General features: G+C 47.2%; 1 protein-coding gene across 1 annotated transcript; it reads right to left on the bottom strand.

The window, feature by feature from the left end:
• Positions 1-1986: 1986 nt before the first annotated feature.
• Positions 1987-84333, bottom strand: LMX1B (LIM homeobox transcription factor 1 beta). Its single transcript, XM_063409629.1, has 8 exons — positions 83797-84333; positions 83293-83479; positions 9181-9413; positions 6450-6628; positions 5997-6074; positions 5543-5609; positions 4554-4715; positions 1987-2836 (listed from the first exon to the last, which is right to left on the bottom strand). The coding sequence occupies exons 1-8, from the start codon at positions 83933-83935 to the stop codon at positions 2679-2681; spliced, it is 1203 nt and encodes a 400-aa protein (XP_063265699.1). The 5' UTR covers positions 83936-84333; the 3' UTR covers positions 1987-2678.
• Positions 84334-122417: the final 38084 nt, after the last annotated feature.

Raw genomic sequence — 122417 nt, 5'->3', positions numbered from 1 at the left:
GACACAACAGACCCACCTTCCTGGGGATGGCAGCCATCAGAACCTACACGGACAGGGACAGGGACAGGGACAGGGACAGGGACAGGGACAGGGACAGGGACAGGGACAGGGACAGGAATGTCCCCTGGAACCCTGGCAGAGCCGCCAGTCCCCTCCCTGACTGCGGCTCTGTGTGACACACGGGCTCTGCACCTCAGGCAGTGGGAGGGCGGGCCTTGGACTGTGCTCTGCCCCCTGCACGACGTGCACACACACGGACACACGGACACACACACAGACACACGGACACACGGACACACGGACACACACACAGACACACGGACACACACACAGACACGCGGACACACACACAGACATACGGACACACGGACACACACAGAGACAGACACACGGACACACACAGACACACGGACACACACAGAGACACATGGACACACACACAGACACACGGACACACACAGACAGACACACGGACACACACAGACACACAGACACACACAGAGACACACACATAGACACACGGACACACACATGGAAATACACACACAGACACATGGACACAGACACACACAGACACACACAGACACACAGACACATATGTACACACAGACACACACATATGTATACCACACACACACATGTACACACACAGACACACACACACACGTACACACAGCCATGTATACACACACACACACACACACACACACACACACACACATACAGCCTCATCCACGGTGCTTTTGTCATCTCCAGAGTGAGAACCTATGCACTTACCCTGCAGATAAAACTTGGCTTTCTCAAGAAACCTCCAACATGCTCAGTGCACACTTCCATGCTGGGAGAAAATGGTATTTTTTCCCTTGGACCCATCACCCTGTCCTTGCCACCCGTGCCTCCGGAACGCCAGCAGGGCCTGTCTCCATCAGTTTCCAGCAGGACTCCCCGAGGCTGAGGCCGCAGTTCCCCCAGCAGGGCTGCTCCCTCCCCGGTGTTGAGGCTGCAGGGTCCTGCTCTGGCCTGTCCCTCCATGGGACACCCACGCTCCCACAGGAGATGCCAAGCCCCACAGGGACACTGCGATGCTGGCCTGGTACCAGTCCTCAGCCCGGAGGAATTAGACTAACGAAAGCTTTGGACTTGTTTTTCAGCTATTATGGTCAATATATTAAAGGTATTTATTTAAGAAAGTGCCTATCCTGCCAATCTTTCCCTATGAGCTCTATTTTGAACACACCCTATAATTACTGATATTACCCTGGCAAATATTCCCCATGAAGTTTTCTCCACTGAGAGCCATGACTGTACTTGCCTGCTTCTCCACATTATAATTATCACCAGGCAATATTTATAGCTATACTATTATTATTTATGATATTTTATGCCCTACAAAAATCTATATGACATATGCTTAAACTTCAGCATCAGAGACAGACTTCAGCTGGGCCATCCCCTTCTGTCGGTGTCCCTGTTCTTGCAGCACTTGCACTGATCAGTCAGCTGCCACCACAGCCAGGAGTCCTGGATTGGGGGATTTGCAGGCCGTGGTAAAATTTCAGCTCAACATACCTGAACTTCCCATCGTGATTTCTTTCACAGTATCCTGTTCCTGGCTGGTGCACATTTCAGGACTTCTGGTGTTTCAGGCTAGAACTGTGTATCCTTGGTTCTTGCTGAGGCAAGGTAACTAAAGGAGTGCTTGATTATTCCAGATGGACAATAGAGAACAGCACATTTATGCCTCATGCAAAACAAATAAACAGAACAGAATGAAAAACACTAGTTTGCCAATCATGGTCTAGACTTGAAATTTGGCACTGCAATACTTACAAACAAATGCAAATGTTTTAATCTCACACATCAGAAAAAATTAAATAAATCTGTTTTGTAAGCACCTTTAGTTTTAATTATTTAAGATCAATACTAACCTAAATGCCTCTGCCCCTAACATGCATCTCCTCTCCAGGGTCACAGACCTTTCTTACTCTGAAATCACTGTCTTTCTCCACAAATACTGTTAACCAGTTTCCTCAGTATCATATGCGTAAGGGCTATAAACTAATGAGCAGATCTAGGTTATGTAGAAAAAGTGTAGAAAGGAAACAAATGTTGAACGTCACATTTACATTAACTTCTCACAGTTCAAATGGCAATTTATCCACAACATAGTATGAATCATGCAGTAAGAAAAGGAGGAATCTCCAGTTTCTTTGATTTATTTGTCATATGGTTGACTGATGTCAGTATCAGTGGCTTAAAAAAAAAAGGAGTTTAGACATCCAAAAGAAGGAGAGAGAGGAGGAAAAGGTCTAGCTTTCCACAAAATCCATTTCCTTTAAGATGATGAGCTCAAACCAAACCAGATCAAAGGCTGAGGACGAGCAGGTTTTCTGTTCCTTCTGTGCTTGTCTCGTGGTCTGGCGCCAGCTGGGAATCAAGGGTATGGGACGGGTGGATGTGTTTTATATCTCTATATATGTATGTATGTAGGTATTAAAATATATATACATACATACACATATATGCAAACAGAAATAGTCTTCCTAAAAAAAAACGCTCTTTGCAGTCCAGAGGCAGCAGAGTCACTGTGAAGGAAGAGCTGGGCAACATATGGCTGTAGAGTCTGCACTGGAAAAGTCACTGGCTAAACACACGCCGGCTGTTAGTTTTCTTTATTTTCATGAGGCGAAATAGGAGCTCTGCATAGAGTACAGCCTGTCAATGGGGTTTCCTACTCTAGCCTGCATGGAGTTAACTTCGGAAGAGGCAAGAAAACAGTCGCTCAAGCTAGTTAAAGAGGTATCACTGTCGATATCATGAAAAATGGAGTCGTTTCCTGCAAATGAAATGTACACGTTAAGCTGGATGCTGCGCAGCCAGGGGAGGACACAGTACACACGGATGCTCACACGCTGCACGCTGCAGCCAACGGGAACACTCCTGCTTCTGTGGTCACATGTTAATGCACTTTGGCTCTGAGGGTCTGACCTACAAGGAGGAGGGTTTGAAATCAGCCCACAGGGGTCAGCTGGCAGCAATGCGCCCAAACCTGCCAGGATTTAATTTCAATTTCAGTCAGCAGCACAAAACAGAGTCTTTGCTGACAACTGAAGCAAACGGTGCTGGGAAGGAGCAGGTCCTTAACTTCTCCATAGGCTCTGGCACTCATGGGAGCACCGGGACTGTCAAGAAAGGTGGGACCAGATATCGAGTGCCCGTGACAGGGAAGCATGGTCTAAGAGCCATAATCATACTGGTCTTCATATACACACACAAGGTAAAAGTTCTACCACTGTGACAGGACCCAGGAAGAGAGCCAGCTTCCCCAGCCTCAGGTGAGCTACAGTTGTAAACATGCTCTCCTATCAGAAAATTCCACTCTTTTAGGGCTGGTTTGGAACAGCACCTTTTAATTCCCTTAGCAACTAAGATTTCAGCTTATTTCAGCACTGAAGGTACCAGAAAAAGCTCTAGCTCAAGTCCTGGGGGCTCTGCAAAAGTGTTAGTCTGGTTCTTTTTCCTTACACACTCATTTGAAATTGCTTTGTGCCATCCTCTGCACCTCTTTTGGAGCACAGAACCTGCTTCCCAAGGAGTTTTACTCAGAAAGCCAAGCAAACCAACAAAATCACAAGCCACCTAATGCTCAAGGGCACTTCATATGTCCTCAGCTCCTTACAGAACCTCCCAAACTTCCTGGTGTGCACCATGGACTTGTCTCAGTGGCAAAAGTAATGACACAGCCCCCAAGCAGATTTCCTGTTGGCCTGTGCACGCTGTGCTCGGGACAGTGATGCGCATGTGAGCCTCTACAGTGAAGTGCTCCTGGTCAGCAGAAAGGAGTCTGAAACAGGCCCTTGTGGGCTACCGCAAGGCCGAGAATCACAGTCTGAAAAATCCTCTGACATTCTTTTTAAATGCCACACTGCAATTGTCCAGAATCAATAACTGAGCATTTAGTGCTTGTAATGCGTTTGATGTGTGGTCAAGCAATCGTGAAAGCAAACCGTCATCTTGATTTGGGACAGAGAATAAAACTATGCAGGAGAAATGTCCTGTGGTAACCCATCTCTTAGTAGCTCAAGAACTGTTCTTTAACAAATCCACGCATCCAATCTGAGTGGTCTTACAGGGCTGCTTATTCATTTTGTAATGAATAGATTACTTCTCTTTATTGAAGGCACTTTTTCCTCAAAGCTTCTAAGAAAAAAGGAAAAATTTGTGAGGGAGCTAGAATTTGGTACTGTTTATTTTTCAGTGTCTTGGACAGTGGTTTAAAAAAGTGGAGCTTGGAGAGGTGATGTTGCTTGCTTATCATTTATCAAAATTATACTGTGAAATAGTTTTGAAAGGTGTCCAGAGCTTGAGATGAGCTCCGTTCTACCCCCCTATGTGTACAAGAAAATATACATATAAAACTGACTGGTATAAATTCCCTGGTACAAATCCCAGAAAAAATATTCTAAAAGCCTGAAAAGCTGCTGCCCCTATGGTTTGTGATCCAGCACATGTACCCAGCTACTTGGGATGTGGCAGAATGAGGCATGCCTTACCATAGGGGTTCATGTGGTCGCCTGGCATTTGTGGAGGGGTAAGACCCTGCTGAAATGGGTCTGTGCCATAACTGCTTTGCTCCATTGCTACAATCTGCTGCTGTGGTGGTGCAAGTGGTGTGTAAGAGGTCATCATCCCTTCCATTCGGTTGGACATTACTTCTGCAAAGCAAAGAGGAGGCACAGTTACTGCTGGGGAACAGAGCAGAATCAGTGGCAACAATGAACCCTAGCAAACGCAGTCAGGGGTATCCTGTCAGTCAGAGACATTTTCCAAATTTTGTCTGAGCGTAGAAGAACCCTGAGCAATAAGATGTAAGATTTGTAATTTCTGACTACATGATTTTTGGAGCTCCTAGGTCCTGGACTCTCTCCTCCCAAAGTCTGTATAGTCTGTGTGACAGAGCCCAGTTATTCTCTAACTTCTGCTGGCCCCAGGTTTTCTGTTCTGGGTAAAGTGGAGGATTTGAGGCTGCAAGGTCTTGGGAGGTAGAGATACTCAGGAGTACCCACAGAGCAGCAGAGCAAGTCCCAGTGCCTCTGTGCAGTGCCTGCCCCAGGGTCCAGACACTGGTGGGGGCACAGGGGGGCTCTCCATGCCTTGGCTGGGGCTGTAACGCTGATGCCTGTGCAGATTCCCAGCTGAGCTCTATGCCCCTAACTGCAGAAGAATAACTAGAGAATCTGTTTGGAGTGAGCCTCCTGGAGATTTCCTCCAGTACAAACACCTCCACGTGGCACATTTCTACCAGAAATGAGGTAACAGCTTCTGCCTGAGCACCTCTGGGGTCTGATCCCACCAGGAGAATTTGGAGTAACCCAGCGTGGGCACTCAGGCACTTCCACTGCTGATGGACTGATGGACACTGCTTCCTCACCCACAGACCTGCATGTGCCCTGGATCGCTGTACTAAAGTACCATGTGGGAATGGCACTTCCAGACAGCTACAGATTCTTTCTCTCACCTCACTTTTTCACAAATCCCCTACCTTGTCCTAGTCGCTGTGAATTCTGTTGCTCCTGCTGCTGTTGGTGCCTTCGTGCTAGCTTTTTCATCTGAAAAAAGCAGAAGAACAGAACAATCTTGTAGCTCCAAATGCAAAAATTTTGTTTCCTTACAAAACTCTCTGCAAACATGTTATCAGTTAACACAGACCATTTATACTTATGCACACACTGTTGTGGGTTCAGTTCCAATTCTAAGCTTAAACATTTCAGTTTCCAGTTCAGATTTGCATGCAAAATTTATTCCCAACCCTGAGTTGCTCTCAGCACATGAATTTAATGCCTGAGTTTGGAAGCTGCCTTTGTAGTGTGGATGTAGAGAGCAGAGCAGGCAGAGCTCAGCCATGGCAATTCCGCAGTGTGAGCTGCATCCAGGGCAAGAGCCCATGCTGAGGCACAGCCTGCATTTGACTTTTGAGAATGTGACAAACAGCCTACCTTTGCTCTTTGGTTTTGAAACCAGACCTGGACGACTCGCACGCTGAGCCCTGTTTCAGCTGCCAGTGTTTCTCTGACCTGCAGGAGGAAATGCTTAATGATGCAATTTTTTATAAGTTAAATCCCCCCCAAAAAACAATAATCAGTTTTGTTAGGAGGAACATTCGTACTAACAACAAAAATTGCATGTATGGAGTTACTTCTAAAAATTCATCATATTTTTTCATAGTGTTGTCAAATTTTGCCCCTGATGGTGCTACCAGTTGTGTAACTACTGAACAAAGAGCCTGAGCTGAGGAAAATGACACTAAATTTTACCCATAAAAGACTTCTGTGCAAAAAGGGTGCTCTGCTCTCACCCCAGGAGAACTGCTATTGCCCCAGGAAGGGGCAGGGCTGTCTGGGGCTGTGGCCTGGTGTCAGGGCTGACTTGGTCCCTGGTGAAGCACCTACCTTTCTGCAGGGCTTAGAAGACACTTCAAAGGACGCTTTGAATGCTCGTCTCTGCTGTGTAGTAAGTATTGTCCTTGGTCGTTTAGGTCTTCTTGGGTCCTTCCCATCATCGCTTCCTTTTCCTTGGGTTACTTGGCCTTTGGTGGGCTTAACATCTCCATCTTCATCATCACTTTTGACTGGTGAAAAAAGGATATATAATTGCACTTGTTCCACCAAGGAAACAGGATGTTTGAGAACTGCTCTTCAGTCAACAGGTTCAACTATTGTCCCACAGTTATTTGAATACCTAAAGCAGCTGTGAGCAGAAAGAGACTATCTTAGATCTGGGTGCTCTGCCTAAATCAAATGCCACGAAAGCATAAAAATGTTTTCAATTTTTAATTGAGGGCATGGGTCTCATTGGGGGATGGAAACTCAGGACATGCTTCAGTGTTTCCAGGAATCAGGCACAGGGAGACTTCGGTCCCATGCGCTCGCCTGCTCCAAACTCACCACCAGATGAACACCTTTACCTTCACAGCTGAACTCCAGCTTCTCCTGAAGCATTATCTGCAGACAGGTCCTACTACCTGCGCTCTTACGGCAGCAAAACAGCATAAAGCAAATATCACACAAGGATCTCAAAGCCCATCTAACTTAATATAGTGCAGATTCCAGTTATTGAATACTGTTTTGAATGTTTTGAAGCTCCAGAGATAATATTAAATATAATCTTTGCCATCTCATTTCCACTTCCCACAGAAAACATCAATAATCTTCTTCTGTGCATTAAAATGTGTCTGTATGTACAAGCACAAACTTCTCTTTCTCAGTAAAATACATATGAGTACCTATGTGCTTGTGCAGACCAAAGAGATTATTTGTATTTTCTATAATTAAATTCTGAATACTCATACAATCTGGTGATATTACATGTATTAGTATATTGTCCTAGAAAATCTCAAGCACAGTGGCAGAAGTTGAGGGGTAAATACACATTTTGTTGTGAAAATCAACTTTTCGAATCAGCATATTTTATTTGACCAGACTACTGATTTTTCTTCCAGAAAACACTGTCACATTATTATAGGGACTTCAACATGAAGAAACACACTGAAATTTTATATATTGAAAGACTACATTTGGGGAATTAACAAATTAGACTTTAATTCATTTTAGGGTGTGATTATTATGCACCTAGCAGTCTAATCACCTTTCACTTTAATAAGCATCTTTGGCCTAAGGATTAAAGAGAAATTCAGTAATTTTAATAACCATGACATTATTAACTTTCCAGCATGCCATTTCTAAGGAAAGGTGTGTGAGGATTAATACTGCTCATTGGAGAGTTACTTCTGTGTCCAGTGGGTAAACATTTGACTGAAGCAGGTCACATTCTCAGCCACTGCTTTGCAGATCGTGTGCTCTCATGCAGACCCCTGGGAGATCAGTGTTTTCTCTGTGTTAGACAACGGGAAACAAACAACTTGTTTAATTTGTCGGCTTGTTTTTCAGGTTTGGGTTTGGCTAACAGAGAATAATGAGGGAAAAAAGCATCTCCAGGAGTAAGAAACTCCCCTTTATGCCAAAGGGAAATGAAATTGAAACCAAGACTGGTTTGTGCTACCGTGGTAGCTCCTCACTGCAGATCACAAGCCAGATCTGGTCCCGAAGAGGAGCCCAGCCCTGCTCGAAGCACAGCTGTGTGAGTGAGGACAGCAGTGGGGAGGGTGGCTGTGACCAGCCCCAGCATGGGGACAGCCTTGCACGGCCAGCTGGCCAAGGGCTTTGGTGGACACCAGGCAGGTGCACAGTGGGTCACTGGAGCTGCTGGGGGACAAGGTGTGCTGACGGTCAAGGAGGAAACACATGCCTCAGGCACATTCACCAAAAGCCCAGAGCCAGCACTCAGAGTCCAGCAAACGCAGCATGACAATAACTAAAACACTGCTCCAGGAATGGCCCTGGCCCCACGCATTGCCGAGTCTGCAGAGACCTTTGTCTTGAGGCATTCCTGATGTGGAAATACAAACTTTAGCCGTGTGCAGGATATGACTCTCAGATTAGAGACAAAGGATAATTTCTGTTCCCAGTTAAAATGAAGTAACACATTTTCTCATAAACCAGAGGCAAACATGTTATTTGTACATGTAATGGAATGGTAATAGTTGATTTTCTTACATATATTCTTGGGAAAGAAGTGTGCAATTATGGTGGCACAAACCCATATCTCAGTTACTTTCAGATTATTCTCTTCAGTACTTCTGTGTTGCACTTGCAATCTTTCTTAAAGGTATTATTTGTAATGGGCAGAGAGAATTCTCTAGAAAATCATATTACTGGTGTGCCCATTTTCCTAGTTTAGTGCTGAAATTATATGTGCAGAAGATCCCCTGAAAACTATGTTAAGTGGATGGAAGAATGCCTATGGAGAACAGCATGGTGATGCCTCACTTGAGTGAGACCTCGGGTAACTAAAGTCAGTCTGATTTGTGCTTTATTATCTGATAGAAAAACACTTCGATGAAAGCAAAAAGATTTTGTCTTTTACTAAGCAGAAAGTTAGGGAGGGAGTTAGGTTAGGCAAAACAGACTGCCAGTAGGAATGTTTTCAGCTGTGCCTGCAAATTTGCATAGGTGGCACCAGCACATAGATGAAATGGATGTGAAAATAGATGTGCTTTTCTATACGAAAGCTCTACAGACTCATGCAGCTTTTCCAGTCAGAGCAGGTGTGGGAAAAGCTCACCTGAGTCTGAGTCGTCTGGGCTGACAGAGCTCAACAAGTCTTTCTCTTTCTCATAGTCACTTTTGCAGAGCAGCTGCCCTTCCTTGAGGACAAACTCGTCCCCTTTCCTCAGCTGGCGCTCGCACACGCAGCAGCAGAAGCAGCTCAGGTGGTACACGCACTCCAGGGCTCGCATCACGAACTCCGTCGGAGCGATCTTCTCCATGCAGCCGCTGCACTTGGCAGCGAACAGCCTGCAAGGAAGAGGCAGCACAGTCAAGAGGAGTGTCAGATCGGACCCTGCATGGAACTAAATCCAGCAATGTCTGCACACATCAGCCTGGCTCATGCTTCTGCACACTGCAAGATGGGCATCCTTAGGCTTGGAAACATCATAGGCATGCAATTTTTTCCAGTCTCAATCTCTGGTCTTGAGATTCCCTAAATCGCCTTTCCTGGACAAAGCCCACCAAGATTTGTCCTTATCTCAGTGGTTTTTTTCCTTTTCAAAATGAGAAAAAAAAAAAGGGACCTCCCAAAGTAGGATAATTACTTAAACCTACATGTATTTTAATTTACCTTTTAGAGGAAGAACAACCTCATGTTTTGTTTTATGCAGGGTCTCTGGTTTCAGCACTTAAGCCCTATTCTGAACAGATTTCATGACTTTCCATTTTTGGTATTGTCTGTCTCTGAGGAGGCTGATAAACACAGAAATAAACATGAAAACTTTGTGCTTTTGCTGAGGCAAAGTCAGCACTTGCACATACACACGATTGTACACATGCAATCAATAAAGAGAGGAGTGAAATAACACAGGTTTTCTTTGGATGTTGAGTTATTCCAGAACAACCTGTCTCTGAAGGAAGTACTGTGCATTTTAAATGGTGTGAAACATCCTTTGGCAGAGATAGGCAGTGATACAATCTGTCAAATTACCAGTATAATCACAGACCCTAGAACACACACTGTATCCAGACTAGTTCTTATTAATGCTCTAAAAACCCTGTCTTTCATCCATCATTAATTTTCTAGATTTAAGTTAGAATTATTCAGATTAATTTTATTTTGCTTTTCTAATGGCAACTGGGAATCTCCCTAAGTGAGATTTCAGAAAAGGGCTGCCTCAAATAAAGATGAATTGCTGTTACATCCCTGTGTCACATGGTGTGCTGGTGATTTGAAATTCAGTGTCTTTCACGGCAATATATCACAGCGCAAGGTGCATGAACATTTACATTTCAGCAAGGAAATGAACACCATTGCTCCAGTGTGCTCACGGCAAAAAAAATTGGATTCTGCCTTTTGGCATGGGGTATGCTGACTTTTTCCTATAATCAAAATTATAATTTCTCACAAAAAAAAAAAAAAAAAAAAAAAAAAAAAAAAAAAAAAAAAAAAAAAAAAAAGGCAATTCTCTCTGATTTTAGAAGGCTAAGCTATGGTAGTTATTCATTCCTCCAGAGCCTCCATTTTGTCTGAGCTGAGAAGTGCAGGAAAATGGCAGTACGAGCCCTCTGCAAAGGGCTGGAGTCAGAGCGGGCAGGAGGGAAAAGCAAATGTCAATATGGTTGCACACAGCATCCAGAAAACAGCTGAGAGGCAGAACTGGGCTGTTCCCCAGCTGGACCTAGGAGTGACTGCACCGGGAGCCTGGCGGGCTCAGGGCACACCTTTGCACCACCACAGCCTCAAGGTGACAGCGGTGCAAAGTGGACTGAGTGGCTCTTTTTCAGGTATGTAACCAATTAAATCTGTCAAAAGGAAGCTGATGCCACACAGGACCCTGGGCACTGCCATGAAGAGAATGGCTTATTCCATACACTCAGTTTGCTTTGCCCGCGAGGTTTTCTTTACAATGCTTTAGCCAGCCTTGGCTAAATTCCTAAGCAGAAAATATTTTTATCTCTACACAATTTTATACCTGAAAGGATTAACACACAAAGAGGGGCGGGGGGGGGGGGGGAAGTGCACGGAAAAAAGTTGTTTCTATTTAACTGCTTAAACCTATTTGACTCATTTAACCAAGCCTGGCCTCTGTGTCCGAGGGGATGCCACAGGACGAGGCACGCCTGGAGACCTCAGGAGCGGCAGAGCTGATGCGAAGGCTCTGACCCCGCATCTGCCCCCACTCTCCCGGCTGGCCCCGGTGCCGGTGCCGGTGCCCGGCCGTGCCGGGGGCGCGGGGCTCCGGCCGCCTGCGGGCTCCGCCGCCCATCGCGTGTCCGGGCACGGCGCGGCCGGGCTGGGACACGTTCGCAAAGGGCTCCAGGGACCCCGCCCTGCCGCCACCGCCGCGGGCAGGTGCCCACGTCCCCAGCGCGGCGCGGGGAGCGCGGGAGCCTTGGGAGCCTTCCCCGGGCTTGGCGGAGCCTTGGGAGCCTTCCCCGGGCTTGGCGGAGCCTTGGGAGCCTTCCCCGGGCTTGGCGGAGCCTTGGGAGCCTTCCCCGGGCTTGGCGGAGCCGGCCGTGCTGCGGCAGGGCTGGGGCTGGGGATGGCTCTGCGGGGCTGTGACCGCTCCGGGATGGGCTGCGGCTGCCTCCAGGTGTCTCCCAAGCAAACCCCACAAAACGCCACCCTCCAGTGGCAGTGCAAACACATATGTGACACAGTTTACAGATAATTTCAAGAAGAGCCCAGGAAAGAATAAATCCCCTGCACCTTCCCTCAAACAGGGACACGAAGATAACCTCCTTGTCCTGTAGAGCATGTTGTTTCCCTGACCTGCACCTTTGCTGTCATACTACCTTAGTGAGTGTTTGTGTTTTTTCTTCTTCTTCAAAATAAGTATATCGGACACGAACGGAAAATACTTTGTGTTATTTACTGGCAACTGACTATTCCTGTAAAGATGGTGCTTTTGCAACAGCGCTTCCCAATGCAGCCTTTAGCTATAACGAATTACACTGTCATCAGTGTATATTAACTCATTCAAATGAACATTAAATTGCCCTGACTGCAAGGTTTTCATATCCTGAATTTAACTTTTCTCAGGAAAATTCCCTCCCTGTACACAGGTACTCTTTATTATAGCATCCATTCACACAAATACACACACACAAACACACACAGAGCAGTGTGTTGGGTTGAATTCTGAGATTATAAAATCTTCATAAAATCTATCTTATAGGGTGTTTATAGGTATTTTTTCAGCTTCCCAAGAGGAACACAAGGTTATGCACTCTTTTTGCACAAGGCAATCTCACAACAGGAAACTAATCTTGACAAATGACCAGACTTTGATAGCTGTGATCTAAACCACTGCTCGTTAGACTGTTCATTTTATAAACGAATGGTAATAAACCTGTTGGGAAGTGTAGGATAGCAGGAATACTTTACAGATCACCCCTTTACAGGTTTCAATCAAAGCCATAAATCTGAAAGGGAGCGCACAGATATTCTGTGCTGAGACAAAGACTCTGTCCCACACCAACCACATTTCAAAGAATATTTTTTTTTGCTTTCTATACATTTTACAAATAATTTGCATAACTCTGGCTTTTTACCCCCATGGCTGATTATCTCCAGCTCTCTTAAGCTAATGTCAAACCTCAAAATCCTTGGATGTGTTAAAGTATGTGGAGAGTGGAAATCAAATGCCTTTATTAGAAGCCGCAGGAAATCTCCGACTCCTAAGCACAACGAAAACATTCCAGAGAAAACCGTTCAAAGAGGACAAAGAAGAAAAGCAGAACAAGAAAACCTTGTTTTGAATCAATGATTGTGGAGTTTTATAAATAAGTTCTGTTGCCTGGACAATTTTGAAAGACAACTCAATAGGTTTAGGAGTTTTTAAGTGTGTTTGCCTCTATGCCTGGAACACTTGGGGGACTCAGCCAAGCTAAAGCTCAGAACAATGGCCTGTTTGTCCATCAGAGTATTTACAATACATGCTGTGAAGCAACTTTACAGTACTAGATAATCAAAAAGTCTTTACCAGCTAAAACTGTGTGAACTTAAATTAATTTTGCATATGTATCAGGGGCAATGCAAATGCTGAGACATATTCTGATTTTAACCAGTAGATGAAAATGTTCACCAGCGGAAGAGGCCATAAAGATTTTATTTGTTAGGATATCCCTGTGAAGGCAAGCTGAATCAGTAATCCTTAGAAACAACCACAGTTACATGATCCACTGTGCCTTCCTGCATGGCACAGCCATCTGGAGTGCAATACGGACCCTTGATTTATTATATCCCGTGCAGTTATCTTGCGGTAAGTTTGACCCCGCTTTGCTCCTGAGAATCACAGCTCTGCTGTTTACTCTCCTGGTGCCCTGACAACCCACCCTTTACCTTTCTGTGGCTCAGCCAGGTCCTTCATTTCCTCCTGTCTGTGGGCAAATAGATTTTAATTGTTTTATTATAACTAATTTAATCTGTGCTGAGAGATGTCCATGTGCAGTGTGAAATTTGCTGTTCACATTAGGCGTGGTTCAAGAGGTTTGTTATACAGGAAAAAGGTAGAAAAATAGACTAATTCAGTCAAGTTGTTTATTTACTGGGCCTCTGCCATGAAGCAGTAAATAGGAAGTTATTAAGCTGTGTTTGATATATGCAAGAGGACAGATGCTGCTTCCTACCTATCAGTGACCTTGTTTCCCTTTCTCTGTTACTCTGACATGGTGTGTTGCAGCAACCACAGCAGATACCTGGGTTTTCTTTATTTAATAAATATGCAAAGATAGTGGTCACAGCTTTTGTAAGCACTCTTGGTGCAGTCTCTTCGTGTGACACTTTTCCCTCTGCTCACACCCTGGGACACTCCTGCTGGGTGATGCTCTGTGATGCTGGCAGTTTGCTCCACGCTCCTGTGCTATGAAACAGGGTAGAGCTAGAGTAAAATACATTATGTTTTTCACACAAGTGAGTTTTACTAAGAGAAGAAATTAAATTACTAATGAAAGACATCTGTTCCTTGTTCTTTGGGATAAATTTTGTTACTTCTTTCTTTAGATGACATAGGATTGGAAAAACAGTGTGCATGGGGTTTCTCCAGCACAGGACTTGAATATTTTTTGTAGCGTCTTACAGCTCATGGATGCATATAAAGTGGAAAAACTGTTGCTTGATTGCACTCAATTCAGAATATACAAAACATCCTGAATGCAGTAAAGCAGAACAGGAATATTATAAATTTATTATTTGAAATCCTCCCTCACCCTTAAAAAAGAAATAATCCATTTAAAATATTTTCCCTGCAGAAGAAATAATTACATAGTTTATTAAAGCCAATTTCATAGCTGAAACTTCAGTATAAGAAAGATAATTCCCTTTCATCAAGTAGTAATAAAATGTGCAGAATTTAAAAGTTTCTAGAAAAAAAACCTGCAATATTTAGAGAGAAACTAAAACAAAGAAACCTTTTTCTTCTTCAGGGAGAACTGAAGAAAATATTTATTAACCCTTATCCACAAGTGCTGTAGTATGAACACCAGCTACTGGTGAAAGCTCGTGTTAAATCTGCACTTCACAAGGTGGATTTAGACTCACAAACTACATATTGCCTATCTTGGACATGAGTGACTTTTTCTTCACATAAATATTTTACCTGTATTTCTGTAAGGAGTGCTGTACTCCTCTGCCCTTTAGCTGATGGCTAAAATAGCAGTAGGGACCACGTATTATCCTGTGCCAAATGTTGCTCTGACACTGGTGGGACTTTGACCATGGACACTGCCAGAGCCACCAGCACCCACTGTCACTGTGCCCACCAGCACTCAGTGGCCACCTCAAACCTGTGGGCACTGGCAGCTCTGGGCCAGAACTGGGATGCTTAAACAAAAGCACAAAGATACCCAGGATTTAAAGCTTACAGCCTAATGCAACTTGCTCAAGTGGGACCAGAATGACCTAAATAGTTACATCTCCCTTAACTATAAAGTACAACATAAAATGCAAAGTGCAGAGCAGTTTCTCGCTTTGAGCAGAATGTGACAGAATGAATTCTTCTCTTTGCTTAATTTTCATCCCCTAATTGACCACTTTGTTCAACTGTCTTCCATCAATGCCATGCTGTTCTATTTTATAGCATTTTTCCATACAACACTTTGATGGAAAAATTTATGAAGAATAGAATTATTGCTGTTAGAAGGGAATTAAAACAATTTTTCATTTACAAAGTCACTGATATTGCTCTACTGTGCTCCACCTTTGGGAATCCAATTGCTCTTCTCAGCTACTCCCATTCCTCTTTATAGCACAGCAATTGCACTGTACAGATTATGGCTGCAATTTTCTCCTAATCTTTTTTGTAGAACAGAAACTGTTATAAAAGTTAAGGGCACCAATTGAATTGATAAAGCTGGGGCTGCAATTAAGAAGACTTAATGAATTAACAAAATATGATGATTTTTTTAGAATTATATTTCTAGGCAGTGCAAACATTTCTGAAATAATGTTATTTCTGTCCATGAGTTTCAAAGAGTCTAAATGGGCTTCTGCTGCCATGTTTTTTTGCATTCTCCAAATCACACTGATGGGCTATAAAAACATCATATTTGTCAGGGTGTTTGTGCCTCTGCCACAGCTCTACCTAGCTGGGGGGTGGTCATCACCAAAACAAACCGGGCATTCCTTTTTTTTCCCTTTGGATTTTTGTTCAGTTTTTTACACAAATTAAATTAAATCCACCTTAATCTTCTCCCTTTGCACCCTTGCCAAAATCCAGTGGATGAAGTGGCCTGTGGAGGGGCCCTGTGGAGCAGCCCTGCCCAGGGCCGGGGTGCCAGCTCCAGTCTCTGCTCTGACAGACGTCCCATCCTTCTTGTTCACTGACTTGCACGCTGAATTTACATCACCAACAACACAGGGAAAGTCTTCTAATGCAATTTTTATATGAGATTTCACCCTAAAGGCCCCATAAGCAGGGAAATTGTACTGTTGTGATTCACTGGCCCAGTCTTCACTTTTACAGAAAAAAATAATCATGTCACAGCAATTCAAATATAATTTCTAAGTTATTTCTTGGCTGGCAAGAATGACTTAGGGAAAGAATTTACACAAGGCTTTCCTTGCAACTAAGAACATTGAGAGGAAGAAATGTTATTTGCTAGTATAAAATAAAATCACTTCCTGTGCCTGCTGCAGTGATGCTGGTAGAGAGCTTGTGCCCAAACTCATCAGCACAGCCAATTTAGCAACTGATTTGCAAGGGAAAGATACCTTAGTCCTGTGGTGTTAATGTCTTTGCAGTGGGGGGTCTATTGCCAGCTTCTCCAAACTCATCAACACAATCTATTATTAATACCCAGAAAGGCTTTATAGTATCTTTATAGCACAAGGCAATGAAAGCTCTGTGGTGTAATCTGTTATCTATATTGCAAAAACATGTGAAATAAAGCAAAACACAGACACTTCATAAACAAAATGTTTCATCTATTATATCTCTCTGCCTCCCCTGTATATAAAGCAGTGGGGTGCAGGAAAGGCATTCAGAGAGATTTGCTGTTAGATGTGACACAGGCTCCTTTTAAAATTCTATTTGTATTGTGACAAATTTTACACTGAATGAAAATTTCTGCTTCTTTCACTGAGATGGAAATATTCGAATATTTGCAAAATTAGGCTGTGCTTTTTCAGTAGAGCAAAGGAGGTTAGGAGCAGAATACAGCTTCAAAATTCCTACAGAAAAACTCTGAGACAGGGATGAGCTGGCAGAGCCAAAGTGAGGAGTCAGCTGCAGCAGGGTGAGGAGGAGGCAGAGCCTGGGGCAGGGCCAGGTAGAGGTGTCAGGGCATTGCCATGGCATGAGCTAAAGAATTTGTCTCCAGTAAGCAGCAGCAAAACCAAGTGCCCACTGGAGACAGTTATTTCTCTGGAAAGCATTCAAGAACGGAATTTGAGCAGAGTTAGATCTTTTCTTCTACTATTGATATGCATGACTATTTAATATGAAAAGCCCAGAATTACCCTACCTTTAGTCCCTAAGAACAGACACAGTTAGAGACATCATTTAAAAGCAAATAAATAAACACACAGTATAAACCCAAGAAGGTTTTGTTTCAAATAAACAGATTGTGGCAAAGGTGGAACTGAGAGAGAGGCATGAAGCAGTTTTATGTATTTGGTACATGTATGTTTGCAATACAGTAAGAACCAAAAAAGTCCTCAACACAGGGCTGTGTCTTATTTCCCAGATGCCTTTTTATGTTCTTTCCCCGTTGAAAATAAATTGTTCTTTTGTAGTGTTTGTCTTTTCAGTCCAACTGTCAGCTATTATTTTTCTATTTCCTCTTTTTGTCACTTTGCATTATTTTTGGTGCTGTAATTCCCATTTGTTCCCACTCCTATCTTCCTGTCTCCCATTGTTCCATTTTTTAATCCCCAGTTTTACTCTTCTTTGGCTCTTTTTTGGCCCATTCTCAGTAGGGCTTGAGAGAATACCCAGGCGTGACTCCCTGCTATAGCAACCACACCTCCCCAGGAAAGCCACAACAATCTCTTCGGGAGGAGGAAAGTCTTTCACAAGCTGGCAGCAAAAGTAAATCCTTCTTCAAGGAACAAGAAGGATTAGCAGGGAGCAGTGGGCTGCAGACTTAACCCTACCCTTCATTTCTTTAAAGCACCAGTCACTCAGAACCCTGCTGTGATGTACAATTAAACAGAACCCAAAAAAATCCTGAATGACACAAGAGCAGGATTGTGTAAAGGTTTAATTCCACTTTAATACCTTTCCAAGTTCAGAACTCAAAGATAGCAATTTAACCCAAGAATCCCCATCCGAGCATGAAAAGTTGCTGCTTGTCTTACAAAAGTTCCAGCTATATTCTGCTCTAAATCGTGCTCTGTTAGGCTGACCCTTAATGGATGAAATTTTTCTCCCCCAATCATCTCACATGGTTTCTCTTTATAGTCCTTCTTTCACAAACTTTGTTCTTCTGATAAAAACAGGAGACTCTTACCAGAGGCATGGAGCTTTGTAAAAAAGACCATTGAAAAAAGAAAAGGAACACTAAAAAATCCCTACTCAAACCCCCAAAACTCAGGTAACCAAAGGTGTCTGCTGCAATGCCTAAGAATTCTTGTAACATGTAATTTATTCTTGTAACATGAAGTGACTCTTATTAAACTTATGTCAATTATTTACTATTAATATTAGGATGGAAGATAAATACTCTTCTTAATACAGGGGTTTTTGAAGCCTTGAAACATCTGATTCATCTTTTTTAAATTAAAGAACAGACAAGCCTGGTCATTCCAGTATGGATGACTACTAAAGTTGCTCTATAAACTGAATTTTTAAGATTAGACACAGAACTGTGAAAACCTCCTGGCTTCTGTAAGGCCAAACATGGTTGAGAGAGTCCTAAGACTCAGCTATCAGCATCTGTGTTTGTATTCAGGCTTTAGTAAACTAGATGCTCTAAACCCAAACAAAGAGATTTATCAGTAAGCAGGGCCCTAGAGCACACCCAGACCCTCCTCCTGCCTCGAACGTCTGCACAGGTTTTAAGTTATTCCAGCAGTCAAACATTTATAACACAGGACACTTCCACATGTGTGAAAATGAAATCCCATTAGACACCAACAACATTATTAGGCATGCAAAGAGGATTATTTCTTTAAGCTCAGAGGACTGAAAGGTTTGTCTAAACATTTTATTAACTTTTTCAGATTTTTTTTAATTAAATGAAAAGTTGTAAGTAGGTCAAAGCTGAAATACTTAAATTAAATACTACTTAACTTTTGGTTAAGTGTATGCATATATACTATACACATACACACAGAGAAAAAATAGAGATGCCTGTTAGAGTAAAAGTGTACAAAATCCCCTCATATCTTATCAGCATATTCCTTTCTTTCAGCAAGAAAATTTGTATGGCTTGGAATTGTTGCATACATGGTGTTGCTCAGGGTTCCATATGTGTTTCCAAAAATGAGATGCTTTCTTGAATATCTGGTTGAAAAGAAATCCTGCTCTGATTCACTGTCCTTTTTACAGAGTTGACAAAGCCCTTTTTTTTTCAAAACACAATATTTGCTGAAATGCATCGAAGTTTGCTCACCAAGAGCTCTGATGTTCTTAAGATGATCTGTTATAGAAAAACAAGAGAGGAGAAGCTGTGTAAGCTTTTGCTTCAAGTGAGATGTAAAACTCCTTAGGGAGCATCAGGAACAGGATTGGGTCCTCATTCACAGGGAAGATGGCTTTAGAAACGATCAGCTCCATCGGCAGTCTGGCCCTACATTTTGGCATTTAAGGGTTGTTCACAGTATCTCAATTTGTTATTGGAAGGAAAACAATTCTCCTTTTTGATCTCACACAACACACGTCCCAAGTCGCAGGACAGCCTGCCCTGGGAGCGCGAGGGCCGCAGGCGAGATGCAGCACACGCCTGTCCGTGCTGGTCACACTGCACAGGCAGGCTGACCTACACATTGCTCTTGTCACTTCACTGACAATAGGCGTTAAAATATTTAAGATTTGCTTCTAGCACTGCATGGAGCAGGCAGGAAATGTAGAAGCTTGGGTGTACAAGTTAATGAAATATGGTTGGGTGAACATAAGCTCTTAATTTAGACAATAACAGTTACCGCCACAGTGTCTTTGTGTCCGCTTTATGAAAGTCATAAACTCTCCAAAGAAAAGCAGGAGCTATTTCACCCTGATGGTCTTTGACTCCCTCTCACTACCTGCTGGCACAGTTAGAAAGTATCAACTGCCTTTGAACAGATTAGGACCAAGTTAAAGTGTGACAACATCTTAAGCTTTCTCCACATGTTGCCAATGATTTCCAACTAAAGATGTTACCCTCATCATTTCTGCCACAATGATAAGAATCTATAGCCGGCTCACTTGAGGAGATAAAGGCAGTTTAGCAGGAAGTATAAAGTACTCCAACTTGCTAAGCTAAGTGGCTGGCTGTCCCAAACTAGCTGAATTTTTTCCTCTACAAAGCGCAAAATCCTTATCATTAGGGACTTAAGCTGCTTTTTATTTTGAGACAAAAAGAATACTGTTTATTGGCATCCAACTCAAACCAGCTGTAAACAGTTGCTTTGATGAAGAAGCAGCTACAACTTCAGTGTGCCCGAAGGCACAAACCCACTGAATGTCAATCATTAAAGGAAGAATGTAAGGTGTATACAGGGTCAAAAGAAGGCCAGGGGACATTTGCAACCTCAGGGATCTTGGATAGCTCACTTTGCCTTTCGAACCAGAAGAGGAATTGAAGCTATTCTGCTGTATGACCTCTATCTCCAGTGGCAGCTCTGGGCTCAGCTCAGAGTTTACCCACAGGAGCAGGCCTGCAGTGTAAGGCTTTTCTCCCCAGCACAACTGTGGGAGCCATATTGTGAATTTTGATTTGACAGAGCCTGAATGGCTCCAGGATGCTATACCTCATGCCACCCAAACAGGACCCATGCAGAAGGCTCTGGCAGCAGGAGTCCTGCTAGTGCCCACAGACATCTGAATCACTGATGTGCAGGTAATTTTCATTCTTCTTGTAACTTACCTCTTTCATCGAGAAACACTTTACTGGTTGCAACAACTATTTAAATTAAGATGCCCTGCCAACAATTTTGGTGTCACAGCCAGGCTGATGTGGATCCTTACAAAGTTAAATGCCAGCTGCTCTGGGCAGCCCAGGAGGGTGGGCTGGCATCCACTGCTGGCCCTCCTGCCATCCTTCTTCCTCCTCACCCCTCTGCCTAGTAGATACTGATGTCTCTCAGTTGTTCCAGCTTTCTTCCCACTTCCCATCCCTGGCACAGCATCAAAGCCTTCCCAGCAAGAGCAGCATCACAATGAGTTTCAGCATGGAATGGCAGCGCTGGCTGGTGGGGCATAGGGTTCCTGTCCTTTACAAGATCAGAGTGGCTTTTCAGTGAGAAATCAAATGCTGAGTGAACTCAGCTACCAGGTTGCACATGCAAACCAGCTCTCACTCGTGCCACATGAGCTGGGATACTTTATAGGAGCATGTTGTTTCTGTAGAAGGCCCTGGTGCCACCAGAGATGTGGCTTCTCCAGGTACAGGCTCAGCAGCTCCTCCTCCTCCTCCCAAAGCTGACAAGATACACACCAGCATTACCAGTTCCTCTGGCAGAAACAGGGTGCATCTCCCTGCCCACATCCTCACAGACACCACAAACAGATACCTTTGTTTGAGGGATTCAGTTCGAAGTTGCTGCCTGGGTTTGGAGCCCTCTCCCAGGCTCCTGCCAACCTGGCAGCCTCTCCCTGGCCATACCTGCACCCAGCACCCCACACTCCTGCTGCCCTCCCAGGCTGCTGCCCGCCCCCAGCTCTTCACCCACCACAGCCTGGTAACATCTCTGGCCCCTGCTGGTCCCTGCCTGCCTTCAGCTCCCAACATCCATGCAATACAGCAGCTCCTCCCAAGTACTCCAACATAACTGGAATTGTTGGTATTATTTTGGGCTCACATGACAGGAAAAAGGCAGTAGAAGGTTTGCAGTGCTGTTAGATTATACAATATTACACACATAATACAAAAAGAGTAAGTCTTTGTAATTTATTCTGTTAAGAAATTTCCCTATATAAAACCCCAGATTTTATTTTTTTTTTAAAGAGACAGTGGTTCATCTTTATTGTCACATTGATATTTTTATAAACTTACTCTAGTGATCTACAGGAAAAGCAAACCAGACAGCTCTGTATTTATGGGCATATTTTAAAACGCTCTTATATTTAACAACTGCATTTAGCTGTGTTAACTGTGAGTTGCAGTAATAAAGGCTCTGCACACTTCGATGCTAAATTAAAAAAAGTTCTGCTGTTCAATAATACATAGATGCTGGTTTTTTCATTACTCTTTAATATCATTTCCATTTAGTTTATAAATAATTGTAGCTAGCTAATGAAACGAAATAAAACCTGCCTCCAACCCATTCCCTAGAGCAAACTAAACTCCTCTTTTTAAAGCTTCTTAATCACCGCCCAGTTCTTACAAAATTAGCATAGTAATGGGCTTTAAATTGAGCCTCTTTGTTTTTTAATTAAGCTCCCAGCAGGTAAAAATAAAACAGATTATTGAAGAATATGCCAACCCTAATAGCCTGCAACTCTTCTGACAATTAAAAAGATCCCATGTTAACCCTTTTGAGGAACCCTGCATGCTAATTAGTCACTCTGAGGCCCAAATCCATCAATATTCCATCCAGACACCTTGTAAAGTTGAGATGGCTGGTCTGTGTCCATCCCTGTCCCATTCCCCACAAAGGTGAGGCACAAACCCTCGGTGGTGGCCAGATTCCACGGGCAACTCTGTGCCAGGGCAGGATGGCATCGGAGCGGCTGGAGCTGCTGCCCGCCTCACGCTGGCCAGTGCCCACTGCAGCTTGGGCCTCCCGCCTGCCCCAGCTCACCCTGGGCCCAAAGAGCCCTTCTCCCACCCTGTGGGCTCCAGCGTGTTTGGCAGAGCCTCCTTGGAGCCTCTGCCTCCTGTTGTACAGCAAAAGGAATGGGGTGGCAGCAGAGCAGCCCCCAGTGCAGCCCTGGGGCTGGCTTGGAGTGTGCACAGCACCACCAGTGCCCCAAACATGCCAGACACGCAATGACTGTGTTCTGCTTAGCAACACTGAGCTGCCTCAGAGGCAAAGGTAAATCCTGAGCAGAACAAGGAGGTTAAGAAAGTGCAGTGGACAGCAGCAATTCTCTGGGAGAATTTACTAGACACTGCTGGCAGCCTAGAAAGAGGAATAGCACTGCTCTTCCCTGGCAGTTCTCTGTCAAATATTTAGAAAGCTCTGTCCGAGTCTCATGCTTTATCTTCAATGTCTGCTCTGAGCATTAGTGCAAAGTGCTGGCTGCCTTCCACTCGCATCCAGCCAGGATGATGAATCGCCACGGTTGGAAGTGTTGTGTCCATCCAGAAATGAAATCATCAGCATGAAAAGCCCATTCATTTCCACAGACGCTGATCACTTTGCATCCTTCAGAGACTCCCAACAAATGGGGCTGAATGCCCTTGTGTACCCAGTAAGGCCCTGCCACGTCCCAGCAGCTGCAGGAGCTACTGTCAGTTGTTGCTTTATATTATACCTTATAGTGCAAGGGTCACCGTGATGGAGTTAGGGGCCCACAGAGAATGGGATCAGATTTAAGGGCAGACTGCAGCCATGAATATATGCTGCCTTCCTTCACTGAAGCATTTGGGAGCCTCTACATGAACTAACATTGCATTTTCAAAGATAAATGACATTTCTTGTGTCTCTCAACTGCTATCAGAAAGTATGGAGAAAGAGGGATGCACCTTCCTTACAATTAATAGAAATTCATTAGGTAAAGACCTTCATTCACCCTCTGTGCAGGGACAGCCTTACTTTACAGGGCACTTGTTACAAGTAAAAATTGCCAGCAGAATCATTCAACACAATGTGGATCCATCACAAAAGAATTCACTTCCCCTGAGCTCTGCTGGAGAAGATCTCAATGTACGTCAGAACTGCAGAGGCTGCACTATGAGATGGTGATGAAGAATTGAAGTTTCTCAGGAGGGATCCTCAGTGCCACAGCTCCCACCACTCACGGCTCCACTGGGCCTTATGGACAGACAGCTGATAGGTACAAAGATGCTAATTCTTCCTGGGACCATTCAATTACAGGAAATTATATATTCCTGGAGAGGAATATATTTAGTTTAAAGCCAAAATCTACAATGTTCAGAATAAGCTTGCAATATTCCCATCACGACTTGTTGAGAACAGCTGGAGAGGCAATATTGGATACAAATTTGAGGTTTGTTAGTGGGGCTGCAAAGTGGCTGTAGAAGAGGAGCAACTTGTGAGGGATGTGTTTTCCAAATTCAAAAAAACTGGCTTTAGAGAATGCAGTATCCCCTGCACCAAACAATTGCACTCCCACCATTTCATACTGAAAGCCTCCCAGCAAACTGAGGAAAAAAATTCGCTATGTATACAAGATTTGTATGACAGATTTCAAGCTGGAAAGCATGCTTTTACATTGTGCATTACATACCTCGTGTCATCTCATGTGAAACAATATTCTACGAAACTCTGCTGCCAAAACCACTTTGGAAACATGCATTCAACCCAATGCATCTTGAGAATACACAATGGTGCATTTAAAAATGCTTCTGCCTTTTTTTAGGATTTTTACCAAGCCAAAAGACATCCCTTACTTTGTGAGGAACTCCTCTCTCACAGCATCAGTCAAAATGGAAGAAACTTTTTTCCATGTCTGGTCCTGACTGGTTTTCCGCTGTGACTGCAGATGGAGCTAAAACGAGCCCACCACCTTCTGCTCTGTGTGCACAGGCTGTTATCTCCACCAGCTCTGACCTTTTGCAAATGTGATCCAAAGTGACCTTTTAGTATTATTGCAGCACTAAATGCAGTTTTTCAAGTAATCCTCACTGGAGCATGTTCTACATCAGTAGTTGGTATGCATTGGAAAATCCAACCTTTCTGCTGTGTCGGGGTTATTATCATGGCGATGTCTATGGAGCTGTACAATTTTATATGAACCTTATATGAACCTGGCATTTGTACTGGCAAGCCATTGGCAAGCAACACCTTTGAATGGGCAGTGCAGCTGTCCAAACAGTGCCTGGTGTACCTGGACAGCATAGAGGAACTTGTTTACTCTCTTCCAGAATACACAGAGGTAATTCTTCTGGATTTCATCACTGTCCATTGTTTTATGCTTTATATTCAACCTCTCAAGAAATCAGAGGAAGACATTATGTCCTAACAAAAATATCTGTCATCTGATTGCAGCTGGCAGCCTCAGCCTCCCTCTGCACCCCAAATGTGGGCTTTGGTTTAATGTCTCCTTGTCAGGAGTGTGTTTTATACTGGCACTGTGTGATATGATTTCTTTTGCATAAAGGAAGCATCAGATACAAAACTGCTTTCACCCACCCTTGTGAGAGGATAATCACACTTCCAGGGGCCTAGGGGGCTTTGAGAAACAGTTTCCAGATATGTGCCTGCTGCAGCCATTGGCACTATTCATACAGGTAAGCAGATGAGAGCAATCCTGCACCATTAGCAACTCCACTTCATGCTTTCTTACCAAAAAATAAATGTAACTTGACAGCAGCAAGGAAAGAGATAGGTCAGGTGACAGTTCTTTTGGTCAGGAAGGCACCATCTCACAGCTGTATGCTATGAAACCTGTGTTTGCTAATACTAATGTGATTCAATTTTACCATTGACTAAATTTGTAAGCTTAACTGCAATCTGATGCTTTCACATGAGTGAATCGATACAAACAAAATAATTTGCCACAAAAATGCTAAGAACAAACACAATCCCACAGTTCCCCTTCCACCCTCTTTAAGACATACATCTAAGTGAGATGACAGATGGGTTGAACCACTGGAGTTGCAATTTCATTTGGAAAATATACATTAATTTTTATTTCCAAATTCTGTCGGAACTGGGAGAAAGACTGTGCAGGTTTGGTAGCTAATAGCAATGCAGAAATCAGCACTTTCCAAACACAAGACTCCGGACAGATGTTGAAATGTCAAGACTGTGTGCAATAGTCACCAGTAAGAAACTTCCAGACTGGTCAAGAAAAGTTCATGTCTCTTTGTGAGTCAGTGCAGGAGGAGCTGCCCCATGGCTGTGCTCCATCTCAGGTGCTCAGAGCTGCCTGCAGCCCCTGGGTTTGCCTGGCTTCGTGTGAGCTGCTTTGGGCATCAGCTGCCAAAGGGCAGAGCCTGCACAGGACAGAAGCACCTGGGGCTGAGCACCGGGCCCAGAGGTGTCATTTACTTTGGTGTTTCTCCTGCTCTGCACACATTCCAGTCTCTGACACCTGACAGAATGTATTGGCCACAACTATGACAGAATTCCAGTAATGGTCCCTTGGATAAGGATGAGCTCTGGCTCTGGTCATTTCAATTGAATCCAGCCCTGAGGAAACCAACTACCTCTACTCAAGCTGTCACTTCTCACAGTGTGACCATTTCTCCCAGCCCATGAAGCACACATGCTACATCCTCCAAGTCCATCTTCCACCTAACCCACAACTTGGAATTCCAGCAGTTTTTGTGATTCCCATTAAAAAGATCAAACTCTGCACAGTTTTGTGCATAAGGCAGATTTCTATCTGGCAGTAACTGCAAACAATTCTGTAACTCTGAAAAATATCATTAAATTAAATGCACAAAAATATTATGCAAATTAGAGAAGTTTGGACTTAACTGTAAATTATCTCTCAGCCCCCAGAGGACTGTTTCCATGATTTCCCACCTACTAAACACTGACCCTCAGCCTTCTTCTGCTCTGGAGAAGCTCAGTGCAATTCCTGATTTGACCCTGTATGGATAGAGAGAGGTTGGTTGAGACTTTAGGAGCCAGCCTGGAGAGCAGAGCTCCTGTGGCTGCTAATAGAGGTGCAATTGTTTTAAAAACCTTCCAATGTAAGTGACAAATAGCAGAGAGGCAGAAACACTCTTTGTACAAATCTCACACTGAAGCAGTGCTTTTAATTTGGCTCACAGTACTGTAGTGGTTACTTCAGCAATTCTCACCACTCATCTCACAAGTAGTAGGGTAATCCATAATTAAAGTCCTATTGAAATGCTGAATTCCAAGTCTTCTGACTCCCTGTTCCCCCTGCGATGTAGGAATCTGAATTAGAGCAGCACCTATGTGCAAGCACAGCCCTGCAGTAACCATCAGTCTCCTGATCCAAAAAGAGGAAGGAAACAGAAAGGTATTTCTTAGGGAAATGATCTTTACATATAATACACAGTTTATTTGCAACTACCAAACACTCCAGGCTGGATGAATCTCCAAGCTCTTCTTTTTGTAACCCCCCCAGAATTAGAAGTATGATATGCTTAATTTAAACCATATTTCTCCAACCTCTAAGTGCTTTAACAGAGCTGAAAAGTGCATCTTCCCATAGAAAACAATTTTATGCATTTTTCTATCAAAAATTCACAAGCACTAATAAGTAAACTGAAAAGCAGGTTACAAATGAATTTGTACCAATGCATATATTCTTCCTTTCACCCACATTTTCCTGAGCTCATAGCAGACTTTCTAACAGCACATTGCAGCATAGCAAGACGCATTTGCTACAGGTATGTAACTTAAAACTGTTTGTAAGAAACATCCTAAACATGTCCCTTGCTGTAAATGTGACATCTTTACAGCATATGCTTAGTAAATGAAAGCCCTGGGAAAAGGAGGAAAGTCAGGATACCTCCCATATAACTGATTGTAAATTCTTGGGCACCAGGTTTATATTCTTAATAACCTACTAGTTAGACTTAGTGTGTCTGTTCCATCGAAGTCAATTTAAATGAGGTGTACCAGATACAGTACATAAAGTGTTTCATACTTGTGGAGATATGTTTAAGTATTGTTTCTTTAGGAAAATCTAATAGCTAGCTCCAGTTAATCACTGTCAGATGTTCTACATGCTGCAAGTGGTAACTTCCTTGACACAAACTGCTTTTAATCAGGAATCTCCAGCATATCTTGCACACATCTCAGACTGACTTTTGTGATACATTAAAAAGTCTTTATAGCATTTAGTTTTTGTTCATGTTACCTTGGTCTACTCTTTGCTTTTCTGTGTAGGAAAACCCCTACAAGATAACTTCTTCTTTCCCTGGAAAAGGAGATGAATTCCACAGGGTTTCATAAAAATTAAACCACAAATGCAACCCCCCTGCCTCCCCCTCCCAACGGAGTCAGGGTTATACAACCAAGGCTGTGAGAGCAGTGCCAAGCCCAGCCATGGGCCCAGGGCAGCATTCCTGCTTCCCCCACCCCCTTCCCAACCCTTGTTTGTAAACACATCTTGCCTGAGAGCACGCGGACGGAGCACTGGTAATAAGAGCCTTCAAACTATGTTCTTTAACTTCTCTGACTCTAAAAAGGCAATCAAAGCCACCCCATAATGTGTGATTAAATATACGCAGGGGATAATCTCTCCTTCGAAAAGCTGGAGAAAAGGTGGTGTTGAGACTGGTTTGAAGTGGTCTCCTTAATAGAAAAGGACGGTCCCTTTCTATGTACATCATGATTTGCTTTGGGATTTCTGTTGTGCCCTGTAAGCCTACAGGATATTACAGCAGCTTTTGTGTCGCTGGTGACCCAGCTGTTCATTATTGAAAAATTCCACTGCTTGATGCTAAGGGCAGGAAGGCTGACCCCTCATCTTATGGACGTTACTATCTTTCAAAAGATACAGGATTAAAGGGCCGAGCAAAATCTGGAGGAAAGCTATGTCTGGTTTTCTGTGTTTTCATTGTCTTTTGCTATATTGGCCCGGAGAGGGATGTTTGTACAGGATTTAATTAGTTGGAATCAGGCTGAGATTATTGTTGAGACTATTTACTCAGCAAATCTCCAGTCTGAGCTGGAGCTTGAAATGAGTCTGAATAAGAAAATCAAGGAGTGCTCAGCCTTACTGCTCATATTCTGTAAGGAGCAGCAACACAGACATGAAGGGTCTGCTTATGTGAGGTGCTGAATGCCCTTCATTCCCACTGGGATCAATAAACTGTGGGGGGAACTATCATTATATCACATGACTGAGCCCTAATCGGTTATACATCGCAAGTGAGAAGATCACAAAGGCCACCAAGGTTTAAGAACTTTTCCTATATTCTCTTGGGGAGCTACAGCACCAGTGTATGATGCAGCACAGGAAGAAAAAATAGGCATGTTGCTATCACTACTGCAGTCGTGGGGTTCCATAATTTCATACAGATCAAATTTTGTAATAAAAAGGTTAGAAATAGAATTTTTTTTACATGCTTATTTTTTAAATTAAAGCTTCAAGATTTGGACATAAAACTTGACCCATCAGCTTCAGTAGAAAAGAAGACGTATCTTATAGATACAAGTAAGGTAGCTAGAAGAGTCATCAATAAGGGGGAAAGCAAGGAATACTGTTCTGTGGCAGGACATGACATCTCTGGGAACACAACACATTCTCTGCCTCCCCTAGTTCAGGGAAAAAAGTGTTCTGGCAGGAGATTCCCTGGGATTCATATCCTAAACTCTTCAGTAATTCCAGACCCTTTGCTCTCTGCATTTCAAGGGGTAGGTGGTAATTCTTAGAGAAGATTTGTACAGGCCAATAAGCTGCTGTTCATACTTTGTACAATTAACACTGGTGCTTCAGGCCCATGTGCAAACACAGCAATACTGACCAGGGTACTTCTGGAGCTCTAGAGAGTGCAGAAGTGGCTCCTCCGACTGCTCTTCCAGCAGTGCTCTTCCATGCAGTGCTCAGGTGGGAACCATGGTGATACAAAGTTCCATGTCTCCAATCCCTTGTAGGAGGACCTCCACCAAAATCACAAATAGCTGCTTGCAGACACAAGCAGTCACTGTCCAGTGATTAGAGGAGGCATTAAGATTGCTGAGAGAAGAAAAATGTGTGCGGTCAGCTCCCCTTAGACAGATACAGCACTCACCAAAAAATTGCCCCCTCTGATTTATTATGCTTGAAAACTTCATGATGAGCTAGTCACCAGGACCTCGTCTTGGACACTAAACCAGCCCACCAGTACTCCAGGGCTGGCTGGCAGTGCACAGAGAGCAGAGGGCTCCAGGCCATGGAGATGCCCAGGAGGATGTTCCAGGCCGTTGCTGGGGTGGCAGCGGTGCCCAGGGCACGGTGCTGCGGGCAGGGCCGGGGCTCTGCAGGCACCTTGGGCTGCAGATGCTGCCATTCACAGAGCTGCCCTCTGCAGAGGGGACAAGCCCTTCCTGCAGCCTGGAGGCCCCTTGTTGCCTGGCTGCGCTATTTCAGTCCAAATAATATTGTTTTAAACTTTCTAAATTGAAGAGTAAGTGATACAGAGAGAGCAAACATAGAACCACAGTAGATTCTCACCACATCAGACACCAGTGACTGCCTGCTCCAAAGGACAAAAGCAGGTTCGTACCCAAACTCAAAGCAGGAGGCAGGAGGCATACTGAACATCTCCTCAGCCCCAGAAAATTAAGATCAAGCAAGGAAGTAAAATTCAGTGCTAGTCTTAGGTCCCAGCTGTGACTTTTTACCAGGTTTGAGCAAATTCTTGGCACTGGCTCAAAAGGCTTTTTGTGAGCAAGCATGTTGTCAGCATTTTTCTTTAAAGACATATAACCTAAGGTAAAAGAATAAAGCTAGACTGAGATTTATGCTGCAGCTTTCTTCCCCTCCTGCCCCCCACTTTGCTAAATTACTGATGTTGCTGCATCAGTCAGCTCTGCAAGCTGTGGGCACGTGACTTCAAAGGCAGAGGTTTTCCCTTCCAGGAAGGAGGATGGGATGAACCTTTCCAGCGCCAGGGGTGTGGATCCTGCAGCTGACCAAGGCAGAAAGAAAGGCATCTTATCTGTAGCTGCTGTGTAGCAATGGGAACCTCCCAGACCCTTGCCAACTGCTCTAAACATGCCTGATGGATCACAGGGCCTAAGGAAATCATTGCCATGTTTATATTACACGGTTATACTATCTGCTTGCAGAAACCACAGCCCCTTTGTGCTCCCAGACTCTTCCCCCTAAAGAAAGGAAGAAAATTTGAATAGAATAGTCTGAATAGCAGGGAGATGCAGCTGACAATGAACACAAAACGCTCTTTCAAATATTTTGCTGGTGATTTTGTATGAAACAGCAAATCTGCATTCCTCCCTGAAATGCACAAAGGATAAACAAGGATTTTTCTGAAAGTTCAAATTTTATAAAATTCATAGTAAGGAGGAAGAGCTGCCCGGCTCTGCTCCCTACCAGCCCTTGGGGAAACATCCAACTCTGCAGCCAAGGGGATCAGGCTGCAGGAAAGAGATGGCAGGACTGAGCTTTGCAAGTGTTAAACAGGCATCCCACCTTGTAAAAGTGGGAAAATTGTTCATCTTTTCCAAGAAGAAAATCATATCTACTCAGAGAATTATTGAGAAATTAATCAGGAAGGTCTCTTTGGTTTTTTAAGGAGTGGAAAAAAAAGATTTTAAACAAGCAAAGGCCCTGCAAGGACTGACTTCTTAAAAGCAGCCATGTCCTAGAGGCTTGCCTAAGTGTGAGCTGCAGTGAAACTCAAACCCTTTTGTTTTAAACCTCCGAAGCACAGAGTATGGCAAGAACTACATGGCCTGAGAGCGTAGGCAGTAGGCACTGGGCTGCCAGCCCAGGCACTGGCTGGACACAGCACCACTGGAAAATGACCTGAGGAAAGGTTTGGGGAGGGAATACCTGGGGGTTTAATGTGCTTTGCAAGACATAGGTAGACCATGGACTCACAGCAGTACCTCAAGGGCAAACCATCTGAATCCCCTAGTGATGCAAACACTGAGATACCACTAAACATTCTTGGGCCACCCAGCTCCATCTCCAGGCACAGGCTAAGGCACATCAGACCTTCCCAGTCCCTCAAACAATCAAACTACTCCACAGCACCAGCAGCATCAGGATACCTGGCAGCTTTGGGGCCCCCTTCCCTGGACAGCCAGGTTCTTGGTTCTGTTCTGGTTCATGCCAGTGCTGAGGACCAGGGCTGTGTGACATAGAGGAGGGACAGTGTGGGCAGCTGAGTGACAAGCGGTCCCACCACGGCACCAGCCCCTGATTCAGCAGAGCATCCACAGCACTTCAGCAAAGAGGGTGCAGCAGCTTGGCTGCAGAGGGAATTCCATGCAGGCTGTGGATTCAGCATCATGTGTGTCTACCCATCAGATGACAAGAAAAGCACTGCAGCTAGCGTTAGTTTGTTGGGCTCTGCAGCCACTTTCCTTTGTTGAGTGCCAGCCACAGGAACAGCCCAAAGCCGGTGCCACACTCTGCCCATGGCAGCCTGGGTGCCCTGCACAGCCAGACAGCCACACACAGAGCACCATGAACCAAATCTGGGAAAGCCCTTCCCCCTCTGCCCCCCACCCCCTTCTCTCCACAAAGGGATGGTTAAAAAGCGCTGATCTGATAGCTCTGTCCCGGCTGCATCTTGAGAGAATGGACATCCAAGCTGCTGACAGCCCTATCAACCCATCCTCCCATAGACAGCAATCAGGGCCAACACTTTTGGTGATTTATAAAGAAAACTGTTTTCACAGACACAACGCGAAAGACACAAACTCTAGATTACCACCAAGATTAACATGCAAAAATGTATTTGAATTTCTGATCAGCAGGAGGCTTCAAAGGGCCCAGGCTCAGATTAGCAGGTGTTACGTGAAAAAGGAGAGAGAGCTTTTGTGCTACAAAGTTGCGCCAGCAAAACAAATATGTCTTTCACTTTGAAGAGCTGGGGAGGAATTTGTGGCCATTGCCATGGAAACTCAACAGGCCTTACACTGCAAAGCCAGATTTTGGAGACAGAGCTACTCTTATGTCTGTATGCTGTTGAATACAACATGTCTTTATCAGAAGGCTGCTGAGGAAAATGAAATTACAATGTGACACCATTATAACACCTTTGTTTGGTTCAGATGAATTTCCATTATTTAGAAAAGGAAAGAGCACAGCCAGCACTTACTTTCAACATAGGATCCCTTGAAACTACATTATTTAAAGAAAAAAAATATATAGAATCCAGAGGACCTTGATATCACTAACATCTAAATCTTCTGAGACAATATAGTCCCACCCAAAACTGCTGCTGTTCTCAGCACCTTCAGTGACCTCACTCAAGCAGTGACCTGACTCAAGCTCCTCAAGCCCTCCAAATGATGCTGTGCTCCACAGCTGGCCATGTGGACAGGTGGCTTCACAGGACTGTCTGCATCCACCGGACCCTGGGGGCCATGAGCAGTTGAAATATCCCCAAAAGGACATTTGGGGAGACAAGTCCTCCTCAGGGTAGCAGGGAACGGGAACAAAGGGGGTGCAGCAAAGGCAGGAGAGAGTAGAAAAGGCCCTCTCCAAGGGGCCGCAGCCCTGCAGGCTCTGGAGCTGCTCCTGCCCATGGGTGTTTGCCTTTGGCTGCCCAGCGTACCTGACCCTGGTTACAGGTGTTGTTTTATAAAGAGAACACATCCATAATTAACCAGTTAGTCCACACTAACTCATCACCATCACCATGGTTAAAATACACAATTAAATAACTGATGCCAAGATATTACACTGAAAGGTCACAGTATATCCTCTCCCTCTCTTCAGCAGCCGTGGCTCATCTGGCAGCGTGGCAGGGCAAAGATGAGGCCCCTGCCCGAAAACTCCTGTGGGGTTTTCTGTGCTGTGGGGGCACAGACCCCTGCTGCCACAGCCCTGAAGCTGTGCCCAGAGCCACCAGCTGGGGGGCACAGAGCCCCCATCCCCAGAGGGCACCAGCTGAGGTCCTGCAGCCACAGGAGGTCCCTTCACGACTGCTGCAAAATGAGGCAGTGGCAGCAGAGGCTTTCTCCAGGGAAAGGCACGGCTGCGGGCACTGCCACCTGTGACTGCCCCACGGCTGGTGAGGAATGACTGCTGGGAGCACCTGGGAGCACCTGGGAGCACCTCACATGGGTGCAATGCATGAAGGCAAAGAAAACTATTGAAGGCACAGACCCGCCCCCAGGCCAGGGTCAGCAGGAGCACGGCAGAGGATTCTGTCTCCAGGCATCTCTGAAGGTGTTCAAGGTGTGATCCTCCCAAAGGACAGGTTCCCCAGGACTTTCTAGCTTTAGGGGGCTGAAGGGCAGGCACAGGGCAATAATTCTTAGCTTTGCTCCACTTGCACCTGGCCTTTCTAGAACACCTCAGGCAGAATGATCCTGGCACCACGGTCAGACATGGAACCTTCTCAAAAAGCCCTGCTCGCACACTGGGCAGTGCTGCTTTTACTGCTCTCAGACAGGAGTGTCAGAAGATACAGGTTTTGGTTAGTTTCTTCCTGTTGACAATCTGAATTGTTATTTAAAATAATAATCCACTGATGTATGTCTAAGTGAGCCTCATACAAACCTTAAAAGGCCCTGATGCATTAAATAAGAACACATACTGTGACAGGCAAAGCAGCAGCGATGCCCAGATATTAAGATATCGACTACCACTGGAAAGAAACAAGTGTAACTATAGTGTAACGTGTAACAAAGAAACTGGGAGCACTTGAATCTCAGTCTACTTGCTAGAACATGTATTCACTGTTTTAGATCTCATTTTTAGCTTCCACAATTCCTTGCATAAGAATACCAACTTCCTCTTCAGCCTGCCCCACCTTTGCTGCCTTCATTCACGTTTGCAAAAATGCATTTTGCCCCGAGAAATCTGGCAGAAAATGGAACTCCTGTCCTTCTCTCCTTGCTGGCTACTTATGAAAAGACTTACAGTATTAAAAGCTAAAGAACTGGTTCCACAGAATTCCACAGAGATAAACACACAGTTTGGTTCAGATACTGCCTGAATTTCAGTGCTATTTGCATCCAGCTAAGAGGGAGCAAAGACTTCTGCTTTTCATCACTAACCAGTCGCATCCCTGGATACACAAAGTAAAAGGCAAATAACACTTGCATGTGAAAAAATAAGCATGCTTTAAAATATTCATCCTTGAAGCATATTTCATATGGGCCAAGCACTTCTAAACTAATTAGGTACATCCAGGTATTTTTTGAAAGCTGGTAATGCAATATTTACATTTACCTCCATACTGCAGGTTTAGAAAAAGGTATTCCTTCAAGTTTAAGCGTACAAGAAATATGCAAACAAATACTATATCTAAATGAAATTTAAGAAATTAAATTCTTACATTTAAAGCCCATTTACATTTCTAATTAGAAACATTTAAATTAATATTTACGTCCAATAATATATGGCACAATAAATATAATCAAACCTAAACAAATTAAAATAATTTCAATGTATGAGTTGGAAATGCTCAAAGATTATTCTGAATTAAGGAAGAAAGAAATTTTATGATAGAGATCTAGAAGTTGAGGGAATAACTTACAGTCAAATGCCAAGGTTTTACACTGTCAGTTATGTAAAACAGTATAAGACAAGGCAGCTGAATTTGTAACTCACAAAACCCTGACAAGTGTGGTCAACCTCCTGAAAGCAGTAATTTATTATCAGAAATGTCACGCCTACACAATAGCCTTATTGTTGATTCATTAGGTAATTTCCCTTGAAGACCAGCTGTTTCTAGTGTGGTGGGATGAATAATGAGAAAGATATTTAATGTTCAGGGTACAAATGACAGACATAAGGAGGTTCTAACACCACCAGTGTCTCACTGCCTACGGCACCAGCTCTGTTCCAGGGGGTAAAGGTCCTACACCTCCCACTTGCACAGAAAACCTCCCAGGTGTCAGATATGCTCAGAGGGCAGGTTGCTGTGCAATACCTTCAATAGAATCAGGAGACCCATGTGATGTGGCCAAACAGGCCTTGGGCTCATTGTCACCTTCTATTTCCATTGACATGCCCCAGGGGTAGATCCTTTCCCCTCCCAGCAGACTCAATTTATTCCCAGGTGCTTCGCTGAATGTCTCGCCACCAGTGCAGCTTGCAAAAGACAGCCCCCATGGCTGTGCTCCAGGCAAGCTTTCATCCTGCTTTCCAGAAGTGCCTCTTTTTTAACCTTAAGCCAAGTACTATCTAGATAATAATTATTAAACTATAATTTACTACAGCTAGTGGCACTATCTTCTAGTTGTTTGGTTTATTTTTTTTAATTTTACACAAATACATTATTTGTCCCTCAAATGATCCCTCTGAGGGCTACTTCTCCATCATGTTAAGTAACACTGCAATTAAAGTGAGTTAAATTCACCAATAAGCAGACAAGCACCATGTGCTGTATGGCTGGTGTTCATTATGCTCAGTACATTAATGCCAACAGTTTGTCACTGCTTCTCCTGTTACAGCCACCTAAACTGCAAGAACCAGAAAAAAAAGAGGAAAATTTGTCTAAAGGCTGCGATTGATCACCCTTTAATGTGATCCTGGGATACAAAAATCAGGTAGAACCATTTCTTTGCCTTTCAGAATGTATTTGTTTGGAAATGCAAGTGCATGCCAGGCTGGACCACAGCGCTGCCCAGAGCAGGCTCCGAGGGGAGCCGCTGTGGCTTTGGTGGTGTTCCCAGAGCCTGGATGCTGACATGCTGGCATGCACAGCCCGGCCAGGAAACATAACAGTGTGCTGATACAGGGCCCGAAACTTTCACTGGAATTTCAATAAAAAGGAAAATAACCGCTCTCTACCTTGACTAGTGATAGTTTAAGCCTTGAGATGGTGGAAGGACCATTCAAGTTCTAAAGGCCCGTCACTTGCAAGTGTCCCTATTCCTCGTACGTTTTGCCTTAAGTTGCAATTATATCAACACTTTCAATTAGACTCGGCTTTAGGAAAAGGAACAGAAACCCCAGACAGTAAACACACCTTCAATATCTCTTTCTGAAGCCAGCTGCACTGACATGGCACTTCAAACATGATTGTTTTTCAGTGACAGCGCTATATAAGGTAAATAATTTAGTAAATATCTTCCTCTCAGATCTTACTTGTGCTGCAGCTGAGATCAAAATCAAGTTATTGTCCTTCTCTACCTATGGGGGGAGTGTAATAAAAACCTGGATTTACAGTTAATCAGATCTGCTGACTTTGTGACTTCTGTCTGGATTTTAGTACTGCACCACTGCTGAGCAGCTCTGTATCCTCTGACACCAGATGAGGTGTTCCCTCCCATCTCAACCACACTGTAGTAATTCTGTTGCTTTTAACTGTTCCCCTCAATGCTTTAAATGAATGTAAATCATATTAAATATTTTTATTATCACAAGAAAAGATCTCTGAAGACCTTTTTCCCCCTGCACATGGGAACATTTCCCCTTAGTGCAAGCTCCCCACTCTCAAGCTCTGTGTCTTATCCCACAGAAAGGTGCCCATTTATTTGGGTGTTTGGGCCTCCCTTGGCAAGCTTGAAACCTTCCCCCATGTTTGCAGTCTCCTGTTTTGAGAAGGGTTCCCATGATCTTTAAAACTCTGGCATAAGCCATGGCCTGATGCTACTCTCCATAGTAGGGGTTTAAATTTGAAGTCACTAATTACCTAAACATAAATAGAGCTGAGACAAGTGTTTGGGATTTATATTGCAGAACCTAGCCCTTATATTCCCTTCAGCATGCCTCTTTAAAACATGGCTATAGATCCTGGTTTCCTTGAGTCACTGGGGAAACCACAGGTCCTGGTGAGAGGGTGGCACCGCAGCTCCAGATGCTCAAGGGACTCAATTCTCCATCCCCTCCACCCCGGGAGGATGGGAACACGGTGCTCCAGAAGCATGGTGTGGTCAGTGCTGTGGGCACTGGCCACTCTCATCTCAATATAATCTTATTGCAATTAGCATTTAATCATGTACTTCTTTCTATCAGACATTTGTGATCACCAAAAACCCAACCCAAGGAACCTGTCTGCCCTTCTGAGAAGCCTCCCACAGCAGAAACATCCCTTGTCTTGGTGCAAGGCTCCTTTCCATGGATGATGGAGCACCCTGCATTAGGATCTGTACACAATAGGAACTAACAAGAGCTGAAGAACCCCTCCCTTGGCTCAGCAGTCCTACTGGGACAGGAGTCATGGCACTGACTGCTGAGACCTCACCAAGTGTGAAGGAGAAGACAAGACCCCTTTTCCTATTTTTTTGGCTCATTAGACTTTCAAGTCCAAACATGGAGATCTGCTCAGTGCAATTTCTCCATAAGGAAATTTATAAACTGTGCCCCATGACAGAGTTCTGCCAGCAGAAGAGGTTTCACAATTAGCAAAACCTTGTTCACTGCTCTGTTTTAGAATCAGATTATTGTTCTACATTTATCTTAAGCAAAGTGGCTGACAAATAACTGCAAAATAATGTGATAAAAACCATTTATAATGCCAGGTTATTCCAGGTCTTTCTCCCTAACTATTTATGACAAGGTAATAATGCTGGTTATGCATTTGTCTGACTTTAAATTGGTTACTAACAGCCATGATGGATGAGGGGAAGGATCGCCTTATTCGGAAAAGCAGCTCCTGATTTCTGATCTCATTCTTGCAGGTAATGAATTATATCTAATTAGTAGGTTCCAAATCTAATCAGGAGGTTGTGATGTTGACCCAGAGCAGCAAAAGAGGGTGAGGAGGCCTCCTTTTATGTTTTTTGCTTATCTTAAATAAAGAATACTTCATAAATACAGATTTCTGGAGAGCACTGACTACACCGGATAAAGATAGAATCAATTCTAAAAGTCACTGTTTCAGTTAACAGTTTAATGAAACTCATCTCCACAGATGTATTCTTTCCATTGGGAATGTAAACTCCTTATTCCCCATTATGGTCTATTTATTTTATTATTTAGGAAAAATATGAGAAACTGTTGTTGTAAGCAAATCAAGCTCCAAGTGAAAGAAATTATTTTTCATACTATGAAAAAATTGTGACTTAAGAAAAATTTCCATCAGAATTCTTGAGAAATAAACAATAATTAAAAAATAAAAAAGCAGCTGGAGTGGAAAAAATAGCACACAGAATGGACAGATTAAAAAATATATTTCAGTTTTTATCATAATAGCTGCAAAGCAAACAAAGCCCCACTTCTAATTGCATTTTGGTCTTATAAGTACAATTTTCCCCACCAGAGACAGTAAAGTGAATATAGGAGAACAAAATCTACCCTGCAGTTCAGTCAAGAGTCATGTTTGTTAATCTTTGGCTTTCACGCTTGACCCAAGCCCACTATTTAACACCTAAACAGGTTCAAAGGTACCTGTGCAATGTTAATACCTGTGCTGCAATAATCACCTGCCCAGCCCTGCTTCTGCCAGTGATGGGCCTGCAGAAGGATCCATGGCCACTGCATCGAGCTCTGAAATGCAGAACGACCTTTCACAGCTTCTCTTATTTTCCTTTTATGATTTTTATTATATTCTCTCTTAAGATCTTTTAAGAAGTCTCAGCTATGAAAATAAAATGAGTATTTAAAAGACAAATATCTTCTGAATTAGTAATCCAGATGATTGCTGTATCTGGTTTAGGTTCATAAAAAAGGACAGTATACTATACAAGTTCTTGAGATGCTGTAGCTAAAGCTGAACGGAATGAACTGGAGCCATCCAGTGCCCCACTTACGTTTAACACTGCTTCAGCTTGATTAGCATGTTTCCAAGAGGAGCAGGACTTTATTGTTTTATTGTGTAGCACCCATGCTCCAAGGCATTAAGTCTGCCCAGATCACCTTGTTCCAGGGCACTGCAAACAGGTATTGTTTGGGAAGGGGAGCATTTGCTTGCCAGGTAGACTAGTAAAATGATGGATTTATAGTGCTCTGTCTTTCATCTAATGAAGTTAAGTGACCAGTTCCAACTACACCTGTTTCTCAGGCAATACCAGTTTTAAGAGCTCATTTTTAAAGCCAGACAACTCTACTTTGTGTATTTACTTATTTATTTATGCATTTCCGAAGATCACCACAATATTTACTCTGTTATTAAACTCTGTGTCAGGCACTAATGGCCTGTAATTATCTTTGAAATTGGATTTGATGTTGTGAAGTTACATAGTACAGGCAAGTGTCCTACTGATGTCAGAGTTTCATCATGAGAAACTGTTCTGATTCTGCAATTTACTTAGAAAACACACCTGCCATGCAGAGCATATGAAAGCAGATCAACAATGAGCCAGACTTAAAAACTAAACCAGAGCCCAAATATCCCAAATCTGTATGTCAATCCACTTCAAAATGACTGGAAAAAACCCAGTTAACCCATGCTCATATTCTGCTACTTGTACTTCCCTGCACAAGCCTACATGAACATATTAATACTTTTTCTGATTTAACAAAATAGTTCACAACTTAATTCCACAAAATTAGCATACAAACAAATGTTTGTGAGTGGTATTTTTTTGTTCCCTTGAGCCTGGCCAAACCAGCATATTCTGTGTCATTCTTTCTTGTGAACAAATAGCTGAGAGCTATCACCTCCAATTCCCCATTAAAGCCCTCACCCTCACTCATTCTGTCTGCAGAGAGACCAGAACCCCCCCAGCAGCAGAACCCGCTGCCATTAATTCAGTTACCCAGGGAATTTCACACCTTTGCCAGGCCCTTTACGGTTCTCATTTTAGTACAACCTAATCTCCAATGGATGCAGAAAGCTGTGAAGAAGGGCAGCTCAAGCTGAAGGCAGCAATTAAATGATAATTAGGGCTTTACTTCATCTTGTGATTGATAGAGGTTCACTGGACCCAAACTGCATCTTGTCATGTGCTAATAGGCCTGGCAAGATACTCCACTGCATCTGAAGGATTTTGCCTTATCTCAAGAGAGATAATCTACTCAACAAGTAATCTCTTGCCTGTGGTAAAGTGCCACTGTACATTTACCAGGCCAGTATTCTTAATGGTTTGCTCTGAACAAGCCCTAGGACTTCCTTAGGAGCAAGGAAGCCAAGGCTTTCCTTTCCTCTTTTCAGGCTTCTGGGTGCCCAGTTCTTGGGTCTCCCGTTTCGGCTGCATCTCCCTAAAGCACATCCCTCACCAGCACAGACCCTCACAGGACCCTCATCTTGGAATCTCAGCCCTGGAGAACTTCTGAAGCATTTTTATTCAGTTTATTTGTTCCTGGGCAAGTGAACCCATGGTCCAGGGCTGCAGCTCCCATACTCCTCTGTGTCTTTTGGGCCTTTGTCAGCCCAATTACTTATTATAAACAATACAGTTTATCTTTATCAGAATCATTATCTAAATTGGCTACATGACACATGCTGTTCTCCTAACTGCACTCCTGGGAAATTGTGCTATAAAATCTGTGATTTTGTACTTTGTAATTATCCCTCTATGGGCTATAAAGCATTACTCTGGTGTTTAAAATAGGTATAGCTAGCATTTTCCACTCCTCAGAGCGGAACATTTATTCTACCTCAGAAAATAAAATGCAGCACAATATTTGGTGCAATCAAGCAGAGGATTGCTGCAGCCATGTCCTGACTGCTGAGCTGACTCCACACACAAAGGAGTTTCTCATGACGTGCTCCATTTTTATTATGGAGTTTCTTTTTCTCTGAGCAAGACAAAGATGACCTAAGATAGTGTGAAGTGAAACATGGCCTTAGCTGGCATTTTAGTCTGGAAATGATGAGGTGTCAACAATAATGGTTAACAGGATCATACTCCCAGTGCCATTAATTTTCTCTTTTCAGTATCCTCCACATTTCCTGCTGTAAAAATGCTGGCCAATTCTTCCCTGTTGCTGACTTTTGTTTTCCTTACTGTTTTGAGAAATTCCTCCTTCCTCGGGATTTCTAAATCTATTTCACACAGTGCCAAGCCAGCAGCTCTCCCCATGATTAAAACAAAACACTTTAGTTCTAAAGAGCAAAGACCTCACCTCCCATCTTGCACAACATGAGGTGTCCCTGGCCTCCCTTTTTAGCTGATTCTGCTTGCTTGATGCACTTTCAGAAGTTCAGTAACTAGCAGTGGAGGGGTCATGTTTGCCCTCAAGTTGCTGCTTTTCATGCTTGACATGTTTTTCTACTGTCCAGTCCCTTAGCTGCAACAGGGTCAAGAGGATGGAGGGAAGGGTGGGGGTTACAGAAAGGGTATTGTATTACACAAACCCCAAAAGGTTTCGGTTACAGAACGTATATTGTCCATGTCTGTTGGGCTTGTGAAGAAGTATCAAGTTCACCACATTCTCATTTAGGGACTTTGATCCTTTCAGTTAAAAAGAAGCTGCTGAGAATTACTCTGCAGAGCAAAGAAATGAATCAGTTGTACTCTCTCACCCAGCACTGAGGAATGCCAATATTTCTGTTAGCCAGCCCAATCCTAGGGAGATTTACCCAGCTGCAGAGAGGCTGGAAGGGGCTTAAGTCTATCAACACAACCACAGGCTCCCCCTCCTTTCAGAGGGGCTCAAGCACCTCTTGTGCTGCCTGACTTTCAGTGATGTGGAGCCCTTTACATTTCTCTGGGTTTGAGTATTTTTATGCTCCTTTTGCAGCTAAAGCAGCCATGGGAACAGCAGCCACAATTCGTGTCTTCTCTCCTGACCTCTCCTTCTCCAGGTTATCCATGATTACCCAGGTATTCCTGTCTAGGTAATTTATTGGTCAGATAAAAAATATATCTGGAATCAGCACAGCAGTTTTTTCTGCTGCTCTTTCCTGTTGCCCTGAGAAAGGCTGACATATCTCAATGACTTTCATTCTCCCAGAAACTATGAAATTCTGTAATTGTCGTTTCCCATACGAGTCCCTGTATTTTTTACCTGAAACATGTTTATGCATATACTGACAATGTTTGTTTTTGGGGTTTTTTTCTTGCATTTACATCGGTAATCTTATAAAATCTAATTTTTATGTCCTGGCTAGCTGTGATGTGCATGCTGGCATTGCTAAATCAGGGAGATCTTATTTATATATATGGGGGGTTTGTCTGCATGTACTAAAATAAGGGAGACTCGGAGCCTTTAGGTGTTTCATGGTCCATGCCTGAGCATTGTCCTGAAGGCAGAATCTACCTATGACCTAGACAGGGACTCAGCAACTGCCATAATACAGAGCATAGGAGTGTTAAAACTGGCTTTCCTTTTGCTGTGAAACAGTCTGTGTCCTCTGGGCTACCCCTGACCAGGACACAGGTCTGAGCTGTGCTGGGGAGCTGCATGTCCCAGCGCAGTGTTTGGACTGAGTTCCAGAGATACCTTTCAGTATTCCAGGATCCCAGGGAGCAGCCGCATGGAGCTCAACTCCTCTGTGTGAAGTGATGCTCCCATGGATGGGGTCAGAAAGGACCCAGAAAGGCATCATGAGGTGTTAGCTGATTTTTCAAGGGGCTCTGTTTTGTTGCATTAGCAATTTTCTACAGCATTAAGCGGTTTCATGGTACATTGTACTGCACTGGCCGAGATGGGACACAGACTATTTTCAGCCCAGAGAGGTCACAGATTTTAGACATCAAACATCGTGCTGGAATGGGAGATCACTAACAGAGCAGCAGCCATCTGCCATGAGCTTTCCAGTTCACCAGACCTGGTCTCCCTTCTCAGATCTGCAGTCCCACCAGAGCCCTGCTCCAGCCTTTTGGCAAGCTGCTGCCTCAGTGCCTGGGAAAGTCCACATCTTCATTAATCACTACCTGGGCCTGTCTAACCTGTTCTCTCACCTTGGTCCTTTCCTTCATCTTCTCCTTCTTTCTTCCTTCTTACCTTTTCTCTTTAAACAGTCTTCATCTTCTTTTTCTCAGGGAAGTTATCCAGAGATACTAACAACAAATAGAATAGCTTAGACAATTGTATGGTCAAGAGCTTCCCATTTTATATGGCAAATATATGTATTTCAATCACAATTTCCAGTTAAATTTAGATTTCCGCTTGTCTCTTGAGTCCTGTCACTGGTCATGAGAACAAAAAGAATCATATCTGCCCCTCTGCTTCCCCTCATGAGGATGCTAAAGCCCACAACAAGATCTGACCTCAGTCTCCTCTCCTCCAAATAAAGTGCCCTCGTCTGTTCTTCATAAGACATCTCCTTTCTGATTTGCTGAGATGTGTCTGCAGGGCCTCTGCTTTCAAGAGAGTTGGATATTCCTCCCAATTCAGTGTCATCAGCAAACTTACTTAGTATTGTTTTGAGTCCTGTGTCCAGGTCATTAATGAAGATGCTGAGGAGTGAAGGACGGAGCCCCACAGAACCCCTCCAGTGACTGCACCAGCCTGATGTCACCCCAGTCACTGTAACTCTTTGTACTTGATCCATGGGCCAGTTGCTCACCCATCACATGGTTATCCAGCTGTGAGGTGGACAGCTTGTCCAGAAGGATAATATGAGAGTATCAAAATCTTTGCTAAAGTCCCAACAGATTACATCTACTGGCTTCCCTTGGTCACCTAGGTGGGCTATCCTGACGTAGAAGGAAATCAAGTTTGACAGGCAGGACTTTCCCCTCATGAAGCTGTGACTGATGCTGCTTTGTACACACTCCATGTGTTTTTCAATACCTTCCATAATAATCTTTGCCATGATTTTACCAGTAAATGCTACATTTCTTGCTGCCTTTTAGAAAATGATTAAATGGAACTCACCAAACCCGAACTTCCCTCACAGAGCAGTAGAAGGTTGCCTTTTTTGTTAATAAACAAAAATTTTCATAAATTTTCAAAGGACATAACAGGCAGCCCTACCTTCTCAGCCTTCTCAGCCAGATAAAATCTGAATATTAGAACACATTAAAAGTCATAGAAAAGCATATGTGTGAAGGAAGAGCTGTTCGCTGGAAAGGGACACAGATAAAAAATCCCTGGAAATGTCATAATGCATGTTTGTAGATACAGCTGCACCCATATCTCTAAATTACAAGTGATAATGAGGTGTAAAGATTTTATCAGATACCTGGCCGGCTCAAAGACCTTTACGTGTTGGCTGGTGTAGTCTCATATTAGGTGGTAGGAATTCTGTTTTCTTTTCTAAGTGGAACATCAGATTACACAGGTCTTATTTCACTGTTGATTGCAGTCACCCACTTAACATCTTGACAGATATTCAAGAATGGAGCAAAGCTGGTGGTGCTGCTGAGTGAGGTGCACATCCATCCATCATCTGCTAGCAGATCACTTGGAGGGCCAGGCCTCATGTCGTTAGCCTGCAGCACACCACAACTTGGTGGCTTTTTTTTTTTTAACTCCTGCTAACTAGGTTTCTCAACAATTTTGGGAGGGCCTGTTAGCTGTCATTCCCACAAACAAAAACATCAGCTGGAACATCCCAGGCCAGAGCTTGAGTAACACAGCGGGGGTTTGATACATTTTCTGGAGATGACAGAGCTGTGTGATGTTTCAGCTATTTGCAGTGAGCCACTGCACAATCTGTGTATCACCGAGTAGTCTCCAAGGGCTTCCTTTCCTCTTTACAGCAGCAGGACTCCTGTCGCCTGTGTCCCACCTCCTGCGATCCCAGCCCACTCTGCACCTCCTGAGGAGGAAGAGGAGCTCCCAGCTGAGCCCACGACTCATCTGAGGGCACCGCAGAGAAGATGGGGACAGGACAGTGCTCTGCACCTCCTGTGGAGGAAGAGGAGCTCCCAGCTGAGCCCACGACTCATCTGAGGGCACCGCAGAGAAGATGGGGACAGGACAGTGCTCCCGGCAGCCACAGTCCCCAGCACCCTGCTGAGGTCATGCCTCTGCTCTCACCTGCGCTTCAGCAAAGAGCCCAAAAAAGAGTCACTGCCTGTGATCTGATCCCCTCCGATCCCTGACTGCTCTTCCTGCAAAGCAGCTTTCCAGAAGGGCCTGGCTGAGGGCATCTCTGACTCCAGGTGACCTCCACACCACCTCTCCTGGCACCTCTCCTGGTGCCCAACAGTGCTGTGACCCAACAGTGCTTCAAACAAGTACAGGACAAAACAAGGACCTGAGAAGGACTTTTGCGCCATTGAAAGAAATATGGCAGTTGACAGTTTCTCCTCTATATGATGACCTGTGATCTTCTCACCCAATAAGTTCAGAGAAAAATTGTGTTTTTTTCAAGGAAAATTTGTTTAAGGGAAAGATTTGAGATGAGTTACGAATGTAATCAACATTTGCCACCACTGCTGAGTATGGCACAGGTGGCAGAAGCACCTCTGTTCCCATGCTGTGAGAGGCACTGGAAACCTCCACATCTGCAGGAACCTCATCCAGAAAGCAAACAGGTCGGTCAGCCCAACACTGAAGCATTTTGTGAAACACAAAGGTGAATGTTCTATAGTCATTCATTACTGCTTTTGGCACCTCAATCGCTCTCCTTTGTGATTCCTTTTTTTTTGTCATCTTTTCTACTTGGTTACATTAAAAGAAGAACTCTCTTCAACTTCTTTAATGTTCTTAAACTCATAAACCACAAAGCATATTCTAGTTCTGTCAGCCTGTAAGATGGATTACACAAATGGGACTTGTGTTCACCTCTGTTGAAAGACAGAAACAAATTCTTCAGCACTCCAGAAAACGAATAATTTCTTGTCAACATGCCACTGTGTAGTTTGACTTTACTGGACAACAGAGGAGAGTGACGTTTCTAACTTTGTTCTCTGTAAAATAGTCTCTAACAACAAGGAATGAATTAATATGCTATCTGCCCAGGTGAAATGGTTATCTGCTTTCATCTAACAGTGCAAAAATGTGTCTGCTTCTATCTTCTATTTGGGAAACACTCAGTGAAATCATTAAAAGCCACGGATGAAACCGTATAAAATAGATTTGTATTTTCTTGTCCCAGAATACTTGACATAACAAAGGACATATACTCCTTAATGTAAATAGATCACACTCGCACAACACTATTCTAAATAAATCTGGGGCTAATGTAGTTTATGAGATACACTGAGGAGGTTAAATTGTTTCTGAGTAGGTGGTTAATTAAAGGATTTATTTTGCAGTTGCAGAGGACCCATAACTCATGAGTTACTGCACAATAAAAGTGTTGTAGATGTGTAAAATAACACCATGATTAACTCCCCCAAGCCACTCCACCCCACACAGTTTTGTGTGCCCCTTCATTCTGCCAACAGCCCCAACCCAAAACTCGACCACACTGTGGCTTGGGATTGGGATTGTTGGTAGTGGTGGGCTTGGGTTTTGTTTTGGTTTTTTTTTTTATTGAAATAGATGCATCTGCTCAAGTAGTTGGCTCAGGGCTTCTGTGAGCTACAAAAGAGGAAAAAATATACATGGAGGATTAATTATCAATCACAAGTGGTCTGAAACAGAAGAGAGAAACAGCCAGGAAAGACTTGTTAATACAATAACTCTCATTCTGTTTCTTTCTCAAAAGGCTGTTGAGGAGCTGTGAGGTGTATGGTGAAGCTTCCATCATACAACACACTGCACTTGGGTTTTGTTTGGGAAGGTCAATCATCTGTTTTACCATTTCCTCAAAGTAATCTTAATATTTAATGGAAAGTGACAAAGAGGAAGTGTGAAAAAATACAACATGGTTTTCCTTTTAGTTAAAACTCTGTTCATTTTGGTCCATACTAAAAAAATGACTTTCCTATATATTTAGCCCTCTAAAATCCATGCCATTCGGCTACCAGCATTAATGATGTTAGGATGAATTATACAGAGAAATCAAATTTTCCGTAGCATTTGAACGCCATTAAAATGCCAAACAATAAACTACCAGACTGCAAATTAGATCACTGGAAATATCAAACACATTGCGGTATAAAATCCATAATTGCATTTAGCGCTCTGGCTCCCAGGGGACAGGCTGCTAAAGATCATCACCGTGCCACATATGAGAAGCTATTGACAGAACGATAAAAATCGACAGGCTAACCAAATAAACACTGCAGGCTTCATTAAATATTCAGCAACTGAAATTTGACTATCATGTGCCTTTTTTCCCACTAGATGTGTCGTGCTGCAGCGCTCAGGATTTCACCACGACAGCGACGTGGGCGGCTGTGCCCCGCAGGGCTCGCGGCCGCGCAGGGCACGGGCAGCACCAGCAGGTCCTGGCGCCATCAATAAACACACTGCAGCCCAGACAGGGTGATTATTCTCCTGAATACATTATTAGTCTTGGCCCCAGGAATACCTCCAAAGACTTTAATTAGAGGAAGCATAATATCTGCAAAAGTTTAACGCTCCTGCTAGGAGAAGAGGGACATTTTGTCCCTAATGAAGCTGAGCACTAAGCGGCCTCCTCTCTAGCCCCTTCTGCAGGTGGGTGCTTCAGCAACTGCAGGACCCTGCACACCCTGAGACAGGAACATGCCCAGCTGTTCAGGCTGGCCAGGACTCCAGTGGGCACCTGGAGGAGCACAGAGAGTGGTGCCCACCCCAACAGCCCAACCCTGAGACCCGAAGGCACCCATGGGCACAGGCTCTGGGGTGCTCATCTCTGCCTGGCTCTGACCTGGAGAAAGGTAGTCTGCCCTGTGTAGCTCTGTCTTTTACATGGTAAGAGGGACACAAAAGAAATTAGTGTCCCTGGCAGAAGACAAGATAGTACTAATTTTAAATTTTACTAACCACTTATTTTCTGCTTCTTTCTTGGATCACTTGCTGGCAGGTAGAGCGCTTTTGTAGCTTAAACACCCATTCTTTCTGGTGACAGTGAAAGAAATAGAGCTACAGGAGAGTAGGTGCAGGCAGAGGGCACAGAGCCATGCCATGTGCTTGTGGAAGAAAAGGGAACCTGAGTAAACCTGGTGTGCCCCAAGGAGTTCTGGAGCCCAACAGTACTTGCTGATTGTGGACACAGCCTGACCAAAATGGTGACAGACTGGGACCTGGAACAGAGCTTGCGTACTACATTGTTTAAAATATTTAAAATACACTGCTGTATTTCTTGAAATTACATTGAACATTTCAAATCCTGGAATTGGTTCCCACAACCCTGTCAAGACACATTTTTGCCTGCTTGCATGCTCACGCATGCAGAGTGGCACACTTACTGCTGCAAGAGAAAAGAAAACAACAAAAAGGCTGCACGTTTCCTCACTCTGTTCCTACAGGCCTTGAGTCTGAAATTAGAACAAATAAAATGTATAATGCATGCTCTGGAAGCACCCAATAGGGTTATAAGCAGCCATTCCCTCTTCATGGAGAAAAAGTTTATGTAAATGACTGATGACAGTGTTATTGTGTGAGGAATATCAATGGAGTAATTACAGTTACATAGCTTGCTGCTGCACTGCTGCTCTAAGCCTGTGTTAATTTTTCACACCACTCCCCTGGGAAGGATCGCAGTGTGCTCCTAAGAGCAGAGCTAATAATCGGAGCTCTGAGCCACTGCCGCTGAAACTAGCCCCAAGGTCTTTCTGAGCAGACTGCTAAACACTGCCTGTCTCCCCAGAGAGAGGAGAACAGAGATAAAATGATTAAAAACTGCCAAATTGGACTGGCAATCACTTGGCTGTACTGTCAGCCCAAGACAAGACAAATCTCAGTTATTTTTCCTTTTGTGAGCTGGAGAACAAGGCCAGCACAAAGCAGCATGACTGCTAGCAGAGCAGTGGGCTGACCACGTTCCAGGTCCTCACCACTTCTGTGTCAACATCTACAGACTCAAATAATACATTAGTGATTTTATTTAACACTAGCACAAATCCAGAATCTGAGAAAACCAGGTTTTATTTAGGCCTACTGGGACACTTACTAGAAGTCAATTCCACTTGTTTGATCCCAGGAATAATTTCAGAACTGAGCAGATCACAGACCCAATAACTACATCTTCCTCCATATGAGCAGTTCTTTGAGGTTGGATGCTGCTGCTACCATTTATCCTGAAGTTTTAGAGAAATGACATATTCCTTCCAGCTCTACACAGGGAGAGGTAGCACAAGGATTAAGTGACAGAATACATGTTAAATGTGTAAATTAAAGTAAACCACTTTTAAAGACTCAGGTGAGGTATCTGCACCTCAGCTGTGTGAACACTGTGAGACAGTCTTAACCTGCAGCTGATGATCACTAACACAAAGTTATCACTTTCTACAGTGATTGGAAGAAATACTCCATACCAAAAAAAGAAAAGTAGCCACAACTAGCCTATCAACTAGAAACCAACAGCCCACATAAAGCAAACTTGCAGTCCTGACAAAAACCATCTCACAACAGTGCATACACCTTTCTTGGTGAGGGGACAGGCAAGAACCACAGCCAGAATGGCTGTGGAGAATCCCATTGTGCATGGCTGGTCCATAAGCCCTGTGCAAAACCTGCCAACATCGCTTCATCCCTGTAAAGGGGCAAAAACGTGATGGCTAGAGACCTCTTCTACTGCCCATTACAGTATTTTTAGCTTGAGTTCACTGCATGAAATCCTAAGTGCAGGTGTCAGCATTTGTGTAACCACCTGGCCAGATCCTTTTCCAGAGTCCAATTGTCAAGTGGCTCATGCATAATTATGACAAAAGTTACACCAGTCTGAACCTGGGGCTCTCCAACCCTCTCCTCTCTATCCACAGAGAGGGGAATGACACAGGGGCTTTTCTCCTATACCCTACAAATTTCTCAAACATTTGTTTGTGATTAAACCATTTGTTTGTTATTAAAAATACTTTAGCTAATACTCTTTTGAAGCAAGAGGAAGAAATCTGGCAAGATTGAACACTAGCAGCTGGCTGGAATAAGTGGGCAACAGGAGGCAACTTGCTCTGATAAATCCTCTAATTTTTCCAGTTTTCACTGAAACATCAATTGCCACGCCTGCTCCCCAAATATCTCACTTACAGGACAACGATTGGAGTTCCACAGGGATTAAAATGACCTCTGGCCTCTGTTTCTCTATAGGTCTGTGGCACTGCCCCCAGGGCAGGGCTGCCAGGGCACCCACATGTGCCTGGGCACCCCAGCCCGCTGCAGTCTGCTGCAGTGAGGGAGCAAACCCTGCCCCTGGGGCTCTGCCAGCCTTGAAACCCTGCCTGGAGCTGTGCCCAAAACAAGTTTCATGCACAAGCAAACCAGGATTTGGTCCTCCACGTCCCAACAGAGATTTGGACACAGGACATTTAAAAACCTGCAGGTGAAGGAGGGAGGGAAGCAAAGCACCTCCAGCCTGGGAATTATTTTACTGTTTCCATTTCACAACAGTCCTGTTAAGATGTTTTTGCTTTCATCTCTCCATCACGTCCGGGGATTCGTGATAAACCAAGGGATTCACGAGGGGAATGCCCGCAGCAAGCCGTCCTTTCTCCATGCACAGAGGGAGTGGAAGAGCCATGCCCCGAGGGCAGGGACGCTCCGCACCGGGATCGGCGCTGCTGGACCGGGCAGCCTCTGCCCCCCGAGGGCAGCGCGCTGGGAGCTGGACCCTGCTGGTGAATCAAAATCACGTCTGAGGCAGAGCATCGTCCGTTAGTAAATAGGTTTTAGTTTATTTCACTAGTAGCTCTTTTTTGCTGATTGTTTTTGACCTATCTCAGTGTCTCGTCTGACTTGCCTTGTAGTTCTACCACAGCTCACTCTGCCTGTGTTGAAAAAGCCTCATCCTTCTGTACAGCTTTGGTTTTCATCAGACTAAGGTAAACTGAATCCTTTTCACCTATTCCAAAACTGATCCTGCACAGAGACCAGATAGCATGACACCAAGCTCTGCAAAATCACATTTATTACCTCCCAGTTATCTATCAGTTAAAGTGAATATTTCCTCTGTAAGAGAAGCTGTTGCAGAAAGTCTCTAAAAGTACAGCCAGGAATGATATGGCCACAGCTACAACTCCATAATCCCCAGCTGGACACACTGCTATTCAATTAAAGAGAAACTATTCAATTAAGAGAATCTAAAAAGGCATGTACTTGCAGCCTGGAAAAGTGTAAGTTGCTGGAGCTGTCTGTGTGGCCTTTGTGGAGTGGAAATGCTTTTGGCTGCTGCAGCTCAGGGACGGAAAGGCCAGTCTTTGTGGATGTGACACAGCCCAGATGGACATCCCTCACCTCCTTGTCTTCAATATAACACAACCTTGCAGCCAGCTGACAGACATTTTCCAGTGTTAACAACATGGGCTGGCTTACTGTGTTTGTTTCCTCATTTCCAATCCTAAAAAAAAATTTACTCTAATCTTAACTTTGGTACACAAAACCATCTTTTTCACACACTAAATACCCAGCCAATGCACACCAGAGGCATTTCACTTAGTTATGGTGAGCAGAGAGTCATATTGTGAACAGAAAAACAACTTTCTACTTCAGCTGCTCTAGATCCAGATGCTTTCTCTGTTCTGCAACACTCCAGACACTTACGATTAAACAGAACATACCAGGTATTACAACTATTAAACTGTTAGATACAATTTACAATGGCAATAACCCCCTTGTCGTTGGTCCTTCCTAAAGTTAACCAGAAGTTTGTCAGATATTTAACAGCTCATGGAGCGAACTGAGTTTGTGACTTGTTTCACAAAGGTTTGGTCAGTTATTTCTTAAAATCATCAGTTTTTGGTTTAACTCAGTTTGTCCAAGAAGGCAGCAGACAGGCCTGGGTGAGGTACTTCCCTGGCCTCCAACTGCACCAGGAGATGCAGGGCACAGCTTTGGCACAGGGTAAAGTGGACAAGGGTGGCAGGACTGGCCAAATGACAGGAGCGGAAGAGGCAACCAGTGGTGTCCTCATTTTATAAAAAATGTAATAACTTTGCTAGAAAAGTACAAACCAGGAAAGCTGACAGTGCTCATTCACTGAAAGTAATGAGGTTTGACAGATTTTTCTCAAGGATCACAGGTTATAGGTTTCCCTACTCATCAGAAGCAAGATCTTTTCAGGGTGGGAGTCTATCTTTCCCAGAAAATATGAACAATTAAACATGTGAGAGCATGTTGAAGTCATCATAAAGTTACTGTCGTTTGTGTCCCTGCTAGGGTGAGCACTGCAAATGCAAACCAGCCTGGCCTCAGGACACCCACCAGCATGATGCAGCCCTGGGAAGGATCAGCAAAAGTCAAAGATGAGAAAAATGATCAGATTAACATTTTCTCACTACATGTCTCCAAGCTGAGCGTGTTACCTGCCACCTCTGGCTAAATTCACCCAGAATTTAGCCCCAAGCTTCCCTGGATTTTTAGTTTAGCAAAGGATCCCTGGGCTTAGTAATTCCATCAGATGATAAGAGCAGTTTACAGAATGTCTTAACTTTTCTATTTCTGGAGAGCTGATAATTTAGGGCTTGACACCACGTGCAAGTCTTGCCTGAGCAGGAACCCTGTGTGGTGTAATCGCTTCCTGCTGCGAGGGCACAGTGTCTGCACCAAGGCTCACAGCTGACACGCTCCTGCCTGACATCAGGCTGGATCAGACACCTCTCCGTGCCATTGGCACACTCCTGCAACCATTCCTCACCAGCTTTCTCTTTCAGTGGCATGAGTGGTGTCCGTGTATGAGCTGGATATTTTGATTTTGGAATGATCTGGGAGGTGCAGATTTTATTATGCTAATGAAATAAGAACACAATAGTTCTCTGAAGCATGCAAGCCAGAGGCCAGGGGCAGTGCTAAAAACTTCTCCCACAGGAAAAACAGATACAAGGCTGGCTTTGAGAGTGGGCGTCTTCTACACTAACCACTGCATTGTCAGAAACCACAGCTGTCCACCACATGAGCGAGCTCAGACAGGCTGCCTTGGGCGTGCTGACAGGTCAGCGCCTGCAGCGCGGTGCTCCCCTGCAGCACAGGGCAGCTCCTCGGGCTCTGAGCTGGCAACAGCCCAGCACCCGTGGGGACACGTAGGGCACCCACTGGGCTGTGCCAGACCTGCCCTGTCTTCCTAAAGGCAAGGGGCTGAGCAGCCTCCCTGGGCATTTCAAACAGGCGTTGACACACACACGCTTCTGTCTGGCACTTCCACATGTGGCAGTTTGTACCGTGCCTTGCAGCCCAGCATCACCATGGGTCTGCAGAGCAAACCTCCGGCTGAGCACCTGCACCAACCCCTGGCTGGCCCAGCTTTTGGGGCGCTGTGCATGATCCTTGTCTCGATCTGCTGTTTGCCCTGTCATGCTCTTACAGTACATGCAGAACAGCTTGGGTCTTCCAGGAGAAAAAACACACAACAAGCCATTATTAAAATTAGTTTAGTAAACAATAATCAGAGGAATAGTTAATAAGCACAGCTTTGCTGTGTTAAGTAGGAAATTAGATCCACTGCCCCATTACTATTTTGAGTGAGAAAGCAATGATGCCTTTAATTATGCATAGTCTGCTTTATTTGAACTGTGTTGGCTGTTGTGAAGGAAATAATCAATGTAAACGCCTCCTGAGGTCGCTCCTGAGGCAGCCGTGAAATGAACTAAGTGAGCAGAGCGGTGCGTATAATCATATCAAGCAAATCCCCAGGTACCAGCCTGAGAAACACACACATATGATTTATACACTCTCCACAACTCAACACTGACACCCCGAGCCATTTTAACAGCAGAGCCTGCACATTGCTCTGAGTTCTTACCTACACATGACAAGTCAAATTTTTGAAGCTGGAATTAATCCTGTGCATTTTAAAATTAACACAGCCTACCCTGAACTCGGTGGGAATCCTACTTGATTAGAGACTGTGGAACTCAAATCATGTTTAAAACCAGTTGGTATTCTAGGGACCTTAAGCAGAACTCCCCAAAGAATTTCTGCACACTAAAGTTAATCTTCAGGAGAAGTCTAACATGAAATAAAGTTTAGAACCAAACTCCACTGTATTGAGAGGGGCAGGATTCAGGCTGGAAGAATTATATTTTAATTTTCTGTATTTATTTAATAGCAAACTTTTATTTGAATTTGTTTACAAAGCTAATCAAATTTTTGTTTTGAGTTCAAGCAAACATTTTAATTACAAGTATCCATCTTTAGAGTTAATTGGCAGAACCTGTGTTATACCATGAAGGAGAGAAAACACTCAAAAGAGACTTTCTGTGTAGGGTCCTTCACCAACCTTTTGGTGACTGAGGTGCCGTGGTAGTGTCACAGCTCACCCCATCCCTCCCCATGTTTCACTTCTGTGGAGGCTGCACCAAGAAACTTACTTTAAAAAAGGAAAAAAGGGAAATTGTGTTGTGATTCAGAGGACCACAGCTTGTAAGGAAATTAAAGTGTACACATCACACCCTGGAACAGTGGCTGGAGCCTCTTGCTGTGCTGCAGGAGCCCACCCTGCTGCAGAGAGTAGCACACAGAGGGTGTGCCCTGCTCACACAGCTCCCAGACCTGCACAGAGCCACGAGTCCTCTGCCCCCTCAGATGCTTCCCCTCTGTGACACCTGCACCCTCACACATCTCCGTCTCGCTGAACTTTCACACTGGTGTTGCCCCCACAGAATCAGCTTTCTCAGCTGTCTCAAGCAAGGTCTCCTGCTCCAAAAAGCCCAGAGGGAGGGGTTTTTCTCCTCACAGTTAAACTGCCAGAGTTTGTTCAGCACAGTTCCCTGATATCCTGTTGCTGCCAGGGCAGGAACCACGTCACAGACACAGAGAGGTGTCCCAGTTTGGGAGGCTGTGTGCAGACATCTGCTCTCTGCAGGGCCCTCACTCGCGCTAAAGGGAGTTTGATCTTCACTGAGACGTGCACTGGCGTGAACTTCACCCTAAGGAGTTAAATCAGCTTTTGCTATGGAAATGCACATGATCAAAATAGATCCTCCTGCTCTACAGGATCTGTACCGTGCGTGATTTAAGGGCCCTTACTGAACTACCCTGTGCGGTTTGTTTTGTTGCACAAAAATCGTATTTGTCAAAAATTCCTTTCTTTCCCCAAGATTCATTTGAATAGGTGATGCTGTATTGGCCACAGAGGGAAAATACAGCCTCTTTTTCCCAAATGCAAAAGGAAAGCTTATGCTTCTTTGCATTTTGTTTTAAAAAAAAAAAAGTTTTAAGGAGTAAGAGCATATGGTGGTTCATAATTTTTATACAACCCATCCCTAAGCATACTACCATAAATCTTTTAACAGTAAGTAAGTCTGAATAGAGGTATCCAAGATCACAAAGTAGTATTTTGTGTGAGTTCAGACTTTTCAAGTCTACAATCAAAACAACTCTGTCCAAAACATGCTAAAAATTTCTAACAGGAGACTAGTGGCTATTGTTTGCATTCTTTGACGGATTTGGCTATTTAATGTTCTTAAAATTGAAACACTGTAATGGTGATTCTAAAATAATATATTCAGTCTTATGTTTTCTGAGAGTTGGGTAGACACAAATTTGGGTACCACAACCATTTTTTAAGATTATTTGAAATATTGTTGATTGATTTTAGTTTAAAGGGGTTTTTTAAGGGGCTATTCTGGTCATCTGGAAAGACACATCATCCAGTCACTACAGGCAGGAAAAAAGCAACTGGCATGAGCTCTGAGTGAGGCTCAAGGCAATGCCAGATGAACTACCACCTTACTACCTGCCCGAGCAGCACTGTGCATTGAGGATATGATCTTTCTGAATAAGAGGTGGAGCATTTCTCATCCCAGCCTCCTGCTTCACCCCTCTGTAACATGTACAAGCCACAAAAGCCCTCTCTCAGCAGTTTCTGGGCTCTGAGTGCCATGGAGGGATGCTCGTGCTGGTCTGCCAGCAGGGCTGGGCCCTGCCAGGGTGTGCAGCCACAGGGCCAGAGCTGCTTCAGGAGCCTTGGATGGGTTTCTGTGCCACACACACTGCTGGAACAACCTGGAACTGCTGTCCCCTCTCTTGAAATCACATGGGCAGACATGAACAAGATTCCCAGAGTGGGGTGTGCTGGAGAGGCCAGTCTGCCTGCAGGGCCACTGTCACAGGCGCTGCCACCCCCTTCACCTGTGGGGCTGCACTGCCCAGGGGCACAGGGGGCACTCCTACAGACTTCCCCTTCAGGCAGAACTTGAGGATCCCACAGCCATGAGCACATGTGCACACAAACACATCTGCACACACTCACATTTTCCAGCCCCTTAAAGAAAATAAATCGCATGAGCGTCGTGCATATTTTAAACTGATACCCTGGGGGATTTTCAGACCAAAAATGCCTTAACCAGAAAACTTCATGTTTTCCTTGCTCTCAAAAACTCAGAAGAATTCATATACAAACGATGACAAATGCTTCATTCAAACAGACAGTTACTCCCAGAGCAGAGGGAATAGGGCCAGCTCAAGTAGTTCGGATGGCTGCATGCAGCTAGGCCCTTTGCTTCAAGACCACAGGAATTGTTTATCACTGAGACTCTCCCAAGCTAATTGAAACCAGCCCTGACTTTTGAACCTGCCAGCACTAAAGAAACTTTAAGTGTTTTCTCCTACTGAGATTTGGCCTATGGGGACTGCTCATTGCTCACCCCTCAGTCATTTTCAGTTCTTTTTATTTCCACCTTGAATGAAATCCTTGGACTAAAAGATGTTTAAGCAATTCTCTGGTGAAACACTTCATTTATACGACAATGAAATTTTGAGACCATGTTGCTCATTTTGAATCTTTAAGGACATTGAATCCAAGTTGGGATTCATCATTAAGGACTCCTATTATAAAACAGTTTCAATAGTTTGGGGTTTTTTGTGGTTTACAACTTACAAATGTAACTTATGCAAATGACATTTGCAGCATACAGCATGCCCTCACTTAGGATTTTCACAAGACCTTGGTAGCAAAAATTTAAGTAAGGAGTTGGAAAAATAGTCCCCTTAACCTGAAGCTGGTTTAACATTTTCCAAAAACAAGCTGAAAAACATTTCCATCCAAGGGCAGACCTTCCTGGTATGTGCTGTACTGGGCAGGTATGATGGCCTGCCCTACACAAATGGGGAATGAATTTTATCCAGTATGTATCTTCATTAGGATGCTGTTATAACAGGAACACTAGTATCTAATTCTGCCCTCCAAAAAACCATTTTGGAAAACGTTGCAACCATGATGCTCTACTGCTAACACGCAATCCACAGCCTTATCATCGACAGAGAAACAGATACAGGTCATAGCACCAGATTCTGGCAGCCTGACATCCCAAGCTTGCTTCCAGCCCTCCTAATTCCCCCAGGACACTGTTTGGTGCATCTCAGATTAAGTCAGGACAAGCAGGCAGGCAGCAGCACATTTATCTTCTCTGCAAACATCAGTTCCAAGAGAGATTCCACAGATAAGACAAGTTCATTCAAATTCATTCATCTGAGAATAGAAACCTAAGCCAAAACTAACACACATTTTATGCTTATTTACAGACCACCAGAGACTAAAAGATTCACCAAGAAATTCACAGGTACCTTGTCTGCAGCAGCAGCAAAATGCCACAACTCATTCTCCTGGGAGGTTTCACCACACACCAGCCTGAAGTTCAGCCTTTCCCCACGGCTCTTCTCCTCCTGTGGTCCTGCTCCTGGTGCCGAGCTGACCTTGGTCCATGCAGCAACAAGGAGGGCACTCTGTGCCTGGTGCTGTCTGGACAGATGATCCACCTTGGTACCACAGCAGTCAAACAGCTGCAAGCCCACACGCCCTAAGAAACACTCGCAGCAGGATCACAAAAATGACTTCTCTGCACTCTCAGACTTGAGCACATTTATCTCTCCAGAAACTCAGGGTGTCCTGAAGAGCAGCACCACCCTTGTGCCTGCAGCCAGTCCAGCCCTGCAGCCCAGCCCAGCACCCAGGAAACAGCCAGGGTGGAGTTGCCATTTTCAAATTTCTAGGGAACTTAGCAGCAGGTGAAGCCAGCAACAAGGAGCTACTGCTCTCACCTGTGCCTCTTGGGAGGAGAGGCACAGAGAGGCTCAGGGAAAAGTATTAAAATTGTTAGGTGTTTGTCCCCAGCATGGTTCCAAGATGCACTCATGATACTGTGCTGGATCCCTTGTTCAAAGTCCCTGCAAAGATCAGCTCCACCCCTGACACTTTCTGTATGTGGTACATTCATTGCCTTGGTATATGGAATACAATTGATGGCTTGGAAAAAATGGGCAAATAAAGTTTAAACTTTTGTGTAGGTCGTGTCCAGAGGAAGTCTGTGCCCACATGTTGCCAATTTATAAACAGCCAGTAGCCAGGTCATGTCATAAGTGAGTAAGGTAGAGATGATGTCAGTGAACAAGGGAGAAGAAAGCATTTTCTCAGTGAACACATCATGATCTTCTGTAGAGAAAAGGGCAAACATAGTGCACTTTTTCTTGTTATGTACCTTTTTCCAGCCTTGCCTCTGGAATGTGCAGCTGGTAGTCTGAGGACCTCATCAAAAGAGGACACAGAGCAACCATACCTGTCCTCATGGGAAGGACAGAGCACAGTAAACAGCATTTGACAGATGGTAGTCATAGTGCTGACACACAGTGAGAGGATGTTTGGATCTGGAGATTCTAAACACTGAGACATTTACCTGCTAACATCAGGAAGATGAGAGGACTACATGCCTCTGAACTCCATATGCCCTGCGACCCAGCCACTGCAGCAGGAACTGCTGGAGCAGGAGCTGGGGACACAAAACTGTCCACAGGTGTGACGGGGCTCCAGTGAAAAGGGGTGCATGGGCTGGACCGTGTGGATGCATGGATATGGCTGAACCAATGTAAGTGCTGCGTTCACAGCCAGGATCCTGATCACTCTGCTCATGGACACCAGCACAGGTTCAGACAAGGAGGCTCTTGGCTATCCCCTGCTCACCTCATGAGCACCTCTCCAACAGGCTGCCAGTAGTGCTGGTGCACATCAGCAGGAATTACAACTTCCAGAAGCTCTCCAGACCACAGAACCAGTATTTTCCACACATGCCAATGCTTTCCAACTGTGGGTACTCCTTCTTGACAGGATTTGGGAATGCTTGGGGGCTTTGGATTCACTCCTGAGCTGGAACAGCCATGTCAGCACGGCACTGTGCCCAGGCTGAGAAATGTGGGGGTGTAAGAGTCAAGTTTATCTGGAAGTGGGACAGGGGGTACAACAGCTTGGGAAATGCTGACAGAGGCTGTTTGACACTCAACCTGTCCTGAGGAAGCTTCAGGAATCCTGCTCAGTATCATGCAGGGATCAGCCTGGCAGGCTCACACGTGCACACCAGTTATTCCCCCCAGGACTGAAGCAGCAGCAGCAGCAACATCCCATCAGCTTGTGTGTGGGAGCAGTCCTGGTGCCAGTGTTGATCCAAGTGGAGAGTCACCCCAGCTGGCACCAGGCCAGCCTGCAGAATCTCACCCCACGCATCCTCAGCCTTTGGGAAGGCACACAGAGCACTCCTGCTCCAGTTTCACTGCAGGCATCTGTGCCCAGTGCAGGGCTGCGTGTGCCGCATCTCACAACGTGCAGCACACGGCCCTTCCTCTGCCAAGGGGATGGCACCTTCTTACCACGTGTGCACAGCTCCACACAGACCTGAGAACAGGGCAAAGGGGCTGCCTGTTCCCCCTTCGTGGGACACACGTTAATGTATGTTACCTTACAACACTGCAAAGAGTACTAGGGCTCAATTGCATGGTCCTATGGAGGCCTTTGCCTGCGGCCCGCAAAAAGGACATTTGTGGGTTAAGGATGTGGGAGACATTAGCTCTCCCCTCCCCTTGAGAAGTTCACACCTTTCACCAGCCTGGAGAACACCCTCACCTGTGTGCTAGGGGGTGACAGCGGCAGGTCCCATCTTCACCCTCCGCCACACAGGTGAGTCACTGGCTGAGCATCCGGGGGCTGCTGTGATCGGGCAGCAGCGAGGACACTCATCTGCCAAGGCTACAGGCACTCAAGGCTGCCCACCACCGTGCCCGGGCTGCTGCCATGGGAGCGCTGCAGGAGGGGGAGAGGGGGGTGCACCACCGGCTCCTCCTCCGGCAGTGCTTTAAGAGAAGATTTTGGCTGCCGCTGCATTTTGTGCGAAACCTGATCTTGTCAGCGTGCGCGGTGAGCTCCTGCATGCCTACCGCGGCGTCGAGCCCCGCGGGCCCGGGCGCAGCAGCAGCTCCGCTTGGCGTGCAGTCAGCTGGGAGCGGGCCAGGTCCTCTAGAGAGCGCCCGGTAGCCCCGGCACCCGCGGAGCGCTGCCCCGGCACCCCTGCAGCACTGTCCTGGCACCCCTGCAGCGCTGTCCTGGCACCCCTGCAGTGCTGCCCCAGCACCCCTGCAGTGCTGTCCTGGCACCCCTGCAGCACTGTCCTGGCACCCCTGCAGTACTGCCCCGGCACCCCTGCAGCACTGTCCTGGCACCCCTGCAGCGCTGCCCCGGCACCCCTGCAGCACTGTCCTGGCACCCCTGCAGCACTGTCCTGGCACCCCTGCAGCGCTGTCCTGGCACCCCTGCACCCCTGCAGCGCTGTCCTGGCACCCCTGCAGCGCTGTCCTGGCACCCCTGCACCCCTGCAGCGCTGTCCTGGCACCCCTGCAGTGCTGTCCCTGCACCCCTGCAGCGCTGCCCCAGCACCCCTGCAGTGCTGTCCTGGCACCCCTGCAGCGCTGTCCTGGCACCCCTGCACCCCTGCTGCGCTGCCCCAGAGCGCTGCAGGCCTGGCACAGGGGACCTGTGCCCAGAGCACGCTTCCTCTGAAGCCAACTTGACACCTTTGGATCGGCACTGATTTGGGCCAAACTGCTCACCACCACCAAAACCTGTTTCTATTAATTTAAAACTATAACACATCTTAATTATAGCTATTAAAAGCTAGTCTATATTTATACTTAATAACAGCACCTTTACTGGGGGCTTGAGAGTTCACATTCTTCTGACAACCCTGCTCTGGAAGGTCTGAGCTAGATGAAGTTCCAAAACTTTTCACTAGGTTTGCTCTGCATCAGTCAAAGAATTGTAGATTTACACTACTGCCAGACAAACATTTAGATATAAAAATGGGAAATTACAAATCCAACCTCTAAAAATCCCACCATAACACAATCTGAATTCAAACTCCTGGCATAAAATATTTTCTTTTAAAAATCGTTACATTTTTAAGCAAGAATCCATTCCAGCCCACGTGACTCCCACTGGCAGCCAGCTTAGCACTGCTCCCTACTGTCAGTCCCAAACCCAACAGGAATTTACAGCCTTTCTTCCACTCAACATTGTCACTAAGCAAATTGCTGAAAATGAAGAGCGTTCCTCACCACAATTACTCTGTCTCTCTTTTGCACATTTTCCATGTTGTAACCCTAGTCTTTGTACTGTGGTCACTATCCACAGTGAGCCACTGCACCCTGCATCCATGTGTTGCTTTAGACAACCTCTGTTCCCAACCATTCCAGCATTACTAAATGCACATTGTGAGATTAATTTTGAAGAATAAACAATAGTTTATTTGTTTTGCTTTTCACAAACACTTGTACAAGTAAAGCTTAATGGCCAGCCCACTTCAGAAACAGGATGCAAAAGCATATTGAAAACAACTGCTTTAAAATAAAAAGCCAAGGGAAATGTTTTCCCTGTTCTCTTTCAGAGGAGACAGGGCGTGCTGCCCTAGCATCCCTCAGCAAGGGAGTCAGGATCGTGTCCCTGCCTCTGGCTGCTTGCTTCCTTACGCTGCAAGTCTGGGACTTGTCTGGAGAAACAGAGATGGTGAGAAAAAGAGAGGAAAATGCACCTAAGGTGACACAGAACAGCCAAATGCTCACGTCTGCCTGCTGAGCTTCACAGACACAGAGGATGCAGATGGATTCACTCCAAGGGGAGATGCAATCAGTTCCCACCTCTTGGTACAGCAGCTGGCTAAATGTAGCATCATCCTGCACCGACCTAAGTTCTGCAGATCAGCTAACAGGCCAGTGTACCCTTTGGGCAGGAAACATGGCATCAACATTTTCTTTTTTATTTTTCCCCTCTGCAGCACCACAATTTGGTTGTTTCAGTGGCATTCCAGCCCCTCTTCCCTACCCAGTCATCTTGGCAAGAATGCTAGCAGAGCTAAAGCACAAGACAGCACTGATCCTGAGCCGTGACTGACCCCAGCTTGACGGTCCCATTTTTTTCACAGAGGATTAATTCATAAAAGATTCCACAGCTCCACCTAAAGCTCCTTCCTCTCTGAATTTCCTTATGATGCAATCCATTGAAGTTTCAGGATGGCCTTTATTACAGCATATGCTGAGGCTTCAAATGTAAAGCAACATTTTGAAAAGGCAGCATCTGTCTGCAGGCAGGAAACCCCTTTTGTTGCCATATTGAACTCTTACACTTAGAGAGGGATGCAGTGCAAGCAGTAAACTCTTGATCTTCTCTCGAAAGTCTCTACTTTCACTTATCAGCCTGACATCTCACAGTGGGGCCACCTGAGCAGACGATGGGGCTGGCTCCGGGGCTCGCAGACTGGAACCAGACCTCCGAGGGATGGAGGTGGCCAGCTCCCTGCGACCCTCCAACACAGTTCAAAGTGACATGTTTCAAACAGCCCTCTCCTCCATACCCCATGGCCTTCAAAGCACAAACAGCTTTATTGCCTGGAGCACTTTGGGGATCCGCTCAGGGATGCGTGGCAGTCGCTGCGCGAGGACCGAGAGCGGCTCGGCAGGGACCTTTGCATCCTGTGCTCCCAGGGCTGTTTGTAAACGAGTTTAAAGAGACTCCACTCTTTGATTTCTGACATCCTACTTCTGCCAGACCTTTGCAGTTCTCTGTCAGAGCTCACACACAAAGAATTTAAAGCAGAAATACAGTGAACCCCCCATTAAAAAAAAAGGAAAAAGAATAAATAGATAAATAAATAAAAGCTTCCCAGCAATTGGACTCTGAAGTTCAAGACAAAACTTCTCTGAAGTAGAAAATGAGTTAACACATAATTAGGGGTTTTCCCAAAGAGACTGAATAATTTATGGAAAGTTACTGACATGTTCCTGACATGTTTGGTCCAGTTACACCTTTGCACAATATTAGCTGTGACATCACAGCACCAAAAGACAGTGTTTTCAAAAAAAATCAGTATTGTCAAGCAAACAGAGCAGAAGCTAGAGAAAGTGCTAAACTTAGACCATTTTCCTAAATCACTATTTTATAAGAGGAAAAGGAAAACATTCCTAGCTGTGTGCAATGTGTGCAGAAGTTACAGGATCCCACTTGTAACAACTTTCCTTCCCCCTGTCACAGATCAAATTAATGGCACTTGGGAGGCAGTGAGCAGAACTGGAGTGCTCTGCCCTCCTCCAGCAATTTCTTACATGAACTGTTCCTAGAGCAGAGACCTACTCACCACTGGCCAAAGAGTCACTCCATATCCACATGGACAAATTTTCCAATACTGACAAATGGATTAATGGATCATACATTTTGCAGAGACCTGCAGAAAAACAACTGTCCTCAAACAATGTGAGGGTGCAGCTCTGTGTGAAGACACAGACACTGTTTATCTAATGGCTGGAAAGTTTACAAGAAAACAGCAAACTTCGTGCTGTGGTTGTTGAACTGAAGTAGTACTTTACTAGAACCAGGTTTTTTCGGTAATTTTGCGGTTGTAACAACTATTTTCTTTACATACTGCTATAGAAAAGGGACTCTTTTTAATTTAATTGAAGACACTATCAAGAATAAATATACTGGGGCTTTTAATAAAAACAGTATGAGGGGAACATTCAAAGCTAAATAATCAGAAGCAATTTGTGTTCATGAGCAGAATGATGTGTCATTTTTTTTCCTTGCAATGCTCTGTATTGGATCAGTTTTGAGACTGTGGCAAACTTTAAACCTATCTTAAAATAATGAACAGCAGTGAGGGTTGAAGATAGTTTGAAAAATACACTGGAAAGAGAAAACATATGCCACAGAGTGTGGTGCAAAAGTCATATTTCATGCATGACTTTAGAGAATGTTAATAAGGATTAGAACCATACTTCAGCAGAATAACAATCAGTCAGAGAAGTGTAATTAATTTTTCTTTAGATCTCTGTTAGACAAAAATACAGGAAAGATAGTAAAATTGCTTATAGATTTTGATCCAGCGAAGAAATACAGCCCTTAAATACTTGTTGCAATTGTACATTGTAACAGCAGTGCAGTACATGACTCATTTGCTTTATAGTTGTTGATTTTATATTATGAATCAAAAAATATTTTAAAATTCAATTTTTTTTTTGCTTTGGCCAATAAATATGATTAAGATAATACATCCAAAAACATATGTAAGCTGTGTATGTGAGACATATGGAAAGCAGATGTGTTCTTAATTTACATATGACCTAAAAAAATCAGCTGATTACCAGAGATGGTACTTTGTGGAGCTGTTTTGGAGGCAGAAGCATTGTTGCTAGCTCAGCACCATTTCAAAGTAGGCAGCTTGCTTCTCTTGTGCCTGAAACCCCAAAGTCAATGCAGCAGATTGCATCCCTGGAACTCTGATCATTTGGCCTCACACAGAACAGCCCAGAAATGGAAAACCAAAGTCATTTGTTTCTAAACACAATTGTTATTGAAAACCTCTTTTTAATATCATAAGTATATGTCCCAGAATATGCTTACAAAACTCCAGTTATGCCTGTAACAACGCTCCTTCAACCATAATGACAATAAAGGCCACGCTCAGATTCCATCGTAAGCCCAATGCTGAATGCCAAAGACAAAAGGCAAAACTGTGTCTGTACCACTGGTGGGGAGCCACACTGAGCTTGCAGCCACCTCTTCAAAATTACAAAGTAAATTTTATCACAATCACAGATCGTGGATGTGGCTTTCTAATTAAACCCCTGTGACAGAAGTTCTCTGGGGGCGAAGTTCTGGTTTCATTTTTTTAGCTGTAGCCAATAAGAAAACAATAACTTACCATCAGATACAAACGGCCCAAAAAAGTTGGCTCACGGTAGCAAACACAACCAAGAAGGCATGTTCCCATTCCAGTTAGCATCAGAAGGCAAAGCTGGGCTGCAAAGGGGAGCACCAGAAAGAAGCAGTTCCTAAATTCTTTTCAAGCAAAACATTATCTAGTCTTTTCCTCAGCAGAGGTGGTTCAAATGGCAGGGGAGGCTGCCGCAACAATGAGACAGCTTTTCCAAAGCTCAGGCTAATTGAGCGCACCACTGATAAATAAACACACATTTTTTCAGGCAGGCATTTGTCACAGTTAGGAAATTCTCACTCTTCTGCCAGGCTCCAGCTTGGCAGCGTCCACGGGAATTGTTCCAGGCAGAGTCCCCTTGGCGGCAGTGCCAGGATGCAAACCTGGCTGCCGTGCCCTGGAGCGGGGCGCCCCCGGCCCTGCCCGGGGACGGGCGGCAGCTCCGGCTCCCTCCACCACCTCCTCCTCCAGCGGGTGAGGGCACAGCCCCCTCCCAGCAGGGCAGATGTCAGGAAAACCTTGGAGAGTCTCTGCACTCCCCCAAGCCAACAGGCAGTTGGCTTTTTAAAAACAAACAAACTAACTAACTAACACCCAGTATCTTAAGTCCTGTATCCTATTTTTTCACTGCACATGTAATTCGAGATCTGGTGCTACAGCAGTGGCTGCAGCACACCCAGTGAGGTGAGCCCAGCCCCAGCCCCTGCTCACATACTCTGGCAGCAGCACGGGATGAGCTTTCCTCCATGGAATCAGGAAAAGGTGCCCACTGTCACTTCAGCTGTGTTGGGACTGACTGGTGAGAGCATGAGGTGCTGGCACCCATGCCTACCTTGGTGCTCAGGGTGGTCTCTTAGGCATGTCACTGTGATTCCTGTCTGGGAATAAAGCCATGCTCAAGCCCCACGGGGCCTCTGGGACCTACGCCCCGCACTGAGCCTGGGTACAGACACAGTCTGTCACCAGCAGAGACAGCAGCACCACCCAAGCACAACACCATTGGTGTCTGCTCCTTCTCACCAGATAAGCAATAGACCAGAGAGAATCAGGGTTTGTTTCTCCAACCTGGGCTCCACAGCCAATGCTGCTCTCCTGGTGCCTGAAGATGTGTTCAGGACATAATTCTGGCCTACTTTTTCACAAACCTGGGTGTCAGACTCACACGTCTCTTTGGCCCAGCAGTGATGCTGAGGGATGCTTTGCCCTGGATGCAGTGCAGGTTCAAATCCCTGTGCTGGGTCTCTGAGCTCCTGTCCACAAGGTGGGTGCTGCCCCACTGGTTCTCTACTCCTCCCAAGGGCAGGAACACCAAGATCAACAGGCTGGGACTGGACTGAGCCTACATGGCAAGTGGTCAGTGCCTACATGTTTAGCAGACCTACTGCTGAGTCAGAATCCTGAATGATTTATCTTCCTCCTTCTCTTCCTCCATCAGTATTTTTCTTTCCTTGTTCCAGAACCTGTCCTCCTTCCAAGAAATCTCTGTCTATATCAGAAAAGACAATGGGACATGTCCTTATTGTTGGACTCTTCTCCAAAACCTCCTGCTTTTCTGGCTCACCTCCTCTCAGACAACCCTCCATGGGCCACTGTCAGGGCTGGCAGCACACAGAGCCCAGCCCCACTACCACTGCCCTGGGTGCCCCTGCCCCCACCCATGGGGCAGAGCAATAACTCACTTCCCATGGGAAATTAAAATTCCACTCTACTCATCAGATTTACCTAAAGCAATAAGCAACAAGATTCTTCCATGATAAACTCTAAAAATGCAATCCTGTGAGATGTGACAATATTATATCAAGGAAAAAGGGCTGCAGAGAAGACCCCAGCCCAGAGGCTGTTTGGAGCATTTTCTTATCATCCTCAGAGACCTCATGATCTGAAACATCTGCATTGTCTTACACTGGTCATCTAACTCACTGTCCCTCTGAACTCCAAATGTTTCCCTTCTCTGCTGCTTGATGACTCCCTGGGTCACAGGACCTGGCTCACAAATCATTTCAGCCTTCAGAGGGGGCTGAGAGTAAAGCAGGGAGGCTCTGAAATTCAATCCCCAAAGCGAGGGATTTGTTGGTGGGGTTTTTTTGGTCCAAACAAATGTTATTTTTCTTTCAAAGAGAATGCTGTAGCATCAAGTGTTGCTAATGCAGGAGCACCAGCCCAAACCCTCTGTGGGTGGATGTTTTTTCCCTGTTTACTGATCCTCTTGCGAGGAGGGCAGGACACGTCAGGGAAAGCAAGAGGAGCTGTTCTGTGCAGCGTCAGGGCGCACAGTGAGGCTTGGTTCCCTCCCTTTATTTCCTACACCTCTCTGCAACAGATGTGTTCAGTGTTAGGGCAGGACACCCCAAACTGGCACCACAGCTGGTGGAGCTCCAGAGGGGAGGGGAGGGGGTGGCAAACAGCCCTCAGGTCTGAACCCGGGATGTTAACAGGATCTCAGATGCTTTCCGAAGTCCCCTTCTCTGACACACACACAGCTTCATACCAATCACTCTGCTTGCATTTAACACTTTGTATCTGTTAAACACTCCAGCATTTCAGTATAGCTTTTGCCGGTGTTTTGATTCCCTTTACAGTTTTACTGAACCTTCTCCCCAAGCTCACCCTGACATCACTGTCTGCTCAATTCACCTATCAGTTAATTGACCTGAGAAGTTTACAGACATTTATGGACCGTACCAGCCTCACAGATGTCCAGGGTACATAATGCTCTGTTCAGCAGAGCACCTCCAGCCCTGTCTGTGCTGTGGAGGCCACAGCAAACTGACTCCAGATTGCACTCCCAAGATCCCAGCAGAGCTGGCTGTTCAAAGCAAACATGCTCTGCTGCAGGAAAGCCGCAGCCTTGCAGGTTCCTTTGCGTGCTGTTTTTTTTAAATAAGATCCTGTGTATGCTCCCTTTTGCACTCCATGCTGGCAGCCACTGGTGCTCACAGTGGAAAAACAAACACAGGCAAAGCAGCAGCGAATGGCTCCACACACCCCAGACATGGGAACGTTCCCACCCTGGCTCCTGGGGCAGCCTGGTCCTCAGAAGACATGGGAAGAAATTGTGTGTCCCAGGGATAAGCGTGCCTGGGACAGGCCCCAGCCTGCAGGAACCCCAGGCAGGTCGCTCTGCAAAGGACTTTGACATCTGCTGGAGCAAAGTGCCACAAGAGATGAAGCATCTGCCCAGGATGGGATGTGAGCACCCACTGGGGAGCACGAGGTCGCCAGGAGCCGGGGTGGGGGACAGGAAAAAGAAAGGGGAATTCCTGCAGGATGATTTCTTAAAACATTTAATTAGCACTGACTTATTACATCTAAAGTTACTTTAAAAATGTGCGCAGAGATGAAAAATATGGAGGAGCTGCACACGCCTTCTCAAATGGGGACTGGTGAGCAGTGCTGACAGAACCAGCCTGTATCAAATGAGTTGGAGGAAGTTTGACACAGTTTCTCTGCCAGTGGTGCCAGGTTGGATGAAAAGAAAAAAAATCTTAAATCTTTTCTATTCCATTGCTTTTGATTGTAGCTTGAGAAAACACTTCATGCAAGGAAAAAAGCAATTAATTGGACTGTGCCCCAGAATGCAGCATTCTTTCAAAATTTCCCAGACTTGCGTTTCAAAAATTACAGCAACCAGTATAAACTTCACAAATCCACTGAGGAGGCAACTCTTCAAATACCTGTGGTTTCCCACATTTTCCAAGGAAAACAAAAAGATTTATAGTTTCTCATGTTAAATCTGAGGGGCTAAACTTTGAAAGATGTACTTGCCCACCTGCTGCACATGTATTAGTTCTAGCTGAAAAGAAGTCAATAAAAATGGAGAAAGAAGAATTTGCAGAGCTGGTTAAGGTAATAAGATTTGTTTCAGAGCATCTGATCTTTAGACTAACAGACTTCCAAACAGTTGGACAAGTAAATAAAGCACCACAGGGAACCGCTATTTGCAATAGGTTACCGCAGGGATATGCACAAAGGAATTCCTACAACTAAGAAAGGGCTGGAGCTATGAAACTTATAATACCAGCATTGGGATCGATTGGTGACTTCTACAACATTGATCCTATGCTTCTGAAAAGATAGGGGGTTTAGTTCCACTTACTCTTTTGCCTGGGTGCAAAGTTTGAAGAGGCTCAGTGAGACATTTCACTACATGATCTTACAGACACAACACAAAAGGAAGTATTTCCTTTAAAGGTCTTACATTCTTCAGAGAAATAAAACCAGAACAGAAACAAAATCAGATAGCCTGTAAATCATCCTACCATCTCTCTGGGCTTCCCCTGCCCAGCAGACACAGTTTCCCCGGGCAGCAGCTGTGCAGTGCCTGCGTGGTGCTGGGCAGGAGCACGGCACGGCCGGAGAACAAAGCGTCCCATGTCCCATGTCCAGCCAGCACCAAGGGGGTGGAGGTGACACTCTTGTAAGATGCCATCTGATCAGAACTTCTTTTCTGTGCCTGACATGAATAAGGGGATTAGGACGGAGAGTTTCCGTGAGCTCACTCTATCGGACAAAAGGCCCCGAGGTTTAGTGTCACACTGCCTGATAAAAGTACAGGAGGCTGTCAATCACAGGCTCCTAGGTACTTGTGTCGGTGACATAATCTTATTAGAAGATAAACCAGTGAAATCCTTTTCATGATGAAAAGTTACGTTTAATTGCTCCTTGGCTTTTGTACTTTTTCTCTTATTCATTTGTCCATTTAACTTTCTTAATGTTTGCTATTACAAGAATATAACAGCATACAGATACCAGCCATCCCCACCACAGCCACACTTCAAATACATGAACAACCGAGGGTGCTGAGGGATGCTGGTGTCTGGGCAGGAACAGAACCAGTTGTGATCTTCCAAACAGAAGGTCAAAAGAGTTACTGAATTAATTAACACAAGTGCTCATGCACAGGGATAAAGTGAAATGTTTTGTCACTTGATTTAATACCAAAGAAAGCTGACAAAAAGACTAAAACATGGTAAAGCTCAGTCTCTGTACAACAAAGGGACTTTTAACATCCTCTTACAGGAGCAAGTCCATATTAGCCTCAGTAATGTGACTGTTTCACTTTCAGATTGCTTCTTTTCAGTTTCACAAACAGGCAGCTGATGCTGAGAGCATGAATCACCTGAGAATGAATCAGGAGAAACTTCAGGGGAGTGCTGGCCTCTGCTCCCCCTGTGTGCCCTCCGTGCAGTGCTGCAGGCTCGGCCAGGGGCGGCCAGGGCCAGCTGCAGCACCCAGGCCAGGGGCACCAGAGGAGCCCTGGCAGCACGGGGAGGCTTGAGAGGACACCCACAAGGTCTGCACAGGACTCACTTCTAGGAGAAGGGAGGAGGACAGGACAGGACAGGACAGGACAGACCTCAAAGCCTGGTGCAGAGCAGGAGGCTGCACTGCTGCTGTCCCTGGACACAGCAGCTGGGTCACTTGCATGGCTGTGCAGCCGTTGCATGAGCTTACACGTGTACCTGCCCTGGACAACAGCCAGGAACCAATGGACATGAAGTTCTACCTGAATGTGACAAGAACTTCCTTATTGCATGGGTGACCACGCACTGGAACAGACTGTCCAGACAGAGCGTAGGGTCTCCCTCACTGAAGATATTCCAGAACTATCTGGATGCAATCCTGTACCATGTGCTCTGGGATGACCCTGCCTGAGCGGGGAGATTGGACCAGGTGACTCACCATGGTCCCTTCCTGCCTTACCCATCCTGGGATTCTGTGAACAGCCAAACCCTTGCTGGTACAGGTTACTGTGCCCTAGACTGCCCCAGAAAATGCCCCTGGGAAATAAGTGATCACTTACCACACAGCCTGGGCACATGTAGGTGCCCGGTTCTTCAACCAGTTGTGTGTGTAACTTTGTCTCTTAAATTGCACTCGAGGAGATTGATAAAAAATAGCCAACTTCTAAATGTGGGAGCACAGCCCAAGTCAGAAGCTTTGATTCTCAAAATAAAGATTTCTAAAGCATAATATAATTGTTACAATTAATAAACCACAAACATATTTTAGCAAACAACTAGTGCCATTTAGTGGTATGGAGCCCCACTAAAATAAGCTTTATACAAAGTACCTGAGTGTCCATGTTATCCAAACGATTTACCTCCACAAATGTGAAATGTTCAATGAAAAAAGGAATTCCATTCATTTTATACATACTGTTCTTTATTTTATCCAAGTGCTTGTCGAACTGAAACTAGCACAGGGAGCTGAACTGCTTTGAGAAATTAAATGTGTAACTCTCTCCCACAACTCAGATGATCTTAAAGGAAATAAGTCCTCCAGAGTTCTAGAAAACCACATTTTCATTTAAGGACTAACAAAAAAAATTCTGACAAATGCCTTAATACTTTGCTTGTTTAGTGAAAGTTCACATGAAAAATCGTAAGAGAAGGATCAGAGTGGCTGATGGCAGAACAAAAACAGCTGATAAATTTGATTTACCATTGGTTAAATCAGTGGTAGTTGGTGATTTAGTGAAGAGACAATTGTTGCCTTACTGTAGTACTGGTCACATGTCACTGGCATTCCACAAACACTTTACCAGCAGAAATCCAACTCCAGCTTTTGGCAGGGCAATTTAAAACAGTGTAACATATTATAAATTAATTATCTTACTTACTATTTTCTCCCAAAACAACGGTTTATATATCACGGATATTTACAAAATCCCTTGTTACGTTCTCGGATATTTAATTACATTTCATATCTGTCAGTTCTATGTTCGACTCTGGAGACTCCCATTAGTACACCCGAAAGCCTGTCAAAAATATTTGCATACAGGTTATTTGCTCAGCACCCAAATTCCTCTGACATTTTTTCTGAAATCAACAGGAGATGTAGAACAAGTTCAGCCCCTATCCTGGTCACCCCCATTTCAAGGCTGAAGGGTGATCCATGGAATCTAACTCCTACAAATGAGCATTTCAAAGGTTTTGAAGCAGCAGTGAGGAAAGAACAATGGGTGAGCTCAGTGCAGAAATTTATTTTTACTGATTGAACTTAAGCAAATCCAAGGAACAATTAGGAAGTGCTGTCAACTAAAGCCTGAAATCTAAGCAAGTCACCATTCAAAGCACAGTAGGCCCTTATAAACAGTTAATCCACGCAGCTGCAGTAGTTAAAGCAAACACACTGCCCTTCACTGCGCCATCAATTACACCTTCCCAGAAAAAATTACACAAACTTTGCAGGATTTTTCAGAGAGAAGATGGATTCTTTTGGAGACTTGAGGTCAAGGCTGGACTGTTTAAAGTATATTATTAACAAATAAACATTTATTGCAAAAAAACCCTATAGGCCTTTGGGGAGGAAAATCGTGTTATTTTTGGCATCAAATGACACAAGCCATTTATGACATGAATGGCTATCACCAACAGCCTGATGAAATGGCAAATGTCTCCCACTTAACTTCCCTTGGCTTCCTGAATAAACTTTTTCAAACACTTTTTTCCTTCAGAAATGGCAATAAACTCCATGTAATTTTGGTTTTCTCTCTGTTATAGCTATTTCAAGATCTGTAGGTGGAAAGGGTTGAAGGTACTTCCAGATGGAAGCTGAAGACTCCCCAAAGACTGGTAAGGTGATGAAAATCACATTGTTGGGATCCAGGGCCGTGGATCGCCCTTGTTTGTGTGTATTCCTGACTGAATGACAACATCCAATTAGCTTTTGGATGGTTGGGTGAAAAACCTGAGGTTTAATTGTGGCATCCAACAAATGCAATGTTATAACTCTTGTCATTGAATGTATCTGCTACGCACTCAGACAAACCTCTGCCAGAGCATGAGCTGACTTTTTAAAGAAGAAAGCCACAAATGGGACAGGCTTCAATTACTCAAGACAAGCAGTGTTCAAGGGACATGAATGCAGCCAAGACAGCACACTTGCCTTGGGCCTGTTCTCCAACCTTTCTGCAGACACATCAGCCGAGCGAGCTCCACGGCTGCTGGCACTCAGTCCAGGCAGCCTGGGCTAGCCGTGGAGTGCAGTGGGACCACAGACCTCCCCGCACTGGCTGTGTCACCAAGGATGCTGTGGCTACCAGCACTGCATCACCCAGCCCTCCTGTCCCCTCTTACTGCCACTTCCCTCTCTGGGGAACAGCAGCAAGATGGGAAGGACGCTGCACTGGGCAGGACTGCACTCCCCGTAATTGCTCTGGAATCCCTGGGGATTCTCCCACATTAAATTAATGCAGGCGCCATTATGGCTAATTTATTCTACACTCACGAAACCATGCTGGGAACTAGCCCCAGCACGGGCTGCGAGGCGAGGCAAGATCGGAGGAGCTGGAGGGAGCTGCACACCCCAGAGAGTGCCGGCTCCCTGCAGCTCAGGACACCCCCGCAGAAGTTCAGCGACCCCACAAAGGTCATGAGTGCCCCTGCAGCCCCGGTGCAAGACATGAAGGAAAGCTGCTGCTGAAATACAAACTCTGCCTCCTCTGTGGAACTTTGTTCCACAGCAGCTCCGGCCAGGAGCAGCCAGGGCGCAGCGGGAATCCCGGGTAGTAGGATCCGCCTGTTCCTCCATTACCAGAGGAGCTGTCAGTGCTATTAACACTTTCTGCTCCCATCAGCTGAATCACTTATTTGTTGCAGCTCCAAGCAGTCAGCCTGGCAGGTTCAAAGGAACAATGCTGTGCAGAGAGTATTGCTGCAAGATTACACTGCCTCAAATTGTTTTACTCCATTTGTATTTTTGCACTGTTTGCACACTTAACAACAATCAGCCTCACTGCCGGTGCTAGCGTTCATGTAGGGCCCCACCACACTTTCCACATCGACTCCAGTGTGAGTGGGACCTGACCCCCAGGGTCAAACTCCATAGGGGGAGCTTTTCTTATTGCCAGATGAAGCCTATGCCAAGATCCCAATGTGAAGACAACTCATGATGTTAAACTGTGACTTCTGCTTAGGGCGGGTGAAAAGCTTAGGCCTGTGAAAAGCCACATCCCCAAAGACTGCAGTGAGCAGCTCCACCGAGCCCTCCCTAGACACTTGCTGTCAGGTAAACTGACCTTGCGTGACACTGCAAGCTGCTGCACGCCAGGGCAATTGGCTTTCCTGGCACTGCTGGAGGCAGGGATCGGCGGGCTCCAGCCCCTGCCCGGGGCTGCCGAGCGGCAGCGTCGGCCCCTCCGCAGGGAATGTCCCTGGTGCTGGGGAATGCCCCGGCAGCTCACGCCTCCAGGAGGGCTCGGGGAGGGCAGATACTGACTCAAGCTTGCATGATTATTAATAGTGGGCTGAAGGAGTGCAGAGGGTCAGCTCTTCCTCTTCTGGAAAGTCAGAAATGCTGGAAGAGCAGCAGACCCACCTGTACAGGTAACCTGCATGACCCCAGCCCGCACAGGTGGGGAGAACCAGCTTGCTCCCCTGTGCCAGCTGCCATCCATCCACCACAGCCCGTGGCTTTGAACCCCTGTGAGCTACCAGCCACACCAGTATCCTGAACACATCATTCTGCCAGGATCTCACAGGTCAGATACAATTGTTCTGGGGGTCGGTGTTTGGGGAGAGCTTGGCCTTTCTCACTAATGAGCTTTGGCAGGTATTGTGCCACAGCCCAAGGGTCCAGGCCCACAGAGCTGCCAGAGCTTGGCTCCAGCTGTGCAAGCAGAGCCCGGCACCCTGCCGAGCTCCTCTGCTGGGGACTGGAGAGCTGTCCCCACCAAACTGCCCCATCCAGGCTGCAACGCACATGCTCCCTCACTAACACACAAGGAATGCACCAGTGCCAGCCTCAAAAGAGCAGTGGTGCTTCTCTCTATCAGAGAAATCCCTGGCTGTAAACAAAAATGCTTTAAAACAACATTCATAGTTTCTTCTGCAAATTCAAGTTTGCTTGCTCCCTATCATAATACTAACATGATGAAAGTAACAACTGCAAAAAAAATTACTGATGTAGACAATTATTCTTTGTTTGGTTTTGCTTTGTTTTTGTCATCAGTGAATGGTGATTCAGGTTACACCAAGGAACAAGCATGTGAAAGTAAACTTCCTGACAGCTACCGGGAGGATTTGGTCCTCAGCATGTGCACATAAATCCCATCAGCTCTTACTGGGAGAGTGCACGTGCACTCTTGCACATTATAAATAAAACACTGATTGCAGTAAAATCAAGAGCCAAATTCCCTCCTTTGATGAGCGAGGATGGCTCTCACTGAAGCCAACAGGAATTGCATGTTCACAAGTTCATGTCAGTGTTTGCAGAGGAAAATTTTGTGCATGTTAAAGAAAATATTGTGTTTTGGAAGCAAAGAAATGACCTCCACAACAAGTTCTCTATTTGCCTGTTACAGGAGAATCAGAGCACAAAGACCTATCAAGTCCCAAAGAAATGTGCTGTACCTTATTTATGCTGATATCAAGGGCATTTAATCAAATTGTGCTACAGCACTTCTGCTGTATCTGTGTAGAAGATCACTGTAAAATTTCAAACCCAAGAAAATAATGAACTGAAATTACTCATATTAACAATCCCTTTACTGTAACACAATCTCAGAAAAAGTCTACTTGTTCGCTGCCCACAGGCAAATAGTTTTTGAAAGGTAAAACCCCCATTCTGTGAGAGGGAGGTGACAAGGCGGGCTGGGCTGGGCCACTGGGGTGCCGGTGCAACCAGACCCCGTGTGCCACTGGCAGTGCTGACCTCAACGCTGCACCCTCCTGAGACAGCAGGCACTTAATGCTGGCTACAAATACTTCATCTTAAGGGTTTTGCTTCAAAATAATCTGCATTAGAACTGCACAACATACAACACATGATGTTTCTACTTATGAGGTGTGTTCAGCACACAAAAATGGGGCCTGGCAGCACATCTATTTGGGATACGTGTTGGTTATATTAGAGGAGAAAACAGTTACCAGTCATTTTTTTAACAACCAGCGTCTACTTTGCAAGATGGCTGTTCTGAGAGCAGCCTGCTGAGGCCCAGGGGCAGCAGCCCTCGTCCTCCCACCCTGCTCCTGGCAGTGCCCCTGAGGGGCCAGGGGCTGTCCCTGGGCTCAGGGCTGCAGCAGCCACGGCGGGGGGACATGGTGTGGCCAGAGCAACTGCAGGTATGCCAGACAGCAAGGCAAGGGGAGACAGCATTGCATTTAAGAGGAGTAAGTCTAGCTAAAGCAAGTTCAGGAATGTAAAGAAAATGTAAGGTTGAAATGTAAAAAGAAAAATTTATATAAAAGGAAAAAAAGTCAAGTATCTGTCTCAATTTTGTATTGAATTTAAATAGACTTCTAAAACCAGTGAATAATTTGCCTGAACAAGGCACTGAAGATTTAGATCTATATTAGCATGCATGTTAGAAACACTAACACTGTATTTCAAACAAAAACTCAGGCTCATTTTACCTTATGAGTATTTTCACCTTTTTTCTCTTTTATACTTTCTCCTCTCAGACTTGGAAGTCTAGCTTGACTTTCAACATTTATTTTAAGTTAGATGTGAAGCTGTTAACCTACTTCTTTTACTTGGTTACTGATGGGTTACGTCTCCCTCCCAAATGTAACCAGTGCTGTTAAGGCTCCACTGCTGCAAAATGAGGTTAACTCTCTGTTACATTTTATAAAATACCATAACTCAGAAAATACCTCTTCTTTCTAAATAATTTCTAATTTTTTTTAATCAAAAAGATCAGTTTTCATTCATAGCTTTGGCTATACCAAACCACAACTACACAGTCCGCAAGGTGGATATTCAATAAAAACTTCCTGCCCACTTCATTTAGTTATTTCACTTCACCTGGAGAAAAGAAAATTCTGTTCCTAATTGCACCTATTTATCTCCAGACTCCTCTAGTTCCCTCGCTTGGCTGCTGCAGACCCAGCTGTTGAGGCTCACAACACGTTGTTACTTATAACTAATCTTGTCCTTTGTTTCAAAACAAATGTGGAAATCTTATGTTCTGCAAGGAACAAGAAACTGTCATTTCATTATGAGTCAATCTTTGCCCTGTGAGTAATGCAATAATCCCAAATCATGCCAAAACCCTTTCCTACCACACCAAACCATCCCAGAGCAATACCTGGTTTGTTTACCTTTACTGGAGATTGCTGATCAAGTCACTTCACCATTTTACTTATTTATTTGCTTGTTTCTTACCTCACATGAGCATTAACACGACTTATTATGTGGGGAAAGAAAACTGTAGTCAAAGAAAAGAATTTTTCTGTGTTTTGCAAGTCTGTCATTTGCCCTTGTACCGCTTCTACAGAGGACGCAGCAATGGCCTTTTTCCATGGGGCTCGAAATCCACAGCCTTTCTCTGACTCTGCACTTCTGAGTAACTTGTGGCACGGTCCGAGCTGGCCCAAGCAGTGTAAAATCCTTTTCTAGTTTTGCCCTGAAACTTCGCTGTTATATTCACACTCCACGTTCTCCCCAAGCTGCCACGAGCCCCGCGGAGCGCAGGGAGCCCCGTGCGCGGCAGGCAGGCACGGGCTCCGCTCTCGGCCTGGCAGTGACAACAAACACGAAGGAGCCACCGAGCGTCCCTCCTGCCCCGAAGCCGCCCCACCGAGCCGCGCCAGCAGCGCTCCGTGGGTGCGGCCGTGGGGTCCGGCGCGGTTCCGCCGCAGCCGGGAGGGCCCCGGCGGCTCCTCGAGCGCCGAAACCTCCCGCAGCTCCCGCAGCTCCCGCAGCTCCCGCAGCTCCCGCCGGCCTCCACACCGAGAGCGCAGGGGGCTCAGGTCTCCTCTAAGCAATCCATCTATCTGCTTCACTCGCCATTCCAGAAGAAAGAGATATTAAATAAAATGGAATCGATTGCTGTTACTGCAAGAAATAGCACATTTAGTACAAATCCAAATTTTTTCTGGAATGAAAAAAAAAATCACAGCTGCATTAGGAAAAGCAAACTCCTTTTTCTCCCGAATATTTCTGCCTAGATATCTGACCAAATGAAGCTGCCGCTGGCTAAATTTGCCGCTCCCCCCCCCCCCCGGCTTTCAGGTTCAGCAGAGCAGTGAGCACTTTAGGAGATACCAGGCTTTACAGGCTGCTCCAAAACGGAGGGAAGTGACAGGGATGTGTATTTACCATTGAAATACACTAATAACGTAATTAATTTTAAAAGAAATATTATAATCCAGATGTTTTATCATGATGTATTATTGATAGCTGGAAAGGGGATGTATGTCTTTGAACTACCTCAAAAATTTAGACCAAAAAAAAACCAGACTCAGTTTCTAAACAGAATGCAAAATATTCCTGTTTCTTGTAATAACTGAAGAAATTTTTGCAATGTATTTCACATCTATGATTATTTTTTTCCTCCGGGTAGAAGTAAAGCATTATAAATTATACTCCTGTTAATTTAATTGCATATTGCCTATACTGTACAAAGATCTTCCCTATCGTTTTCTGCCACGGATCAGTGCAAATCGCGTTTTTCCTTTGCAATTATTTTGTCCAATGTTCAGTGACTGCAGCAGCAAACCAAAATGTCTCCCCAAATCCTCAAAACACATTCCATGGCAGATCCCCGCCAGCGCTGAGGCAGCCCGGGCCCGGCCCCGCGGGTGGCCCGTGGCCAGCGCGGCCGAGGAGCCGCGGGCCGGGGCCGCCGCCACCCGCGGGGCCGGAGCGCCGCCGGCAGCGGGACCGCGGGGACCGCGGGGACCGCGGGGACCGCGGGGACCGGCCCGGCACGGCCACCCGCTGACGTCACGGCTGGAATTACAGCCACATTTCCTCCGTGCTCCCGCTTCGGGGACGGCTTCGAGATGCCACTAAAGTCTGATCGTACAGGGGATTTTTCATGGGGCTGAGGAGACCGATGGTGCAGGGCTGGTGGGATTTTCAGAAAAAAAGCCAGAGTATTCCAATGGCTTGGAAAAGCATTTTTAGTGGATGACAAAACTTTAATCATTACTCGATGTCCTGAGCATGTGCTTGGGCTACTCCTGTCTCTAAGTTTCGCCTGGTTTCTGTGTCGTTCCCAGCGATCCGCGCACAAGGCGCAGAGCCCGTGAAGCACAGGGCCGAGGCAGCCGGAGGCATCCCCGATGCTCGGTTCTGCTGAGCTCACAGTGCTGCATGACCGCACTGAAGAGCCGAGCAGCTCCTCCGTTAAAAATAAAACAGGAACACTGGAAACACACCAGATCCTGCCCTTAGCAGATTGCTATTGTCCACTGTGCACAGCAGAATCCAGGAGCTTTGGTCCCTCCTGCACCCGGCTCCCACCACATTCCACAGCCCGTGCTCTGCGAGAAACAACCGCCACAAAACACTGAGGGGAAGTTCTAGTTATATTTTGAATCTAAAACGCAACTGAAAACAGAAACATCAGCCTCAGCGCTACGCTCGCGTGAAAGCATTCCCGAAATCTGGAGAGAGCAAGGCTTCCCCGCAGCACCGAGGCTTCATGGGGTTCCCTTTCCTTCCTGCGAGGGACGTGTTGCTCCGTGCTGACTGCGCAGCTAAACCAAGCCCAGCCACCGACAAGAAAGGACTTAATGATGAAGAACAGAAATTCATGGTGGGTCTTTTTAAATAGCAACCAAAAGAGATGCTAAAACAATACCTGACACATCTAAAAAAACAAAACTCTGAATAATTCTCTTTCTCACCCTAAGCAAAACTTAGAATGGATTAATGAAAAATTATGAAATAGCAACTGTGAGTGTTAGCTATCTGGTCCCATGAATAAAAACCTCTTTTAGAGCATTTATTTCCAAAACCAAAACAGGAATACAGATCTTTCTATAAATTATGTGCATTGCTTACATATGAAATACGTATCCTCTAAGAGTTATTTTTCATAACGTATCTTATTTTACTATCAGCAAGAACTAGGGCAAATCGTTATATAACACTGGATAGTGAGAGAAAAACAAACTAGAAAAGCACAATCACACACACACAAAAAAGGTACACAAATGGAAAAGAAATGAAGCATTTATAAATACTAATGTTTTGTAGTAGAAAGCACTGTTATGAGTGATACAATAAGGAAATTAATTTAAGCAAAGAACTAAAATACAACTACCACAAGCCTTCTATTTCTGGAAAAAAACATTAATTCTGAGGGTTTCAGTTAGTCAGAAAGAAAACTTCTTTTAAAGAAAAAAAAAAAACACAGTGTAAGTGTAAGGTTCCAAAAGTGCAGCAATTTAGCAAAGTTCTAATTAAAATCAAAGATATTCTACTTGACTGGGGCTTGTGACAGCCAGTCTTCCCTGGTCCCACTGCTCTGGGGTTTGTTGTTTGTTTTGGTTTTTTTGTTGTTTTTTTTTTTTTTTCCCCTTAAAATCTTGCCATCAAATGCACCTGACCCACAAAATCCTAAATTTTAGCAAAATAAGTGCTTTGCATTAACTCAAAACATCAGTATGTACTCATGCAAGAATGTGTTGAATTCCTTCTTTTAAAAGAGACCAAAATACATGCCCAGCTTATCCCACTGACATATTGATGATATTTTTGTGATTAATTACATTTATCAGGCACCTCTGACTACTTCAATAGTGGGCTTGGGCTAGTAAACCATCTCCTCCAGGACTTGCTGTTACATTCTAAGCATAAGGGAAGCTTCACACAGCCAACATTTTTCTTTAAAAAATAAAAAGAAAAACTGTTTTCACCCTTCCCCCTAATGTGAATGCCCTCATCCAAGGATGGGCAGCAATCACTCCTGACCCAGGGAAAGGTGTAAGGTCTGATATCTGACCCATCAGAAGCTTGCTTTCATTAGAAAGATGAGACACCATTTTCCCAAAGATATATACACAGCACTTGATTATAGTCCTGGGAGTTCTGGAGAAATCTGACCTTTAAAATTACATTACTACATACAGAAAAATCTATTTAAGGCAAATTTCAGGAACTGAGATATTTAAGTAAACTTCATTCTCTCTCTCTCTCTCTCTCTTTTTTTTTTTTTCTTTTTTTTTCTTTTTTTTTTTCTTTTTTTTCCCCCCAGATATCTGTAAATAGGACTCAGGATAACAAAGAGCATATTTTGATATTACTGATCCCTGTCTTCCTCCGTACCGGTTCTGTTCCATCTCACTACCCCAAGGCATTCTCCCTGAGCACACAGGCACTTCCCATCGCGGTGTTCCAGCAGCGGCTGTGTCCTCTCGCTGGAGCTGCCTCTCACAGCTCGCTCCTGGTGTCCTCCCCACAACCTCATGGATAAAACTGACCCTCTGTACTGCACAGCCCAGGGCCACTTGCACGGACAGACAGCTATTTTTATCATCTAGCTACCATAAACGAATATTTCTCCAGCTCTGAAAGGGCACACAATCCGTGTCAGCACAGTTTCACATGTTTGTTCTTTTGGGCTAATAAAATCTCAGAGAAAACAAATTTTGATTTACCGTGTCTCCCCTCCCCTTCCCTGAGCCGCTGCCGCTGTCAGTCCTCGGGGGCACACACAGCAGGGCACCATGTCATGTCACACTAGGTGCTGGGATTCAACAAAGGCCAACATGTTGATATCTTTTTATTGCTCGGCAGCCTGGTTACCCCATTTTCCCCCTCTACAGTTGGATGCTTTTGGTAAGACGGGAAGTTCTGAAGCAGTAACAATTCTGATTTCAGTCAGAAAAGTATTTTTGTTTTACAAAGCAATAGTGTCTGATCGTGCTTTTTAGGTCACTAAGTACAATTCTTTATTTTACAGAAACTAAAGTTGGGAACTTAGAGGGTACATTTATTTGCAATTAATGGAAATATTTACATTGCCAAATCGTGGGGTTTTTAGGTAGCCTGAAGACCATTCGACATTCTTTATTAACAAAAATATGTAAGGTGTTACTACCTACAGAAAAAGAAGTTTCACTGATCTACAACGACCGCTGGCACAGGGTGGTTTATTTTGTGTAGAAATGAAAAACAAAGCCCGTGAACAGGCTCCCTAAACCGGGCACCAGAAAACTCTAAAGATGCTGCAGCCCCAGCCCCACAAGGGCGGGATGGCAGCAGCCCACGGGCAAGCCTTGAGTTATTCCCATGCACAGCACCCGGGCTATGGAGCACTCTCTGGGAGCCAGCGAGGGCTGCAGCATGAAATAACATGTTTTGTTGTAATTCCTAAACAAGGGGACATTTATCTGGGCCATTTATACAAGAGTTATAACCCTCACAATATTTATACTCAGCATGTCATGTTAGCATTTACTACCCGTTTCCATGGAGATGGATTTTCATGCTGTAGCTATGAAATGCACATTGTTGCCACTAAGCCACTTCAGGCCTTTCTGGATGCCTGCTGAATGCCTGACAAAAGTTGATGCAAACCAATAGTTGTTGTTCTTTGTTTGTTGCCAGACTTCTAGCAGAGCCATATTATGTCCTAGTGATTGAAATGCCCATGTTCGCCCCCCCTCCCGGCACAAAAAGGATCCTCAATTTAGGTGACAAGCATGAAGTGAGCTTCTGCAGGGGAGGGCGGCCCGGCGCGGGGCCGAGCTCCATCCCTGCGCGGGGCCGCGACGCGGCGGGGGCCGCTCCCGACAGCGCCTGACATTTGGGGATAAAGCCGGAATAAGAGAGAGAGCGGGCATCGGCGGGGCCGGGGCCAAGCTCAGCGCCGGGCTTCTCCCGCCGCTGCGCCGGGCCCGGGCCCGGGCCCCCTCTGCGGCCGACGGCCGCTCCACCGGGCCGGCCCGCGGCAGCGCAGCCGCGGCCCCGCCGAGCCCCCGGGCCCGCCGCCGGGCAGCGGCATCGGCCGTCCCGCGGGCTGAGCGGCTCCGGGGCTGGCCTCGGGCCTCTCGCAGCGGCTCCGGGGCAGCGGCCAAGCCGGACGGGACTTGCGGCGGGCAGGGAAGTGCCGCGGAATGGCTCTGAGCGCGGCGCTGCCTGCGCAGCCCGGGCCGCCCCATCGCCGTCCCCTCCGACGGCGCCGCACGGTACCGGACCGCGGCGGGCCCGGGCCGGGTGGCAGCGCCCGGCCTGGGTCGGACGCCACGGCTCGGTGTCTTCGGTCCCATTCGTGGCCGCCGCGCAGCCCGCGCCGGGGTCCCCGCTGGCCGTGGCCGCCACCCGTAGCCGTGAGCCCGGGGCCAGGCTGCCCTGCTCCGCCGGGCACGGGGTGCGGCCCGATCGGAACACGCCCAGAGTCCGCCGCACGCCCCGGGCCGGGCCGGGCCGCCCCGGCGGGACCCCCGCCGCCCCCCGCGCCCTTACTGTTGGTAGTCCTGCTTGCAGTAGAGCTTGCGGTCCCGGAAGTAGCAGCTGGTGGTGAGCGCCTGCTGGCACGCGGCGCACTGTAGGCACTCCTCATGCCAGGAGGACTCGTTCACCCGCATCAGGAACCGGTCCGAGATGGGCCGCTGGCAGCCCTCGCAGACGGCCTGGTGCTGGCACTCCGACCCTGCAACGGCAGACGGCGGCGTCAGGCGCCGGCCCTGGCCCCGTTCCCAGCCCCGACACGACCCGGCCCCGCTCCCCAGCCCCCGTCCCGGGCAGCGCAGTCCGCCCAGCCCCGCCGGTCGGTAACACCGAGCTCGACGGCTGCCGCCGGTCCCGCGCCCCGCACATGCCGGAGAGGCAGTCCCGCGCCCCGCACCGGTCAGGGGCTGAGCGGCACGGTCCGCATCAGACCGGCCGGGCCCCTCGGAGCGCAGCCCCGGGCACCGAGCGGTGTGCGGGGCCGCTTTCGGGGTAGTCGAGAAGCGACCGGCAACTCACCCAGCAGCACTCCCAGCGTGGCCGGTCCCGAGCGCAGGGGGTGGTCTTCCATTTTAATGCCGTCCAGCATCTTGGTGCAGTCCGGTGGGCCCCGCGGGAAGCACCTCTCCAAGGACTCGGGACCCGTCGCGATGTCCATGAGCGGCGGCGCGGCCCGGCGCTCCGGGCGGCGGGGAGAGGCGCTGCCGGGCGGCGGGGCCAGCTCAGCCCCGCGTCGGGCCGGACGCGGGGACACTCTGCGGCCGGGAGGAAGGAGTCGCTTTTATTTTTATCTGGAAGACATGAGGAGCGTTTCCTGCCCGGGCTTCCAGAGACGGGGGGCAGAGGCAGGAGCCGGCGCCGCCGCCCATGGGGCCGCCCCGCTACACGGGCGCGCACATGCCGCGCACACGGCGCCGGGCAGCCGCGGTGTCACCTGCTCGCCGGCAGCGCCGGACCCACGCCCTGCTTGGCGCGGAGGGCCCTCCCGGGGCGGGCCGTGCCGGGCGGAGCGCGGGCGCGGCGGGCCGGGCGGGGCACGGGGCTCCCGGCGCTCCCAGCCCCTGAGCCGTGCGGCGGCCCGAGGAGCCGCGCCGTTTAGAGCAGGGGCCGCGGCGGAGGAACACACCCCCCGGCGCCTCACCCCTCCTCAAACTTGCTGACATTTGAACTCCATTGGTGCGCGGCGTATCGCTGCGCCGCGGTGATCCGTCTCCTCGACGTCAAATAGTGCCCTGGCCCCGCCGGGCCCCCGCGGCCCCTGAAGCGCCGCGGCGCCCGGGGCGGCCGGCTCCGTGCACCCCGGGGGCGGCCGAGGGGCGCGGACAGCGCGGGCCCGGGTCGCGCCCCCGCGAGCGGCGGAGGGAGAGAGCGATCTTGGCTACCGAGGGTGGCGGATGAGCGGGGCCGCGGCTGCTCCTCGCCCCGCTCCGCGCCCCGCGCTGCTCCTGGCCCGACGGCGGCTCTTGGCTCCTGCCCTGTCCGGGGTAGGTAGCAGCGCGCGTCCAGCGCCGGGCCGCGGGCAGGTGGCGGCAGGACCCTCCCTCGGGGCGCCCGGGACCGGCGGGGACGCGGGACGGGGCACCGGGGATTGCGCCGCGCACGCTTTTTAAGAAGGACGGCTCCGGACCGTCACGCCGAGGGAAAGCTCAGGGCCCGAGGGCTGCGGGTGCTCCCGCGGCAGCGCTGCCCGCCCGGGTGGGCGCGGGCGCTTTTGAACGCGCGGGGCTCGGTGCGGTGTGCGGGGAGCGTGTGCGGGGCAGCCCCGTCCAGGCTCACCGCGCCGGGATCCCCTCCGAGGAAAAACCGACGGGAAAGGCGATCCCCCATGGAACGCCGGACCCCACGCCGCCAGCTCCCCTTTCGTGCTTTTTTTTTGTTTGCTCGTTTTTGTTTGTATTTTTGTTTTCCCTCCAATACCGTTAAAAACCTAAATATGAGGAAATGAAAATCCAGAAAGGATTCTTAGCCGAGATTCTTAATGTGACCCGTGATATGCCATGACCCTGCCAAAAGAAGGAGTATATTTTGTAATGCTCCCAAAATATTGATACTTAATAAGCAGGACGAGTGCTAACTTGAATTACTTTATACTTCTATTTTGTGGGTCTTAAGATAAAACTTTTTATGCCGTTTTCATACGGATAAAAAAAATCTTTGAAAGAAATTCGTCACCGTGTTTTAAGTAAATTATTTTAGAAAAGGTTTGCAGTAATAGAGCTTATTTGGTTTTGTTTTAGACAGTAGAAATCGAAAAATCTTTGTCGCTAATGCTGAAAAAATAATATATGCTTATTTAATTCTGAGATCAAGATAAAGGCTGCTAAGATTTCACAGTTCAATCAGCGGCTCAAAAGCTGCTCATTCACATTAATTTTTTATGTCCCCTTCCTATTTTCGTGTAAGGATTCGGAGTTCTCCATCACACAGGGCTTCCGTCAAATTATCTTCTACAATTGCGTAGAAAATTAAAGACCCTCTTTCCGCAGGAGTTTTCATAAATTCTCGCTATAAAAGAACGAAAACAAACCCTCCTGAAAACCCAACGAAATGGCAGCGCGGAGCAGCGGGACCGGGAAGCAGAGGGACAGCCCCTAGCCCTGCACCCACAGCAGTAATTCCAGCTTTGTTCGTGGGCTTTTACTCGCAAATATCACACGAAAGGTTTGTTGCTTCTCTCCGTGTGTGTATACGATCACTGCGCCGGGTAATTGTTATCCCCGCTCCTGCGCCGAGAACAATTCGATGAGGTGTTATATAGGTTTATATAATGCTTTTAACGAAAAACGAAATGCAATTAAAACACCCACGCTCAAAACCATCACAGAAATAAACCCAAACCAGACTAAGCGGCCCCACCTCCCCGCGGCTTCCTTCGAATTGTCCTTTTATTTGCAAGGCAAATCTCTTTGTTTTGAGTTAAATTTGAGAGTCGAACAAGAAACGCATCCGGTCCAAACGCTTCCCAAACGAGGCAGGAGAAAGGAGCCACCGGGATAAATCACAACGGCCGAGCCCCTTGCACCGACTCCCTCCCCGGCCGCCCGGACGCGCCGCCCCGTCGCCGCTCCCGGCCCGTCGGTCCCGCCCGGTGCACACGCCCGCGGGACCCCAGGCGTCAGCGGGACCAAACCGCGCGGACCCCGGGAAGGCCTCGGGCGTCTCCGCAAGAGGGGAGGGGGGCGCGGGGCGTTCTCCGCACAAGCGTGCGGTGCCGGGGGATGCGTGGGTGCCTGTGCACATCTCCGGCTGCCCGGACGCCTATTTTCCCCAGTACCGACGGGCACCGCCCGCTCCCCTGCTGAGGTGGGCACCCGCAGTGGGGTGCCCGGCGCTCCGCAGGCTGCGGCCTGGTGCGGGCGGGCGGCGCAGCGGTGCGGGGAAGCCGCGGGCGGGGGCCGTGCGCGGGCGGGGGCCGCGCTGACCTCGGCCCGGCCGGGCCCGGTGCCCGGTGCGGCGGGGCTCGGGCGCAGCCTGCCCCCTGCCGGCGTTCGGCGGCGCGGCAGGGGCTCCGCGGGCGCGGGGTCAGCCGGGGCGAGCGGCGGGGCCGGGGCCGGCGGGGCTGGCCGGAGACCGCGGCGCTTCCCACGCCTGGACAGGCCGGGCAGACCTCCAGCCCAGCGGTGCCCGGCCACCGGCTCCAGCTGTGAGGCACCACGGCAGCGGGGCGTGGGGGAGGCCCCTGGGCAGCGGCGTGCCACTGGCTCACTGTGTCCTGGTTTTCTCCACCCGCAGTCGGACTCCGCAACTCGCTCCCCTGCGGAGCCCCGGCCTTCCCCGCTCACCAGGGGCCGAGGCCGGTGCATAGAAAAACGCCCGTGGCGGGATCGTTCGCGGTGCCGGGGCACCGGGCTGCCGGCGCGGCGGACAGTTGCCTAGCTTCGGCACCGGCACGGAGAGCGGCGGCTGCCCCTCGGGCGGCCTCGCTGCCGGTTGGTCACGGAGCTCTTTACGCTGCCCAGACCGGCTCTGCAATCCCCCAGCTCCGACCGAGCCCACGGGCCCCCCCTGCCCGGTGCCCCCACGCCGCCGGGCCTCTCCCCCGGCCGCCGACGTGCGGGGCAGTCCCGGGACGGGGCCGCCTTGGCTCGGCAGCCCAACCGGAGCGGCCCCGGCCCAGGGGGAGCCGCCGCCGCCGGCGCACGACGGTGACTGATCCAGCCCGCGCTCCCCCCGGAAAGATGGATGTGAACGAGCTACTAAGTGTAGTTACTAATAACAATAACAATAAATTATGGGACTGTTGCTCAGTAATGCAAACAAATGTTTTCTGAACCACGCGGAGTCTCCCCTCGCAGCAGCCCCACCGGGACCGGCCCGTCTGACGAGCGGCTGGTCCCCGGCCCAGGGAAACGACCCTGTTCGCCCGGCGGCCTCATGGAGCAGGTGACAGGGCCAGTGGCCAGGGACGGGGCCAGCCAGGGTGGCCGATAGGGGAGGTGTTGCCGGCGGTATCGGGCAGAATGCGGTCGGAGGCCGCATCGCGTGAAAAGCGGCGAGCACCGAGCCGGTATTTTAATTAAGCAGGACCTCTTTGATATAGGCCGCTTGATGCTATCTATCTCTGTGCTCTGTTCCCATCACGACAGCATTTGGGTAGGAAAATTGCTGAGCGAGGCGGGTCAGGCAGGGCGTCGGGGCCGCGCCGAGAAGCCGGAAAGCCCCAGGGAGCGGCGGGTGCTGCACAGCGCTGGGAGTCCTAACCCCGCCGCGGTGCGGTGCCGCCGTGCGCCTTTTCGGGGGGCCTGGAGGAACGGGAGCCAATTTACCATGATTAAAGGCAAAGGCGAGGAGGCGCCACGCATTTGCATGCGCCTTCATCTTCCCTAAGTGGATTTTTGAGGGCAGCGCGGCAAACAAGCTGGGGCTCCGCATTCCCTCCGCCGGTGGAGCGCCCATCCGGATGGCCTCGTGGAATGGAGGGCTCGAAGCCCCCGCCCGCCCCAAGGAGCCGCAGTAGCAGCTCCGCCACCCGGCCCCTCCTGCGGCTACCGGCGGCTCCGTGCTGTGCCCGCGACTAACCCGGCGCCGGGCACGACCCGCAAGGGCTGCGCCCGAGGCGGCGGCTCTTCCTCAGCCTCATCAGGCGCCCGGCTCTCGCTGCCCGCTCGCACAGCTCTAGCTCGGGCCGTGTTACTGGCGCAGCCCTGTCCCTCACCAGCCCTAAGCCGCAACGACCCAACGGGTCGTGCAGGCGGCGGAGGCCCCGGGACAGCAGTGGCGGGCGTCGGGTTCGGGTCCGGCTCGTAGCGAACGAAAGCGCTCTCTTCGGCCGCTCGCCGGGGCAGGGACCCGATGGGACGGGCGCGACGAGCCCGGCTGGCAGCAGCGTGTCGCGCACATGTGCCCCCGAGGCGACCGATGCCAGGTGCGAGGCTGGGGGCAGAGTTTACGGCCGGTCTCTGACGGCTCCGCGGGTTTCCCAGCCCAGGGGGTGTGGGAGGGGTCCTTTCCCAGTTCAGGGCAAATACCTTCGTTTCACTGGGAAATTCAACCTCTTCTTGGAGCTGGATCCATTATACGGGTTTAATATCCGCTCTTTTACAGCTCAGTGTTGTAAAAGGCAGCAGCCAGGTCTGTGAACTCTGACATGTGCAGCCGGGGGGGGGGGCGGAGGGGGGGGAACGAGAGGACCTGACGGCGCGGGGAACGCCTGCGAGCGCAGCCTTTCATCTGCGTAGCCTCTGCACCGGCCCCCCGGCCGGAGCGGGATGGGGGCGGCGGCGCCCCCCACCCATGCTGCCCACCAGGGCTCGCGGGGCCCCTTCTCGACCGCGGGGTTCGGCAGCCTCCGAGACGCTTCCGGGGGTCTGGCGGTGCCCCGCTGCTCCCGGGGAGCGGGCCCGCACCGGCGGCCTTCGCCGCACAGACACGCGGCAGGTGCCCCAGGAGAGCGGGCGGGGGCCGAGAGGACCAGCGAGCCGGTCCGGGCGCTGCCTGCCCCGGGGCTGTCCCTGTCGGCGGGACGCGCTCCCGCAGGGACACGGTCGGCAGAGCCGCGTCTCCCGAGCTGGAGTGAGCGGGGCGGTGGGACGGGAAAGGACGAGGCCACCCCAAACTTCTGCTTTTTCTCCCGAGAACTGCCAGGTGCGTGGAGTAGCCCGGCCGGGGGCACCGGGCCAGGGCTGTCCGCGGGGTACGGCGAGCGCTCGGCGCCGACCGGGCGGCGTCAGAACGGGGCGGGAGCCCGCTCCGCCGGTTCGGCAGCTGCGCCAGGCTGTCCGGCAGGATCCCGGCACCCGCGGGACCCGCCGCCCCCCGGTGGTATCTCGGGTTCCCGGTGCAGGAGGGCTGCCCGTGCCGAGCGGCGCTGGGAGCCGTCGGGCCGGGGCGCGGCGGGAGCGCTCGCCGGATGGCAGCTGGCTCGCCTCAGAGGGCCGGCTCCTCACAGGGGAGAGAGCTGGCCGCGCCTCTGCCTTTCCGAGCCCCTGCGGGATCGTTTCTGTAGGTTTAGTCGAGGAACCTAAATACAGCTCGATTTTCCCGGCGGGCGGGGGGAGGAAATAACAACGAGAAATCTTCTCTTTTTGGTTCTGGGAGGCCTCTCCGTTATGACTAACGTTCCCCCCAACCCTGCCGAGGGGAGCGCGGGCCGCGGCCGCCCCGAGCCGCTCTCCTTCTCCCAGCGGGGCAGCCCAGGGCTCCGCGCAGGGCCAGGCAGGACCGCTCAGACATCGCTTCGCCGCGCCCTTTGTGCGCCCACGCAGCTCCGCTGCCCCGGCTCTTCTTGAAAAGAGACATGAAAAAACGTGTTGGGGAGGAAGAGGAGAAGAGAGGAGAGGACTCTGCCTGCAGACGACGTTGCTTTTACGCAAAGATATGAACAGCAGGAGCTGCAGTCAGGGGTGACGGCGTTGCAGCGGCTGCTGAGGCTCTCCGGAGCTACCTTTGTCCATAGAAAACGATCACGTACAACGGGGAAATATCAGAAGCCGCGCGAATAAGCAGCGCTGCCCTGAGCGGAGCGCTCCGCTCTGGTTTTTATTAGCGATTATTGTGCTGTCATTAAGGAATGCAGGGGTGGAAGGATTTGCTTCGGGACTCGAAACACGCGCGGTTCAAGAGAGAAGCAAAACGCTGCAGCCTGTGTGCCGCAGAGAAAGCGGGGATAACGCTGAGCAAACTCCGAGCGAGGCTAAGCGGGAGCCGGGGGAGGCCGTCCCTCCTACCAGCCCTAAGTCGAGCCCAGTCCCGGGGGCTGCTCCTTCCCCGCTCCCCTCAGACCCTGCTGCTCTCCAGCACCTCGCGCCTGGCAGCTCGTCGCGCCGAGCGGGGCGTGATGCAATTCCCAGCGTGGGATTCCTCACCTGCTGCCAGCTGATCGCTCGGAAGACGCACTTGTGGCTGCAGGCTCTTCTGGCAGCTTTTCCTTGTTCTCTCTCCTTTTCGTGCATATCTGAGTTACCTGACATGCTAAGTGCTGGCATGGCGAAACCTGGAGCGGTTCTTGGAGCGCTCCAGGACCGGAGGGCTGCCTCGGCCGCTGCCCGCACTCCTGCCGGCGCGCATCGAGCAGTACGATTAATTTTTCCTCCCATTATCAATAAGACCAGATTATTGCTTACTATTTCTATTTATCTCTAGACGTAAATTTATGTAAATTCAGCTGTGGCATCGAATTGTTGAGGAATCCCTTTCCCAAAGTCTTTTCCTGAAATAACCCCTCTCATCCTGCGGCAAAAAGTTATCATGAACAATAAGCACTTTCACCCTCAGCCTCAGGTAGTCGAGGTCAGATGAGTTCATATGACACCCCTTCCCGCAGCACAGACGTGCTCAAAACGAGGGACCTGCATTTTTTTCGCTGGAGTCGCGGTGACCAATTCTGCCTCAACCGAGGCGTTTTGGTGTCTCGAGGTTTCGCGTGTGAAAAGGGGGAGAAAGAGTCAGGGGGCGATGCAGCAGGGTTCCCGTTCCTAGAGCAGTTTTGGCTTTGCTCTTTCCGTAGGGATTCCCTGGGTATTTCTGAGTTCAGTATTTGTGTAACAGACCGGGGAAGATGTTCACCAGGAACAGTTTATGCGACAGGCGCCTGCCCAAACAGTCACATTTACTACAGATTGGAGCATCCTTCCAGCCTGAAAGGGACTATGAAGACAGAACTGAAAGACTGGATTGAGAATTTGAAAGAGTGATTTTCGATGTGGTCCCCGTGGACATGAACACATTCGCGTTCTCAGTCGCGGTCACCTGTGCTGGCCGCGGGGCCAGCATGCCACCCTCGCGGGAATGACCTTATGCTTTAGACGAAGAGAGTTCCGTTGCAAAAACTCTGATTTGTCCAATCACTTGCCCACATAGAACGAGTTCCGTGCATGCTCAACTCCTCATCTTTGCTTAAACTCGATTTAGAAAACAAAAACCCCCAATCTCTCAGTCCCAAGCAGCCCATCACATAAATGGACCCATAAATGCATTTACACTCCTGGTTGTGGCTGCGGCAGCGCGGCTGAGGCAGAGGGACCACAGCGGAGCACGGGCTGCGCTCTGCGGCCGGGGCGAGCCCGTCCCGAACCGGCCCCGCTCCGCAGCGCGCCCGGGGGCGGCCCGGGGGCTCAGAAGGAGAATTAACAGCAGGACAGGAGCAGAGGGCCGGCCTGCCCCCTGCCCGTGCGGCTCCGCACCTTCCTCCAGTGGAGGCTCCCGGCGTGCGGAGCCCCGAGCCGCGGTGCGAGCCCCGCTCCTGCCCCGCTCCGAGCCAGTATCTGCTAGGACAGACACCGAGCTCAGATTCTTAGGTATCAACAGCACATGAGCTCCTGGGTCCTAATTTTTATAATTGTCGAGGAATAAACCCATTGCTCATAAACGAAGGGGCACACCGCGTGTGTTGGTTTCGTACGTGAAGGTTTAAGATTGCTCTGGGGGCCAGCGCAACCCGCTCAAGCGGCACCCAAGCCCCGTTCCCTCCGCTGTGAAAGCTGGGGAAGGGAAGGATGAGGGGGGTCGCGCAGTCAGGCTCCCTCCCGCACGGGGAAATCTCGGCGCAGAGCACACAGAGGGCAGGGTTCCTCCTCCCCGAGCTGGTTCCCAGCCACCAGCACACACAGAGCCTGCAGCGCCTTCAGGATTTCGCTTCTGACACCCTTTACGCTAGAGAATCTCCTGCCTTTGTGCGGGAAGTAGGAGTTGCAGTCAAAAATGCTAAGAAAAATTGCGGTTAATTAGTAAAATAATACATTTAAACAAGCCGTTAATGAGATATATTAAGTTATTGACAAGATATTAAAATGCCATTCTTAAATGAGGAAAAAAAAAAACAACAAAAAAACCAAACAGGTGTGAAGTTTGCAAGATTTTGAATTTTCTAGCTCAATTCCACAAAGAAGATAGAGAAACATTGTACGTTATCATTTTGTTGGGGAGTCCTAAAGCATCTCTGCTGCCAGAGCAGGAGGTATAGAGGGGAAAACACGGTACGGATGAAGAGGAATTTTCAGGTAACATTTTGTTTCCTTGTGGCAGGTGAAAGACATACAGAACCGTTGCTATTGGTGGTCAGAGTTTTCAGCACTGTGAGATATGGAGCTGAAAACATCGTATTTTCGAGCAAGAATATGTGCTTCTAAAATATAATTACGTTAGAAAAAAATAGCATTTTAATTTCAATAACAATTGTTCTACGAGAGGCAGATGTGAACTGCTAAAATGTTTATAATGTAGCTCAACAATAAAAAAAGAGATATTAAAGAAGTACGTGTCACTGATGGGATTTGATTGGCATGCTGTATTAATTACAAGACTTTCACCTCTGAGACTGCTGTTCCAATCCCGACAGTGTCTAGGGAAACCAATTTAAAGCTTGTTTATATATTCTAAAATTATATAAAATCAAGCAGGCATTAAAAAAAAAAAAAAGAAAGAAAAAAGAAGAAAAAAAGGATGAATTTCACTACAGTGAAACACTTAAAAGGAGCATCTGCTAACACATATATTTTGGTCACCATCCTACAACACCAACCTGGAATATCTACAGTTGCTACTCTATGCAAATTGTATCTGTTGGATCCGTAATTTGGAATGAAGTGAAAGATGTTACCCAAATTTCTCTCACATGACACACTGAGACCTGCATGTCTCCAGCAGGTGGAGGCAGGCACGCTGCTCATTGTTAGTGAATTAATAGAAATAAAATAATCAGTGAGGGGAAGCCAGTTCCAGTAGCACTAAGCCAAGGTGCTCAAAACCCATCACTTAGCTTTAGAGAGCTTGTAAGAGCAGTTTAAAAGCACAGGATTTTAAACCATCCTTTATTTTCATTCCTCGTGGCTACAACAGAGGGTCCTTTCTGGTCACATTTGTAAGTTTTCTTTGCAGCCAGAAAAAGAATTTTCCTAACCTTAAAGCATTGCTCAGGATGTGCCTGTGTGCAGGAAAAAGCCAAATTTCTCTCCACTGAGCAACCCAAGTGAATTCTGCACAGACTGAGCAGACACATCCCTGACCACAGAGCCAGAACCAACGTGAATCCCTGCATTTCCAGGGCAGGCTTCTGGCTCTAGCAGGGACCCCATCCCCTCCAGGCACGGGCACCTCCCATCCCAGCACAGCCAGAAGAAGGGAGACACCAGGGCCTTCTCCCTTCTGTGCTGGGAATGGCACAGGCTGCGGGAGAGGAGAGCTGAGTTCTCTGCTGAGGGGAGAGCATTCAGACTCTTTCCATAAGTAAAGGATAGAAACAAAGAGAGGATAAGCCACTTATTTAGAGCCTGAAGACCTTCAAAGAACCTCTTTGGCCCCGAAGCTTCTGCCAAGTGTTAGGGCACCCTCTTGCATAAGGGCAGAGCAGGGGTGACAGGCAGCACAGGCACCCGAGCCCGGCAGCCACCCCCTCCCCAAGGCCTCTCCCTGTGTGCTGGGGCTGGTCCCTGCCACCAGGACCGTGGCAGGTCACATCAGCTGCCTGCTGAGGAGTCCTGTGTGAGATCTCAAGGGATCTGCATCACCTGATTTAGGTAAATGAAGACAATCGGTTTGCAAAGAACAAAGGTGTGTTTGCAGCAGAAACACCAACACCTGAAGCACCATCCCAGTGTAAGAAACAGCCCCCATGTCAAAATGGGAGTGGTGATAAACAAATCTGCACCAGGGTAATATTTTGAACCGTAACCTTCATTTTAGTCTGTTCTACATGTTCCATGGCTAGGCATTTTATGTGATTTGGATACAACTCCACTGGTACATTAAAGTTTATTGGCCTTGAAAACAATGGCTGCATCACTACTGATAGAAGACTTGGTGTTACACTGTCAGTGCATATTTTATTTGATCTCAGTCTTAAATAAAACTCAGACCTTTGGACTCCATACTGAGTTGGACTTCAGCCTTTTCCTGTAATTATCTTGTGTCTTGTTAACATTTTATGAGCACATCTGCTTAAATAAACTTACTTGATGTGCATTTGTTTTGGCTGTAGCCTTCTTCATAGGATGGATGTGCTTTTTCTGTCTTTTAAAAGAAATCAAAATAAAGCTGAACAATGGGACTGCAAGGGGAATAAATTTAAATTCAGTGTTTGTTTCATTTAACAATACAATACAGTTGAAATCAAATAGATCTGACAACATTATTTATGAGGATTTAACAATTATTTGCTAAGTGTGGAACATTTAGGTAATTACAACTCTAAAGCATTTTTTTGCCAGTTGCATTGATGAATTGACATTGGAGCAATGTGTTTGTAGAAATGGACTGTAGAAAAGGCTGAAGTTTTAAATCTATTAAAACTATGCTTCTATGCTTTTTTTCCACCTTCTGAAAACTTTTTGAGGAATAGAATATTTTAATTTTTTCCCTGGTTGCATGAAAGGATCTTACTCATTTGTTTCCATCCCTACATGGTCACAGCACATGGAGAAGTGGCCTGGGAAGGAGGAGGCTTGGCCAGCCCTTCCCAGACACCGCCCAGGGGTCTGTGGAGGTAGAGCACACTTCAGCCCTCCTGCTGCCACGGTTCTCCTCCCCAAGATCTCCTGCAACCAAGCTCCCCCTTCCCCAAATACTGCTTCAAGTATTTATTAATCTGTGCCGATTGAGTGCTCTCTGTACCTCTCTAAAACGTCTGATTAATCACCTTTTGATCTGTTGGCACCTTTGGACATGTACCAAAGGTGTTGTGTGAGAATCCAGAGCTGCCTGCCAGCCTCTGCCTCGCGTGCCCTGCCTGCTGGCCTTGTCACAGCCACTGCAGCCCCGGGAAGGGAGAAAGACAGGTAAGAGCAGAGGAGGAAGGGAATAATGTTGGGTGATTTGTCTTTCTCAGTTCCTCCCATACAAAGTATTCCTGGTAAGGATTTAAACCTCAGATGCTGAAAATAAAACCAATGCAGAAACAGAAAGAACTGGACTAGATTACATCTTGTCTTTCTCCATCACCTTTCTCCATGTGATGTTTAATAGAACTTGGTGTACACAGAGATGTATTCATTGACCACTAGAATGCAGCAACTTCCAAATAAACAGCATTTTCATACAGCAACATTCAGCATGAGTTAAACCCATTTAAAACATTAAACAAGGGAAGGGTTTATGAGTGTTGCAGGGAGGGTTCAATATGGTCTCATTCATCTTTTCCTGTTTCATCTCCAGTAACTGCCCCTTACACAACCTGCTTGAACTGCTCGAGGCATGCAGGCGCTGGTTGTCCCTGCTCTGCTCTGACCAGCCATCTCCTGCTCCCAGGGCCAAGACAGGTTCCATCTGCACAGGGTCACCGGGATATTGGGTAAATGCTCCCCTTGGTTTTGCTGAGCTCTCACCTGGACATTCACCCGCCCCAAAACCAGAGCTCCAGAGCTGGCCAAGAGAAAGCAGCCAGCACAAGATGGGACAGCCCTGGGTGGGGGCAGTTCTGCCCCCTCAGGGTGGCACAGCCCAAGCAGAACAATTTTGAGGAGCAGTCAGGTCAGTTAGTAAACACCAAAATCAAGAGGCTGTTGTGAGCAATTGAAGTTTTTTTTCATTTCTCATAGCAAAATGTTTTCCCCCAAAACACAGATCTAAACTATCTTACACCAACCCAGCACATATTCTAGAATGTGCCTGGGGCAAAACGTTATTGTTCCAACATTCATTGCAGCAGAGTTTGCTGAGCATACACCCCCTCCACAGCTCGGGGAACCATGGTTAGAGAAGGCAGCCCTACACTCAGCCACAGTATGTGCAGAGCAAGCTTGTGCCAGCCCACTACAGAGCATGAATGTCACCTTCCAGGTACTCCTGCAGCTGCTGACCACAAGGCAGGGTCTCTGGGGGAGCCCTGGACAGCGGGGGATGGCAGCAATGCTGCACCCTCTCTGAACCTGCTGCCCAGCAAGAGCATTCCGAGTGCATCCTTGGGCATGCTGAGGATAACTCAGATGAGTAACTTTTCAGGACTCACAGAAGATGAAGGAATATTTCAGTGCTCAAAACCCTATTGATTAAACTCCCAGAAAACTCCCAGATTACTCTCCTCAACTTCCCCAAAAAATAATACAAGTATCCTCTCTCCTTTCCACTATATACTTCATCCCTCAAGATAAACTGCCTCCAACTTGTTACTTTTCCAAAAGTCACAGTTTTCCACTGGGTATTGTGCTGGCAAAGCTACACATAATTTTCCCCTGTATTACCTTCAAAGCATCAGGAACTAAATGATTTTTTTTTCTTAATCGAGTTAAGTCAAGCGCTAAACCTGCACCGTGGGAGAAATGCTGCACTCCTCAAATCTTTCCTTTCTCGCTTGGCTCCATCTACTGCTGCCGCCGCAGATTGCACATGGCTGAGGCACAGGCACTGCTCTGCTTGCCACCAAGAATCGTTTAAAGGTTAATTCTTCAAGAGATTAGGAAAAAATCTGCTATGAAGGAAAAGACAAGTGTTTGTGTGTGTTTACCCTGCGGGGTTTTTACATCAGAAGTGTGAAGTAGGATAATCCAGCAGAAAGTGAGCTGCTTCTCGCTGAAAAGCATTTTGGAGCCAGTTTAATAACCCACTATGAGACCACACATCAAAATTGTATTTATTTAGGGAGCTAATTGAAACGGAGCCTGTAAGGAGGAGCCGACACGAGAAGGGAGCTGCAGTGAGGATCAGAGAGCGGGCGGTGTTTGCGGTGGGGCCGAGGCTGGCAGCCCTCACCCGGCAGTGCTCCCGCTGGGTGGGGTGAGCTGCCACCAGGAGCTGGTTTGTCAGGGGAAGGCTCGTTTGCTCAAGCCTCTGGGTAATTTCTCTAAGCACTGATACAGGTTTTATCTGCTTCCACCAGTGCTGGCACTTCATCTGCTCCTGCTCCTTCCAAATGCATTCCCTGTTGTGCCAAGGACGTGAGTACAGGGCCACGCTGTGCCCCCTCCCAGCACCACCGGGCAAAAATTCTTATTCAGCAAAAAGCTTCAAACCAAGCTCTTCAAATCCACTCAGGTGGCTTAAAACCATTAATGTCAATAAATAAAGTTTGAGTTCCTCCTGCCCTCAGCGCATCATGAGGGGCACTGTCAGCTCTGGCTGCGAGTGCAAGGACTGGAATCTCAGTGCAGGGAATCTCACTGAGGGCTCCTGGAGTGGCAGTTCTAAAAGCTACATTGAATGCACTGATACTTGTGAAAAAACCCCAGCACTGGATATAGGGGGGGTCATAGTCACATGTAAGAAAAGACTGAGTAAATGTGCTGTGGGACAAACCGCTGCATTTTGCCTTTTATTTTCACTTTGGAACAGCATTTTGAGGCTCGTATTTTGAAGAATTTAGTTAAAAACCTTTGAGGTGAAGTAGCCAGTGTCAATCAGTTCCCTCCACTATGGTGCCCTCCTCCCAAGCATGTGGCAGATACTCCAAGGTAAAACTTGCTCTACTTATGCTAAACTGATAGTGCAAGTAGAGAAGTCTTTTCCCTTTTGGTTTAAATGAATCCTTGCCACTTAAGTTCATGTTTATTTTTATAATATGGACTCTCTGTCATTTATTGCTCCCAAAGTGACTCCAAATACCATGCTGGTTATGAGTGAACCTGGGAATATACTTCTGAATTGCTTGTGATTTATCCTGGTTCTGATGCACATAATAACACAGCTCTTCTGAAGCCTCTTCAAGGCTATTAATTATTAATTTCTGTACTTTGTGTTGCACCACGTGACAGTTATTGTGGCTGTGCGTAGGAATTCCTGTGTCTGTGTTCCCCAGTAATAGCACTGTCATTGGAAATTTCATATTTCAGGCTAACTGCTGAATAGCTTTGGAAGAACTTTAACCTGTCCCCAGCAATCAGATACATGCCATTTAAAACAATATCCTTTGTAGGATGAGGATACTGGGGAATGCAGAACCCAAGGGGGAAGGTGAGAGCAGCAGTGACTGTGAAGGCACATGGCAGAAGCAATGGGAATTTGCAAATGTGCAGCGTGCTTTCACCTTCTGGGTGGCCTCGGGCCTTGCTGTGCCTCCTGCTAAAGGTAATACAGGAAGAGGATGACCCTAAATACAAGCAATTTTCAATTCCTCAGTGCCAGTCACCAACAGCTTTAACCTCGTGTAACCCCTTGGAAAGCCAACAGATGCAAACAGGTGACAGTCTGAGGGTGTGTGTGCCCACCTGTGTTGGTGAGCTCTCCCACAACACCGGGCAAGCTGTGCCACCAGGGAGCCCTGGTCCTCCCCAGCAGCACAGAGCCCTTGCTGTGGCAGAGTCTGCACTGCCCCACATGCTAAAATGGACCTGTGGCTCTGTCCTGCTCTGCCTTGTGCAGCCAGATTCCCTTAGGAGAGTCAGAGATTTTCCCACCCTGGTGCGCATTCTGCCAGGTGCTGTGTGGGGCTAGACCCCTGCACCAAGAATGCTGCAGGAGTGGGACCTTCAGCAGTGACCAGAGGAGAGCCTTCCCTCCCCCCTTCCTCCTCAGTTACTAAATCTGTTTAAACTAGGGGAGAGGGGTGAGGAAGTGAGACCTTTTGGAGAAGTCACATAGAGTTTGTTTTCCTTGGGGGTTTATATCAACATTGGTCTTGACATTTTGCCTCTTATTATGTGTGGCTCTTTAAAAGGTGAAATAATATTTTCTTTTGCTTGAGAAAAGGACAAAGTTCAGACAAGGCTCTCAACCCCAAATAATTTTCTTTTTTCCCAACAGTTTACATATTGTCTATGCTATGGCTCTGCATAAAGCACCCCTCTGCAAACAGGAGAGTGGCAGAGAGACCCAGCTGCCCCAGGTCCACCCAGCCCGCCTGTCCCTGGCACCCTGCACTGCTCCGTGGGCAGGGGCACCCCCCCAGCCCACCCCAGGCTGCAGGTGACTGACTGCCACAGGCCTCACAGAGCCTGCCCACAGAAGCTGTCTCAGCTGGCAGAAGCCCCTGCCAGCCCCCACGGCGGGGAGGGGTCCCGGCAGTGCCAGCTCTGCACCCAGCAAGAGCCTCCCCTGCCCGCGCCCACGTCTGGCAGGGAGCACAGCAGAGTCCTGACAGACAAGAGTCAGGCATGACGTGACTGCTCCTGGACGGGAGTCCCAGGATCAGGAAAAGGCCTACCTTACCCATACTGATGTTTAATTAGGGTCAATCTAACTCATGTAGATCTTCCCGGGTTTTTAGTGGATCACCTACACCCACTGGGAACTCATCAGTGCTGATGCTTGGGGAAATAATGATTTCTACTTGGAAAACGGGTTGGTTCTTAGCAGTGTAAAGTTGTAGTGCATTTTTGGATTAAACAAAGTTCCCCACTCCTACTGCCCTTTGCAGTATTTTTATGTATATTTAATGAAAGATGATAGAATTTGGGATTGATTACATTCAGTAGAAAGTAAATATAATACTTAAGTTGTAACATACTAATTGCTATAGACACAGATCATGAGGTTATAAGCACAGTAAATCACTCATTTGCAGAACTATTTTGCCCCAATATTTAATTGTAACCTAATAAATCTGCATCATGTAATATCAAGTGAAAACAGACCTAAATAATAATCTGCAAACTTCTGGTAGTAAAATAGGACTTTCCTGTAACACATGCATTTCTATTTTCGGTTTTTTCAGTGCTCTCTTCAGAAATACATTGTACAGACAGTCTTCAAGCAATATTAGCCCGTAAAATACATATCAACAAAAAGTTTGGAAATGTCTTTGGGAGCCACACAACTGTTGGTGATAAGGAATCAACACTGAGCCACACGGTGCTCCTGAGGTGGGATGGAGAGGTCGCCCACAGTGATGTAACCTGCCCAGGCAGCTCTGAGGCACTGACACACTACCATTACCTCAAACCAGCTGTTCAAATGCTGTAGGACATGCCATGGACCTCTGACCCACAGGTGAAAAGGAAAAGAATGCAAATCACAATTCCCCAATTATTTGGAGGTGAAATGTGACACTGGAGTTAGTGCTCACCAATCAGGTTAACAAGTTAGCTGAAACTTTATCTTTCTGTACTTAAATTACTGGGAAATCATCTTGCTGCCCTGATGGAAGAGATACCAGTCATCCCCTGCTCGCCCAAGGGCTGCAGGGCAGCCTCAGTCCAGGGCTGCAGCCCTGGCCCCGCTGCCGGGGCTGAGCCAGCAGCAGCGCCCCTGTTCCTGAGGCCACCTGAGCCATCACACACTTGCCTACAGACAACAAGCAGCTCAGTGCCCGTGGGAGGCTGATGAGAAGCCAGGAGCTCTCCACGTCCCCAACACCCCCAGGAGGGGCGGGTGGCACCGGCAGTGCTGCCCCGGTGCCCAGAGCTGGCACAGACCCTGCCCAGCCCAGCCCGGGGAGCACAGCCCAGAGCGGCAGAGCTGCCCTGGCACACACGGCTGCTCCCAGCATCTGCAGAGACACCTCTGCCCCAGGAGCTGCCAGGAACCCAGGGGCCCTGTTAGAGCACTGATGGTATTCCGGTGGGAGGCTGATGCTTCTGAGTTTAACAGCTTATGATAAATATGGTGCATGCTGTCAGGGTAAGATTTATCCTTTCCTTTCATTCTACCAGCTGTCAGACATGTTTGATTTTTCTCAAGCTTTGAGTGTTGCAGGAATTTAGCCAATAAATACAACTGATGATGATTTTCACTTTAGTTTCAAGCATCTGCCATTCATAATGAAGCCTGATTAAAAATGTAAGAAGAGTATTTTTAGTTTTAAAATGTGTCAGAGCCTGGCTGCAAAAGATGGTGTAAGTCATGAGTAAGTAACTCTTTAAAAAAATCAAGGTATATCAAAGGCCATAAAGCAAACGTGGGAATCCTCCCCAGAGCTCTGCCTCGGCTGTGATGTATCCGGTGTGCAGAGCATGGTGTCACAGCTGTGCTGCCTGTGGGACAGCCAAGTCTTTGGCTCTCACTGAACTTCTGTGCTTTCACTGTGTGTCTCTGGCAGTAAGTTACAAGTTAGTGACTCCCTGCCCTGTGAATGACTTCAGCACAGGGTCAGAGCCTGCATATCCTTCAGAAAGCAATGGGGAAAATGCAGGAGCAGCTCTCCAGGTGGTGGCAGGAGTAGACAGGACTGCTGAAATTCAGTTTTCTCTCTCTCCATGAGGTTCAGTGGCTGTGTGGAGAGTGGCTGCTGCCCCCACTCATCTGGGGCTGTGGAGATGCAGATTTTGCATGTCATAAGACCTGTCAGCCTCACATGCACACAGCCAGTGTGTTCCCAGGGAGAACCTTCCCTGAGCCCTGCTGGCATCTTCCCACAGTCATACTAGGGCCCACAGATGTGTCCCTCCAGCTCCACGTGCACAGGGAGGTGTTAAAAAGGGCTTTTCCCAGAAACTGTGGCAGGTAGGAAGCTGTGTCACGGAACAGGGTCTGACTTCCTAACTCTCCATCTGTGCCAACAGCCAGTGGGCAATCCTGTGCCGTGGGCATCCCACAGGGGGACACAGGAGATGCTGGGACAAGACAGGAATGGGACAGAACTGCAGGCCTGAAGCTGGTGGTGGCTGCTCTTGTGCCTCTCTTACAGTCAGCTCCTGAGTATTTTGATGCCTTAAGTTTTAGCTTTCATATTTTTCAGATTCTGTGCTGCATTAGTATATAACTCTGAGCTTCACGGATATGGAGATACAGACAAGGAGGATCAGTGGTTTTAGGAATTCACTTGCTTTTACCCACATTAACCACCTCTAATCTCTTGGAGGGAATTGACATTGACAGGACTGGATTGTCTGATAATAAATTTATCAAGATATTAATGATCATCAGCTTCTCTGTGTACTACTTGGCAAAATCACAACAGGTCTTCCTAGTAGTTGGAACTGCTATCCATTTAGGGCTTGCTTTGAAATTTTATCTTTCCATCTTGTTTTCTGTTTCCTCCTTTTTTTTTTTTTCCCCCCTTTTTTTTCAGAGACCTCATCTGTTTGCCAGCATTCTCTGATCAACATCTCTCATGTGTTTCCCATTAGGGCTATGATGTGTCTAGCCATTTTACTTCTCCTGCCCTTTTAAGTGGTGTCAGTCTTTATGCTTTGCTACTAGTTGCCTTTTATCTCTGCAGTCTCCAATTCTCAGCGCACATCATTACCTAACTCTTGAACCATCTTTTTCTTACTTGCAATGACAAATCTTGGAGGCCTGTGGCAAGCCCTCGCAGGATGTAGATAACAATGCCTGCCTGGCCATCAGGAGAGGTGGCTTTCCATGAAAAAACAAAGTCCCTGTTTTTTTTTTTTTGTGGCCTCCTGGACAGGGCTGCAGCTATGCCTCCCACACACCTGTGCTGTCACTGCCATTCCCAGCTCCAAGGGATGTAAGAAACCTCCTCTGCAGGCATCTGGAACACCACAAACATTTGCCATCTCACCAGCTGCCATCTCCCCTCAGGGGCTCACCAGGCTCCTGCTTTAGGATTCACAAACACTGGAGTGGTGACTGGAGTGAAGGCACAGAGCTGCTCTTTTTCTGGCTGGGAGAAAATCTACTCACTACTCCTTGACAAAAGCCAAAGCTTTCTATTTTTGTAAGAACAAGAGTAAGTGAAGCAGAAGGCCGCAGACAGTCTCTTTGCATGGCTGTCCTTAGTGGGCAAGTGCTCCTGAGTGTGCCATGCCTCTGGCATTCCTCACAAATACCATGGGAAAGGGCTGCACAGTGACACCAACAACACCAGAAATCACAAGACAGTCCTCATTTTTCAAGTGCAAAGTGAGTGATAACTGTTTAAGAATTCAGCCCTGTATGCTGAACCAGAAAGGTGTTCCAGCTCAGTTTTCCAGGGGGTATGAAAAGGATTTCCTGCAGTGTGGTTCGTTCAACTCACTTTTCATAAGCCAGTTTTCAACAACATCATCCAAAAGCCATTAGTTTCATTGTATGTATCATGCAGGGTTATTTAGTAGGTCAGGAGGAAAATTTAAATGGACAGGTGCTTTAAATTACAAGATGGTGGAGGTGGTTAATAAAAAAATACTAGAAAACATTGGTAACCTTATTTCGGGCTTGAAGTGGGTTCTGTAACTGATGGGAAAATGGCTTGTAGAAACACTGAGACCTGTCAGAAGTGGTAGTTTCAAAATGCATTCAGGAAATCAAGCTGCTCCCCAGAGATCAGCGCATGCTTCCCAGACATTATGCACCTTTAAAACTATTTATTTCCTCTTGGATATTTGCACTGTGGGTGCAATTAATTATATCGTGCAAATGTCCTATACGTGTGACACAGAGAAACCTCAGAACTTTTGTATTTCTTGTCACAACCTGAAAGGTGTGAGAACCACCACGGGCTGCCTCCAGGTAGGCAACAGACCTGGGGAGAGACTGAGCCTGCCTCCGCACTTCTGAGCCTTGGGCTGCACAGACAAAAAGGGGAAGGGGAGGCTGTCTGGAGCTCAGGTGCTTTGGCCATAACCCGCAGCCCACCCCTGCACTGCTTGGAGCACCCACCTCGCACCAAGGCTGTGAAAGGGGCCCCACCCCTGTGGAGAACCAAGCAAAAGAGCAAAAGGCTTCCTGCAGCTGAGCATCTGCCCTGTGTGCTGGCCATCAGCACTGCCCACACCCATCAAACAGCATTGAACAACCTGCTGCCACCCCACAGCCTCCTGTGCTTGCACACAGCACCCAGAGAGCAGACACAACACTCAGAGCACAGTCCAGGGGCCTTTCAGCACCCTGGGGCTCCTGGGGTCACAGCCTGTTCTGCTGCCACCCGGCCCAGAGATCTCCACCAGCTGTGCAAAGGCTGAGCAGGGCAGTGACAGGGCACGGAGGAGATGCTCACACCCAGCCCCACCACAGGCACCAAGGACTGTGACACTCACAAGTCCTGCTGGTGTCAGCAGGGCAGCTCAGAAGGGAAGGAACAGCACAATGGAGAAAAAACACAAGAAGGATTTAACAGGGAGATGAGGAGGATTTAATTATTTTATACATTAGAGGCTATTTATTGAGACGTCTGCTGAAAGATGAGTGCTGTAATCGATTCATGTATGCAGCATGTGAGAGGGGTGAGTCTGGTTTGTATAAACATTCCCCAACATCACCACATCTTATCTGATTCCTTTGACTTGGAGATGAGGCAGGAAACCTAATGGGAGTCAACTGCTTCCAAGATTCTCGATACTTCTTAATTATTCCAGGTTGGAAACATGTCAGCAGCTAGAGCAGAGAAGCTTTGCTATCTATTAATTCCTGGCCAAGATCAGATTCTTCCTCTAGTCCTGAAGGCACAGGAGAAAGTAGGAAGGCAATGAAGCTGCAGGAAAAAGCTACTGGGTGCAGTGGGCAGTGACAGGGGACAGGCAAAACACTGAGGGCACAACTGGCAGCCAGAACAGCAAAGGCTTTGGCTGCCTCTCCTTTTTCCCACCCTGCCTGGGCCAGCACAGGGCCACAGGAGTGCTGTGGTGGGGGTAGGAGCCTGGAAGAAGCAGCCTCCTGTCACACACACGCCTGAGGGATGTTCCCAGGTTTCAGAGGTGACTCCCTCCTGAGGCTTGAAAAGAAGTTTGTCTCTATTTGCCTAAAATTTGCTTTACCATACCACAGAGAGGGGAACATTTGTAACTGGTTTGCTTAATGCTGCTCCAGCACAACTGAATGGCCCTTTGACCACCTGTGTCCTGTTAGGATCCAAACAGGAGACCAGGGAAAGACAAAATGCACAAGGTCACAGAGAAGGGAACCACAGGAAATAGAAGGAGCAAATCCCCCAAGATTTTCTGCCTTGGATACCCTGCTGATGCAGCCTCAGATGGTGCTGTGCAGCCAATATTGGGGCAAGAGGATGGGGTGACTGTGGGACCCCAGAAAAGGTTGCCTGCTCTGTGCTTCATTAGACCACTCATCCTCTGAGATTGCTTTGGGCAACATGACTTGCAGCCAGTGGAAATTCCAAGCTTTTTTCTTTTTCCTCAGCATCTTTCCCCATGTGCATAGTTTGCATGCCAGGGGATGAGCTGCTCTGCCCAGATGCTTTCCTGCTGGTTTGGCTCCCGGGCAGGAAAAGATTGAACAACTGTACCAATGCACAGTGCAATCCCAAGAATGGACTGCTGCAGGAGCAGGTGATGCTTTGGACTGTGTAAAATACGCATGCATGTGTGTTTTGCTCTGGCACAGCACATCTAGTGTGCTTTCCTTTCCAGCAGGGAATGATGGAGGAATCTGTGGGATACCTTTGTTCCCTGCAGTGCAGTACACATGCCATGATACAGCAGCACATAAGTTGAAAACTGATTTTACACACTGTCAAAATAGTGTGTGAATTACACCTTTTGTATACAGGAAAGAAATATTTTAGTCAATTATGGTGGGCCAGATCCCTCTATTGCCTGGTCATTTGGGTCCTGGGGGCATTGGGGAATCTGAAATCTGGACACACAGTCAAGTTGTGAGAAGTGCTGTGACAGGATGAGTGGGAGATAATTGCCATTGAGGGTTGTATGATTTGTGTAGTAAAACACACTTTAGAAACCAAACTGCTTATTTTATCGGTAATAGAAACCTATTGAAAAGGTGTGATATTAAATAGTTGAGATTGGCAGAGTTTGGCCTGGAATCTGGATTTTATGTCAGAGATTTTTAAGGCTGGAGGCACAGAGACAATATCAGAGCTGTTAACCCCTTGAGTGCCATCTGTGGGGCAGTGTGGTGACCTCCTCGTGCCTCAGACTGGCACCACCACCCCAGAGTGGGCTGTGTGAGAACAAGGGAGGGGTGAGTGACCCCGCCAGCCCATTCCCCGGCCATGGAGTGTGGGTTCCAGGACCTCCAAATTTCCTTGAAACTGAGTGCACAGGAGTAAAACTAGGGGAGACTGAGCAGCATCCTGACGTGCTTCAACGGAGACTGAACTAACATGGGATCATACATGTGTTTTGAATGTTTTTGGCATTTCTTTAGCATGCTTACAGTGTTTGTACTACTAAACCACAGCTTCCTTCTCTGAGGAAAATATGAATATCAGATATGTCTCTGACTGAACACAAGCACAAAAAAGAGTTCTTCCTTTCCATTCTAGTAAAGTAGCCTTAAATAGGAGGAAAGACACGAAACAGTAGCTGCTATTTCCCTGACTGTTAAAAGCAAACAACCAACAGAAAATCATTTTTTCACCATACAGTCTTCCTCATGAAAAGAGGAAAGACATGAAAAAGAGTCCTCCTTCCATTTTCTAAGTTTCTCTTCTCTTTCCCCCAGAGCCCCTTGCCATTGGGAAGGGTCTTTCTGCACAGGGTGCAGGGGCAGGCGCCTCTGAAAAACGAGAAGGAAGGTCAGCAGCCAGACAAGGGGACAGGCACCTGTTCAGCTGAGAGTACTTTGTTACCCAAGAAAGCAGCTTCTGTACAAGAAGGCTCAGGTGAAATCGGTGAATTTGGTTCTCATCCAAAACCTCCCAGCCTCTCGGGTCATACCAAACCTCACACAGGTTCACCAAGAGCTCACCTGGCTTCCAGATTCATTGGCAATGTTCTGCATAGCTTTACAGGAATCCCAATTAGATCCAGAGGGAATCCCTTGTGAAGCCCAAGGTATAATAGTTCTACATTCTGCCTTTCTTTATGCCTATACCCAAACAACCGCCAAATTGATGAGTATTAGAAAATCTTCAATTATTTAAGGGTACACACACAGTGGAGAGTCAATTAAAATCACTGACACGATTTTTTGGGAGCTGTGTTTCCATTTGGAAACGATTCAGCCCAAATTCTAGCAAAGCCCTTCAGAGCATATTGAACTGATTTAAGGAGTTTGTATCCAAAAAATTTGAAATTTAAACAATGAAAAAAAGAGGTTAAAAGGTGCATTAAGGGTTGTTTATAAATCATGCCCTTGAATGTTAAGTAAACGTGCTGCCTTCTTTGCTGGCAGGAGAGGAGAAAATGGCCAGCAGGGCTGCAGGGGTGTGGGCAGGGAGCAGGGGAGGGTTCCCTGAGCTGTGGCAGGGCCCAGGCCAGAGCTGGGGTCTGCAGGGAGGGTGAGGGACCTCAGCACAGGGCAGCAGCTCCAGGCGAGGCAGTGCCAGGCAGGCACTGTCCATCAGAGGGGCCAGACTTTGCCATGTCTGTCACCATGTCCCCCTGTGGGACAGCTGAAAGCCCTGCTGTGACCTCAACCTGCTGGGACCCATTTGCAGGGGATACTTCTTTACAAACAAAATGCTTCTGCTATTCTTTAACATTTCATTTCCAGACTAGCTCCAAGCCAGCTCCACGGAGACCAAGCCTGGACCCAAGGGATAACAACAGCACACCTGAACAGCACTTCATCCCCTGCGTGCACCAACAAAAAATTAAAGGGATCTGCTTTCATCTGTCTGAAAGCAACAATTTCCTATGAAACATCTTTGGCCCTGAGGGTGCTGTGTGTCTATGCCCCTCCCCATCAATATTCTTTTGCCTGCACAAATGGAAAAAATTGGGGCAGCCCCTAGGCAAGTAATACTTTTCCAAAGGTTTCTCTCAAAATAAAACAAAAACAAAAACTCTAAAAAATCCCTAGTGACTGCTGCAGACTGTATGCAAAACCCATAGACTTCCCAGAATTACTTCAAATTCAAAATTCCCTGGGGAAATGGGCCTTGTTTTATAACAACTACAGGAGCCAGTGACTCCAAAGGGGTGGAGGCACAGAAGGGAGCTGGTGTTGGGGGAATTCACCCCCAGGCTGTGATGGGGCGGGGAAAGCTCTAACAGACCTGCCCTAGAACCTGTGCCCATGTTCATATGGCCTCTCCTCCACATGGGCACCATCCCTGCAGCTCCCAGGGCTGTGCCAGCCTGTGGCAGAGTGCACTCTGAGGGATGTGCTCATTTTGCCTTGAATTTCCAGGGAAAAGCCACATTGTTGGGACAGGGATGTCTGAGCCAAGCCCCAAAGCCCTGTGCTCTGGCCTGACAGCAGTTCAGACCACAGAGCCTGCCTTGTCCCGGTGCTGGGGACACTTCTGCCCCGGGGCAGGACCCTCCCTGCTGCGTGGGAGCAGCCTGTGCTGGCTGTCCCCCTCCAACCCGTCAGGACCTCAGCACTCGGCCCTTTAATCTGCTCCCTCACTCCTCACTGTTATTTACAACTGCTTGAAGCACCTATTGAGCCTTGCCTGTAAAAGGCCTGGGTGCTTTTTGATCATGCCATGAATCTTTTCCTCGCAGACTCCTCCTGGACCCACACAGTTCTCCTGAAGAGCCGCACACACTCCTGCTCCTTTCAGAGGAGGAACGAGGATTACAGAGCTAAGAAAGCGGAAGGAGGCTGCTTGGCAGAGCATTCCTTGAGATTTGCCAGCCTAAGCACACAGATGTTTCTCAGATGGGTGAATTTGGAGATGAAGATCTACGTGGCATCTGTCAAAGGGCTGTTGTTTCTGATCTGTGACAAACACTGTGCAGGATCCTGCCTGTTCTGCCAGGCGAAGGCTGCACACAGCAGATCTACCCATCACTGATGCTAATCCCCAGTAATTTATGAACTTTCTTGTGCACACTCGTTTGTACCTCATAATTCTCTTGTCCATAATGAAAAATTGTCTCTGGTCGCAGTTGTCCTTCCAGAGCAAAGGAGAGCTGCAACTGCACCCAAATGTTTTTTGGATGAAGGACCACTCACTAACTACATTTGCCCAGCAGCCCTCAGACACACCAACAAACCCTGAGGAGAGAGGTACTCCTGTAGCTGCAGGAGCTTTCTTTCCAAGTATTTCTTTCAGGAGCTGATGGGAGCAGCAGTGAGCAGCTGCTCTGTGTGACAGCAGCATGGGGCAGGATGCTGGCAGCACGCCCTGGTGCAGCTGCTGCAGAGGAGGGGGCTTTCTAGTCTCCAACCAATTCTAAAATTCGTTCCTCATGAGGCCCTTTACCTCAACTGGCACTTGAGGCTCACACCCACCCCTGCTTGGGGCTGCCTAGGCACTCAGGGTCCTCATTCCATCATTGCCAAGAGATCACAGAATTGTTCAGGTCGGAAAAGCCCTCTGAGACCATCGAGTCCAACCATTCCCTCAGCACTGCCGAGGCCACCACTGACCCATGTCCCCAGGTCCCACATCTATATGACTTTTAAATCCCTGCAGGGATGGGGGTTCTACCACTGCCCTGGGCATCTTGTGCCTGATGATCCACCCTTTCTGTGAATACATTGTTCCTGTTATCTAATCCAAGTCCCCCTTGGAAGGTCCTGCAAGCCCACCTGCCTGCTCGGCGTGATGTGCCAGGGGCTCTCCCTGGTGCCCAGGGCTGGCCTGGCCCCACACAAGCCCAGCCCAGCTGCTGTGGCAGACACAGGAGTTTCCTGCTCTGAGCAGGGCCAGGCTGGGGACACGGGAGATGAAAAGGGCCACAAACACCACAACGCTTTTCTCATTGTGAATCCCCAACCATAATTCTTCACCTCGGAGTTTCTAATAAAAATCCAACTGCAAAGTGCTTACAATTGGTGTAAAGATCTGTAAATCACAAAAGAGAGGGGAAAGAACTAGGTTAGGTTTCTGAGGAGTCATGAGTAATGGATTGTCAGCCTCAGTTCAGACCAGTGCTAAAAATCTTTTTAACTAATGCATTAACTCTTTCACTGCTCCTGCAGATAAAAGCATTTGGGTCACAAGATGTTATAATTTCAACATCCTGCTCCAGTTCATCCAGAAATATTGTAGGTGTGGAAGGCCTTCTGCAGAGGGAGATTTTACATTCAAAGTCGCTCAGAACATTAATTAATTGTTAGAGTACTGCAGATCTACCCATCACTGATGCTAATCCCCAGTAATTTATGAACTTTCTTGTCACTGCAGAAGACACAGGGAACTCACGTGCTTATGTAAAAAAGTCTGTCAAAAGACATCAAATAAAGAAGACATTATAAAGGAAAAGGATTACTGGTAATTACTCATAAGACTCAAAACGAAGTTCTTGCACAGAGGCTAAAAAAATAATCATCTATGACCACAATTCAATGCTTTTTGCTCAAACAGTGCTGTCACAGGACTCCTCGAACTCCTGCAGGACTCTCCAAGTTGTCTTTATATGTGCTACTAGGATAAATGCCCACAAGTGTGAGAATTCCAGTATCCTGTCCTGCCCACCATCCCACAGCCTGCTGGACCAAGCACTGACGTGGCCCCACAACAGGGCTGGGGGAAGGCAGAGCAGAGCTCACCCTGAGAGCTCTGTGTGTGCTCGGGGCTGCAGCAGCACAGAGAGCGCTCCGTGAGCGCCCCAACAGAGCTCCTGCGCCCCGCTGCTCACCCAGATTCCCCTCACGGGCTTTTGATGGGAGTCTGGGGTGCGTGCCTGTCCCTAGTGACAATTCCTTTATCGTTTGTGCTTCTGAGGAGCCCTGGTGCTGCTGTTGCAGACAGGTGCAGAGGCAGCTCGGGCTGCCACCGAGGGCCAGAGCACCTCGGCAGGGTAATTCCTAATTCCCAGCTCCCAGCTGTGCCCTCCAGCGGCAGCACCACAGCCCTGGCACAACGCTCAGCGTCCTGAAAGGGAACAGAACCACCCCGCCTCTCCCAGTGCCACAAACGGGTACCCAGCACGGCACAGGTACCCCACCCCGGGCAGGGGTCTCTCCCAGTGCCACAGACAGGTACCCCACAGGGCACGGGGACCCCACAGGGCACGGGGACCCCACAGGGCACGGGCGGGGTCCCCTCGTGGCACGGGCGGGGTCCCCTCGTGGCACGGGTCCCCCTCACCGGGCAGTGACCCCGCCTGCGCTCCCCCGCCCGCCCCCTGGCGGCTGCACAGCGACATCGCGGGCGGCGGCGGCACCGCCCCACGGCGGGGACAGGGACGGGGACAGGGACACGGAAGGGACGGGGACAGGGACACGGAAGGGACAGGGACGGGGACACGGGACACGGCACGGCGGGGACACGGGACACGGCACGGCGGGGACAGGGGACACGGCACGGCGGGGACAGGGGACACGGCACGGCGGGGACACGGGACACGGCACGGCGGGGACACGGGACACGGCACGGCGGGGACACGGGACACGGCACGGCGGGGACACGGGACACGGCACGGCGGGGACACGGGACACGGCGCCCCGCTCCCCGCGGGGAAGGCCCGGGGCATTGCAGCCCTGACCAGGCAGAACATGCCCCACGGCACCACTCGGTAATGAGGAGTAATGAAGAGAGCGATCAATGCACAGCAGAGATGCTGTGATGACGAGGATGATGATGGTGATTAGATGCACGCGTGCCGCTTTACAGATCGGTAGAAGGAAACACCTCGATGCGGCAGTTTGCAAGGGTAGAGCCTACAGTGACAATTGCTACAGCTCGTGCAAAGTGACAATGGAACACCTGCAGCATCCCTGCCGTCCTACTGAATTGTGCTGCTTATTGCTAGGTGCGGTACAGAAGGGTTCTAAGCCATTATTTCCTACAAAACTGTTAGGAAGCACCTAGGAACACTCATCCCTGTGGTCGCTGGAGTTCAGTGGCTCTGTGAGCCTCAGGTCTGGCCAGGATCACCAGTGGTGCTGCTCAGATCTGGCTGGTCCAGTACCTCATGGTGGCCAAGGCCACCCCCACTGTTCATACAAGTTTATCAGAGGTGATATTTCAGATTGGAAACCAACAGATAACACAGGACTCCCAGAAACATCAGACATGCACACCGAAACTGATTAAATAATCCAAAATAAACTCTGCAAGTGTCAGGAGCTGCCAGTGCAGAGTCTGACCCACCCTGGTTTTTCCTTTGCCAGTGATGCATTGGTCATTCTGATTTGTTGTGATGTTCATTAGTACCTGGGGAATGCATTACTAAACACACACAGGTGACCTCCACTGCAGCTACTGGAGGAAACAGGCACTTCTGTACACGGTCACACATTTTACAGCTGTAATGACATCAGTAAGAGGCATATTTGGATCAGACTAAAAACTGAAAAGTCCAGGCAAGTTCAGATGGTGCAGTTGCAAGGAACTTCCACAAATACCTTTGGCAGAGCTGGATATTAAAACCTGTGAGCTTGTTTGGTCAGAGTCAAGTCATAAACCACAATGTTCAATCACATTGGAATGCGAGGGCTGCAGCGAGGCGGCAATGCCTCTGCACTGCCCTGCCCCTTCCAACAGCTGCTGCACACAAACCTGCAGCAAAAAGCCTGAAGAAAAAGTAAATTCTGATGCCGAGCAAACACAAAACAATATTGCACAGGGCAGCAATGACCAAAAACTAATCATCGTGACACTTCAGCCTGTACGACCGAAGAACAAGGGACCTGTTGCTGAGAGGCAAAGGGCAGCTGGGCTAAATTAGCCAAGCAAGTTTGAGTCTGGATAGTGTCATTAGGAGAAAAGCAGAACTATGCCATAAACTCTAATGAATGCATTAATGGATGGCTTGTGCCTCTCAAAAGGGGAAAAAACGGTTTAAATAAAGTTATTAACACAGCCCACCTGTGTTTGGCTCTTGGACTATGTTGCTTAAATAGGCCATTAACTCTTGGAGTAACTAATCTTGAAAGTGAATATGGCCTTTCTGAAGTAGACATTTAACTACATTCATATAATTCAATTAGATGGAGCATTCTCAGTCCAAAGCAGTGCTCCTGCTTTCATCTCTAATAATGGTAAAGAGAAAACTTCATTAATATGGTGCTAAGAAAAAGAATGGCAACCAAAAATAAATTCCTGGACTGAACCCTAAAATACAACATATAATTTCAGTAATATGAGTTAGCATTATTATAACACAGAATTTTAATGTTGCATTTAATTCTAAAATCAGCATTACAAGAATGATCTGAGTTTTCGGGCCCTGCCTTAAACCCACAGAAGAAAATAATTGATTAAAAAAATGTTATTGATCTAAAATTTCTTTTTAGAGCACCAGAGCTCACATCAGTTCATAGACAATACTTCCTGCTTGGGTTTTGGGAGGGGACAAGGAAGAAAAAAATCCAAATTGCAGCCTGTGTAAGTTCATCCAGTTAATAAATAGTTAAAACAAATTCATTAGGAAACAGGAATTTTATAGATTTAGTTAAAGGTTTCTTCCTATTTGTGTCACTGAGAAATGATAAAATTCCTTTTATCACTCTACAACTTGTTAATGTTTTACCCCAGGACCACTTCATCTGTAATAAACATCTTAACAAAATATGCATCCCTAGGGAGGAACCGTTAATTTCCTTAAGGCCTCACACATGTAATAGGGTTTTATTGCATGCAGGTGCTTTGTGAAATTGCATCGACTTGTAATAAACGTCCAGTAAAGAGCAGGTAGCACCTAAAAGGGGGAAGTGTTTGTGCACCTGTCTGAGGAGAGGCTGAGCACACCCTAATCCTCCACGGGCTTCTTCCACGGCTCCCAGACTCCGCTCCGAGCCTCCATCTCGGGCACCGCTCCCTCTAGGCACAGCAAGGTAAATGCTCGTGTTTCTAGTTGTGTTTAACCAGCTTAACCCAGAAATGTGGGATGAATTTAACATATAGATTCAAATAGATTTACTCCTGCTTTGGCTAAAACTGCAGCGTGAATTGCAATGAGTGAAAAGAACGCGAAAGGACAGGGAGTGGAGCATGGCATCTCCTTTGCCTCAGTAGGGAGTTATCTGGGCAAGATATTTCATGGAATTAATGTATGTTCTTAATATAGGTTATTAGTCTGAATAAAACAAAGTTTAACTTAATTCTTGTTGCTAATAACATTTAGATTTTTCAATGAGGATAGCTTTGAAAAATATTTTAAAGCCATCTGAAGAGAGCTGTAGCTATGGTTTCCCAAGGATGCTGACTGCAGAGGACTACTCTGCTCATCACAGCAATAAGCACCAGTGAAATTGCCACATCCAGCGGCAGCACTGTGTGTGCTGTAGCTGTTTATTGATGAAGCAGTTGCTTTTGCCAGTTCCCTGTGCTCACTCAGGAGCTGGGGGTTCATGTTCTGTGTCGCTATTCATGGTGATACCACAGAGTTTGTGTCTTTGAGTAATTTCTGGGTTTAGTTTCAAAATCCAGAATTTACACAAGTTCTTCAGTAAAATCTCTTTGTATTTCCTTCCTCTCCCATACCTTTTTTTTTCCCCTTTCTAAATGTGGTTTTTCAGCAAAGGGGTATGAGGGAAAAATTGCAGCCGGAAGCCAAATAAACTTCTGGATATGTCAAGCAGCTCAGGTTAGAAATCTCCAAGATGAGATTGGATCAAATTGGTCTGAAATCCCTCCGTGTCTCTTCTGCAGGCACCAGGAGCAGCTGCCAAGGGCAGCACCACATCCCCTCAGTGAGCCCTTGGCTGAAACACTGGGCAAACTTTCAAAAACTCCTGTGACACTTTAAAGTTCAAGTTTAGTTAAAATTTTTACCCAAGTGCATAGGAGATGTCTTGATCTTTAATAAGTCTATCACTAAAACACCCAAGATGCCTTTTCATTTCAAATTTGGGCATTTAAAAAAAATTATAACTTTATGCAAAATTAAGAACTTAAATGTTTTGCCCAGCCCAGACTGAAGGATATGCACTCAATCCAGAGCATCACCTGAAATATTTATTAATGGTTGTTGGAATCTGAGATGTATTTTAGAGCATTTTTAGTTAAAAAAAAACCCCTACCTTTTCCCCAGCACTTTTCTGAGCTGGGTACATAATGTAAAAACCTCAGCTGTGATGTTGTTGAAGTCAAGAATTGTAATAAACTAAATACTGAAATGAATACTGACTTCTTGTGGGGTGCTAAGGAGGTGAGTAATATACTGACTACTGAGGAAGAAAACTATTTCTATCAAAGTGTGTGAAAGAGAGAAATTTAGAATCCTATGTGGATAAATAATAAATACTAGGGGGCAAAATGAACAAAACACCAATTTAAGAGCAAAGACTGGAATGATGAATTATAAAGAAAATCTCCCCGAATTTTAAAAGCAGAGAAAAAAAAAAAAAAAAAAAAACAAAAACCAAACCAAAACCACTCCAATAAGTAACCTCACACCTGAGCTAAGATGGCAAAGAAATAAATAGCCCCGCAAAAGTCAGGAAAGCATTTAAGGACATCAGTCACCCGTGCGCAGCCCCATTAGGCTCAGAGCGCCGCGCACAGCCGGGCTGTGACCCTGCCGGAACAGCTTCTGCCCGCGGCTGATGGATGGCACCCCGCACCCTGCCATCGCCGGGGCTTCCACGGGCCCGGGGGGACGCCAGGGCTCTGCGGGGTCTCCCGCAGCAGGGGATGCTGGTGCGGAGCCGTGGGAAGCGGCACAGGGGCTGCTCCCTCCCGCCCCGAGCCGGGGCACGGCTCCGTCCCGTCCCGGACCCTCTGGGCAGCCCCAGGGCCGAGGGAGGCAGAGCCCGCCGGGGGCTGCGAGAGAACCGGGGGAGAGAGAGAGAACCGGGGGGAGAGAGAGAGAACCGGGGGGAGTGAGAGAACCGGGGGGAGAGAGAGAACCGGGGGGAGAGAGAGAACCGGGGGGAGAGAGAGAACCGGGGGGAGAGAGAGAACCGGGGGGAGAGAGCTACCATGGGGACAGTGAGAGAGCCGGGGGACAGTGAGCCCGCCCGGGGGAGCCCAGCAGTGCTGGGGAAGGGCGCCCAGGGTTGGGTGTCCATCCCCGGGCCAGCAGGGCTGGAGGGGGCTGTGTGGCACCGCTGCGGACCCCGCTGCCCCACCAGAGCCGGGATAAGCTCCCAGGGCTGCAGTCATCGCCAGCAGGTGCTGACTCCGGGCACAGCCAGAGCCTGGCACGGACACAGACCCCCGTCCTGCAGGGGTGGAACACACCGTGATGGGCAGCAGAGCCCACTGCCCTCCTCTTCCTCACGGGCTTTGAGGGGGCCCTGCTCAGCCTGAGCCATGTCCCCATGTCCTGTGCTGAACCACAAACAAGCGGCGGGATTTCATAAAAGGAAAGAAGCTCATACTTGTCAGCAGGCAGCATGTGAGCAACTTCCCCCCCAGAGCAGCCATGGGATATTTCTGGGTGCTGCTGGGTCGCAGGCAGAGCTCTGTGCAGGCAGGCACATCCTTCCCTTGTTATCACAACACTCATTGCCTCCTTGTGAGCACTGAACCCCGGAGCTGCCATTGCAAATATGCCCTCAGAAAAGCTCGATGCAGTGCGCTGATTTTTCAAAGGAAAGAAACAAACACAAACCAAGACAAACACTCAGCCCCGCTGTGCTGAGGGAAATACAGACAGGAGTCAGAGAGGCAAATGTAATTAGGAAACATATGAGAAGATTCAAAAAAGTTCAAAAGAATATGAGAAATGAAATGTATAAAAAGTAAATAAAACACATTGTTTAAAAATGTTTCATATTAGACTTCCCCTATAAACATTTTACTTTTTATTTTATAGATTTCATGCTATTCTAATCAACTTTATTTTTGTAACTTCACAACTGAAACTGCAAAACTTACAGCCTGTTTTCACATTTCTGGGGTGTCCTGTCAGTCTTTTATATCTCTCTAGATGGGGGAAAAATAAACTCAATGAAGTGAGCCAAGAAATTCTAATTTCAAAACTTTTATAGAAAATTCTGCTGAAGAAACTCAGGCACCACATCATGGAAAGACCATAAAGGTTTGGCGAAAACAGTTCCAACTCCCAGACAAATCAAAGCCTAAATAGTTTACTGTTGCTTACCAAGAGTTTGTAAACTTGTAAAGGATATTAATGAAGGTGTAAACTCTTACTGTGGAAAACAAAATCTTTGCTGTAGAGGACTGGGGTATTAAAATCAAGCAAACACAACACCTCATCTATCCTAAACCACACCAGAACCTCAGAACTGGAGCAGCTATGTAATCTGAAAAACAATTTTGAGATGCAAGGCTTTGCTGGCCGCAGTCATCTGGAGGAAGGTCCCATCTCATCTTTACAATCAAAGAGTTAACTCTGATGTCCCAGCACACAAATAAGTAAATGTGGGATAATTAGGAAACAAATTCTGCAAACATCTTGAAAGGGGCTGGAGACCTTTGATCTTTATAGAAAAGAAAACATTACAATACAGTCCAGCTTTTGGGGTCTGCACACATTTTATACCAAGGCAGAGGATGGTATCTTTCTTAAAAATCAAGTAACACCTAATTCCATCATACCCTAATTATCTTAACTGATTTCATATGTCTAAAGGTATTTCACCAAAAGATTAGAGTAGAAAGAGGGACTGACAAAATAATTAAATATGCAATTTGCCAAGCTTGGACAATATGGCTTTGAAATCACCTTTTCAGGAAGTTTTACAGCTTGTTCATTGACATATATATTGCAGCCTTCAGAATCTTATTTAAGCTCTTTTGATTACTTTAATGGATTAATACCCGAGTACCATCCATGTAGAGTCTAATACTCAAGCCTGTTTCTAATTTGTCCAAAGCTGCACTACTTTCCTTTTGGTGTTATGCTATGAAAAAATACTCTGTTGTGATTTTTTTTTAATAATAACATTTTTTCTTCCAAAACAGTTCTGTAAACACAGAAATAAGCTTGTATCTAGTATTCTTTTTGCTTACATGAAGTTCTTTCATGTTTCCTAAAGTTTTGGTGACTCAACAAACAAACCTGCACCCCACCAGCACCACCTTAGGCTGGGTTTTACCAGGAGAATGCACAAGGGCCGCTCTAACCCTTTCTGATTTTTTTGGTGAAAACACTGGTAATGAGTTCATGCTGGACCCTTCCCCACTGCTCTGTTTGGGGGCACACGGGGAGGGCTGGCATGGCAGCCCCTGCCCTGGAGCCCCCGGCAGAGGGGTCTGCCCCAGCCCCAGCTGCCCCCGGAGCTGCAGCAGCACAGGGACAGCTCTGGGGACAGCCCTGAGGACAGCCCTGGGGACAGACAGCCCTGGGGACAGCTCTGAGGACAGGTCTGGGGACAGCCCTGGGGACAGCCCCGGGGCAGGCACGGTCTCTCCACGCTCCCGGGGCTCTTGTCCAGCCAGGTGTGGTACTAGAGACGTTCCCTTCTCTGCTTGCAGCAACAACAGCATCCCTGCTCCTCTCTGCTGCTCCTGCCTCTTCAATGAAGCAGAGCTCGCAGGAAAGCTTTCCACCTAAAATCTATGACCTGCCAATAGGAACCATGAAAAGAGCCACCAGAAGTGAAGGCAAGGTCTGCTTGCTTCCCCCGAGCCCAGCACAGGCCAGGAGCGAGCCCTGGAGCAGAGCCAGGCCTCCTGTGGGTGAGCCCCCGACCCTCCAGGAGCTCCCTGGGGCTCGGGGGTTTCTGTGTCTAAACCCTCTCTGTGAACTTCTCCCTTCCAGCTCTCACGGCAGCCCGTGGTGGCACAGGTCATGTACTGGTGACAGGCTGGGTGAAAAGCCACCCTCCCTGGCTCAGCCCCAAGCACTGCTTGAGCCTCACACAGGGCTCACTGATGGCCTGGCTGGAGAGCCAGGGCAGCCGTGTCACCCAGCTGAAACACAGGGCCAACACTGCCAAAGAGGAAAGACATTGCACAAAATAAAAGTAACATACACATCTGAAGGGGTAACTTTTGTGCCGCAGACCCCAGAGGGTCACTGCTCAAACACAACTAGGCACAGCAGAGAAAGGGCAGCCAGCTCCTCACACACGAGGCAGCAGAACCCAGCTCACCCAATTCACCCACTGAGATTCTTGCTCTGCCCTGTGCAGAGACAACTAACCATTCAAAACTCCTTGGAAATGAACTTCCTCTTCCTAACATTTTTGACAACCCCCCGGGCTGCTCGGGCCCTGCACACGGCCAGTGATTGTAGAGCCACGGCCAGTTCAGACTGGGCTGACCCAGCTTCTGCTTCCACAGCCTCTCCAGCTCAGTTCAAGTTTTGTGAAAACAAAAGCAAAGGCAAACTTTAAATATTTAAATAGAAATGAAACTCAAGTTTAGAACTGCACAGGACTCTGAATACTACAGAGGGGAAGGTCTCAGTCATTCCCCCGGAAACCAGCACACATTCTTTAATGAAGAACAGTTTTTCTCAAAATTTAACAAAACAATCTAACCCAACACAGCACGGCCTTTGCCTCTGCCTGAAGAATTCCAGCCTAATTATAAACTTCCTCTAAAAGATGAAAAAATACAGCTGATACTCACAGTTTGGGAGAAGAGACAGGCAGCAGCAACTCGAAGGCAGACCTCCTGATGGACCCCGGATCTGAAGGAAATGGTGGCACAGGGCTACTGCACAGGTGTTTCTTTTTACCATCAGCTGGCAACTGATCATGCAGCCTTGCACATAACGAGCTTTGTCTGGTCACACTGGCTTCACTGTGACTCCCAGGCATGTTGGGTATCAGTGCCCTTCATCCTCCTCCACAGCAGACCCAGTTCTGGACTGTTGTCTGAACCAGGGGAGTTGTTTCCCACTCACTTTTTCAGGTTTGTTTGTTCCGTGTTACCATTTGAAGTCAGCAGAAATGACCCAGGATTGTGAAAGGGTGCTTGCAGACCACAAACCTGTGCGTGGTCCTGGTCAGAACGGCTGTGGGTTCCCTGGAGGTTTGAGCAGGGTGTGTAGAAGTGCTGTGCACCCCGGGCTGGGCCGCCCCTGGGAAGCTGCTCTCCCTGCGGGGGAAGCAGGGGGAGCCAGGGCATCAGGGGATGCTGACCCAATGTCTCCCCTTCCAGGGCACAGCCCTGCCCTCAGTGGCCACAGCAGGGAAGGAACAGTCCTGCTTTGATGCTGAGATGTAGTTCAGGGCTTTTTTGTTTATTAGTGTTCATAAAGTTTTGCCAAGTGACACAACTTTAGGGTTAAAAATATCAGTAATGTTGTAAATGTTCCCTGGAAGCCACAGTTCAGCAGACACCTTTAAAAACAACTAATTTAACCACACCAGAGAGACACCAAACTGACCCAATCCTTTCAGTCTTTAAAACTGTGTACATGCACCATATTTCAGGGTCAATTTATCACAACATGCCCCTTCCTCACTGGTGCATAGCAAAAGGGAGAGCATGGACATATTTATAGCAGGCACTGCTTATCAGATGGTATAAATATTTCCATGCTGGAATAAATCATGGCATGGGTGTGAGCCCAGTGATCCATGGTGAGCAGGAAGTGTTGCTGAGCACCTGGGGGTCCCCCTCGGGCATGGGGTGGGCTGCCCACAACCACACAAGGCCATACAGGGACTGCAGGACACGGGGCCTCACCTTCGTGTTCTCCTGCCCACTCGAACCAAGGAGCAGATGGAGAGAATTTAAGGGCCCTTCTCTGTTATTCTCCTTCTCTGATCATTCCTTGGCAGCTGTTTACCTGTTGGCAATTTAGATATAATGAAGCTTCCCAAGACAAGGGTTCTTCAGCTTGTTCTTGGACCTACCTTAGGTGGGTGAGTGAGAGCATCACTAAGGCATGTCATGCTCCTCTGCTCCTGTAGAAAAAAAGCTGTTTTCTTTCAAACTTTTAGCTGTTACAAATTTACTCTAATATCAATATCACTGGTGTCCAAATTCTAATCATTCCTGCAGGTGGAAAACCCCAGGAAGACTTCTAGATAGTATGGGATTAAGAGAAAAGCCAACAAAGTGTGTTTCCTACTTTGTTAGCCACTGCTACTAGGAGAGCAGTATTGAGAGGGCCTGCAAGTACAGGGACAGGCTCAGAGTGAGGGAGAACATGGAAAGGTGCAGGGAGATGTCTAATTCAGGATATTTCTGCCTCGCTTGTACAACTGCTGTCTCCTGCAGCCTTGGGAAACTGCTAGGATTTAAGATTGCAAAACTGCAAACACAAATACATTGATAGGAAAATAATTTTAACTTTCAAACAGCAAAACCTAATAATTCACAAATCATCAGGAGTCTTGTGGCAGAGCTGTGGGTAATGATGCACAGAATGTCCACAAAACAATTGCAGAAGGTACACAGAAAAGGCTAGTTAAGGAGACTAAGGGAGAAAAATGCCAGCAAACCCCACCAAGACAGAGCTGCTGTGATCTTGTGGGATCATTTAAGATAATGTCCACTCCTGTTCACAGGCAGTTAGAGCCTTCTAAGAATAAACTGATTAAAGAACATTTTGCAACCTATAAACTTGGTGCAGTTTAAATGAAGTCTTTTAACCTTGGAGGTCTTATTTTCCTTATTAAGAAGTAGGGAAAGCCCTTGCCTTCCCCAGTTTGATCAGCTCATTAACAGACTGACAATATCTCGGGAGCTGCTGATGCTCAATGCTTTAATAATAACATCTGCTGACTTCCTCAGGGCCTGTTTCAGAAGAAATTAGGTACAGGTTTGCATGCCAAAGCGAGCAGGGATGTCATGAATCTGCATCCAGCTGGGAGAAGCAGACAGGCTGTGGAATCGCTGCTGCCAGCGCCACTGCCCAGCCAAGGCCGGCCGAAGGAGGCAGGATCTGTGGGCAGCCCCCTCCCCTTCCCAGAGAGCACAGACCCAGCTGCCTGTGCCCCAGCACCCCCCTGCACCGCCCTGCGCAGGGCCGAGGCAGGCGTGCCACCAAAGGGGCTGGTAACTGCTGTGGGATTTTTTTAATCTAGTTTCCTATGAAAACAAGGTTCCTGTGATCCCTGTGTGCTTGTCTGTCTGCCTGTCCTGCCCAATAACTTTGAACTCTTTTCTCTACTGATTTAAACCAGATTTCACAGAGAGGTAGAAGTCTCAAGGATAATTAAGTTCCTAAAAGGTTCATACGAGTAGGAATTTGGACAGAAAAAGGAATTTAGAGTTAGAACAGGGAAAACGCTTGCATTAAGGGCTTTGAGTCCATTGACTTGCTTCTGCCACCCATGACAGGTCATTGCTGGGGACTGTGGGAACAGGGTTATGTGTCGGT

Source organism: Prinia subflava, chromosome 12 (genome assembly GCF_021018805.1).
Source record: "Prinia subflava isolate CZ2003 ecotype Zambia chromosome 12, Cam_Psub_1.2, whole genome shotgun sequence".
Taxonomy (NCBI): Eukaryota; Metazoa; Chordata; class Aves; order Passeriformes; family Cisticolidae; genus Prinia; species Prinia subflava.
This window is presented reverse-complemented; position numbering and strand designations above follow the sequence as displayed.

Excerpts from the sequence above, each read along its gene's own strand:
- LMX1B (XM_063409629.1), bottom strand. The coding sequence starts at position 83,935 with ATGGACATCGCGACGGGTCCCGAGTCCTTGGAGAGGTGCTTCCCGCGG. Across the intron at positions 4,716-5,542 it reads TTCACAGCGACTAGGACAAG|AAGTAATGTCCAACCGAATG; the intron begins GTAGGGGATTTG and ends TTTGCTTTGCAG. Across the intron at positions 2,837-4,553 it reads CGACCACATGAACCCCTATG|GAAACGACTCCATTTTTCAT; the intron begins GTAAGGCATGCC and ends TTTCATTTGCAG.